The sequence below is a fragment of the Haliotis rubra genome, unplaced genomic scaffold (genome assembly GCF_003918875.1).
Source record: "Haliotis rubra isolate DU_JTF1 unplaced genomic scaffold, ASM391887v1 Scf344, whole genome shotgun sequence".
NCBI lineage: Eukaryota > Metazoa > Mollusca > Gastropoda > Lepetellida > Haliotidae > Haliotis > Haliotis rubra.
This window is the reverse complement of record NW_025767018.1, coordinates 363,753-507,931: the sequence shown is the minus strand read 5'-3', so window position 1 is coordinate 507,931 and position 144,179 is coordinate 363,753. Positions and strand designations below refer to the sequence as shown.

The 144,179-nt window shown below is 40.1% G+C and overlaps 3 protein-coding genes across 4 annotated transcripts; 2 read left to right on the top strand and 1 right to left on the bottom strand.

The window, feature by feature from the left end:
- Positions 1 to 43,791: 43,791 nt before the first annotated feature.
- On the top strand, positions 43,792 to 50,409 carry LOC124284735 (coiled-coil domain-containing protein 189-like). The gene is given in 10 exon segments (XM_046720840.1): positions 43,792 to 43,954; positions 44,251 to 44,282; positions 44,625 to 44,690; positions 45,606 to 45,775; positions 46,378 to 46,448; positions 46,633 to 46,749; positions 48,775 to 48,838; positions 49,307 to 49,401; positions 49,960 to 50,052; positions 50,054 to 50,409. Coding segments are annotated over 10 exon segments (888 nt in total). The 5' UTR covers positions 43,792 to 43,873; the 3' UTR covers positions 50,153 to 50,409.
- Positions 50,410 to 52,679: 2,270 nt separating this feature from the next.
- Positions 52,680 to 63,682, bottom strand: LOC124284734 (DNA repair protein RAD51 homolog 3-like). Its single transcript, XM_046720839.1, has 8 exons — positions 63,402 to 63,682; positions 61,281 to 61,412; positions 60,647 to 60,899; positions 57,814 to 57,984; positions 56,256 to 56,370; positions 54,962 to 55,093; positions 53,678 to 53,875; positions 52,680 to 52,733 (listed from the first exon to the last, which is right to left on the bottom strand). The coding sequence occupies exons 2-8, from the start codon at positions 61,402 to 61,404 to the stop codon at positions 52,680 to 52,682; spliced, it is 1,047 nt and encodes a 348-aa protein (XP_046576795.1). The 5' UTR covers positions 61,405 to 61,412; positions 63,402 to 63,682.
- An 18-nt stretch (positions 63,683 to 63,700) lies between these two features.
- On the top strand, positions 63,701 to 142,077 carry LOC124284760 (protein phosphatase 1E-like). Of its 2 annotated transcripts, none has more exons than XM_046720862.1 (7): positions 63,701 to 63,941; positions 126,140 to 126,345; positions 128,618 to 128,817; positions 136,494 to 136,682; positions 137,981 to 138,124; positions 139,870 to 139,963; positions 140,910 to 142,077. In XM_046720862.1, the coding sequence occupies exons 1-7, from the start codon at positions 63,754 to 63,756 to the stop codon at positions 141,605 to 141,607; spliced, it is 1,719 nt and encodes a 572-aa protein (XP_046576818.1). In that variant the 5' UTR covers positions 63,701 to 63,753; the 3' UTR covers positions 141,608 to 142,077. The 2 variants fall into 2 exon arrangements, with proteins under 2 accessions (XP_046576818.1, XP_046576819.1); XM_046720863.1 differs by lacking the exon at positions 63,701 to 63,941 and adding an exon at positions 125,885 to 125,889.
- Positions 142,078 to 144,179: the final 2,102 nt, after the last annotated feature.

The window sequence follows — 144,179 nt, the reverse complement described above, 5'->3', positions numbered from 1 at the left end:
ACCCTCCCGCAAACCGAACTCACTCACCACTCACTCACTCACCTACCCAACCCAGTCACACACTCACCCTCCCGTTAACCCAACACACACACTCACTCACTCACTCTGTGGGCATCGGTTAGGTGAGTCCAGTGTTTCAGCAGCACACTCGATCCACGTTCGTTTTCCACACTATACACTTACTCTCTTCGTTCTGCCGGTGTAATTATGTCACAATATCACCTGTTATGCAAAGTCCTCGATCAAGACCATTTGAAATCACTGTCTATTGATTCTGCATTTGATATTTATGATTCAGTGGGTTATGACACAGCTACGTGCAAAACCTGACTGAACTATGATATGATGTGGTGAATAATTAATCAGCCCCAGCTATGATAACTCTTTATGTCATTAATGAGTTTTCTCAATAGATATACATTGTAACTCGATATCAGACATGATACGTGAAATCTATCAAACACAACTTAACGTCAATAATTGAACACCTACACGAATATGGCCAATATAGCACAACATAAAAAACATACGTTAAAAATCAGTTATCGCGAATGTATAGGATGACAATGAAAGTGAGTGAGTGAGTGAGTTGAGTTTTACGCCACACACAATATTTCAGCTATATGGCGACAGTCTGTAAATAATCGAGTCTGGACAAGACAATCCAGGGATCAACACCATGAGAATCGATCTACGCAATTGGGATACGATGACATGTGTCAACCCAGTCAGCGCGCCTGACCACCCGATTCCGTTAGTCGCCTCTTACGACAAGCATGGGTTACCGAAGATCAATTCGAACCCGGATCTTCACTGGTCTAACCGTGATAAAAGGCAGCCACCTGACTTTTTTAGCAATGGACATGGTGTACCGAAAATGACAACACGTCACCCGTCACTCACTCACTCAGGAGAAAGCATATATACTGAATAACATTAGAAACGCACCACCCATATGGTACGAAATATCCCCGTCAGACTGAACTGTACCCATGATATCTGAGCATCGTCGGTGCATTTTAGTGCGGTGCGTTTCTAATGTTGTTCAGTATATATTACGTTAAAGGGCGAATGTCAGAACAGAATGGAAATAGCACACTGGATAATCACTGGTGACGCTAGAGCTATTCTAGCCAAACAGGAAGATATGATATAATTGAACCGTAACGTGACCTACCTACCTACCCTTTACCAAATCATTACCTTAGTGAAATATCGGATTACAAATCAAAGTCTAAAATCCCCTGCAGGAACCAGTGCCATTGTGGAAGAACAATGGTCCCACGTGGGCTGGAGGAGGTTGAGAGTCTGCGCACCCACCTTTTTCAGACACTTTAGATGCAAACTGTTCTCATGGCCGAGTCACTTCGTGACTTCGGTGTTATCTGGTGCCATGGGTTCACCCCGTCTTTCATAAAGTTGGCTTCGCTCCAGGTGACGGTTGTCTTCCGTTACTTGAAGGTAATGCAAGGTATTGTTCACTTGGGTTTATGTTTCAGGAATGGTATGCCACAGTTATTACCAACAATACAGATTGTACAGGGAGGTCCTGTTGACTGGATGCAGTTGTACAAAACAACCTTTTCTAAAGTTGAACCTTGTAACTAAGGTTAACCTTAAGGTAACTTTAACAATATGTTACGTCAGTTGCACAAAGCTACCTATGGCCAACCTTAACTAAGGTTGAAATCTCCAGTGCCGGAGACTCAATTATGTTCGAGGTTACGGGACCGCCTCCGTGGTGTAGTGGTTAGAGCGTCCACCCGGAGAGCCGAAGGTCGCGGGTTCCATCCCCGGCCGCGTCATACCAAAACACGTTAAAATATGGTACTTGTTGGTCCCCGTCTGGCGCTCGGCATTAATGGGTACAACAAGGACTGGTCGGCTCGGAGTCAGTATAATGTGTCTGAGTGGGGTATTCATGCTTCACTGCGGCATGGTACTCAGTGGGCTAGAACTATAAAACCAGCTTCAGTCTGGGCTAGTACAAGCAGCCGCACATACACATACACACGCATGCACGTCGTCATATGAGCGAAATATTCTCAAGCACGACGTTAAACCCAATTTCACCTCACCTCACCTCACCGAGGTTACGGTTGTGAGTTATCTCCCCTGCTCGTATCAGCCGACGACTAATATTATAATTTATCAATACATCGGCTTAAGGCCTAAGGTTAAAACTTAAGGAGGTAAGGCAATCTTAGCGCTAAGGTTGTTTTGTACAACGGCACCCTGGTGCGACTTCCCCAACAGAGACTCCGGCAACGTATAGTCCATGGGGAACGGGAAGGGGTGGTAGGGGAGTATTGACATCGCTGAGCTGTTGCTATAAAACACATCACTCACTCAAGACTTTTATTTTCATTTTATATTATCTCCTTGAACGCATTACTCAGTTGACTCAACGCGATGACATTTCTCTTCATTTTGTGTTATAAAATCCAAATGAAAAAAGAGACGTTAATAGCCCTAGAGATGCTGTATTTGATGTAGATACTTCTGATACAGGATAAGAACGACACTAAATAACGAGGTCAGACAGTTTGAAACCAGATATATTTAATCATGTGACATGTCTTGGGGATAATATAAGTCAAGATGGCAAAAACCCTTTTATGTCACTTTTTGACTGACTGACTGACTGAGTTTGGTTTTACGCCGCTTTTAGCAATATTCCAGCAACATCACGGCGGGGGACACCAGACATGGGCTTCACACATTGTACCCATGTGGAGATTCGAACCCGGGTCTTCGGCGTGACGAGCCAACGCTTTAACCATTAGGCTACCCCACCACCCCAGGTCACTCTTTGAAACGTTATTGGGCAACTGATATGCTAACCCTCCATTTCTAACAAACTGAGCTGAGAAAAGAGTAGGGCATTCTTGCGTATAATCTTATGTATTTTCAACTTGATTAGAAAACTATAAATGCCAGAACCTGAAATTGTGGGATTTGGTAGTCTGTCAGTAATACCAGCTTATGTCGTGGGAGGAGTTTACCCAGTTGTGCCTTTGTAGTCAAAATGCAACACGTTTCCTAGGTTCACATTTCAATTTTCTTGTTTCTCATCCAACATACAGCCATATTATTCGCGAAATATGTACGAGATAAGGAAATAAGAAGAACACAATAACCATATTCAAAGCAGCACGTCAAGATTTGGCTCAAATTTCTTTCCGAAATATTCAAACTACATAAGAAGTTGTAATTTTTCAATGAAGAGGGCGGTGGGGTAGCCTAGTGGTTGAAGTGTTCGCTCGTTACGTTGAAGACCCGGGTTCGAATCCACACATGGGTACAATGTGTGATGCCCATTCCTGGTGTCCCCCGCCTTGATATTGCTGGAATATTGCTAAAAGCGGCGTAAAACCATACTCACTCACTCGAATCAAGATGAACGACTTACTGACGAGTGACAAGCGGCAAAACCCTTTCCATAATTAGAATCTCAACAATTGTGAGTGAGTGAAGATTGTTTAACGCCGCATCAGAAATTTTGCACTTATTCGCGCCCACCGCATACAGAGTTCAGGTCACGATTCGGATCGTATCATAAGCATACAATTATGAATCATATAGTAAAAATAAAAGCTGTTCGGGAAAAGATGAGCGCATCATGCACCGCCGACAGCGCCCGTCACATATACTAGCCACATAAAGAAACTGTGCACACAGAAAATTCCTTCAGAACTGGAATACAACACAGTAAAGACGAAATGATGTAGACACTTTATAAGCTGAAGTATCGGGCCACAACAACATGTCAAAAGAACATGAACAATATCCGTAACGATGACGTCAGAAGTTCAAAATTGTATAGGGGGTCACACGGTTAAGTCACAAAGTCAATAACGGGTATGACCATCATGCGCGTGATGCACAGCAGTGCATGGACGACGCATAGAGGCTACCAAATGAGCATTGAAGGCCTGGGGAATGGTTTGGGACGTAGTCACTGCCGTCTGGAACCTGTATCTGAGATGAGTCACCCGAATCCATCTGTCCTGTCTTGGCGTCATTACTCGGGGACGCCCAGAACGTGGGTGGTCGGCAAATCATTACTGTTTCCATAACGTCTGACCAATGCAGATATCGTGTTACGATGACATTGGAAATGTGCTGCCACCTGTTGTTGGCTCATTCCTGCTCGAACCATTCCAATGGCTTCATGACGTTGAGCAGATGTTAATCTTGGCATGATGTGCATGTGACTTCTCATGTGAATTGGTGAACGTTTGGATGACCAAAGATCAAGCTTTCGACAGTGACATCAATTTCTGAGTTTGACATGTTGTGTGCAGCTGCACTGACGTCACGTCGCCTAGTACCTGCATGAGCGTTTGATTGTCTCCAATACTTGCTATGTTCACACCTTTATTTCTGTATAAAGACGCTGTCTGCCTATCTTTATATGTTTCTTTATGTGGCTAGTATACATATGTTCACCCGAAAAACAGACAGGGACAGATGCAGTTAACATGGGGAATTGCATCACGAGTGTCACTGGTGATCAAACTTTGAAATGTCCTCGCATGTAACATAAAACGTCTTGAAGCTTTGCTTAAACCTTGAATGTTGTAATTTTGGTCTTCAGCAGGATTCAAATGACGTTCTTAAAAGTCTTCGCAAAAAGAGAAAAGCTGGACTGTACGTCAAACGTCGTAAAAGAGCTACAAAAACATGTAAAATGGATGGAATAAACCAACGATAGGCATGCTGGAATGATTAGTATTAAAATTCTGATTCCTTCCGTTCCGGTGCCAATATCCTTCAAATCTACACCACGAAAAGATGTGGTAAAATATGAGAGTGAGTTTAGTTTCACGCCGCTTTTAGCAATATTCCAGCAATATCACGGCGGGGAACGCCAGAAGTGGGTTTCACTAAAAATATGAAAGAAACATGTATCCACAAATCCACAAATTCAGCCAAACTGCAGTGTCGAAATACTAGTTCAAGTCGTTGCCTATATGTAGAAACATCCAATCTTGTCAGGTTCGGGACCCGGGTTTGCCATGTTTGGTGAGAATTCTAGTCGCACATAAACTAAACTCTTTGGAAGCAATGGTAGGTTACTGCTTGACAATTCCCGCAGCGTTCTCCCATTCCTTTTAAATTCAGATATTTCACAGCCTTTGAAGATCTGAGGACAGATAAGCCTGGTTCCCGGAGTATGGTGCGCTACGCTTCGACACAGTAGTACGGTAAGGTCTGCACAATGGTGGCCTTCCCTACTGGGCGACTCACCATATATACTCTCCCAAAAAAGAAACGCATATAGGAATTTCAACTGTATTTTTATGTTTATTTTGAAACATCTTGTAGGCTTTATGAGTCAATGAAATATAGCGAAATTGCACGCTGGGAATGCAGACCTATCCGTCTTTGGCACTAACTCGAGGAAAGTCAGTTTGAGTGTCACATGGAGACGTGTGGTGGCGCTGAAGTCAATACCTCGTGTGACCACCGTGGGCATCCAGAACTGCACGGCATCGCCTCGGCATCGAACGAATAAGTCTCAGAATCTCGTGTTGCCCAATCGCAGCCCACTCTGCCTGTAGTGCCTGTGCGAGTTGCTGAAGTGTCTGGGGCAGAGGGTTACGGCGTCGCACCCGTCTGTCCAGGGCATCCCACAGATGTTCGATCGCGTTTAAGTCCGGTGATCTTGAGGCCCAGGGGAGCACATTGATGTTGTTGTTCTGGAGGAAGTCTCTAGTGTGACGTGCTGTGTGGGGCCTGGCATTGTCCTGTTGAAACAACTCCCTCTGGCGATCAATGATTGAAAAGAGGTGTGGGCGTAGGATTTCGTCACAGTACCGTTGAGCTGTCAGGTTGCCCTGGATCATCACCAAAGCACTTCTCCTACGGCAGGTGCTCGCTCCCGACATCATAACACTGTCCAGGCCGAATCTGTCCACCTGTGGAACGCAAGCGTCGGTGAAACGTTCACGTCTGTACACCCGCATTCTTCCATCGCGTCGTTCCAATAGAAATCGTGATTCATCACTGAACCAGATTCTACGCCAATTCGGTAGGTTCCAGGTCTGAACGTTGGTGCGCCATTGAACTCGATGTCGACGATGTTGTTGTCAAAGCACAGGGCCAAAATAAGGTCTTCTGGCACGTAAACCAGACTCTCTCAACCTGTTCCTGACGGTCTGTGCAGAAAGCCTCCTCAATCCGGGTATTTGTCGAGCGGTACTGGTCGCCGTAGCTGTTCGATGACGCAGGTGATGTACCCGGATGTAGCGATCCTGCGCCGCAGTGGTCGCTCGAGATCGCCCACTACGAGGGGCATCTGCTACCGCATTCTGCCGGCGATATCTCTCCCAGAGCCGTGAAATGGTGCTTTGGTGAACTGCACGATGAGACTGGCCAGCTTCAAGCAAACCAATGGCGATATGACGGTTGGCTTCACTTAGACGTGGCATTTTGCGTTCGTCAACAATATTCCAAATACAGTGAATAATCGACAGACAGCGATCAACCTTTCATACCCATCATTGAGACTATCTGATCCCCAACTTTCACGTGCATTGCATGTGAATTGTGTATTCTGTGACGCTACACGCCGAAATTGAAAATCATGCTGTTAAATACGGGTATTTTACGGATGGTGCGTTTGGTTGTAATGTTTCAAAACATAAACACCATAGGACTCATGAACAGAGCAAAACCTTTTGTAAAATGAATCACGTTTGAATTCATTGCTACATGAAATTGCTATTTTCATGATGCGTTTCTTTTTGGGGAGAGTATATTTACTATAGAAAAATTCGAGAACGGGTGGTTAGAATATTTTCTTTTCATGTACATGGTTGCTATGGCAAAGTATACGTCTATGGTTACTTTTGCGCTGGAAAACGGATAACCTCCACCCCAACATTGACAAGTGCGTTGATATTTTGTTTCAGATCGCTATTGTCACGAAACTCTGCACATGACACATGGAACTGAACGACCACATTAATTAACCCATATATGCATAGGATCTTAGATTTCATCAAATGAAAGGAATGGTACGGAAGCGTTGAAGGGATATGAGTAGGAGAAAAATATTTTTTTAATATCGTGCACACGAGATACTAAAATGTGCGCACGATGTAATATGGTGTGCGCACGGTATAATATAGTGTGCGCACGATGTAATATAGTGTGCACACGATATAATATAGTGTGCGCACGATACAATATAGTGTGCGCCCGATGTAATATAGTGTGCGCACGATGTAATATAGTGTGCGCACGATGTAATATAGTGTGCGCACGAAATGTTATATCGTGCGCACGGCATATTAAATAGCATCAGCAACAGACACATCGCCTGAAGCTTCAACGTCAGCACAGACATTGTCCACATCTCAGACAGCATCAACGTCAGAAACATCAGAGATATCGTCCACAGCTGAGACCGAAACAACAGCAAAGACATCATCCACATCTCAGACAGCACCAGCAGCAGAGACATCATCCACATCTCAGACAGCACCAGCAGCAGAGACATCATCCACATCTCAGACAGCACCAGCAGCAGAGACATCATCCACATCTCAGACAGCACCAGCAGCGGAGACATCATCCACATCTCAGACAGCACCAGCAGCGGAGACATCATCCACATCTCAGACAGCACCAGCAGCGGAGACATCATCCACATCTCAGACAGCACCAGCAGCAGAGACATCATCCACATCTCAGACAGCACCAGCAGCGGAGACATCATCCACATCTCAGACAGCACCAGCAGCAGAGACATCATCCACATCTCAGACAGCACCAGCAGCAGAGACATCATCCACATCTCAGACAGCACCAGCAGCAGAGACATCATCCACATCTCAGACAGCACCAGCAGCAGAGACATCATCCACATCTCAGACAGCACCAGCAGCAGAGACATCATCCACATCTCAGACAGCACCAGCAGCAGAGACATCATCCACATCTCAGACAGCACCAGCAGCAGAGACATCATCCACATCTCAGACAGCACCAGCAGCGGAGACATCATCCACATCTCCAGACAGCACCAGCAGCAGAGACATCATCCACATCTCAGACAGCACCAGCAGCAGAGACATCATCCACATCTCAGACAGCACCAGCAGCAGAGACATCATCCACATCTCAGACAGCACCAGCAGCAGAGACATCATCCACATCTCAGACAGCACCAGCAGCAGAGACATCATCCACATCTCAGACAGCACCAGCAGCAGAGACATCATCCACATCTCAGACAGCACCAGCAGCGGAGACATCATCCACATCTCAGACAGCACCAGCAGCGGAGACATCATCCACATCTCAGACAGCACCAGCAGCGGAGACATCATCCACATCTCAGACAGCACCAGCAGCAGAGACATCATCCACATCTCAGACAGCACCAGCAGCAGAGACATCATCCACATCTCAGACAGCACCAGCAGCAGAGACATCATCCACATCTCAGACAGCACCAGCAGCAGAGACATCATCCACATCTCAGACAGCACCAGCAGCAGAGACATCATCCACATCTCAGACAGCACCAGCAGCAGAGACATCATCCACATCTCAGACAGCACCAGCAGCAGAGACATCATCCACATCTCAGACAGCACCAGCAGCAGAGACATCATCCACATCTCAGACAGCACCAGCAGCGGAGACATCATCCACATCTCAGACAGCACCAGCAGCAGAGACATCATCCATCTCTCAGACAGCACCAGCAGCGGAGACATCATCCACATCTCAGACAGCACCAGCAGCAGAGACATCATCCACATCTCAGACAGCACCAGCAGCAGAGACATCATCCACATCTCAGACAGCACCAGCAGCGGAGACATCATCCATATCTCAAACAGCACCAGCAGCAGAGACATCATCCATATCTCAGACAGCACCAGCAGCAGAGACATCATCCACATCTCAGACAGCACCAGCAGCGGAGACATCATCCACATCTCAGACAGCACCAGCAGCGGAGACATCATCCACATCTCAGACAGCACCAGCAGCAGAGACATCATCCACATCTCAGACAGCACCAGCAGCAGAGACATCATCCACATCCTCAGACAGCACCAGCAGCAGAGACATCATCCACATCTCAGACAGCACCAGCAGCGGAGACATCATCCACATCTCAGACAGCACCAGCAGCAGAGACATCATCCACATCTCAGACAGCACCAGCAGCAGAGACATCATCCACATCTCAGACAGCACCAGCAGCAGAGACATCATCCACATCTCAGACAGCACCAGCAGCAGAGACATCATCCACATCTCAGACAGCACCAGCAGCAGAGACATCATCCACATCTCAGACAGCACCAGCAGCAGAGACATCATCCACATCTCAGACAGCACCAGCAGCAGAGACATCATCCACATCTCAGACAGCACCAGCAGCGGAGACATCATCCACATCTCAGACAGCACCAGCAGCGGAGACATCATCCACATCTCAGATAGCATCAACAGAGACATCATTGACAGAAACACAGCAACTCGAGGTACAACATGCCAATATCCTGTCATGTCGGAAGTAGGGGTGGGTATTGCAGAGAATTTTCATATTGCCATATATTGATGCGGAAGCATATATTGCGATATGTATTGCAATATATTGCAAGGATTATTTTTTTAACAAAAACTACTTACAATCGAGTTAATGCTTGATTATAAAGCAAAAACACAACAACATCACTATAATTGATTAACCTGTTATAAAAACTTTTAATCATGACAAAATAAAAATGTAACTAACATTTGGCACTAATGAAACAGGGAAGAGAACAATTCAAAAAACGGAAATATCCGAAGATTTCCGAGTGTTACGAAGTTTTCCGAATGCATGTCAAAATACCGGTTTTCGATCAGCGTATCGCAATACGTATGGCAATACGTATTTCTGAACCGGTAAATACCGGTAAACCGGTTATATTGCGCAGCCCTAGTCGGAAGAGAGCTGCTGATGGTATACTATCACAAGCTGAGAGAATGATCAAGCGTAGCCATATAATCAATGATGCTGCTGACCCTGGGGACAATGTGTCCGTCCCTATTCCCATGGTTGATTGGGGAAAAGGTGATCTACGTAACATTCTGGGTGTGATTCTAGACAGGAGTGAAAATGAATGTTTGTGTTACGTAGCTGATACTATACTGAGTCAAAAAAGAAACTTCACAAAATGTAATTTGAAAAATAATGAATAATTTTTCTCTGATGATACATCTATGTATCCGAAATGGGATCCCTATCTTTCGGCTCTAGAAAAACGTTAGCAAAACCCACTCAAACCCATCCATTCGTCGTGCAAATGACGTAAGTGCCAAATCAGGTTTTGCACGTGCAGTCGATCACGTGATCTTCGCATCGAAGTTTTCTTCATATGCACGTGTTTGCATTGGCCTCAAGAATTGAAAAAACACTTTTTAACCACAGTTCTAACGGTACTTGAAATGCCACGATTGTCAAATGTGCAACGTGAACGTGCCGTTGGCATGTTGCAAGCGGGAAGATCAGTTATTGACGTCGCAAGAGCAATGGGATGCAGCCGTCGTACTGTGTATGACTTGTCGTCTACAACAAACTGGCACCACTTCTGATCGCCCAAGGTCGGGTCGTCCACGTGTGACGTCACGAGCAGAAGACCGTCAAATCGTCCTACGTCACTTATGTGACAGATTTCTGCCGGCTACACGAACCAGGGCTGAGATGTTTAGAGGTCGACTGTCCTCACAGACCATTCGAAATCGGTTGCGGGCTGCCAATCTCCATTCTCGACGTCCATATCGTGGGCCAATATTGACGCCGTTTCATCAACGTCAACGTCTGCTCTTGGGAGAAGGCTTCGTGGTCTTAGGAACCAACCTCAGAATTTGCAGGAACTTGGCGCTGCCTTGCAAGAGCAATGGCGCAGAATCCCCAACCACGTGTTCACAAGCATCAGGCAGTCGATGAGGAGACGGTGTTTGGCAGTGGTGAATGCGCGAGGCGGCCATACACGATATTGAACTGAGAAATTGCGCATTTTTATTCTTGTGACTTGACATTCTGTATACCCATGTTTTGGAACGGCGGTGTAGCCTAATGGAACTGATTATGGCACTGTCAGTGTATCGAGTACATCACACAGATCTCAGCAATGAAATAATAACAATTTAACCATCTTACCATCTCTTGTTCTTTTATAGTGCCCTGAAGAAAGAATGTGAAGTTTCTTTTTGACTCAGTATATTTCTTTTACATCAGAACATCACGTGCTTTTAATACTGTTTGAAATAAAGTCATTTGTGCTTCAATTAATGAATTTGTTAGATATTCGCCACGGAACTAAACCCATGCTAATCTTGTCTTCTCAATAATCCCTGTTCAACAATCAGTCAATCTGTACAATAATTGGGTTAATTAATCAGGCAATGTACACAATGCCTGGAAATTTTAGACAATGTACACAATGACTGATTGTAGACATTGACTGTAACATATACAGGATATCGTGCGCAAGTCGAGATTCATTCAAGGCATGATACAGGACACCAAACTGCGCACTGCAAAGAACACACCTGCGGACACGTGTGGGAGACATGGAGGATGTCAGATCTGATGTAACACGTCTGTATTTCATCTCGGTTTTACCTAGCAGGAGATTGCACCTCTCTTGGCCAGAAAGCACAGGATAATCACCTCTGGAAAAGGTTACTGACACAACTGAGAAAAACTGTACTGACATCCTGGATATATATGACTTGGCTATCGCTGGATGCATCAAAAATGCATCCAGTCAGGACTAGTCGTTAAAAAGGCAACTGTGCGAATCTTGCACAGACTGATGGAGATACGCCGTATAGACTCCGGAGACGTACATATTCAACAAATGGCCCAAACTTCATGTGGCATTTGGATTCCTATGACAAACTACCACCTTATAGTTTGTGCATTAATGCCTGTATCGATGGATGTTGCCGCCAAATCGTCTGGCTGGAAGTTGCTTAAACAAATAGAGACCCAAAGGTTATTGCCGGATATAACATAAAGGCTAATATATACTACCCATCAACAGTTTAGACTCACTAGTGTAAATGTAGCCACCTTTTTCAGTCAACTGTCAAAATATACAATACTGTTTAAAGGTACTGTTTACACATGAACTGATGTATTGTAAAACGCATTCATAACGTTGAAAAGATTATTGCCATGAGTTCGATAAATGATGAAACTCGGTGCAAATTGGCGAGTTCTTAACAAACTTTACACCAAAACGCAGCTGTTCACATGCACGATATCTGCACATGCTTTTCAGCAATTTGATGCATGATCCTCGTGCATTTCATCTGCATAAGGTTTGCAGTTGGTTCCCCCACGTTAGTGGAGTAATTCATCTTCAATGTAACCACATATTGATACATAACATATAGTGAGTGCTTTAAGTGAGTCTAAACTTTTGATGGGTAGTATAGATGCTAATGTATGCATGCGCAGTGACATGCGGACTGAAATTCGAACAGTTGCCCTTTTACAGCGCGAAACTACAGGTGATCCTCACGTGAGCTACTTCTTTGGAACAAGCCAGCATAATCAAAGAATTGAGTGTTGGTGGGGCATTCTGAGAAGAGAGAACATACAGGTTTGGATGAACCTGTTTGAAGAGACGGGCATTACACAGGAGACATGCTGGACAAAAGTTTGATCCAGTTCTGCTTTCTCCATATCCTGAAAGTAAATATATGTGATATGATATTCATCCTATACACGATAAAACCTTGGAAATTGTGTATCTTTGACAGAAGACCAGAGAGTATGGAACGCGCATCGCATACGTTCTTCCAGGAATGGTGCTGGAGGAAGGCCCTTCCCAAAATCTACTTCACAAGAGATTATAATTATATGTGAGGTGGAACCTGAACGTTTATATGTCTGCCTAGATGTCTGCACTATAAATGACCAAGTTCCATGTGATGGTGACGTCTACGAGCTGGCGAGGATATACATGCATGAACGTGGCTTGGAACTTCAGGACGATCCATATAAAGCAGCAACGTTGTACACAATTCTGAGAGAGACCTTGAGACAGGATTTACACATGTAGTGTAATGTGTCGAAACCTACTGTTCAGTACGCATTGTTCAAGAATACGGCCTCTTGGTGTCAGTCTGATTTCCAAAAGAATTAAAATACAATCTTTGAGTATTTCTATAGTTTCATATTTTTGTCAAACCTGTACTGAAACACAAAACGTGCCATTTCGAAACTTTCAGTCATGCATATTACCATGGTCGTTCAAGTGGAGTAAAGTACCTTGGCTAAAGGTGTTATACTGACTGACTGACTGAGTTTGGTTTTACGCCGCTTTTAGCAATATTCCAGCAACATCACGGCGGGGGACACCAGAAATGGGCTTCACACATTGTGCCCATGTGGGAATTCGAAACCGGTTTTCGGCGTGACGAGCCAACGCTTTAACCATTAGGCTACCCCACGGCCCCTAAAGGTGTTATAGTATACTGAGGGAAACATAAGGGATCACATGAAAGCACAAGCGTTCTTTTAATATTATTCCTGATTTCTTCACAAGCTGTGCGATACATATAATGACTTGCAGAGTTTAGGTTCCTTGCAAGTCCTAGTCATGACTGACACAACTGGCACACACACTATCTCGTGGTAACTGCCTCTCGTCATTTGATTTATCGACGTCATGTTAGATTTGGCTAATGGTAACAATGGCGACAAGAATATCTAGTAACACCATAAGTCACACACACACACACACACACACACACACACACACACACACACACACACACACACACACAAATATTTTAGACTTTATTTCTTTTTCTGTTACCCAAAGTTAAAATAACAAATTCTCTTGTGACAAAATCAACGCATCGATTAACAAAAATGAAACTGATCTTTGTGAGAAAGTCTAACATGCAGATTATGACAGCCTATCAAGCTGTAACATCAGTACTCGGTGTAATGGCGGTATCTACCATAGCAGGAGCACAACCTAAAAGTACGAAGGACGACATACTGGGCGCAAACGTATGTAAACCTCCAAGGACTATGTCACTTCCAATATAATCAAACGTATAAAGAAACATATCAACAGAACATGGAACACGTTGTAGTGTGTCTGCCACACATGAGAAACCAGAGACCAGAAAATCGTCCTGTGCTATGTCCATCACCCAACACCACTCGTGAAAACGTTTTTAAACTCTGATCTGAAGACCGTGTAGCTCTCGTAACGGGAGGGAAGTTTGAGGATGCGGCCACATGTACGTGCGACTGGACGCCTTGCTGTCCCAGTCAGCTCAAGAAAACATAATGGAATAGCATCCGGCGGCTGCAGCATAAGGTGTGATCCAGTACGGTATCTGAGAAACCTCTCGACTTGATCAGAATTCTTGTCTCGAACAAAACGCCTGAGGTGAGACATTGTTTCCCTTTCAGTGTCTGATATCTCATCTGGAGGAACAAGGATTTGGGCAACTTTTCTGGGGTTGGTAAAAGATCAGACCTTGTTAAGGTCTTGCGGACTCTTTACAGATCCCAGGTCCCGAAGAATGTGTGTCCAACAGTCAATGATATACTCTGGCTTCTGTATCAGCTCGTTGTGAGCAATCTCTAGTACAATGTTGACAACATTTTCTTTGGAAATAAATGTTCTACATTTCAGATTATCAAACACCTCCAGTAGCTGATAAGTGTCATCTGATGAGAAGTTTTCCAAGGCCGTTTCGATGTTTTTTCGGTCTGGAGGTGGAACAAACGCTTTAGTTACATGACAGAAATGTCCACCAAACATTGCTTCTACGACTGCTACAGGTGTCAGGTAGGTTGGGAAGTAGTTAGCAGATTGCCAACCTTTATAACTGATCATGGCAATAGCTCTCCATTCCTCAACTTGAAAATCATGTCGTACAGCAGGTACTTTATATTCGTGCCTTTTCAAATGGCTTGGACACCACACGAGGCATCAAGCTTTATAATAACGTTTTAGCGGTGATACATTTCGTGCGCACGATGTGATAAATTTTTCCACAAAGATGTCACATCTTTGTGTGCACGTTAAAGTATTTCGTGAAAAGGTCATGTTTCAAGTGGTCAATACATGGTCTTATATACTGACCAGTCTGCCTTGGTGAAGTTCCTTCCTGATAAAGGAGGATCATCACCTGGGTTGAGAGTTTTAAGAATGGTTGGGAAGTGATCACTCCCACATAGGTCATCATGGCCCAGCCATTCAAATTCATTATATAAGGTTAATCGGCGAGTGCCAGATCGAGGGCAGAATATGTTCCAGTAGCTGGATTTAGATAAGTGTACGATTCATCGTTAAATCTACAGAGGTTATTCTCTGAAATAGAATCCCAAAGGCTTTGCCTTTATATTTAGTATGGACACTTCCCCAAAGTGGATTGTGTCCGTTCAGATCGCCCATGATGATACATGGTTTTAGAAGTTGATCATACAGATCCTAACCAATTACATAAAATAAGTACACTAATCCGCATATTGTCCAATTTTTGGGACGGCCGAATTGGCAGGGGAGGTCGCCATGCTTAAAGGGACGTGACTTTACAAGTAATGTGAATGGTTCAACCACTAAACCATTTACTCAGCTTCATTCACTTCTATATATACTGCAAGTATTTATCTTGAACAATAAAAGAGACATGCATTTTTTAAGTACATGTCCTAAAACAGGGACAATATGCATAAATTGGTTAAATTAAATATTATTGGCATCTTTATTTTAGCAAATTTGATTACGTATATTTCGATGCTATTGGCCCTTTTCCCCCGTTACTATATGCTGGAAATATACTGAGCGCCCACTAGAAAATAGTATTTTTGAACCGTAATAATGATGTTTAGTGGGGGGTGTCTATCTTTGGTTCTGATGTCTGTCAACCTGACTGTATTTACATGAAAAGCCGTTTATATTTGTTACCATATAGAAAAGTTCATCATAAATAGATGTAATAAAATAAAACGCATAACTGATTAATTCAACAATGTATTTTTAACAATATGTGAGCTTTCAAAAATGTCAGAACTGAATGGGATAATAATAAAAAAGAATATATATAGGTTATCACCCGATTGTGTTTTTGGATGGTTAATATCCTGCATTAGGAATAAACATTGTATTTAGCGAACCTTGGCGAGCTAAATACATGTACATAGTGTTTATTCATTATGCAGGATGCAGGATATTAACCATCTCAAAACACACGAGTGTGATAACCTTTTTATCATACAATGTCATTCTTACTTTATAATTTTAAAAAATGCGATTTCATTTGCCACAAATCATGAAACTAAACTTCGTGGAATGTGTCCACATATCTATGACGTCACAAATATGTGCGTAGTAATACTTGACGTCACAAGCTCGGTGACGCAATTTTCTACTGATCACTCATTTTTGACTGCGTTACGTCATCTTTGAGTTCCTCATCAGTTGTTATGTTAAAGTACTTATTGTTGTCAACAAATCTTAGCTTATGTTTGAAAAATAACAACAAACTCGCGTGGAACTTCAGAAACCTTGAGTTAACCTTTTGAACAACAAATACACTTTAATGTTCTCGTGACATTGTGCATCTGGATTCCTAGTGCCGTTCTCTCGCTAACACTGACAGGCGGTCGATGTTGGTATCTTCGTAAACCTATGAATTTCTATCTTCGCTTTGTAATCTACTCCATCTATCATAACCAGACAGGAATTTTCTGGGATCAAAGCACTGACAGTACCGTAACCACGGCCGTCAATCCGGACACCACCGCCTACCATTGACGCCATGTTTGTTTACACTGTGAAAGTAGTCCCTAAAATTTGCATATGACCGCTCTAATTTGCATCGATATCCGTATATGACCCCAACAGATACCGAAAATATCCGTTCGCTTTATCCTGCCGAGAACACTATCCATTGTATGATAAAATTATTTTTAATCATGTTTATGATTATAAAAATGCTCACAACAGCCATCTAGTGTGAGTGAGTGAGTGAGTTTAGTTTACGCCGCTTTTAGCAATAATCCAGCAACATCACGGCGGGGGACATCAGAAATGGGCTTCACAAATTGTACCCATGTTGGGAATCGAACCCGGGTTTTCGGCGTTAACCACCAGGCTACCCAACGCCCCTCATCTAGTGTGAACCCCTATTAACAAGATGTACCTTGGATCATCAACGCTATATCGTGTAATCCATAGTTCGAGACAATGGGAGATCTGTTGAGACATTTGACAGTAAGGTTGTGTCTGTACCGCTAACCTAAGGTCTTTAAGGACGTCTGTCGATATACTGGAATTCGAGACAAAAAGAGTTTCCATGTGAGACAGTTGACTATAATTGCTGTTTCAGTACAAGTAAAAATATTTTACGATGTATTACCACATTTTCGAATTCGAGACGGAAGGAGGTCCCGTTTGAACCGTTAGTCGATGAGGGCCAAGAAAACGTCCGTAACGACAGATATCCTCGGAATGGCGTTCGATACAGAGGAGTTCCAATATTAAACAAGACAATAAGTTGTTGGGTGACCCAGGCGCCCCTTCTTTCACGACAGATATCAACTTAATACAGTTAGAGACTTAGAGAAGTTCCTGTGTGCTCCTATGTGAGACATTAGACACAAATGTTGCTTCGGTAGCATCAGGTTTTAGTGAAGATCCGGGTTAGAATTGATCTTCAGCAACCCATGTTTCTCGTAAGAGGTGAGGTGATGTGAAATTGGGTTAAACGTCGTGCTTGAGAATATTTCGCTCATATGACGACGTGCATGCGTGTGTATGTGTATGTGCGGCTGCTTGTACTAGCCCAGACTGAGGCTGGTTTTATAGTACTAGCCCACTGAGATACCATGTCGCAGTGAAGCATGAATACCCCACTCAGACACATTATACTGACTCCGAGCCGACCAGTCCTTGTTGTACCCATTAATGCCGAGCGCCAGTCAGGGACCAACAAGTACCAAATTTTAACGTCTTTTGGTATGACGCGGCCGGGGATCGAACCCGCGACCTTCCGCTCTCCGGGCGGACGCTCCCGTAAGAGGTGACTCATGGGATCGGGTGGTCAGGCTCGCTGACTTGGTTGACACATGTCATTGTATCCTAATTGCGTCGATAGAGGCTCATGATGTTCATCTCTAGATTGTCTGGTCCAGACTCGATTATTTGCAGACTGCCGCCATATAGCTGGAATATTGCTGAGTGAGGCGTTAAACAAAAACAAGCAAGCAAATAAACAAACACTCGCACCAAGAATGGATTCAAAGTCATGACTTACCAACAATCAACCTCTTGTACTGATACGCGCGAAATGAAACACATTGTTTACATCTTATACCTATTCCCTTGGTTTAAAATGGGCTCGTCTGAATCTCATTAAAATCCATGAGCATCCAGGGCACTGCGCGCCTCGGTGTGTGTGCGTGTGTGCGTGCGTGTGTGTGTGTGTGTGTGTGTGTGTGTGTGTGTGTGTGTGTGTGTGTGTGTGTGTGTGTGTGTGTGTGTGTGTGTGTGTGTGTGTGTGTGTGTGTGTGTGTGTGTGTGTGTGTGAGGTAGCTAAGTAGTTAATGCGTTCGCTCGTCACGCCGAAGACCCGGGTTCGATTCCCCACATGGGTACAATGTGTGAAGCCCATTTCTGGTGTCCCCCGCCGTGATATTGCTGGAATATTGCTAAAAACGGCGTAAAACCATGCTCACTCACTCACTCACTCACCACTCACCCAACCGGTGGGCGACGCATTGTGTCGCCAATACTGTACTTATTGAACCTCAATTTTACCACCTGGCCAGTGACGAAGTGGGGAAACGCTGGGTCAAAACACTAACCATGATACATGTGGTTGCAGGTTCAGTTCCTTTCAAAGATAATTTCATGTGAAAAATCTTGATTTTTATCTAGTCAAATTCAAGATCTGGTGCGAATTAATTGATGTGCTTCAAAAGGGAAACTTCAAAGGTGTACCTACTTCCGATTCAAAGTAAAACCTTACGTCCTACATGACAGAAGATAATCCTCAAAGCGGGTCCTACTTGTGAGAAGTAAAACCTCAAAAGAGGGCATATCTAAAATCAAAACCTCGCTATGTATATTCAAACTCGCTCCCGGCTACCAAAGTGTTTGATTTCGTGCAAGACATGCAAGTACTTGCTGTGAAGAGAAAAACTAAACCTAGCAGAGAACAATGATGTGACGTCATAAGAGGATATATATATTCTGTATATCCTATTTATATATGTATATATATTTCGTGATATTCTATAGATTATAATGACACTTCCAGTAACCAAACAACCTAATTATATGTCTATCCGTACACTGAATGCATATATTTATATATGCATTGCATATATATATTTATTATATTTTATATATATTCATTATATATTTATACATATTTATATATAAATTTATAAATGCCTATATAAACGGCGAAAGATGTTGTGCAGATATAAAGGAGATTTGGCAAGAAGAAATATCTGGACTCATATTTTATATATATTTTATATTGTCTGGACCAGACAATCCAGTGATCAACAGCATGAGCATCGATGTACGCAACTGGTGTGCGATGACTGGTGTCAACCAAGTCAGCAAGCCTTGCCGTTAGTCGCCTCTTAATGATTGCATAAGAGCAGGTCAAACAGGCATCGTTTGCAGAAGGCCAATTCTAACCCGCATTTTAACACAGAGAAATTGATCATCCTTGATATGGACAGAGCAACTGGTCTGTCAACCCAAAGATGCTGATCTAATATGTTATGCCTACGCTCAATCTTCAGCAGTAACATTAATATGTAGGTCTTAGATTCTGTCTTTGAAAGCCAACGGCATTATTGACAATATGCTGCTTTGATATCTAGACAAAAAACACCTTTCAAACAGAAAACATCTTGTCAATAAGTGTTCAAGTCTTCATGGGCGGATGTGACGTACATCCCGCTTCCATATAACGATGATATTCCGTCTTTGGTTACCTAATCTAATTCTTCATATGCAGCTTCTTTCCAATTACGAAGGAATCCAACCTCGCCCTCCCTGTCTGTAAACATGTTTTCATGTTTTACCAAACAAAATTAGCAATGGGCTGGGGTTTTTTTCACTGCAGTCGTGACTGTATTTGGGGTTTGTTCCAACATTTGTCTAGGTATTACATGAAACCAGAATTATTCATATCTGTAGGGCGTCGAGGTAGCCTAATGGTTAAAGCGTTGGCTCGTCACGCCCAAGACCCGGGTTCGAATCCCCACATGGGTACAATGTGTGAAGCCCATTTCTGGTGTCCCCCGCCGTGATGTTGCTGGGATATTGTTAAAAGCGGCGTAAAGCCAAACTCAGTCAGTCAGTCATATCTGTAGGTGAAACCCCATCCTCGTTTATGCAGTGTGATATATTTCTCATTGTGTTTTGAGTGAGTGAATTTAGTTTTACGCCGCTTTTAACAATATTCCAACAATATCGGGGGACACCAGAAATGGGCTTCACACATTGTTCCCATGTGGAGAATCGAACCCGGGTCTTCGGTGTGACGAGAGAACGCTTTAACCACTAGGCTACCCTACCGCATCCATTATGTTATGAAAACACCCTGGACACCTCCGCTGTCGCCTTTGGGTCCGATTGGCAGGGCGCTAAAACAAAACATCACGTGACAAACATGCGATAGAAATACTGTGGAATGACGCTGGTTGGTGGGATGTACATTCCAGAGTGTTTTGTCAGAATGTGGTGCAGATACAACGACCATGATAACAGTAGATGGTGACAAAAAACATGAGTAGAGGATCATACTCGATGCAAATCTGAGATTCGAACGAGCGACAATGTGATTGACTGAACTAGAACGGTGCAATATCGCCGGACGATTACAAGCAATTGCAGCCGGGCGCAGTCATGGTCTTCAGTGGTACTGGCATCAACAACAAATAACGTCACGTGACAAATCCAGATCAGGTCAACTCCGTGAAGCAAGGACTGCATGGAAGCGTTTCATATGGATGCCTCCATTGCGTCTGAGGTGTACAACAGCAACCGCTAGAAGTGTACAACAGCAACCTCTACAAGTACAATCCAAATATAGATCAGGCTGAAAGAAGTGAGTGAGTGAGTGAGTTTGAGTTTAAGCAATATTCCAGTAATATCATGGCGAGGGTCGTAAAGAAGTACAGACAGAGGTATTGTTTGGAGGTAAGATTGGCACTTGTGTTGTAAGCGGTGCCTCCAGAGATTTTGAACCTGAATCTGGCTTTAACGGAGAAGGGCTCTTTAGGTTTGTGATATTTTGAACGATAATGCAACGGGAGAACTCTTTAGGTTTTATTTTTAGAACATGCTATTTCAACAACAGTCGTAATGTGTAGTCATAGGTTGTATTAATTCAAAAGTTTGAGGATGCTAGAACACCTGTGGGTGACATGAATCGCCGCGTATCATGATGAACCACAGACTGTAAAACGTGGATATTCTCTATACTGGACGTGGGTTAACATTCAGGCCTGGCCCTGGGTTAACATTCAGACCTGGCTCTAAGGTTAACATTCAGTCCTGGCTCTGGTCCTGTTAACATTCAGTCCTGGCCCTGGGTTAACATTCAGTCCTGGCCCTGGGTTAACATTCAGTCCTGGCCCTGGGTTAACATTCAGTCCTGGCCCTGGGTTAACATTCAGTCCTGGCCCTGGGTTAACATTCAGTCCTGGCCCTGGGTTAACATTCAGTCCTGGCACTGGGTTAACATTCAGTCCAGGCCCTGGGTTAACATTCAGTCCTGGCACTGGGTTAACATTCAGTCCTGGCACTGGGTTAACATTCAGTCCTGGCCCTGGGTTAACATTCAGTCCTGGCCCTGGGTTAACATTCAGTCCTGGCCTGGGAGTTAACATTCAGGTCCTGGCCTGGGTAGCTTGGGTTAACATTCAGTCCTGGCCCTGGGTTAACATTCAGTCCTGGCCCTGGGTTAACATTCAGTCCTGGCCATTCATTCCTGGGTTAACATTCAGTCCTGGCCCTGGGTTAACATTCAGTCCTGGCCCTGGGTTAACATTCAGTCCTGGCCCTGGGTTAACATTCAGTCCTGGCCCTGGGTTAACATTCAGTCCTGGCCCTGGGTTAACATTCAGTCCTGGCCCTGGGTTAACATTCAGTCCTGGCACTGGGTTAGCACATTCAGTCCTGGCCCTGGGTTAACATTCAGTCCTGGCACTGGGTTAACATTCAGTCCTAGGTTAACATTCTCCTGGCCCTAGGGTTAACATTCAGTCCTGGCACTGGGTTAACATTCAGTCCTGGCCCTGGGTTAACATTCAGTCCTAGCCCTGGGTTAACATTCAGTCCTGGCCCTGGGTTAACATTCAGTCCTGGCCCTGGGTTAACATTCAGTCCTGGCACTGGGTTAACATTCAGTCCCAGCCCTAAGTTAACATTCAGTCCTGGCACTGGGTTAACATTCAGTCCTGGCCCTGGGTTAACATTCCAGTCCTGGGCCCCTCTGGCCACATCTCAGTCCTGGCCCTGGGTTGGTTAACATTCAGTCCTGGCCCTGGGTTAACATTCAGTCCTAGCCCTGGGTTAACATTCAGTCCTGGCCCTGGGCTAACATTCAGTCCTGGCCCTGGGTTAACATTCAGTCCTGGCACTGGGTTAACATTCAGTCCTGGCCCTGGGTTTTGTCAACATTTAACAGTCCTGGTAGTTAACAGTCTATAGAGGAAGTTCTTGACACTAATGTTAGACTAATGAATATTAGTGACTTCGACCTTGGACCTTGGTCACTTTTATATTATGTATTTTAATTCAGTCTGACATACTGAATACTTGACACTCAGCCACTGTTGTGTTTATGATATGTCATCATTTATCAAGTTGCTCTGAATGTGTGGTTATGCGTTTATTTTCTTGCTAGTATAGATATAGCCACACCAACATATTACCTATGGTCTGTTAATCTAGATGCTACAGGTTATGAATTTCACCATCCAGAATGACAAAACTCGCCGTTTACTCCCATAACGCAGACCTCCGAAAACGCAGATAAAATAGCACACAAATTAATTGGGCCATGCTGGTCACCACTAATTAATGAAGACAGACAGAAAGATTTTTATTACAGTCTCACTTATGTACACACAGTTGATTGATACATATATATAATATAATACACAGAGGCTAAAAAGTACACAACCAATCACTTAGTGATTTATGAGAGACTAGAAGCTATTAAATACCGAATATATATAATAGTAAATACAGATAAATATAGAAATATGAATATATGTACATATGTGAACGCATATAATCAGTGTATGAAATAAGGCCCGTCCGACCGCCCAAGACGGTCTAGATTTCTCACGGACGGTCTAAATTTACAGCTAGCCAGCCCTATGGTCTGGTAAAAAAAATTGATCTTCCATATATCTGAGTAAATTCACCATATTTGGTCTGGTTAAATCCATTTAAATCCAGATCAGGTCAATTCCGTGATACAAGGACTGCATGGAAGCGTTTCATATGGATGCCTCCATTGCGTCTGAGGTGTACAACAGCAACCGCTAGAAGTGTACAACAGCAACCTCTACAAGTACAATCCAAATATAGATCAGGCTGAAAGAAGTGAGTGAGTGAGTGAGTTTGAGTTTAAGCAATATTCCAGTAATATCATGGCGAGGGTCGTAAAGAAGTACAGACAGAGGTATTGTTTGGAGGTAAGATTGGCACTTGTGTAGTATTCAAGGCTTGAGTCTCTGAATATATATAATTTTGATAGCAACAAACAAGCCCATTTATATTGAAAAAGGCCCTAGGGAACTTTCTCAGAGATTCTGAACCTGAGGAAATCTAGACTTGCTTTATTTAGAGCTTTTAGCATTGCAGAGAGGAGGCTTGGCAGTAGGGAAATTAATGTGGTTCTAAGGGACTGTGCTGAGACAGACTAGCATTGTGATGAAAGCGGTGTCTTGGCCTAATCGGCAACGGAGAACTCTTTAGGTTTATATTTTGAACGAGAATGCTATTTCATTAGAACAACAGTCGTAATGTATGGTCTTAGGTTGTATTAATTCAAAAGTTTGAGGATGCTGGAACACCTGTGGGTGATATGAATTGCCGTATCATCATCATGAACCACAGACTGTAAAACGTGGATATTCTCTATACTGGACGTGGGTTAACATTCCAGTCTCCAGCCTCTGGGTTAACATTCAGTCCTGGCCTCCTGGCCCTGATTAACATTCAGTCCTGGCTCTCTGGGTTAACATTCAGAGTCCTGGCTCTAGGTTTAACTTGTCAGTCCTGGCCCTGGGTTAACATTCCAGTCCTGGCCTGGGTTAACATTCAGTCCTGGCCCTGGGTTAACATTCCCAGTCCTGGCCCGCAGGTTAACATTCAGTCCTGGCCTGGGTTAACATTCAGTCCTGGCCTGGAGTTTAACATTCGAGTCCTGGCACTGGGTTAACATTCAGTCCAGGCCCTGGGTTGTTCAGTCCAGGTCTGGGTTAACATTCAGTCCTGGCTAATATTCTGGGTTAACATTCAGTCCTGGCCCTGGAGTTAACATTCAAGTCCTAGCCCTGGGTTAACATTCAGTCCTGGCACTGGGTTAACATTGAGTCCTGGCCCTGGGTTAACATTCAGTCCTGGCCCTAAGGTTAACATTCAGTCCTGGCTGCTGGGTTAACATTCATTTCAGGCCCTGGGTTAATATTGCTAAGTCCAGGCCCTGGGTTAACATTCAGTCCTGGCCCTGGGTTAACATTCAGTCCAGGCCCTGGGTTAACATTCAGTCCCTGGCCCTGGGTTAACATTCAGTCCTGGCCTGGGTTAACATTCAGTCCTGGCTCTAAGTTAACATTCAGTCCTGGCCCTGTTAACATTCAGTCCTGGCCCTGGGTTAACATTCAGTCCTGGCCCTGGGTTAACATTCAGTCCTGGCACTGGGTTAACATTCAGTCCCTGGGTTGTACATTCAATCCCTGTGTTAACATTCAGTCCTGGCCCTGGGTTAACATTCAGTCCTGGCTCTGGGTTAACATTCAGTCCTGGCCTGGCCAGGCCCTGGGTTAACATTCAGTCCTGGCCCTGGGTTAACATTCAAGTCCAGGGCCCTGGGTTAACATTCAGTCCTGGCCCTGGGTTAACATTCAGTCCTGGCCCTGGGTTAACATTCAGTCCTGGCATTCCTGGGTTAACATTCAGTCCTGGCCCTGGGTCCCGGCCCTGGGTTACATTCAGTCCTGGCCTGGAGTTGGCACCTTCAGTCCTGGCCTGGAGTTGGCAACCATTCAGTCCTGGCCCTGGGTTAACATTCAGTCCTGGCCCTGGGTTAACATTCAGTCCTGGCCCTGGGTTAACATTCAGTCCTGGCCCTGGGTTAACATTCAGTCCTGGCTCCTGGGTTAACATTCAGTCCAGGCCCTGGGTTAACATTCAGTCCTGGCACTGGGTTAACATTCTCCAGTCCCGGCCCTGGGTTAACATTCAGTCCTGGCACTGGGGTTGCGTTCAGGCCCTGGGCCCTGGGTTATTCAGTCCTGGGCTCCTGGGTTAACATTCAGTCCCGGCCCTGGCATTCAGTCCCGGCCTCCCAACATTCAGTCCTGGCACTAAGCTAACATTCAGTCCTGGTTGGGTTAACATTCAGTCCTGGCACTGGGTTGCTATTCAGTCCAGGCCCTGCTAACATTCAGTCCTGGCCCTGGGTTAACATTCAGTCCCGGCCCTGGGTTAACATTCAGTCCTGGCACTGGGTTAACATTCAGTCCTGGTACTGGGTTAACATTCAGTCCAGCCCTATAGGTAACGGTATTCAGTCCTGGCACTGGGTTAACATTCAGTCCTGGCACTGGGTTAACATTCAGTCCTGGCCCTGGGTTAACATTCAGTCCAGGCCCTGCTAACATTCAGTCCTGGCACTGGGTTAACATTCAGTCCCGGCCCTAAGCTAACATTCAGTCCTGGCCCTGGTTAACATTCAGTCCCGGCCCTGGGTTAACATTCAGTCCCGGCCCTGGGTTAACATTCAGTCCTGGCACTGGGTTAACATTCAGTCCTGGCACTGGGTTAACATTCAGTCCTGGCCCTGGGTTAACATTCAGTCCTGGCCCTGGGTTAACATTCAGTCCTGGCACTGGGTTAACATTCAGTCCCGGCCCTGGGTTAACATTCAGTCCTGGCCCTCGGTTAACATTCAGTCCCGGCCCTGGGTTAACATTCAGTCCTGGCACTGGGTTAACATTCAGTCCTGGTACTGGGTTAACATTCAGTCCCGGCCCTGGGTTAACATTCAGTCCTGGTACTGGGTTAACAGTCTATAGACGAAGTTCTTGATACTAATGTTAAACTAATGGATATTAGTGACTTCGACCTTGCCCTTGGTCACTTTTATGTTATGTATTTTAATTCAATCTGACATACTGAATACTTGACACTCAGCCACTGTTGTGTTTATGATGTCATCATTTATCAAGTTGCTCTGAATGTGTGGTTATGCGTTTATTTTCTTGCTAGTATATATATAGCCACACCAACATATTATGGTCTGTTAATCTAGATGATACAGGTTATGAATTTCACCATCCAGAATGACAAAACTCGCGGTTTACTCCCATAACGCAGACCTCCGAAAACGCAGATAAAAATAGCACACAAATTAATTGGGCCATGCTGGTCACCACTAATTAATGAAGACAGACAGAAAGATTTTATTACAGTCTCACTTATGTACACACAGTTGATTGATACATATATATAATATAATACACAGAGGCTAAAAGTACACAACCAATCACTTAGTGATTTATGAGAGACTAGAAGCTATTAAATACCGAATATATATAATAGTAAATACAGATAAATATAGAAATATGAATATATGTACATATGTGAACGCATATAATCAGTGTATGAAATAAGGCCCGTCCGACCGCCCAAGACGGTCTAGATTTCTCACGGACGGTCTAAATTTACAGCTAGCCAGCCCTATGGTCTGGTAAAAAAAATTGATCTTCCATATATCTGAGTAAATTCACCATATTTGGTCTGGTTAAATCCATTTTGGGTTGGTAACATCTTGAAGTTACCAGCCCTGATGTCTGGCTGGATTTTTGGCTTATTTCATACACTGGTATTATGCTGCTAACATGCATAAAAGTAAAACAGTATAATTAGGAATATAAAAGGTGGCGTGTTTCGATAAGATTGCAGGTTCTGGCAGTGTGTAAAACAATATAACAATCACTAAAAAGTACATAAAACATTAAAACATCATTAAGGTTTGTAAAAACAGGATATATCTGGGCAGTTTTCCTACAAAGTTCAGCTCTCTCCTCTTCGTATATTGGGCATTTGAACAGCGTGTGAGATTCGTCCTCAATTTCTTTCTTCTACTGGTAATTAAGTTCTCATAGCGGCCTGTCTCAATCCTCAGAGGGGCGACACCAAAATGAAACTTCGCAAACGCGCTTCTCTGAGTTTTCGGTATGGGGGCATTTAAATAATTTACTAAATATGACTCTGTGCAGAAATCTTGCTCAAAATGCCTGCAGTTTGGCAACTTGTTTCTTCCGTTCCTTGTTTCTTGATGTTGAACGTTTTCCCTCCAGCTGAATTTGTAGTCATTAAAGACTAGTGTTTTAACGGTTCTTACAAGTAAGCGTGACTCAGTTCGTTGTGCTGCTGTTAAGTGGGCAAGAATATATTCCTCCAGGAACATTTATATTCTGTGAGGCCAGTTTTCCCCCCTGATGCTATCAGACCATAGAAACGTGGTTTTATTTGTTCTTACTCTCGCGTTTTCTTGAATCTAGCCCACTGTCTGACTACAGCAGACCATTGCCGTGCAATAGGAGGAATCCATCCCGAATCTCCGTTTACTGCTAAGCTGGGTGTGTATTTACCTACACCAAGATAGAAGCGAATGGCTCGATGGTGCACTGCGTTGATGCATGAACATGTAGATGTACCCCAGATTGACGAGCTGTACTCAATAACTGGCCAAACCAGTGCCATACAGTTTAGTGAAAACATTAAAAGGTAGTCCCCCAAAACTTTTGTCTTTGGAAATCACGATACCGAGTGCTCTACTGGCGGATTTAGCTGCTACCTATGCCATGAGTTTGTAATTCAGATGTTCGGTGAGGAGCACTTCAAGGTACTGGTAACTGTAAACTACATCCCGAGTCTTGTCGCCACAAGTAAACGCGGCACCTGTTCTTGTAACTGAAGGACCCCTGAAGTGAATAACATTGGATTTATCTTGGTTCACTATCATCTTGTCTGTAGTACACCAATTGTAAAGAATGGAGAGTAATATGTTGAGATCGTCCTCATTCTCAGCAAGCAGTGCTATGCCATCTGCATAAGCTAACACACTTATACATTGTCCTCCACAGATCACACCTTTTCCAACTGCGTTGATGTTTCTGATGAGGTTGTCCATGTACAGGTTAAACAGCAGCGGAGATAATATACAGCCCTGTTTAAGACCTCTGTTTACGTTGAACCAGGCTGTTTGTAGATGATTTACTCTAACTGAGCAATGAACGTTGGGATATAAAGATTTGATTGCTGACAGCATTCTTCCTTGGACTCTGCACTTCATCAGTCTTTCCCATAGTTTCTCCCGATTAATTCCATCATACGCTTTCTTAAAATCGATGAAGGCTACATACATCGATTGACCTGGTCCCCGCCGTACTTATACAGGTAACAGCATACTGAGAGAGTTCGTGTCTGGAGCAGACAGACCACGATTAGTATGATCCAAACTATGGCGTAATAAAAAAAAAAAAATACTTAAGTACAACCAATACTACAGGTCCATATCAGCAAGAAATAGTATTTGGAACGCCAGGGTGCCGTTGTACAAAACAATCTAGAGCTAAGACTACCTTAAGTCGATGCTAAGGTATGGGAGTTACGGTCACCTTAGCGCTAAGACTACCTTAAGTCTATGTTAAGGTATGGGAGTTACGGTCACCGTAGCGCTAAGGTCGCTTTGTACAACGGCACCCTGGTCCATGGGAATGTCACTTTTAACAGAGACCATATAATAAATCTCTGCTTTTAATAAGCACAATTCCAGATACATAGTGACCAAAGTTGGAGATCTAATACCACAACACTCCCGTCGTATTTTCAGCAATGACGTGCCAACTCCATCCACACATGTCACTTCCTCCTATAATTAAATTGTTCAGAAACTGGCGACATCATCATGCTTATTATCACTCCCTTGAACTAACGCCCTGTCACTGGGAAAGGCTTTTAAAGCTAATAACTCCTCTAATAGTCCCCACACCGCTCCGCCCAGCTTTCATATTTGCAATTAAGACCGAACAAAGCGGGCGTTATGGGGTGTATCGGATATCCCGCTGTACACAGCCAAGTCATCTGGTTATTATAGCTGTACACAGCCAAGTCATCTGGTTATTATAGCTATACACGGGCAAGATTAGCACTAATTAATTACATTGTCTCCACGGGGTGAAATGAACATGCTATTGACATGAGAATGGAGAGTGTGTATTTCATGTTTATGCCAGGAATAGATTCATACCTCCCTGTTGTGCTGCTTTTATTCCGCAAATATATCCTGAATGTTAAATATAGAAATATGACAGATTGATCGTCCATGGTTCTTGATCCACACTTAATGTCACCGTTCTCTTCGCTGTTGTATGGATGTAATCTATTTTGGAAAATGTTTGTGGGTGTAAATAGTGTTATCCTTGTAACCATGGTGGGATTAAACAAATGTCATCTGTCGAAAACAGTTTTCTCTCTCTTCATCAATTCATTCTCATCCTGATCTTAAATCTATGGTTCGTGTTCTCGCTTGGGGACCCGTGAAGATCCGCTTAACGGGATCGGGTGGTCAGGCTCGCTGACTTGGTTGACACATGTCATCGGTTCCCATTTGCGCAGATGGATGCTCATGCTGTTGATCACTGGATTGTCTGGTCCAGACTCGATTATTTACAGACCGTCACCACATAGCTGGATACCATCTACACTAGTACAATGTTTCTCTCTCTCTCTCTCTCTCTCTCTCTCTCTCTCTCTCTCTCTCTCTCTCTCTCTCTCTCTATCTCTCTCTCACTCTTACTCTCTCACACCTACTCACTCCCTACCCCTCTGTCTCCCTCCGTGTCTCTCTCTCATATCTCCCTCTTTCTCTCTCACACACACTCACTCCCTACCCCTCTATCTCCCTCCGTGTCTCTCTCTCATATCTCCCTCTTTCTCTCTCACACACACTCACTCCCTACCCCTCTATCTCCCTCCGTGTCTCTCTCTCATATCTCCCTCTTTCTCTCTCACACACACTCACTCCCTACCCCTCTATCTCCCTCCGTTTCTCTCTCATATCTCTCTCTCTCATTCCACCCCAACACACAACGACCCCTCCTCCCTCCAGTCTTATTTTACCACCACCCATATAATACCATCCTCCATACAGATACTGCTGAGGTCCCCAAGTCTCAAATACCAGTACAGCACTTTCCAGCTGTAACACGAAGCCCAGTCTGCCCTTCGGGGTAAGATGGCAAATTAATTTCTATAATTTAATAGGGATCATGTTATAGTAAGAATATACCTTCTTACCTTCAAGTAAATATTCTGAAGGAATCATATTAATGACAAAATACATGTTGGATCGACATAGAGGGTCTCAGGTTCATAGTTCCTATCTTAGTGCTATGTTAGAAGTATATACTGTCAGTTAGTTAGATCAAATTCCTAATTGCTCTCCTAGCTGTGTCAGTATGTTATCGAAAGACACTTATCGATTCGAATATTCGGGATTTTAACATTTTCAGAAGCAAAATGTTTGATTTTATTAAATGGTTTATTTCAATGAACAGTTGTCGTTAAAGTTACATTCCCTAATTAGATTAACCCCGAAAGAAAATAATTGGGTGTTATTCAAACAGTGAAAACTGGCAACACTTTTTCTATTTTCGTGATCTTTCAAATATAATTATAATTAGGTGTGGATTTTAAGTTTTGACTGTCATCCATAGTTCCTAAAAGTATAATTTCTTGATTTTAACAGCAACAATAATAATGACAGTAACCAATAATAACAATAATACATATAATATACTCACCCCCTCCCACCCCAACCCCCACACACCCACACCACACAAGGGGGTGACAACCATTATTGGCATGAGTATATATGTACATGTAAATGTTTAGGACAGAAGTTGATATTGTACGGCTGGACAGTGCTATAACCGGAAGGTGAGGTGAGGTGAAATGGAGTTTATCGTCGTACTTAAGAAAATTTCGCTCATATGAAGACGTGCATGCATGTATATGTGTATGTGCGCCTGCTTGTACTAACTCAGACGTAGGCTGGTTTTATAGTGCTAGCCCACTGAGATACCATGCCACAGTGAAGCATGAATACCCCACTCAGACACATTATACTGACTCCGAGCCGACCAGTCCTTGTTGTACCCATAAATGCCGAGCGCCAGTCAGGGTTCAACAAGTCCCATATTTTAACGTCTTTTGGTATGACGCGGCCGGGGATCGAAACCGCGACCTTCCGCTCTCGGGCGGACGCTCTAACCACTACACCACGGAGGCGGTTTATAGGCTGAGGAGTCCAAGCTAAAATATACTACCGTGCAAAAGAAAGTATATATACGCTTGAACTTGACAAAAATATTTCAAAATCGTTACAACGTTATTTTGGCTGAAAACAGTCGTGGAAGCACAGCAAATTTATGGTGTAAAACGATCTATAACCCGTCTCTAATACAATGAGTGAGTTTGGTTTTACGCCGCTTTTAGCAATATTCCAGCAATATCACACCAGAAATAGGCTTCACACATTGTATGAAAGCATGTGGAGAATCGAACCCGGGTCTTCGGCGTGATGAGCGAACGCTTTAACCACAAGGCTACCCCCGACCTCCCCCTTTATTGAATACACCATCGAATAGCCATTCCTGGTTTGTTTAATCTTTAACAATCATAAAACATGGACATATAGGTTTTTATCTTCGGCAGTTAATGTAAAGAAATCAGTCACTTAAGCTGACGACGGTGGGTAGCCTAGTGGTTCAAGCGTTCGCTCGTCACGCTAAAGTCCGGGTTCGATTCCCTACATGGATACAATGTGTAAAGTCCTTCTGTGGAGTCCCGGTCGTGATACTTTAGAGTGAGTGAGTTTAGTTTTACGTCGTTATAGCAATATTCCATCAATATCACGGCGGGGACACCAGAAATAGGCTTCGCCAATATTGCTAGAATGAATAAAAAAGCGGCATAGAACTGACTCACCCTTAATCTAAGAAACACCAACCTGCAGTGAGAAATCAATCAAAATGTCCGTATTTAGAGGATTATCTAACGTTTTGTAAATCATCCGTTTTAGCTATCAAGTTACAGGTGAATCTGAAAGAAATACATGAAGATTTTTTTCCCACTCAGTCGATTACCGCTGACATTCTTGTTTCATTGCTAAGACAAATTACTTTTTTCTTTCATAGTCATTCAGGTTTTTTTATTCTTTCTGGACAGATTCTGTTTCAAAGTATCAAGTTTAAAACACTTTTCTTGCTCATTTAGCAAAGAAACGACAGCATCAATTGCAGTGGCTTGTATCAATGCTGGCTTAAATCAATTGCTTTCAACAACGGGAGGGTGCGTTTATATAATGCGTTTCCTGCATTGTTAGAATTGATTAATTGAGTGTGTGATTTGTCTTGTATTATCGTGTTAGCGTTGAAGCAACTAGTTCTTTGGTTTCCTTAACGCTTTGAAACGAAACGAATTTAATTTATATTTTTTGATAGATTGATTAAGCTAAATACTATTGAATAAAATCAAGACGGAAGGCACAAACTCACTTTGACATTAAGCAGTGGCGCAAGTAACTGCCATTCTTTATTTTATTATTAAGATAGATTAATACTGTTTGTATAAAAGGACAAATTATTCCGGTTGGTACATTGCTAATCACAGGCAGCCCCATTACGATGGTGTACTATGGTATAATGGCCAACGATGCATGTACGAAAGAAACAGCCTGGTTCCCTGGGTCTGTTGCGCCTGCGCTACGCTCCGACACTGTGTCGCAACAGACCCAGGAACCAGGGTCTACTTTTTTCGAAGCTCTCTTAGCGCTAAGATAGTCAGAAGTGCCATGCCTTAACATTAACTTACGACTATCTTAGCGCCCAGAGAGCTTCGAAAATCTAGGCCCTGGCTGGTACTGAAATCTTGTATTATTAAATAAACTTGATGCCACGGCAGTTCTGTCTGTACCGGATAACGACCTACTCCACAATATAGTCCTGAGATTGTCGGCGGTCTGTAAATAATCGAGTCTGCACCAGATAATACAGACAATTGCTTTCCGAAGGTGAAAATTATCCCTCAGGTAGTCACTGTTTCACCCATTTTACAGGTGGGAATGTTTAAATGACGAAGTACACAAAAGCCCAGACTGACGCTTAGTCTCTGATTATTTATAATTTGATCGAAACAAATAATCCCATTTTAATTAAAAAGGAGCCCCAGTGTGATGGGAGATTCCTGAACCTGAGGTAATCTAGACTTGCTTCATTTAGGGCTTTGTCAGATGTTTAAACAAGACTCCCTCCAAATCGTCACTGGAGCCATGTTACGCAAAATAACCGAATAGCTGGCCAGTCGTGTGGGACATGATAGATGAAGACATGTCAAAGGTCCACGTTTTTTGACACCACACCGTTGTCATCTTAGCCGGCTGTTCGTATCAACCGCCATCAAGTTCTGTGGATTGTCGTTACCCTTCGTCCTTCACCTTCGTATCTGACCTTGACCTTCTCTCACTGTTTGTTTGCAATTCCGTCATCATTTGGGAGTCGTTTCTTTGAATGTCTCCTATCACGGTAGTATTACAGCAAAACCACGTTTATATGCAGGGGCGGATACAGCTTTTGAGAAAAGTGTGCACTATTGAGAAAAGGGAGGGTGCACACTTCACTTTCACCAGAGTTTCAATGGTCATTTAATAAACTTTCAGGACAAAAGGGGGGGGGGTGAGCACCCCTGCACCCCCACCCCCCACCTTTCTGGACCCGCCTATGATATGGAAGGAATACTATATCACGACACCAGTAGGTTCTGTTCACAGCTGTACGTACAGTGTTCACCGTCAATGACTATTCACATTGCAGTCATTGTCACTACCGGGGCGGTGGGGTAGTCTAGTGGTTAAAGCGTTGGCTCGTCACGCCGAAGACCCGGGTTCGAATCCCCACATGGGTACAATGTGTGAAGCGCATTTCTGTTGTCCCCTGTTGATATTGCTGGAATATTGCTAAAAGCGGCGTAAAACCAAACTCACTCAGTCAGTCATTGTCTCTACCATCAAGTATTATTCATAGTCATTGTTTCGTCCATCAAGTACTATTTACAGTCATTGTGTTTACCATCAAACACTGTTCACTTGTGTAGTCATTGTCTCTACCGTCAAGTACAATTCACGGTCGTTGTGTCTACCATCAAGTACAATTCATACTCCGAAGTATTAAATCATCACCCCCAGTTCTATCTAAGCATTTTTAAACACACACACGCACACACGCACACACGCACAAAAGAAAACATATAACATCCAAGAAAATGTTGGTAAAACACGCTGTGTAAAATCGGTAAAACTAAAAGAAAACAGCAGAAAATATTCGCACAATTTCTCAAAAGAATTCGCTTGAGCCTTCGTATGACTGTCAGTGACCAGAAACTCGACAACTGGCTGCAGTTTACGTATTCCGGTAATGTGGACAAGTGGTTTGCCCAATTCAGATCGATCTTCTACATGAAGTATCGATCACTTAAAGAGATCTGTCTCGAAATAATGCATCTTTCATTACTAACTTGGTCAGCTAAGTGCGAAATCATTAGTGGATATTCCGCGCGACATTCGCTTGAAACATCTGTGATTTAATATCACCTCGTCTGAGGTCCGTAGTTCAAAAATACATTTCTCCTCCTGGGATTGGTCAAAGGGTCACACTGGGACAAGGTCAAGGTAAAACTATGTGGACGAGAGTCTGTAAGCAATATAGGCTTAGTTACGATAGGATTGTCACGTCAACATCATGAAAAGTACATGTCGTTAACATAGACTGACGTATAAACGAAACTACACACCTGATGTTTTGAGGTACGTTTTTATTTTAAAAACACAACAACCCATAAATATTTTCAAGGGTGTTTGGTTTGTGATGTACAAGATACGGATACTGTGTACGTGTTGCTAAAACACCAGAGATATCATTTACAGTGTTGTAAGTGGAACATCATGAACATTATTATTTTGATGGATCCCGTGTTCATGTTGAGCGTAAAAAATATGGAACCTAAGGTTGTTTGTGGTAGCGAGAACGAGCCATTGGAATACCGCAGCCAAATGTTGCCAGAATATTGACAGTACAAGGCAGACAAGACCAGACTGGCCAGTTTAGTTTTACGCTGCACTCAGCAATATTCCAGCTATGTGGCGGCGTTCTGTAAATAATCGAATCTGGACCAGACAATCCAGTGATCAACAGCATGAGCATTGATCTGAGCAATTGGGAACCGATGGCATGTGTCAACCAAGTCAGCGAGCCTGACCACCCGATCCCGTTAGTCGCCTCTTACGACAAGCATGGGTTACTGAAGATCAGTATTCTAACCCAGACCTTTGCGGGTAGACAGTCTCAGAACTGGTGGACTGAGAGGGTCTACCACGCAAGATGACCATTACCTGCGCATGTTCCGTCTGCGCAACCGGATGCTCACAGTAACAACAGCAGCATCAACAGCGTTGAGTCACCGCATCAGAAGAACATGGTGATTTCACAACAGCGATTTTTCGGCACCCGACCATTTCAGGGCACGTCAACAGCAACGGAATCGTCTACGTTGGACGAGGAACGTCCGACGCTGACAACGTTGTATTTGGATATGATATCTGTGGTGTTTGGGCGATACGTTCACAATGTTTGTGACTTGTAAGTCATAATCAAAACAATTTTCAAAATATTTATACCGTTTTCTGGAAGAAAATCCCAAAACACCAAGTGTATACTTTCTTTTCGACGTCAGTTTATATCAACATCGTAAACCCATCGACCTTAAAAATATATCAAGACTGATCGTTTTGAGTGAGTGTGTGAGTAAGTGATATAGAACAGTTTGATCATTGGGATCAAAGCCTTCCATTCTTTTGGACATAGGACAGTTTGATCACAAGTGGTCTCCTCAAGAACGAATCTATGCAACACGCAGACAACAAATCCGAATCAACTTATCCACATTTTCACATTAGTATCGGTCAAGTAAATGACATGTACCTAAATCAAATGATCCATTTGTTTTAGTTTATAGTTGAAATGATTTTACAGTGTAAGCACAAGCTTTTTTAAGCTATTGTTCTCGAGAACCAACTGTTCTTGGTTACAGGTGTGGTTTGGTAGCCTTGTGGTTAAAGCGTTCGCTCGTCATTCTTGAGGGCCGAGTTCGATTACCCACATGGGTACAATGTGTGGAGCCCATTTCTGGTGTCCCCCTCAGTGGAATTGCTGTAATATTGCTAAAAGCGGCGTAAAACTAAACTCACTCACCCGTGATTACACAGCCGCAGATTAATATGTCCCCACTAGCAGGAGATGTCGACTGGTGATATATGAAGCACTGTTTGAATACGTCAGTGGATGATCACCGTAATGAAAACGTCCTTCGTTGGACTGGCGAGTCTTCATTAGTTTTTAAGTTCACAGGGCAATGAAATAAACAGTTATGTCCAAAACGCATCACCCGCCAGCCTCGCCCACACGTTCTTACCAGCATCCAGAGTTGACGAGTCGGTTAAGATCAAATGCGGTAAAGAGTTCAAGATTATTGCGAGATGCATGCATATGTGCGTGCGTCTATGTATGTGTCTGGGTGTGCGTGCATGGGTGCGTGAGTGAGTGAGTATGGTTTACGCCGCTTTTAGCAACATTCCAGCAATATCACGGCGGTTGACACTAGAAATGGGCTTTATACATAGTGCCCATGTGGGGAATCGAACCTGGATCTTCGGCGTGACGAGCGAACGCTTTAACCACTTGGCTAACACCACACACACACACACACACACACACACACACACACACACACACACACACACACACACACACACACACACACACACAGAGTTTTATTTCAGTATACAAGGCCATGGCCCACATTACAGAATAATTTTACATTTTGTTTGATGCTGGTAAAACCAGTAATAATCATACATTAATGCCTTTGAAAGCTATGGAACCACTTTTGCACAATGTACATGCATAATATACCCTTCTAAAGAAAAAGTAGCAACACTTATCAAAACATCATCCTTAGATGACACAAATCTAACAAAACTATCCTTACACGGGTTACCAATATATAGGTAAGGTGGAAAACATTCTATCTTATGCATCTTTTAAACATTGACCATTTAAATGGTATTCCTCTTCAACTACTGGTATAGCAAGAGTCTATTACAGTGCAGTGTATTATGCCTCCCTGTTACAGTTGGAGGTTGGAAGCTATTATATCTGGACTAGCTTAAAACATGTTTATAATACTGTAGAATATATCTAAGGAAATATATCTTTCAATTTGCACAAGTGTCATAAAGTGACAGTATGTTGTAAAAGTGACATAAAACCATATTCATTCACCCACTACTAGTTAGACTGGAATGCATACAGCAAGACTGTGTAGAAACATATAAGGGCAGGGGCGGATACAGCTTTTTTAGAGTGATTGAGTGAGTGAGCGAGTTAGATTAGTTTTACGCATACAATGACATGTGTCAACTAAGTCAGCAAGCCTGACCACCCGATCCCGTTAGTTGCCTCTTAATTACGACAAACATGGGTTACTGAAGATCAATTCTAACCCGGATCTTCACGGGTCTTTGGTAGAGCGAAGTGAATGCTGGTAATGTTGATGCGTGTTCCCTCCTGAGAAAATACGTGTGTCGAGGTTTAGACTTTAAGTTAGGTGCATTCCTGAAACAATGAATGTGTTATTGTTAACAATGTAAACACAGGTCACAAACCACATTGACCCAGTGATTATATCGTGCTGTTATAGCCTGTAAACACCATATGTTGTTGCTCGGTGGGCCTGGCAACTATATGGAAGCAAATTATTGAAATAACTCAATGTAGTGCTTACATTCTAGACTAACGTTTAGTCTCTGATTATATGTACTTTTGATAGAAACAAACAATAACTTTTGCATTGAAAAGGAGCCCAGTGAGAACCTGAGGAAATCTAGACTTGCTTCATTTAAGGCTTTATCATTACGGTGAGGTGAGGTGAAATTGGGTTGAGAAGATTTCGCTCATATGACGACGTGCATGCGTGTGTATGTGTGTGTGCGGCTGCTTGTACTAGCCCTGACTTAAGCTGGTTTTATAGTGCTAGCACACTGAGATACCATGCCGCAGTGAAGCATGAATACCCCACTCAGACACATTATACTGACTCCGAGCCGACCAGTCCTTGTTGTACCCATTAATGCCGAGCGCCAGGCAGGGACCAACAAGTACTATATTTTAACGTCTTTTGGTACGACGCGGTCGGGGATCGAACCCGCGACCTTCAGCTCTCCGGCGGACGCTCTAACCACTACACCACGGAGGCGGTCTTATCATTACGGAAGAAAAAAACTGGTAGAAGGGAAAATAATGCAATTCGGGTACGGTGAGACGGATTATTCGTTGGATAAACTTGACACTGAGAGAATTGTTCAACTGTTTCCGTGTTTGCTGATTAATTTAAATATGTTTCAATTAAAATTCAGTATAATTCATACAGATTTAAACTTCTTGAATCAGGGTAGCTCCATGCCCAGCAGTGAGTTCGTAATATCTATAAAGGCATTCTAGGTGGAAGGTGTCTGGTTTAACGGTTGTCGGGATTAATAGATATCCTGATGGCAGATGCCCGGGTGGGTATATGTCCGGAAAAGCAGATGCCCTGAAGTTTCCGTCTACCCATGCTTGTCATAAATGGCGACTAACGGGATCGGGTGGTCAGGCTCGCAGACTTGGTTGACACATGTCATTGTATCCCAACTACGTAGATCGATGATCACTGGATTGACTGGTTAAGATTCGATTATTTATACATCGTCATAAAACGATTTATGTCTAAATCAGGACACTCCCACTTCTGTCGGGGCGGTCGGGTAGCATAGTGGCTAAAGCGTTCGTTCCTCACGCCGAAGACCCGGGTTCGATTCCTCACATGGGTACGGTGTGTGAAGTCCATAGCTGGTGTCGCCCGCTGTGATATTGCTGAAATATTGATAAAAGCGGCGTAAAATTATACTTACTCACTCAATACTGTACATTCAATCTCAGTCGTACTCGGGTAGGGTAGCCTATTGGTTAAAGCGTCCGCTCGTCACGCTGAAGACCCGGGTTCGATTCCCATTGTGTAGGTACTGGCAATGTCTGAAGCCCATTTTTGGTGTCACCCGACGTAATATTGCTGGAATATTGCTAAAAGCGGCTTAAAACCATACTCACTCACTCAATCGTGCCCATGCAATTACTTTCTCAAATTTTATAATGTAGTTGTGCTCTTGACAAGAAATATGCGTGCAGCTGCTTAGGACTATAAGCGTTCAACGATAATACCTAAACGTCCGGCTAGACCACACGTGAGAGTCCTGATATCGATACCATGTAGAGAAAGGTGACCCTGTTTGTCTCCGAGCAAAACAAAGCTTCAAATTTGATACAACTCCGCAGGAATCGTGGTACTACCATTTCCCCATGTGCTCAATATCAAGGGGTGTTATATACACTTGGTGTTAAGGGGAGTTTGACTTACCGTAAATACTTGAATAATCGCCTGGTAGAGGTCCTTCCGTGCATAAAAGAAATAAACGCCTGCCTCTTTAAAGGCACTATTTCACACTACACTGCGTTTCTTTCAATTATACTAACTATCAGCCCTCGGGGAATCTACCATATAATTTATTAAAAAAAGTATCAATTTTACGCATTTATACAACATAATTTTATTAAAAAGTTCGAATGAATTAATGCGACGTTGCATTAAATCGACTCTCGCGCCATGAACATTATTTCACGCTAGCCCCATAGAGTTATGTCCCTTGGAGAGCTCTTTACGAATATCCTGCGCACAACCTGTGATTGTAACCAGTTCGGCAAACACCGACAACAGCGCTTGCGACAGTTTCCGATGCACGGAGCAATTGTTTATATTCCTAAAATGGCAAGTGTTCACTGTTTGGAAGCTGTTCGCCTCGAAGTTTCAATTATCGATTTCAGGCATAATCAGGGATAATACTAAGTAAGTCTTTTATTGCATCAATGGGAAGCTAATGTGAGTGCATATGCCCCAATATGTATTATATAGGCCAAAATGTCGTCGAAAATATGTGAAATTGTGCCTTAAAGTCAGGGTCTACGGTCATTACACAATGGCCAAGGATCGCAAGTCGCGGATAGGAGTAACGTCGACTGTGCGCATCAGAAGCCTCTGGTTGTGGATTCGAACTCGGAATAGCACTTTGTATGTTTAAAGGTTTCTCAGTATGATATCCCTGCTCGTGGTTTCTGAGACTTGCATTATTAATTTGTAGTAGTTGAGAGAGAACTTGAAGAATTGGTATAGATTAAATATAGATCATAGATTTGACGCACGTCACATATATACTCTATTTATATATGTGACGTGCGTGTAGATCTATGGTCTATGTTTAACCTACATGCCGATAACGGGTTCCTGTGGGCTGAGGCTGTGTGATAACACGCTGCGCCTGACAGGCTGTATGAGGTGAATACTCCCCAGGGAGTTGAGTTGGTTAAAAGAATGCCAGAAAAAAAGACATCCGTTGACCAAGGGAACACTCCAGTGCCTTGAACATGTACTAGTTGCGTGGATGTGTACACTATAAAAATATCCTATAATAATAACAATAATCATTCGGGGTTTCCTCTCAAATCAGACTGACTGGCTGTGGTGTAACTGACCATATGGTTTAACCGCCGTTGTAATTCCAAGGGTTTACGGTACGCTACTTCAAAACGACACTGGCAGTACATAATAAAACAAAAACCATGAAATCGTAAACGTTTTTATCGTACGCAATTTCAATGGCAAAACAGAAGTGTTTTATGTGATTCGATACTTTATATCAAGAAAAAGATAGCTTCTTCGTAAAACAACCCTTGTCAATTGTACGTAAACATGATATGACGTATCATCTTATCAAAATCCATCTAATGAAATGTTGTTCTTGGGGACTTTTTTTTTTTTTAATTTAATTTTTTTTTTCCAATTTAATTATCGGTGATGGTGTCACTTTCATCATCTACATTCGTATACCTGTACCTGAAAACCATCTCTACGGCAGATGACTTGCCACGCACCTTTCTATTCTTGTTTCACTCGTTTTCTGTTTATTCGAATGCCAGATATTAGTGAATGAATGTGCTTTAAGCCACATTCAGTGGTATCCCAACTACCGTATTTCCTTCATCAAACCCAGGGCGGTGCGGATAGCCTAGTGGTTAATGTTATCGCTCGTCACGCCGAAGACCCGGGTTCGATCTCCAACATGGGTATAATATGTGAAGCCCATTTCTGATGTCCTCCGCCGTGATATATTGATGGATTATTGCCACACAAAAAACGTCGTAAAACTGAACTCATTCACTCAGTCACACTCATCAGAACTAAAAATATAAAAAGATAAAAAATAAAAATCGCCTGTAAAATTTTACAATAACGGAAATGTGTCAGGTATATCAGATGTTCTGTACCGGAATAGAATAGCTATGATAGCATGAGCGGTGACCATCAAATCTTTGTTTAAGTCGGGGTCACAGTTAGTCCAGTCGCTGTACAGAGTTACGTCCCTTGGACACACAAGAATTATCAGATCGTGTGTTTGAATCCCGCCTCGCCCGATTATGCTGCTAGGGTTGTCAGCATCGTAACCGTGCTCGTGGGATTCATGAAAGGGCACACACAAAACTACACTTAAGGCTTTCGTCCCACATTATGCTGACATCCTGTGATATAATTGGAATACTGTTCAAACAGCGTTAAACCCAAATCACTCACTCACTGACTCGCTCACTCACTTACTCAACACGTACGAGACTCTACTAAGGAGCCTTTGCAGTGTAGGGATCACATTTAGTTACTGAACACCATAATAAGCATAGTAAATATAGCCTGCTACCTGCAACCTGGTGTAGTCTAGTGGTTAAAGCGTTCGCTCGTCGCGCCAAAGACCCAGGTTCGATTCCCCACATGGGTACAATGTGTAAAGCCCATTTCTGGTGTATCCAAGACAATTAGACCTCTGACAGGGTATAAAACCCTCGCCCATAGGTAAATTATTGCATGATACCCTGTATAAAAACACGTGTCATCATCAACTGAATGGAATAACACAGAGTGAATAAAAACTTTAAAACTTTACTTTCTGTTTTAAAGGTATGTTTAATGGGCGTACACCGTTATGGTCGACGATGTGTAGCCTAATAGTTCTAGCATTGCTTGTTACCCTGAAAGTCGATTCCCCATGTGGGTACGATTTGTGAAGCCCATTACCGGTGTCCCTAGGATTTTGTTTACTCAATCAAAATGTACTGTACATGTTAGTTTCTCAAATGAAAATTTGTGCTATTGACGCGGTTCTTTAGTCAACTGGTAACGTGGTACCGTCAATATGTGAATGAAGTCCCGTAGCAGGAGCTACTACCACGACGCGTCATGCTATAGTATATGTCTACGGAAGCGTAGTAGGGCCATGCCACGGTGAAAATTTTGGCCTCACTATCTCACTTAATATCTCCTGATAATGAGACCAAAAATATTTCACAGTGGCCCTACTAAGGGTCCGTAATGTGTCTACTTTCTCTATAAACTATCATATACATGTATAAAGGTCCAGATATGTTTCCATGGCGTGTAGCGGAATCATGACTGCAAGTCAATTGTAACTGTATGACAAATTCACTAGAAATTGGATTCAGGCGCAGTTTCTATGGATACGCGACAGAGTAAAATTACGTCTTAAACATCTCCTATTTTAAGAGAGTGAGCTACAATTTAACGATGCATAGTCGTTATTTCAGCCACACAGGGACGAGCATTATTCTAAGAATGGCGTTATATGATAGAGATGTTGTTACATATTTATTCCAAATCTTGGAAGAATAACACGCAAGCAAACTAGGATAGGTATAACTATCTTGCAGTTTAAAACTGGTCTAATTTCACAGAACAATATGTCACTTTCACTGATAGAACTGTCTTTGCTTAGACCTGTATTGCTACACATAAATGAAAATGCTAAGGTTAGACAAGGTTTGTGTTATGAAAAAATCGATTAGGCCCTTTGATACTGTTTGGCTTCTCCGAGTTTTAAGTTCCATTCCTTCAAGAGACAGTCGCCATTGTAACACAAATTAATACAGCCGTCTAGTCACATTTCAAAGAAATATACAGAATACTCTGTGCAAATTTGATATACTGTGAGTGAATGTTTGAGATGAGATAATTTTTGTAATTTATAGTCCATTTCATAATTAATAATAATTATGAGTTTATTGGTGTGTGAAAAACGTGTACAGCCATTTATCTTTTGACGTGGTCGCTATCTGCCAATGGTGGATGGGAGATAACTCTTTCCCGTCTTGTATGTTCTAAGCGACACCGTCTCTTGTGGATTGCACAAACGAAAATAGAGGTGCTTAGCAACGGCGCCATTATTTGTAAACTCGCACATGCAGCTTCGACGTCTGGAGTAACTTGACAGGATGCATCTTACGGAGGAAACTGGGGGAAAACAGGATGTGCCACAGGAAGAAACACAACAGGAAGTTCCGAAGATCATCCAGGTGAGACATGCAAGAGAAAATAGCACAGGAATAAAAGCGTTCAGACATTTTATTGTTGCAGAATGCTTCCTTATCATAACACTTCTGTAAAAGTTAAAGCATCGGCGGGTATTGATGTAATACGTTCTACCATGCACCGTGCATAACCCAGCAGGAATACAATTCAGTGGTATCGATTCATGTCATGCTGCGAATTCAAAAGCTGTAAATTTGTAGAATTAAACTATTTAACAGATGTGGAACGTGTTAACTCAAAAGTATCAAATGTTAATCTTGTGGTCCTGTTTTTGTTGCAGCCCAGAGATCACAAAGCCAAAATATGTGTGTGGTAAGTTGGATCATTTATTTGGCCTTGTATTGAGACTTTGATAAGCTTGTGCCATTGTTGGACCTGTCATTTTCCTATTCAACAGTTGCACTTTTCAAACGACTAACGGGATGAGGCTGTCAGGCTTGCTGGCTTGGTTGACATATATCATTGTATATCAACTGAGTAGATCAATGCTCATGATGTCAATCACTGGATTGTCAAGACTTGATTATTTACAGACCACTGCCATATAGCTGGAATATTGCTATGTGTGGTGTTATAAACAAACCAACAGACGAAGCTTTAGATATCATCCTGATTATTATTGCGTGTAGTAATAAGTAACTGTTTGGTTTGCAGGGCTGACTTAACAGTGGATGATGTGGATAGGATCAATGAATCTCTCAATGCAGATCACATCAAGAAGTAAGTGACAGACTTCATGCTATATGACTTCTGGGCCAATCAGAATTTACCATCAGATGATAATTAACCTTTTTGTGTCTAGATGCCATGGTTGTCAGAAAATAAAGGATATATGTATTATCCACAATATAATATAGCACATTTCAGGTTTAGCATTTTGAATTTACCGATTGTATTCATTTGTGAGGTACAGAAATTTGATATGCTTGTTTGCTTAGATGTACCAAAACTTGAGAAGCCTTGGCTCGTTACAATCTTCATATGCTACCACCTCTTGCACGTGTCTGCAGATCTCAATGCAGGGTGGAATTGTATAAGGCTAAAATCTTAGAGTATCCTGAGAATATATCATTTATGGGTCTGCAGTAGGGAAAATGAGACACATCAACCAATAGCTGATAGTGCGGGGTTTATTCCCACGTCGATATCATTGTCTGAAGCTTGGCATTGGCGGCTCATGCAGTGATATGGCTGGAAAAGTGCTGAATTGAACATACAGCCATATTAATGTATTACAAAGTATTTCCCTAGTCAAGTAAAATAATACTTGCTTCTGTCTTCGAGATCTGAGTAAAAATAATTAGTCAAATAAGAAATGCTAACAAAAGGATACAACCGATCTTTCATTTTCTAAAATGAGTTGTCAAAGTATGTGTACAATGAAATCATAGTTGAATACAAGATTTCACCTTTTATTGAATATATTGAAGTGAATGTATGATTAAATGTACATAAATGAGTGTCTCAGTTGATCACCCTTGAATCCTTGATGCTAATTAATGATGAATAAAGAGGTAACATTGTGTGTAAATCAATCTGCACTCCATCAAGACATATTGCAAATAATACTAAAATTTCATTGGCATCAAATAAACTGTGAGATATTTAGCTGACTGTAGAGTATGTATATTTCAGTGTCCTGTCCGACATCTTTGGACTGAGTGACCATCGGGATGACCTCAAGACCGGCATCATCATGGACTTGTACTACTACACACTCCAGTTTGCCCGTGATAACGGCTTCAGCAGGGAGAAGACATCAGCATTCTTCTCCATCATCAAGAAGACCCATGAAGTCTGCATCGGTAACAAAACAGTTCCTCAGTAAATTGATGAGGCTGTGTTTTTAATATCATTCATGCTCAAATCTGTCATGGCTACTTTCCTTATTTGTACATTTCGAATCATTGGAAAATATTTTTCCTGGTCATATAAACCTGATGTGTGCCTCTCACTATATATTAGAAAGTGACTGTTACCTTCAGTTAAACTTTGTATTAGTTTGTCTCCACCCATGAAAACTATTTAATGGGGCAGCCTTTTAGAGTCATGTCAGTGGCTTGAGGCAGGGTACTTAACCATGGAGAGTTGTATCCCTTAGGAGCAGCAAGATCCTTTTAACCTTTGTCCCATGAGTTGTCAGCTCCCCTATCATGTTCTGTTGGGTATCAGCAAATAGGAACACCTCCATTGTCAAGTGAATAGAGCATCTACATGGAGAACAGAAACCCTGTTCCCTCTCCTATTTGAATTGCTGTTAAACCTTTGGGATAGACTGCAGAGGGTAGTCAAACTTTTGTGTAGAGTCTTTTGCTAACTTGATGTAAGCATAATTAGTTTGCATGTATCAGCATTTTGACAATCTCATATACATTTATTACCACTAAATGTTAATGATTGTTTTCAGAAACCCCATTTGGAAATCTTGACCAGACTTTCAACTACTTCAAAGCTCTGATACTCTGTCATGCTGTCAATGTAAGTTGTTATCTTACAAAGATATGCCCTTAGGCATGTTGTTATCCTACAAAACAAAAAGTCCTACTAAGGCAGGTTGTTATCTTACAAAGATAAGCACTAATGTATGATGCTATCCTACTACTTTCTACTAAGGCAGGTTGTTATCCCATAAAGCTATCTGTAAGTCGGCTTGTTGTTCCAGCGTCCACCACACAGCATCGAGCTGTTCAGTGCTGACGAGGTGAGGAAGATTACAGAGTACACCATCAACACCTACTTCCGCCACTTCAAGATGTACAAGTACGCCTTCACACCCCTGGTGAGTCTACCATAGACTGACTGACTGAGTTTGGTTTTACGCCGCTTTTAGCATTATTCCAGCAACATCATGGCGGGGGACACCAGAAATGGGTCTACCATAGACATGACAGTAAGACATGCACCATAACTCCACAAACTGATATCTAACGGCCAATGGGAAATTCAGAAACCAGATTGTTGGTGTGAGCAAGCGAGAGTTTGAATTTAAGTTTGATAGACAAAACTGTTCAAGTAAAAGTATAATAGAAATGATCTGCAGAAATACATGAATCTTCAGTTTGGATTAAAGTTTGATCGATTGAGTTCAGTTTTACACCGCACTCAGCAATATTCCAGCTGTATGGCGCAGTCTGTAAATAATAAAGTCTGGACCAGAAAATCTAGTGATCAAAAGCATGAGTATTGATCTACACAATTGGATTGGGATTAAAGGGGTACATCTGAGGTGTAGGGGAGCGAGTTTGATGACTCTGAGTGGTGAAAGGTTCTGGCAATGAAGGTCATTAACTTGTAGGAAGGTACTGCTTATTGGTGCTTGTCAAATCAAGAAGTTGTGTTCTGGTATTCAACAGACTAACAGGCCTGATCTGATGAAGACATGTTTTGGTTTTACTAACTAAACTGTTTGCCCAAATATACCCTATGTACCTGTATGGGCAAGTGAGAGAGTGAGTGAGTTTAGTTTTTACGCCACTTTTAGCAATATTTCAGCAATATCACAACGGGGGACACCAGAAAAATGGGGTTCACCCATTGTACCCATGTGGGGAATCGAACCCGGGTCTTTGGCATGACGAGCAAACGCTTTAACCACTAGGCTACCCCACCACCCCTCAGGGCATGTGAACATACTGTCACATGACTGCACATGAAATCTGAGGTTTTTGGTCTGGTTTAGGACGATGGCAAATAATTAGTTGGTTGGCAGTAGTCTGCAGTAGGCCTTAGCCAGAGTCAAATAACCATTAAGTATTAGACATTACATTTATTAACATCTATTCACGTACTTAAGAGAAGCACGTTTTATACCTTGTAAATTGTCTATAGTTTTCACATTATAAACAGGTTATCACATTTCGTTTCTTGATAGGTTAAAAGAAAAAGTGATTTATGTTTAATTGATTAGTTTTATTGTAAAGTTAAATCAGTACTGCAAGTTGTTAGTGCAACAGTAACAGTTTTGATATCTGTATTAAGTAGTGGTGTTCAGATTAACTGAAATCATCAAAGATTGGTTGCAATGACGAAACGGCCAAGCAATCGATCACATTTTCTCATAATCGAACATAATCGATTTTGGAACTACAGTTTTAGTGTTTCAAACACTTGACAATGGAACATACCTTAGATGTTCTCAGGGCTTGAAAACTTGTTAAATTCTTAGAAAACTCACATCACTTTCTGAAAAGTCATGACTGAATATTTCTGGAGACCTGTGGGAACAGAAAAATCTGAAAAATGACGCTAACCAATATTTTTTGATGATTGCTCGTTGGTAAAGGACCAATCATCAATTGTGAGATTTCAACCAATTCCTAACACTGGTACTAAGAATCAATTTTGTTGGTTAATATATACCATGTAGCGACATATATACCATGTAATTCAATGTAGACTCCCAAATCACGTGACCACCTGAGGGTCAAGTCCTGGCCATGGTCCAGTCAGTCCACCTCAGGGATCTGGGCCCCCGTTTCACAAAGCTCTTGTAAGCCTAAGTTCTCGTAACTTTTCTTGTAGCATTTGTACCTCCTATACTGTAACATAGGGAGTACGAATGCTACGAGAAAAGTTAAGAGATCTTAGGTTCATGAGAGCTTTGTGAAACGGAGCTCAGGGCCCTGTTCCTCAAAGCAATCGTAGTGCTACGACTGTCATAAGTCTATGTTAAAGTATGGGAGTTACGATCACCTTAGGGTTACGATCGCTTTGAGGAACGGTGCCCAGGTGCTTGGGCCCTTAATTTGAGCATACTGACCTCGTCAAGGGGAATCATTTGTGTATGATTCTGTTCTGGTTTCAGGTGAAGTTGGACCTGGCAATAAACTACATCGGGCTTCCCATGCCATCTCCCCCACCTTCTGAAGGTATGTATCAAGCAGAATAGTCAACCAGTGGAAACGGGCATGGTTTAAGGGAGTTGTAGATACCTACACCAAGTACCTTTCTGTAGACTGAATGCACACAAATATATCGGAATATGCATATGTATCTTAGCTTGGTGGTGTGCTGTGATATGTGGAATCCCCTCACATTAATCAATAGTAAGGAATAAATAGTGGGAGTTAATATTTAATCTATGTGATAAAATGAGTAAGTGATTTGGGTTGGAGACTGATTTTAACAGTTTAGTTAACTAGGTTTCTAATTGTATTGAGGTATGTCAACTTAATGTGAAAAGAGAGCCTTAAGCGATGTTGGCCTCAGATATTTACCTTTTTGGTGAAACTAATGAGTGCCGATGAACTTAAATATACATATATCCAAACAAACCAGTGTTCAAACTCAGTAAGAGGAAAAGATTCCTAAAAATGGGCTTTTTGTACAATCGACAGCTGGAGACAAGGCAGATGAAACCGAGGCAAAGGAAGGGGAGACAACTGAGGAGAAACCAGAAGAGGGATGGTGGTGCAGAAGGTGGAGCAGACAAGTCTGAAGAGAAAGGTAGTGCTACTTACCCACAATACACTGCAACAATACCATGTTTTCATGCAATATATATAGTTGAACCTTGTGTTAAACTTGGTTTTGTGGAAATCCTGATTTCCTTGCACTCACCTTAAGAGTTCCTACAAACTCCTATGTTGTTGATTGGTTAGGGGTAGTGGAAATCCTGATTTCGCATTGCACATGGGTACAACACCATTTAGATGTTGCTGGAATATTGCTACTTTAAACCAGCATAAAACCAAACTCAGTCAGTCAGTCCTATGTTTATCATTGTTTATACTCAGATATGACAAACCAGATGCGTTAAATTGCCTTTTGACCCATGAACCCAAATTAGATGTATAACTCTCTTTAACAGAAGACTGTCCACTCAAGATTTAATAATATTAAGCACACTAAATGCAAGTGGATTTGGATTTTCTACTGCCCTATTTTTCGAATATCAACACTTGCTATATTAATAGCTTCAAACAAACATGCCAGAGAGTCCAGTGAAATGCAGGTGTACCACAACTAAAATCCATGTGTTTTAACAGAGGAGTCTCCAGCCAAGAAGGAGTTGCGGACGATGATCCAGACGTTCCTGTCAGAGGAGATAAAGAAGATGAAGATGTCAGTGGAGGAGCAGATTAAAATCTACTGAGGACAGCATCAACAAGAAGATCGAGTTGACCGACGGTAGTACCTCACCCAAGAAGAGTCCTAGCTCTCCCAAGGGAAAAAAGAAATAATATAAGTTTCTTAACAGAGCTGAATGTAAATTTGTGTTAAATGTACAGTCAGTATTTCAGAAATTTGCATATTCTTGCAATGAAATATTTTGTCAGCTGTGTAAATCGATAACATTTTTGTGTCAGCAATGTGTTTTGGCTGAAAAGTGTTTTGGTAAACTATTTATCATGTTCTAAATCATGTCAATGATGCTCTGCAGAGTGTATGTATAATGATGAATAATATAGAGTTGTAAATAAACTACTGTATGTCATTATTTGAACTGTGAGTTTTCCCTGTTGTAACAACCTGTTATGATTCCAGGTAAGAATCTGTTCTGGCCAAAATGTTCTAGCTGCTTCAGGATTAGACCTCATTGGTCAAATCAACTAGAATTTTCACATTCTGTTAACGAAGATCGATTTTCAAGTACAAACGTCTCTTTCAGGAGACATCTTCACACTGTTTGGAAACAACCAACATGTACTGATTGAAAACATAAACAATTTAATAACAAAACCATGTCACGATGTACATAAGGATAGAGTCATCTAGTATTGATGGTAGTTTCACGTGGATATTACCTTACCGACAATCACAAATAGTCACATGATTGTCCTATTAACATGAGATGCAACCAGCACCTTATAAGATGTTTGCATACAACTAACAATACATGTATTGCTTGTCTAGAAGGACCATCTTCATGGTGTAGTGGACAGAGCATCTCCCTGGAGATCTATGTCATATCAAGATGCAGGGCTAAAAAATTCCACTCGTCCACTCGTATTGACAAGTAAAATTTGTTTCGAGCAAGTGAAAAACATAATTTGCTCGTCCTAGAGGACGAGTACGTTTTCTGACCCAAAAGTAATATTTTTCTTTTTCCTTGAAGTTCAGCTATCTTAAATGGTGAACAAATTCAATTTTGTCAAAGATTTTGTACAGAAGGCAAAGTAAGAAATGTTTATTGTAGTTTTATTTCAAACATTTTGAAAATAAACTAAATTAAATTTATATTCATTGTGATGCATGATCTATAGGGAAAGTACAATTTTAGAAGGACGAATGGAAAGTTCATGCTATTTGCCCTACAGGGCGAGTGCAGATTTTTGAATTTTTCAAGCCCTGAAGATGGTACTTATTGTTACCTTGCTGGCACTAGGCATTAAGGTGATAAAACAAGGACCAGTTTGCGTCAGTATACTGTTTTCATCATCCTCGATAATCTCCAGGGTATACGTTATGATCACTCTCCACTATACCCTGGATGCATCCACGGCTTGGCCCGATAATTATATTACCTCCCTTTGCTGGCTCCGCATTCTCACAGTAGCCAATCAGCTAAGTTGCTGTTACATCCGAGTTTGCCAGTGTCAACAAAGATAGCGGTCACAGTCGCGAAGGTTTGTTCGCAGTGCCACTCAGATTTTTTAGGAAATCATGCAGACAAATTCACAGATTTGAAACTTTAAAAAATGTATGAAAGAACTCCTCCTACCTCTTTACGAATACCTCTGCATCAACTGTGCTGCCAAGTTTAAATGGTTAGATAATTTAAGAAGCAAAAGTGAGTTTTGATTGGTTTGCTCAACTTCCCAGCGTAGACACCTGATTGGATATAAAGCCAGCCAAGGGAGGTAATAAAATCATCAGGCCAAATTGTGGATGCATCCAGGGTATTGTGGAGAGTGATGGTAACGTATACCCGAGGATGTGTTTTCATGAGTGAGTGAGTATGGTTTTACGTCGCTTTTAGCAATATTCCAGCAATATCACAGCTGGGTACACCAGAAATGGGCTTCACACAATGTGCCCTTGTGGGGATTCGAACTCGAGCCAACGCTTTAACCACTAGGCTACCCCACTGCCCCTGTTTTCATGAGAATATCTGTTAGACTGCAACTCAGTATGGGCTGGCACTGGCACTATAGCAGTGGCATTAATCGGACTTGTGCCAGCAGCTGCATAACAATCCCACCTATACATGCACATCACGAGATCAGTGCAGTAATCTTGAACACAATGTTTAACTGGACATCACCTCACTTCTCAGGACATTTACTCAGTACCTGTGCAACACACTGCTTTGGGCAAACTGTCGAATCCTTGTTACTTGACATAGCAATATCCTATATGACAAAACAATCACATCTTGTTCAGACCAACAAGTTAACAGCATGAGCAGGGAGCAGTGTTCAAAATAATCGCCGTCCCGGAGGCCCATCGCCGGTTGTTACTGTATCTCGCCGGCAGTTTGAAATATTTACAGGCCCTTGTGCCTTCTGTAAATTATTTGTCATTTTTTTTTCACCTTGAATCTTTCCCATAATTTCGTTCTTAATAAGGTTCGTAAATCATCCATGATCCATCATATTACGATAACTTACAGTTTCACTTCCTGGCTTCAATGTTTTCCGCATAGGAATGTCAAGTTCTCAACCATAGGGTTGCGTTAACTGATTTTGTAGAAACAGTGTGAAATTGTGTACAGTGTAGTCTATTTTGTATTATTGGTTTGACCTTAACAAAACGGGCCTGCAGATTTCATTCAGGGCCTGTAGATAAAGCCTGCAGGAGGCACCAGGCCCTGATGGCCAACTGTCAAATTAAAGTATTGCAAACACTGGGAGGGAGCCAGATCATCAGGTTCTGATGACACTTATCATAGGTCACTCATCATAGCAGCCAGATTCTCGTCTTGTTCCTCATCTGTTCATAGGTCTATATGGCTGGAGTATAGTATGTAAGATTGCTTTCATCATGCACATTTACTAACACAGGTAGGTATTGTCAAACACTCATGTCATGAGACTCTCTGGCGTTTGGGTGGGTTCCCTCCTTCTGGGTGGGTTGTCTCCTGATGACTCCATGACACTCTGTGAGTGACTTTGGGTTTACCTTAGCAATATTCCAGCAATATCACGGTGGGGACACCAGAAATGGGCTTCACATTGTACCCCATTCTCTTTCCCACAGAGGTTACTTGTCATACCACCCATATTTCCATCTGAAACTAATTAATCCAATCAGAACACGGGGACAACTGATTCAACTTATGGAGTGAGTGACTTTGGGTTTAACATGACTGAGTTCTGTCTCATTTTAGCAATATTCCAGCAATATTACCCGAGGCCTTGCGGAATGGGGACGCAGCTGATTGCACAACTAAAAATGGGTCTTCACACATTGTACCCATATGGGGAATCAAACCCGGGTCTTCAGAATTGAACCCGGTCTTCAGATGAGCTTAACGCTTTAACCTCTAGGCTACCCCCACCACCCCAGGAACAACTGTACATGAACGGAGCACATAACAGAAAAGTTTCATTAAAAGTTTTTTTAAATCTTTTTTTTTTCGTTTCTGAAGCAGAATGACTTCACCCAATAGACATGAATTAGCTGTCATGCTTTAATGTACATTTTGCATAAGGGAGATACCTAACCAAATTCAGATAATGTAGAGTGATTCATGGACCTGAGACCTGTATAATGGTGAGGGATGACTGTAAAAGGCTTAATATGACCAACTGATATTAACTTACCGTAATTTGGAACGGCACCACAGCTTCTTTCTTTGAGGGTGACTTGTAGAGCAGGGCGTATCTGTTATTGCCCTCCCAGTACAGCACTACCCTGATGGTGCTGGCGTGTCCCCAGCTCTCCCCCAGGGCGGGGATTAGGTGGGAACCCCCAGCTGCACCCCCACCCATCTTGGTGGTCATCTGGTTGGTCAGCACTACCTGAAACATGTATGTATGTGAGTGAGTGACCTGGGTTTAAGGACTGTTTAACTGTTTAAATGGTATTTATGTAAACCTCTGTGCCACCGTTCAGAATTGATCATAAACTTTGATCAGCCAATAAATTGACTTGTGAGGAGTCAGCATTAGCCAATCAAAATGGAATTTTCTTGCTTTATGACACTAGTGGCAACTTCCATTTACACTTTGACTGACTGCTGACTGAGTATGGGCAACTTCCATTCCAGAGCAACGCTTTAACCACTTGCTACCCCAATACACTTTGAATAAATGAACAAACAAATGTTCTGGAATGCCAAGATTGAATTATTTTTCAAAAAAGGTTCTCTTCCCTTTGAAATATTGAAAGGAGAAACAGACAATGATTTCGATGATATAATTTGTACAGCTTGTAGCTCTCATTAAGAATTAACCTTTTTGTGGTCGCATGGTTGAAAAACGTAACCACTGCTACTTGACTGATCTAGTAAGCAACCTCTGGTCTGACATGAGTGTGAACTATGATCTAATTTTATGAGATTCAACTTGGGGTTTCCAGTTAAGGAAGCAACTGCCTCAACAACCGAGACACTTGAATCTGTATGCAAATTCCTAAACAAATGTGATGATCTTAAAGGAGCCATTACCCCCTGGGAGATATCTGACCATATTTGAATTTTGTCCCTGATACCAGAGAATAAATAAATAACTGTTCCTTTATGCCGCATCAGCAACTTTCCTGCCACTTGTGTAGATGATACCAAAGTGAGTGAGTCAATTTAGTTTTATGCCGCTTTTAGCAATAGTCCAGCAACAATCACAGCAGAGGACACCAGAAATGGGCTTCACTCATTGTACCCAGGTGGGGAATCGAACCCTGATTTTCAGCATGATGAGCGAACACTTTAACCACTAGACTACCCCACCGTCCCTATGATACAAAAAATAATAATAGTGAATCGGAGAACTGAATCAAGTAACAATACTTGCATTTGACTTGATCAAGTTGCATAAAGAAACAAAAGAACTTTATCCCATAACAGGTTATCGTGTCGACTATTCACGAGCAGTACTGCACTGACTCACAGCTAGTTTGTGCTCTGTTGCCAGCCTGATGAAGCTCTGGGCCATGGATGTGAGGAGGCGTGTTCGCAGCGACATGTCGTCAAAATCATGACGGAAGTGGAATGCGATACTGTCCACTATGACAAGCTTCACCTGCTCAAACGATTGGCAATCAATATATCAATATATATCCTCCTAATATTATTTGATGAATGAGTTATAATAATGTCTTTCTAATCTGTAAATTGAGGAATGGTCACTTTTCTCTCCCTCCCTCCTTCCCATGGTTATTTACCCTCACTCAGTCATCCATTCATCCATCATTCCATCAATATATCCATCCATCCATTGATATATCCATCCATCCATTGATATATCCATCCATCCATTGATATATCTATCCATCCATCCATCGATATATCCATCTATCCATTGATATATCCATCTATCCATTGATATATATATCCATCCATCCATCCATATTTCCATTGATATATCTATCCATCCATCCATTGATATATCTATCATCCATCCATCCATATATCTATCCATCCATCCATCGATACTAGTATATCAATCCATCCATCGATATATCCATCCATCCATCCATCCATCTATCGATATATCATCCATCCATTGATATATCCATCCATCCATCCATCCATCCATCCGCCCAATCGATATATCCATCCATCCATTGATATATCAATCCATCTGTCGATATATATCCATCCATCCATCCATCTATCCACCCACCCAACCATCCATCTGCCCATTTATAATCCACAGTGCCATTTAGAAAGTGGTCAAACGTAACATGTTATATTTGGGATAACACTTTCCTGTGGAAGTCACGGTGGCTGAGTGCCTGACTCTGAGGATGTGGGTTCGAATCCTGGATGGGAATCAAGCCACCAAAAAGTACAAGAATCCGTACTTTACTGAGAAAGTGTAATTCCAACTATAACATATGTTACATCTATAACCCATCCATCATCCATTCACCCACCCCTTTATCCCACCCCTTTATCCCACCCCTTTATCATCCTTCTGTTCACTCACCCATCCATCCATCCACAAATCAATACATTTGTAGAGTGCCTAATAAATCACACGCACCTCACAGACATTATTATTATACATGTATTACCATGGTTAATCCAAACTGCGTGATAAAGGGTAAAACACATTATGACCATCTTGTTACCTATTCACTGCTGAAATATTCAAGCCCACTCATAATAGCTGATACCAACATATTAGAATTGGGCAGCCTGGCAGGGCTGTTCGTAGAACTGGATGTCCGAATTCTTACCTTTTTATGCTCAGAAAGAAATTTTGGCAATAGGTGTACAGTGGACAAAAGCTCTATGTAGTCATGGCAACGGAAATAGTGGATCCCCGATAACAGTTTTTCTAAATTAAAGTTGCTGGCAGCCTCTTCACATCTGGAATAAATACATTTCACGAGTCAGCAGCCACATATAACTGCAATAATACGGGAGGTTTTCATAAGTATCACTGACCATTACAACAACTTTCACCATTTGTTGAAGAGACCACCATCCAAATGAACACAAAATCGCCAATAACTGAAGATGACATCATCCAGTGTTAATGTTATATGACAATTTACTTACAATAGATCAGGTAACCCACACTTTCTACACTTCTAAAGAACAAACGACAATTGGTAATATCAAGAATAACCTACTCATATCTTGGAAGTTTGGATTATCTGTCTCTAATGAAATAAGGTGAAAGTTCCTTGCCAAGGTTCAGAATGTAGTTAACTGGGAATCTTTAATTCCTCCTTGCCTGTATGTAGTTGTATGGTCCCCAGGGAGTTGAAATTGATAATACAACGTGCCATTGAGATTGACATCCAGTGATCGGGGGAAAAACAAAGTGCCTTTGAGCAAGTGAGCTGGATATCGGTGCTCTCTCTCTCTCTGTGTGTCTGTCTGTCTGTCTGTGTGTGTGTGTGTGTGTGTGTGTGTGCGTGTGCGTTCACAAACACTTCATGATCACAATCTGAATAACAACACTGTTACTTTTGACACTTCCGCATTACTTCTTAGTAACATTTCATTCTGTTACAAATATATTACTAAGTGAGTTAAAATGTTGAAATATGTTTACTATTGATATACACAATCATCATTAATACTTCCATGTGTGTGCCACTGGGTAAATAAAATTGAGTTCATTTAGCCTGTCAATATGTTCTTCATTTCCACATTTTCAAAGATAATCACAAGGTATTTTATTAAATGATTATTATTATATATATTACATTTCAACTGCAAAGTCTTTTACAAGTGCTCAATATCCAACATTGTTCTTTGTTGAGTGCTGACCTGAGAACAGCTGATATGAGAATCTGCAGTTCCAAAATAACTTAATAAGTAATCACTTCTAAAGGGAGGTAACTCTTCCAGGTCTTTCAACTCAATGAGTCTTGGTGGATTTTTCTTAAGATTGGTTTGTTGTTTAATGCATTATTCAGCAATATTCCAGCCATATGGCAGTGGTCTGTAAATAATCGAGTGTGGACAAGACAATCCAGTGATCAACAGCATGAACATCAATCAACCCAATTAGGATACAATGACAAGTGTCAACCAAGTCAGCAAACCTGACCACCTGATCCTGTTAGTCACCTCTTATGACAAGCATGGGTTACTGAAGAACAATTCTAACCCCAATCTTCTCGGGTATTTTTCTTAAGAATTAAAATACAAAATGTTCCAAAACCAACTGCAAGTTTTCTTTATAATTATGACATTTTGTAATATACAGTGACAACTGAGAGTCTATATCACTGCTGCTTGTGTATTAGAGATTATTACGACGTAATTATGATGTTCAACTCACCGTCTGAGCCATCCATTTGTGCGATATTGTTACAATGTTCAACTGTAGCAGATGCAATGTCCACCATCCGCTCAACAATGAAACTCCCTTCTGTGTCTACGTAAACAGTCTCTCCATCCAGACCACCGAAACATTCAGGAATTTGGACATCAATGCCGAGCTGCATGCTGCAATTGACACATAGTACAAACAATAGCTCTTTTTGTTCTAATCATAAACATTAAACATTTAGAAGATTCTTAAGTTAAAGGTCATTATATGTGTTTGTACAATTAAAAGCTGGACTATTGCAACTCACTCTTTTGCAACACGGCATCTTCAACACTTTCTAAATTGCAGAAAATTCAAAACGCAGCAGCTCGTGTGGTCTCTCGAACCCATCGCCATGACCATATATCGCCAGTTCTGAAATCCCTTCACTGGCTTCCAGTAAAGTACAGGATCTACTTCAAGATTCTGCTACTGACTCATAACTGCCTCTACGATGACCAGTCCTGTGACTACCTTCGCCAGCTTGTACATCTGCATGTAGCCACCAGAGCTCTTAGATCAATAGATACGTTAAGACTAACACAGCCCAGCACTAAAACCTCCATGGGTGATAGAGCCTTTTCTGTAGCAGCACCAGCTCTATGGAACAATCTTCCAGTCACCCTCAGACGAACTGAGTCCCATTCATTATTCAAGAACTTGCTCAAAACCTACTTCTTCAAGATGGCTTCTGAATAGAACTCTTTTCACACTTATTGTGTTTTTAACGATGTATGCAGCGCCGTTGAACATCTATGATGTAAACTAGGCACTATACAAGCCAATTATTAGGTCTTATTTTTTAAGACGCATTTTTATAGGGTTAAGAAAGAGGTCACAACTCTGCGAAAAATCAATGAATTCCATCTTCCATAGTATCAAACTGTAGGTAATTGAAGGGAAACATTTTTGCTTCACATCATGGTTATGAAAAATCAATAATAACGTCACCATTACGGCCTTAAACACAGCCTTAGCGATTAAGAAATTTCTGCACCTTTTTGCCGGTGCCTCTGTTTAACAATCCTCTGCTCCTGAACGGCAAATAGTACAATAGTGTTCTATATATCGTTTTAAAGCCCACACTCTGGACTACTTAGGTTGTTCAATGCATATCGATATCTTGAACAGTGTCGGAGTTATTGCCCTTGGAAGTTGGTCAATTTTTGGCCAAACGCATTTTTATAGGGTTCACAGCTCTGCGAAAACACAATGGATTTTCTTTTTGAAGGTACCAAACTGTAGACAATAAAATGTGGAACAATTTTGCTTCACATTATCATTATGTAAAAGTCAATAGTTACGCCACAATTACGCCACAAACAGTGAGGGACATTAGGATTTCGCATTTTTTCAGTTGTGAGATAGCTGGAGGAAGTGTCGTAAAATCTAGCACCACTGCCCGTGTCCTGGTTTTCCAGTGCCCACAGAAATAGTTCCCTCTTTAAAAGGCCGTAACTCTGTTGTTCATAAGTCTACATTAAAAAGAATTAGTGCTCTGGAATTGCCAGGATGTGATCTCTCCAGCAGTCTGCAACATGTACCAGTAATCTCTCTTATAGTATATGTTTTTCTGCAGTTTGTGAATTTTCCGTTTGTGGCCAGCAGCATTGAATCAATGCCAAATTAATCTCAGGTTGGAACCCCGCCTTTAACCGCACCACAGTAATTTTTTTAAAGGTTGGGTTGAGTTGAGTTGGGCTTTACGTCGCCGCTTTTATTCCAGCCAGCCATATAGTGATAAGAACAAGTCTGCGTTAGTACACATGGTAAGTACAGAGTCAAAATGAGTTTTATTTGAACAATCCTAGTTATTATTATTATTATTAATGTGTGCAAAGGTACATTATATCAAAACATGTCACAATGTATCTCTGTTAAGTAAATGTATTTCAAAGTATGACATTCAGGCAGCAGTGTCTTATTCTGAGTGAGCCATTGGTACCCAAATACAAGTATTTCTGAAGCCTGAATGAGGAAGCCACTTGAGAATCCCCTGAAGATCCCGGGTAGAATTGTTCTTCAGTAACCCATGCTTGTCGTAAGAGGTAACTAACGGGATCGGGTGGACATGCTCGCTGACTTGGTTGACACATGTCATGGCATACAAATTTGCATTAAACGATGCTCGTGCTGTTGATCACTGGATTGTTTGCCCAGACTCGATTATTTACAGACCACAGCCATATAACTGGAATATTGCTGAGTGCTGTGTTTAACAACAATCAAACCAACCAATCGTAGAAGGCAACAAAGGTGATTGGGTGGTCCGGCTTACTGACTTGGTTTGTGTGTGTCATTTTATGCTAACGCAGCAGATTTATACTCATGATGTCACTCACTGTACTGTTACTGGTGAGACACATGTACAGAATGGCCTCCATACAGAGAAGTGTTATACATCTGGATGTGTTTCCTCACCAACTTACCGACCACCTCCGTGGTGTAGTGGTTAGAGCATCCGCCCGGAGAGCAGAAGGTCGCGGGTTCGATCCCCGACCGCGTCATACCAAAAGACGTTAAAATATGGTACTTGTTGGTCCCTGCCTGGCGCTCGGCATTAATGGGTACAACAAGGACTGGTCGGCTTGGAGTCAGTATAATGTGTCTGAGTGGGGTATCCATGCTTCACTGCGGCATGGTATCTCAGTGGGCTAGCACTATAAAACCAGCTTCAGCCTGGGCTAGTACAAGCAGCCGCACATACACACACACACGCATGCACGTCGTCATATGAGCGAAATATTCTCAAGCACGACGTTAAATCCAATTTCACCTCACCTCACCTCTCCAACTTACCAAACTTGGGTTTTACCAATTCCTGGGGCACCACAGAACTCTGTGATTTTGGCAAGAGGTACACCTCCACCTAGGATGTCATCAAGTTTCTCTGAGAAGGTGAAAATGTTTGGAAGACTCTGTTCAACCTGCAACATCTCCAACGCCGTGACTGACCTCATTGTCGACGACCTCCTGCTGCCACTCCCCCCTGTGTCCTCCTGGAACACTGTCTTGATGACCTCGAGGGCCGCTTCAGCAGTCACGCCTAACTCTAAGTACAAACAAAATGCTGTATACATAGGGTGTCTCAATTCGCTTGAGGCATCACAACCAATCATCAATTATGAGATTTTAACCAATTCCCAACACTAATCACAACATAACAAAGTGCATGGTACGCTTACCCATAAATTGATTCTCAACATGTACAGAGATTACTGGCCGCCGAGTTCAGTTTTCGTGCTTCAGTATCATATACTTTCAACAAAAATTGTATGTCTGAGCTTATGGTCAGCTTATGTTCAAAGCAGCTTAAACCTTAATCATGCATTCACTCCAAGAGACATTTTCTGCATGCAGACGGAAGGTTGAATATGAGACTCTGAGCCTGTTCAGGTAAATCCCTGAGCCTGTACACAACAATGTTCCCCACCCTTGCTGAGCTCGCTTGGCTTGAGGTCCTGCAGATCGGAGACGGTCAGGAAGCCTGCGGTGGTCAACTTAGCCTTCATTGCAGGGCTGATGGGGAACGTCCCTAGGCTGCGGGGAGTCGGCATCCTGGGAACTAATATATATAAAACCATTTACATGACATCACACTATTTTTGTTCTCACATATTCAGGGCTCCAGATAAGGGCCGTATCGGCGTATGTACGGATACAAAATATGCATGATACGGTAGCAAATAATTTAGAAAACATAGCAGGTACGCACCACAGCAATGGTGTATGGTCTTAGAATCATTTACAGACGTATTTATCTGAAAAAGTATTGTTTTATTGTTTACTGACCTGTTTACACAAGACTAGCAATGTTGTGGTGCATATATGAAACGAAACACAAGATTACTGATACGCCATTAAATTCCACTCAGTACTCTAAATGTACTCTAAGGTTTTCCAGTACTCCTGTAGTGAAAAAATATGGAGTACGTACTCCTGATGTTGAAAAATTATCTGGAGCCCTGCATATTTATTTTTGTGGTTTATCATCACAACTACAGATGAAGTGTTATTAGGTTCATCTAAGAAAACAATATAGCACTTATATTATTGGAGTGAGTACATGAGTATGGCTTTTCTCAGCAATATTTCAGCAACATCAAGTCCTGGACACCAGAAATGGGATTCACACACAGGGATTTACTTTGAGTCCTGTATTTGAGGGTCCCTGGGACTCATACTCTTAATTTTCAGGAGTCCTGGACAACAAAATGGGGTCCCAGACACTTAAACATTATTATTAATACTGTTTTTGTATTGTGTATCATGATCATCACATTGTTACAGTAATTATTGCAAATGACACCATAACCCAGCTAGTAGCAAACTCTGTGATAACCTATTGTTACTTGATTGGAATTTTTACAAAAAAGTATTTGGACTTTTTCTGCGTCCCTGTGGATGTGCTGAAAATTTTGTTGCGTCCATTGTCAATTTTATGCGTATAGGACGCAGGAATTCGCGTCCTGTAAATCACTGCACACATTGTACCAATGTGGGGAATAGAACCCAGGTCTTTGGCGTGATGAGCGAACACTTTAACCACTACGCTACCCCACCATTTGTTGTAGCGGTTGATTCGGAGCCAAGAATTCATCACGTTCTAAGATGGCAATCAAAAAAGATAAAAGGGTAACTTTCTAAATAGGATATCCACATTTAACTGTTTCCCTCAGTATTTCAAAAACAGACAGTTATCCAAAATTGATAATAATAAATCAGAAGGTAGGATTATCAATGTTGCTTAATGAGTTCATTTAAACTGATCGTATGAATGGGGTTATGTAAATCAATGAGTTCTTTGGTGAAGTACTTATAATTACCATGCAATCAGCTACACTGTGCAGTAATTAAAATTAGGGAGCAATTAATTAGCTACATTGTGGTGTAATCACACAGCAGTGTCATTTGGATGGGGAATATAAAGAAATATGTGTGTGTATTCAGAGTTTGGTTGTGGTCCCGGGGTTCGTGATATGTTAATTCTCCTATATGTTGTTTAATCTCAGAACTCATTAAATCATTTACATCATGAGGGGTCATGAGGAACCCTTGAATTTCACTTCTAATTGTGAACACTGACATCCTAGGGGTCTATAGCTGCTAACAGGGGCTTCTAACTGTGTAGCTGAAGTGCCCATCATAGACCAGTCCCTAAAGAACCCATCCTTAGTAGTGATAGATACAAGTTTAGCCGAGAGGATGAAATGGCCTATTGGGACTTCATGTAAGGAATCATGCTGTAGGTAAAAATAATTTAAAAAAATTATATGGTGATATTGGACGAAGTGAATGCACTCTATAGTCTGTATGTGTAATTATTCACAGATCAATAAAATGGGTATACCTGTTCAATACAAACATCTGTGATAATGACTTTATCCCTTCATTAAAAGTTCATAATTCGTGGGCAAGATCTGGTGTTTTGAGAAAGAGCTATGTAAAACTAGAAAACGAGCGCCTAAAAGTGCACCGGAAAAGTACACATTTGTCATGAAAATACACGAGGAAGGCAACTTCCCTGTGGGAATTTTCGCATGACACTTCTTACCAGTGGGTAATCTGTGATATGTTTCCGAATTCCTGGTGCTGAAAGTTTCAGCTGTCAAGGTCAGTGCACGACACTAGCTGTCAGTCGCCACGTCACTGCGCACTGTTACAACCAAACAGTTCAATAATCTCATTAACAAATCAAACTATGGATAAACCGGGTTATCAGGCTGACAATGATCAAACATGACGTCAAATTCCTTGATCATATACCGTCAACATATGTTCTGTTTACAAACACCATCACGCACATGTTTCGAAAATGGCGCCGCTGCCTGTCGCTGTGACGTCACTGCTTTATGTGCACATATAAGCTTTTCTTCGAGTATGGTGTGACAGTGCTTGTTTACGGGATGGAGGGGTCCCAGCGAGCTGAACTGCTCTCCTCATTCAGGAAGTTTCTGGATAAATTTTGTAATGAAATAGACACTTCTGTAACTGATGAAGATGACCCACCAATAAGATTGATTTGGGATTTTGTGTTGACATCAGAAATCGAAGGAGAATGCTTGTACTGGGTGCAGCAGTACCTTGCTCAGTTGTAAGTACGAACCGATATTTCTTTCATATTCTTTGTACTGAGATGAAATGCAGAAGTGTATATTTCACTGTGACAGTGACATAAATGCAAACACACGTTGATTTCACAAATCATGATGAAAATCCAACGCCATGGGAGCGACCGAGTGGGCAACACAGTATCCACGGCACGCGTGACAGTGTCAATGTGCAGTTGTCAATGTTAATTTCTTTGTCAGTTAACTTAGCCACCTGTGCTAAACCGGCGAGTTTTCTTGGATCTGAAATAGATACACAAGAAACAAACACAACATGCATATTTGTGGCGAACTAAATAGCAGCTTTCACAAGAAATGGAAATTTAAACGCGAGCGTGCAGTGTAAATCTTGAGTTCATATTCTTGAAATGTCAAACATCCAGAGAACGAGATGGTCATGTTTCTGAGATAGCTGATGTCATTACACATTCGGATAGCTCTATTTTCGTCAGTATATCGCCATGGAAACGAAGGTAATGTATATAGTCTAAAGAGCGATAGCAAAGTTAAAAAATGAAAAATTGTCATGTCACAAAAAGATTTCAATCAACAATTAGAAGAAAAGTGCAACATTGTTTAGGTTGTTAAACATTATAACATTTTAATAGTTATAACCATCACAAATGATATAAAGATGTCTGGGTAGGATCATTATTCAATATAACCATCAATTTATGATCTAGTGCTTGAACATTGTTGAAAACAGGTTAGTATTCCAAGGTTACTGATGAAAATCACATTTCTGGGGCGTATCAGGGTTAAGGGTTCACATTTAACCATCTGAGTTCAGGGGGGCGGTGGGGTAGCCTAGTGGTTAAAGCGTTGGCTCGTCACGCCGAAGACCCGGGTTCGAATCCCCACATGGGAACAATGTGTGAAGCCCATTTCTGGTGTCCCCCGCCGTGATATTGCTGGAATATTGCTAAAAGCGGCGTGAAACCAAACTCAGTCAGTCAGTCTGAGTTTAGGTGTTCTTGTCATACTCGTCTGTGCCAAAGATCATGCAGCGCTCTGATTAAATTCCATTCACCCATAACATAATCGTTCACAATTGATTTATGGGGCACATTCTAACAGTTTACATTTACCAAATTGCTATAACCTCTGAAGCTCAAATTCAGAATTGATTTCATCTGGATTGAATGGAAGTTCCACTGCATTGTCAGAAAAGGACAAGTCATCGATGATGTTTCCTTGTCAATGAATCATCACAGATCAATATCACTCATTCCAACACGTAGGCATATATCGCTTGGATTTGAGAAAAGAGATTAGAAAATGTCATTTGCTGACTACTATATACACTATATGTTGTTATCTCGAATGGTTGTAAAGGGTACAGAAATACATTGGATTGCCATTAATCTCATGTCAGTTTCCAATTCCTGTGTGTCTGGGGCTTGTACATTTCATATGGCTTGTATACTACATTGCATACTATTCCTTTATATCTCATGGGTCTTTAGGATATAAATTGTGTAACAAAACTTCTCCCACAAGCCAGCTTACAAGACTAAAGCTTGTTCTCAGAGATATATAATTTGATAGAAACAAACAATTAAAAGAAATTGAAAAGGAATCACAGATTGGAGGCTCGAAACTTCCGGAAAATCTATAATTTCGCAGTTGTGGACTATAGCATCATAATAAGGCCTGGCCAGGGGGAGAGATCATATGGTTAAGGACTCTGAGACAGATTAGCAAGCACTCACGAACTGTTATTTGATGTGTTGGTGGACAAAACACGTATGTTTCATATTCCCTTGTGTATATAGCATGTATATTTCATTACAAAACCACTCAAGAGCAAACACTGAGTGAGTTGTGGTTGTGAATTGCCATGCAAACAAAATCTATTTCGGTACTGGTGAAGGTTGGAACCTACTTATATCCTGTGGCACTGATTCTAATCATCTTTATTCACAAATGATAATTGCTTTATTGGTACGCAATGTCTGGAACCAATATACCTGGCAGTTGATTCCAAAGATGTCAGTCATGCATGACTACTGCATACAGCCTTTATCAAACCAAGTCACTCAACTGTCACCACGATACCAGCAGATCTGATAATCCAATTAACCCAATCACCATAGAGTCTTTAGTTTGGAAGGGAGCATCTCAAAAACTTTGCACCACTTTTAGATACTCCGAAACCAAAAACTGGCTTGATAATGATAATGAATTGAGAAAAAAGTTAAGATACAAAATTCAGCTTTCTGGAGGATTTTATATAGCAAGGATCGAACTGACTGGGAAAAGGCAGATATATTTCTTGTCTGGTGTGAAAATGTGTTCATGAAGAATATATACAGCTGGTGTATATGATTACCTTGGTATCTGTGGTTTGGCCCTATCTTGTTCTTTTGAAACCTCCCCTTCACAAGTTTGCTCAGGGCACAGATTTCAGAAGCAGAGACCTTTGCTTTTACAGGTGTGTTATTTCATAAACATTATAAAATTATCTTTGGCTCATGTTCTTATCTTGTGCCTTAAAAACAACCAGACTATGTAAGAAATATGAAAGCATAATCTGATCTTGGCCCACTTGAGTGTTACTCCGTAATACATGTATGTTGCAGAACGTACAGGGAGTTATCTAGACCAGCTCAGAGGCTGATCATGCTGATGTTCTGTACTATGTCTGCAACAGATGTTAGTAAAACATTTCCAAATCATAAAAAACCCCTACAAATCCTGATAATCTATGTAACCTAACAACTAATTTTATGGCTTTGTAGAGGTTGCTTGTGTGTCTCTGATAACAGGACCCTTAAACGGGAAGATTTTTCAAATGCTTCGTTTTATGTTGTTCATTGAATTAGAATCTCAAAATACAATATCGACATACTTCTGATTTAAAGAAATTTATAAAGAGCTTAAAAAAATCTCAATTTTGAATAAAAGAATGATTTTCTTTACAAATTTGATTTGCATGTGCACTTAGTTAAGAAACCTAAATTAATCCCTTACCGATTTCATTGTACTCAGTTTCTGGTGTACCCCGCTGTGATATTGTTGGAATATTGTTAAAAGCAGCGTAAAACTAAACTCACTCACTCTCTGATGTACTTTTCTACATGTTGAGGTGACTTAGAGGGTGTACTGCCCTAAGTACAGAGAGGGAAAGATGGTTCAGTATATGTTTGGTACATGGGTCTGATGTGCTGCATGCTGATGCGTACCTTGGGTGTGCCAGGAGCCTGTGATCGTTGGTTTTAACCCCAGAATAGATTAAAAATAAGTCAAACTGAAGTCTAGAAAGATTTGGCAAGTCTATATTGCCTTATCGCAATACCTGAAATTGAAAAGTTTACTGGTCTCCATTGGGATTATTTTTCAGTTTGTAGATATTTATCTTAAGTGATAAAGCATTTTTTCTCTGACAAAATGTTAAATTAATTGTTGGATTTAACTCTTTTTTTAAATGAATATTTTAAATAAGATAAATATATTTTGGGGAATTATTGTTGAAATTGATTGATTGTTAAGGATTGTTCTGGACTCGATTTGGATTTAACTTTTTATTTTGTGGATATATTTTTTAATCAGATAATTTTATTTCTGGGAGTAAATGTGAGTCTAATCCCCAATATGAGACTTAACAAACTCTGAACCAAGGAAGCTGCAGTTTGCTGGTAAACATGGCGATATGTACCGAGATGCAAGGGTGATGTTATAGTCAGTATACTTGATTTAACTTCCTTGCTTCTACTTTGTCCGAGGTGCTATACTGGTTCGCTCTGGTGCAGCTATGGTTCGTCTCAGTGTATTTGTAGTTTAATTATCAGCTTTATCGTGATATAGAAAATTTGGAGTGTTAGAAAATTAACCCAGCCATCTTTATGTACAGCCGCTAGACTACAAGTCAAATGAAGGACAACTCCCTGTTTTCTGTCTTAATCTGTTTGTAACCTAAATGTCTTGGTGGAAATGAACTGAAGACAAAGTGAATAGTGAGTGAGTTAAGTTTTACGCCACACTCAGCAATATTCCAGCTGTATGGCGGCGGTCTGTAAGTAATCAGGTCTGGACCAGACAATCCAGTGATCAACAGCATGAGCATCGATCTACGCAATTGGGACACAATGACATGTACCAACCAAGTCAGCAAGCCTGACCACCCGATCTCGTTAGTCGCCTCTTACAACAAGCATGGATTACTGAAGATCTTCACGAGTAGATGCTCCAGACAATGTTTCATGCAGATCACAATCGTGCACCTGAAGTATTGCTGAGTGGAGCGTTAAACAACAAACTGAAATCTTTTGGCAACAAAGAGTAAAATTATTTTATCAGCATCAACTAAACGAACTGATTAATAAAACAATTGTTCCGATAATGACACAATAAGCTAACACTCTAAATGAGTCTTTCCATTTCGATAAGTTTTGTTGCTACCAGCAAACCACAGTCCATGTAAGAGTAAGAATGAGGAGAACAGTCATGTACGTAAAAACTTAATAAAGCAAAAGTTTTGCAAGTATTGCAAGTCACGCTCAATCTCTACTTCGTGTGAGCTAACATGTTTTCCATTTGAGTAATTCTATGTGACAACCAGTATTGAGATTCAAACTCAAGTTGTCTAACATACATCTTCGGTATTGTCAGTGTAGGTGACTTAGTGTAAATAATATGACTGAAAACCATCTGTTTTTCCGAGATTCTGAAAAAATGGGAATTTGTCAAATTTGTTAAATTTAGTCTCACCATTTCCTTGTCAGTATCTTTCTGTTTTTATTTCCTCAGTACTTGTGTCAAACTTATCAATATTAAACTATTCAGTTTTATGTACATTGTCCTTCATGTTTTTGCCATTTCAGTTTCATTATGGAATTATGATATTGTTCTCATTTCCATAGCTTCCTGAGTTTATATAAATCATGGATTTGGTGGAGTCCAAATACCTAATGTTACATATTATATTTGGGAATACACTTTTTCAGTGAAGTACAGATCAGAGCTACAGATATCGTTATGGGTCGTTGAGTTATGAGTTGTGTTATCTCAAGCTTGTGTGATAAAACCAATCTCAAGTCAGTCATCCTAATTTTCCTAATTTTCCTTTGAGTAACCAAATAAATTGTAATCAAACAAATTGGTATTTTATTTTCCATTAATTTTTATAAGTTTAAATGAGTTAAACGTTAAGAAAGACTGCAAGTTGTCAAGTTCATGAAGTCAAGAAACAGAACCTCTCAATATGCCTCAGTTATTTTATCAATCCACCGATACGCAAGCTAAGATTTGACATTTTTGTGTGTAGGCAGGTAAGATCACATTTATTGAGTATTTACAAAAATTTAAGCTTACTTGTACGTAATAGACTTAATAGGAATTGAGTTTTCACATAAATATTTGCATAATTTACTCAGATACTCAGCTTATCTTTACGTCTGACAGATTCTTGTACTCTTGGGTGGTAAAGTTCCACTCAGCCACTGTGGCTTCCATCAAGGTTTAGATCACTGACCTTGTGTGTTGGCGATTACATGCGTCAGTATCCGATGGGACTCAACCGATCATGTTACACTTGACTACTCTCTAAATGGTATTGTTTATTCATAGGTAGGAGGTAGGATAGCTTAGTGGTTATAATGCTGCAACGATTCACGCAGGCCTCAATTCGATTCGATTTTCGATATTGGACCCTCGATTTGATCATTTTCAATTCGATTCTTCATACAAGTGAAAAACATCAGATTTCATTTCACTCTCAGAGTCGGCTTGTTTAGCGTGAAATCCATTGTCAACTTAGCGATGTCTACTAACAACAGTTCTCATTGGATAATTAGCCCGGCGTCAACCAATCATGTTTCGCCTTATTTTAGCACTCAAAACTGCTCTAGTTGGAGTCAAAATTATGTTCTGGTTGTGTGGAAATAATTTTAATAGGTATTCAAATATCGAAACAAAATAGTGATAATGGATTTAAAAAAATCGAAACTAAGGTGTCACATTCGATTTTCGAAGAATCGAATCTACTCGAATTGTTGCAGCCCTAGTGGTTAAATCGTTCGCTTTTATGCCAAAAAGCCATGTTCGATTTCCCACATGGGTACAATGTATGCAGCCCATTTCGTGTGTCTCCCACCGTGATATTGCTGGAATATTGCTAAAAGCGGCATAAAACGTAATTCACTCACTCACTCATATACACAATTACCTCATGCCAGTTGTATTGGTTGACTGAAGTGGTTACATTGTGTCCTGAGACTGATTGTCATTGTACCCTAGTGGTTCAGCCATTGTTCACAATATCAACCACTTGTAGATTTGATTAGTTTCCATGGTTACAAACTGTAATTTTGTATTTTGCAGTGTTCAATAACACTTAGTCTTTCACCAGCTAACCCACTTGCTATTGCCGACATTATGCAACATTTGTTTTGGAATCAGCTTCATTAGGATCAGTTAGGTATTCAGCAAAACCTACTTCCTTGTTTCAGGAAAGATAGTGCACATTTCACCATTTAATCATTCTCAGCTGTCATATTGTGTTGAAATTGTCACTTATTGGATTAAATTTAATTGATTTTCCTGAACTATGGCCTAAAAATTGTTTTGTTAATGTGATTATCGTAATATGTTGTTTAAAAATATTGTAGGTTGGAAAAAGATTTTATTAAAGAAAAGGGAATTCTTTAAATTTGAAACTTTGCAAATCATTTTAAAATAACTTGTTTTATAGAGGGGACATTGGCTATAGAGAATAATCCAAGTGATATAATTAAAATAGAAATTATTTGTATGTTAAGGTTTGAAATTTGTCAACTGTCCATGACATGTTTCTATTTTAAAATGAGGGGTAGCCTCATGGTTAAGGTGTTGGCTTGTCATGCCGAAGACCTAGGTTCGATTCCCCGCATGGGTATCATGTGTGAAGCCCAGATGTGGAAAGCTATTATCAAAATATACATATGGTAAACTATATTTATAGTTTTAATGTTTATAATGAATATGCTTACAATGAACTGACAGATATAATGAACTCACATTGTTATCTCAGCCATATCCCGAGCTTACAATAGATTGAACTATTGTTTAGTCCCAATAGCTTGCTGTATATCTTAGTCCTGATGCTTATATTGAACTAAAATTAGTCTGGCCTTGAGATCGTCATGACCATAGTTAGGTTTCTCGAAATTAAAACAGATAATTTCAAACAGAGTATACGTTTCCTGTCTGATGGTTTCATATAGTTTTGTGAGGAGCCATCGTTCTTACCACTAAAAAAAATACTATTCCCTAGTGAACAGCTAAAACGTTCTTGTTTGGCAGTAGTGATTCATTATGGCAGAAAAACTGTAAGAGGAATTGGCAAAAATTTGATAGCCGAAGCAAAAACGACAGGTTGTGAAATTTATGGTTGAGATGTGATGATATTTTCCAGCATTGTTATGTAAAATTTAGTACCCTCCATGTGGGCAAAATGGATGCCTTGACTGCTGAATGTCATTGGATGTCAATCTCAACAGCACATCTTATTATCAATCTCAACTCCCTGGGGATCATACAACTCTTGCTGCCACAAGGCACACCGAAGTTATTGCGGCTTTCCCATCCTTATGAGGTACCCATTCACAGATGGGTGGACTGGGACACATAGTCACAGTACTTTGTCCAAGTTTACTGCACGTTGCTGTACCAGCAACTAGGTGTTTGCACGTATTCATGTGGCCACCATCTGGTCATATACCAACAGATTCGTGGGTTCTTTTAAGTGCACAGGGTTGTGTACTGTACACTAGGGGTTGTGACAACACGGAAATAGTCTGCACACAAAGTTGACTCCAAGGTTTCAACACTCGGCAACAGGTGGGCTCGATCCCGACACCTCATGCTCTCTGGATCACTAGCCTGACGCCTTAGACAGCTCACCCACCACGCCCCTATATTTATATATATATAGCAAATGTAAATTAATAATTAGGAATCGCATATACATCATATATATATATAACATTTATTATACCCCCGCTACGAAGTAACGGGGGTATATAGCGTTCATTCTGTCCGTCCGTCCCGAAACCTAGTTTACATGCTAGGTTCACCAAACTTCACACACATGTTAATCATTACCCATGCATGTGCCTTTTGCTATTTTAAATTTTTTTCATTTGTTTTATTGCTCTTTCCATGGAAACACGACTTAGTGCCAAATGTGTTTGATGGTTTTGTCCGGAGCATATCTCTTAAAGTTTGCTAGGTTCACCAGACTTCACACACATGTTAATCATTACCCATTGATGTGCCTTTTGCTATTTTAAAGTTTTTTCAGAATTTGTTTTGTTGTTGTTTTCATGGAAACATGACTTGGTGCAAAATATGTTTGATGGTTACCTGGCCACAGCATATCATCAAAACTATATATGCTAGGTTCACCAAACTTAATACACAAGTTAATCATGACCCACAGATATGCCATGTGCTAAAAAATAACAATCTTCATCTATGTCCACTTCATTGTGTGCAACAAGTTCAATTGTATATCAGGTTTCCACGGAAAACACAAAAAAATAATGTTTCCATAAATTATTACTGTAATCAGTACATGGCAAAACTATTATCTAACATGTACATAAAGTTTAGTAGAGTCAAGGAGAAAGTCTTGTGAGCTGCTGATCCATGTCACATTATATATATCAATATCAGTCATTTCCATGTCCCAAAGTGGGAGGCGGGGTATGTGAGCTGTGCTCACTTCTACACTTGTATCAGGTTGTACATTGAAACTGACATAATTTCAAGTCGTCAGAACTTTGTGTTATCTTTATGTTCGTTTAGAGAATGGAGGGTGTAGAACAAGGACAAATGTTTGAGTTTTTAATGGAATAGGTTATCAGTGACTTGTAAGACCCTATCAAAGAGCTGTGACTTCATTAATTGACGTGAAGGTTGTGATAGGTGACTATCCTGCTTGTATGTCAAGTTGCCCTGTGTTCAGAGTCAGTGTCATAATTTACAACCTCCACTGATTGTCAGATTTACATTAGGCCCCCAAAAATAAATGTTGTGGTTCCGATTTCTTACATTTCAGAACTAGGGTAGGTAGGTAGTTTTTTTGGGTTTTTTTGAAAAATATTTTAACATTACTCATGTGTCAAAAAATAAATTTAATTTATTATGTGGTGAGTAAAATTGTTAGGCTCAGCGGAATATTTGGAACCACAAGCTTTTTTTTTTTAGGCCTTATCACGCTAAAGTTTAGAAATAAATAATTGTTATACCAAGAGTGTGGCTTGTTAGTGTGTGTGCGTAAGAATTCTAAGTTCAAAACATTGCAACAGGACAGCGGTCACTTAACAAGTGGAATGTCTCATAGATTAAGCATTAGAAGTTGCTTCCCTTTGATCAAGGTCAGTTTCTCAGGCAGGTTGATGAATGGCATAAATCATCATTCACTCTCTCACCCACTTCCTCGACCGCCTCCGTGGTGTAGTGGTTAGAGCGTCCGCCCAGAGAGCGGAAAGTCGCGCGGGTTCGATCCCCGACCTCGTCATACCAAAAGACGTTAAAATATGGTACTTGTTGGTCCCTACCTGGTGTTCGGCATTAATGGGTACAACAAAGACTGGTCGGCTCGGAGTCAGTATAATGTGTCTGAGTGGGGTATTCATACTTCACTGCGGCGTGGTATCTCAGTGGGCTAGCACTATGAATCCAGCTTCAGTCTGGGCTAGTACAAGCAGCCGCACATACACAATATGAGTGAAATATTCTGAAGCACAACGTTAAACCCAATTTCACCTCACCTCACCCACTTCCTCAGTGTCTGTGCCATAAGATAGTTTGGGTGTGGCATAAAATAACATTCATTTGCTCACTCGCCCACTGCCTCGGACAGTTTCAGAAAAGGGAGCCGGAATAAGTGAGCTGCAGGCAGTGTGCGAGATAGTTTCCAGATTTTGCTAGCCAGTCAGGCTAGCTATGCCTGAAAGTTACTATTGCTCACAAAATAATTTATCAGCCCGAAATTTGAATGTAGAAATGATTACACAAAGGTGAAATACCATCAAAAACAAATGAATAAACACATTTCTGAATTTTTGAAACATTTTACTTTTGCTCAAATAACTTCAATAAGTCACCATTAAGCTGCTAATATAATGAACATTTTTGTATCACAATCTTGCATGATATAAGAAGTCGGAGAGAGTGATATATTTACAAATGACCCCATGAAATTCACTATCCAGTCGGGCCAGTGACTGTTGAGATTTACTGTCCCGACTGGAGTTTTACTAGCCACGGGCTAGCAGGCCACTGGCTATTTCGCACACTGGCTGCAGGCATGAAGTATGTTAAATGTCAGGAAAGGTTGTATGTGCCACAAAATAACATTCACTCACATGCCCAGTGCCTCAGATTTTTGTCTTGCCCAGTACAGAAGGGTGAGCTGATAAAAACAAGCTGCAGGCATGAAGTATGTCAGCTGTCAGGAAAGACAACTGACCCCAACCACAGGTCAGCCACAAAATGCATGTACATGTCTACCTGCACGCCTTCTGTCTCAGAGAAAGCCCCACTCAGCTGATAGCATTGCATGTCTCTATCACCGTCTTGTCATAGAGCCATGGCAGTGGCTACATGCACACTAGGACACAGTATAGGGAGATCTTGATAAGGGAATGTGGTAGGCCTCTAATACAGCTTGTATTACCTGACTTATGTCCTGCTGTAACTAAGGAGCTCGGATTTTTATATTTAGGTTATATTGTAAGCTGTGGTGAATTGGGGAGGCACTAACAAATTTGTAATTAAATTAATTTTCATCCAAATTTATAATAAATAAATTGAAGCAGGACACGTTTGTATTTACTTAAAAAATGCAAAATTTACCTCACAAAAAGTTCATGGATAATGAATGGTTTTAGAATATTTTTATGGAATTGTGTGCTCTTCACAACAACAAAAATATCCCCCAAAATGTTCATGATGCCCCACATTCGGTATATTTATGTTTGTTTTTTAACAAACAAATCAAGGCATCTGTGTTCTGGGTGTGATTCAGATGTTGGTTGTTCTTTGCGAAAGGTTAACGGCTGAAATATCTGACGCTGATATACGCGTTATTTACTGTCTGGTCTTTAACTAGATAAAGTGTCAATTTCAGGTAATTTATTTCGAAATAGACAAGGCTCTGTCATGTCAGCGTGACCTGTCACATGGCTGTTCTTCCTTGCCAGACAACAGCACTTAGCGTGTTTGACAGTCCTCCGCATACTTGACATCAGACTCTTGCTTGGTTGAACTTACATTTGCAACGTTTCAAAACTGAATTACTGGATCGTTGGTGGCTGGTTATTGGAATGAAAGCAAATTTTGTCGTTAATTCGTTATAGTCAGATGGTTAGCTCTCTGTTTGATTGCATTTGCAGGTTAGGGGTTCTTGTTTTGTGCTGCTAAGGTATTTAAAACTGTTAAAGGTCCCTTCGTTTAGATTTAGGGTAATGCTGTCCCGGTTGATTTCAAACACTTTATGTGGGTGGTCTGTGTGAATGAACCGTACAATCCAGTGATTGACATCATGAGCATCAACCTAAGCAATGGGGATACCATGACATGCATGTACTAGGCAGTGTGCGAAATAGCCACTGGCCCACTAGCCCGTGGCTAGTAAAAATCCAGTCGGGCCAGTTAATGTCCACAGTCACTGGCCTGACTGGCTAGTGAATTTTCATGGGGTCATTTTGTAAATATATCACTCTCTCTGACTTGGTAAGTTAGAACACACATTTAAATCATTAAAGATTATGGCCTGATGAAAATTATCATCATATTAGCAGCTTAATGATGAAATATCAACAATATCTTATTCTTATTCTCATCTCCATGTAATCTTTTGTATTCTACTTCAAATTTCAGGCTAGTGAATTATTTTGTGGGCTAGTAACTTTCAGGCATAGCAAGCCCGACTGGCTAGCCAAATTTGGAAACTATTTGACACACTGGTACTTGGGGTGGAATGTTTACATGAATACCCTGGGTGGGTGAATGGGTGAGTGAAGCAAATTTGCACTAGTCTACTATGCTGAAAAGTACTAAGCAATTTGTGAGCAACCTTTGAGCATGTCAATCCTCATACTTTTTCATGTGTTCTTTTGATGTGATAATTAATAAAGCTTCATTCATTTTTTCATTCATTCATTCATTCATTCACCCACCCATCCTCACTCACTCACTCACTCCTCACCCATCCTCACTCACTCACTCCTCATCCACCCATCCTCATTCACTCATTCACTCACTCACTCCTCACCCACCCATCCTCACTCACTCACTCACTCACTGTACAGGTATATTCATATCATAACCTGAGAAAGCAATTCTATTCAAATACAACCTCGTGCCCAGTCAAGGTTAGCTGCAGACTGTTCTCAAAGTCAGTGTTGAAGAAAAAAAAATTCTTGACTTGAATACGAGTAACGACATGCTAAAATGACAGTCTCCTATCTAATTTTGTAATCATGTCTTGAGTTTCTTAAACTTTGTTTCCTTTTTCTGTATCGGAACAAAAAATATGAATAAATGATAAAGTAGCTATGAGAAGTAATTTCCACATGAATGCAGTAACTGTGCCCCTTGAATGCCTACTGCCATTCTACATCAACTCCTGTGAGGCGGCTCTTGCGGAGAGCTTAATTATTTAGGCTATACTTTACATGTAAAGCTTATTCCAACTACAGATATAGAAGCAGGTTTCGAGATTCATGAGTCTGACATGTCCTACTTCAGAATTAAAGGAAGTTCAGATGGTGGGCGGGCAGGTCTGCAAGCTGGGCGATTAGGGAAGTGAAAATGTGGATCAGAATTAACCCAGTGTGGCATGTTGAGTTTTTACTTGTAAATGACTTTGTGAAATAAAACCTTAACTATATTTGAATAGCTTGTACACTCATTATATAAAGGTTAGTTTCTTTCCCTTTTAGAATGCTTATGGCATAATAAACAACAGTTAAACAATCTTAATACAGGGGTCCTTTAATAGATTCAAATACCTTTTACATTGCCTGTGAGAGGTAATTCATTAAACAGGTTTTGTTTGTTTTTCAGACTTTTTACAACCAAAGTTATTCTATTCTGTTGGTAAACATTTGTGGTTTGGAGACACTCCTTTATGTTTTGTGATCGTGTGTATGGGCAGTTAAACAGCATTCTCGTTCATTTTAGTTTTTTCAAACCTGAGTGGGAGGTAAGATTATATTTCTATGAAAATGATACATGCTTCCAAAGTCTGGTGGATAACGATTCTGCCTGGAGTCCAGAAAATTGTTGGTTCAGCCCTTATTGTGTTGTACAGATAATGTGAATACTTGTTAGGGATTAAAACTCGGACTGGTCAGTTTACTGTGTCTGTTCAAGGCATCCACCTTATACTCTGGTGTGGTATAAAACTCATGAGTGCATTAATCCTGATTAGTACATTCAGACACGCAGTCACAAACAATATGTTAATTTCTTGTTTAGGCCAGACCAATTTTATTTCTTGTTTTACGGATTTTTGTCCTCAGAAAACCTAAAGGCAGGAGGGAAAAAAAATAAAAATAAAATCACCAGTCAATGTAATATTCCTTCTAAATACTCAAAGCATGTTCCTTTTGGGAATTTATGAAGTGTATATGGGGCAAAATACAATCTAAAAACAAAATTTCTTATATGTTTACATTTTTGGCCATTACAAATATTAGGATTTTTTTTTTTGAGCAGGGAAAATTCATTTTTTTATATTTTTTTCTTTTTCTTGAAAAAATACAACAGGCGGATCCGTAAAACAAGAAATAAAATTGGTCTGGCCTTATTTGACTCAAAGATTTTGTAAATTACTCCCCAAATAACTTGTATGAGTTGTAGCTGTATCTCAAATGTACCTTGAATCCAAATAACTCAACTAAATACAATAATAAATTCATGTTTTCTGACTCTCAATGGTTATGGGCAAAACAATATGCTGGGCTTTAAAAGCCTGTGTTTTATTTAAAATTAATACTGAATATATATATTTTTAACGTAACATTTTCAATATTCATTAATTTAGAAAATGATTCCTAAAAGCATTTTCTGTGAGTCACCCTGACTATGTAAAACTGCGATAAGTGCAGTTATCTTAAGCCTCATTTCACACTATACCTTTGAACTTCACACTTTCTAAATTGCATTGCCGGTTCAAAAAGTTGGAATTAGTGTTAAAATGGAATCAGATTCGGAAAGCATGTTTTTTAAAAATGTTTCTATAACATTTTACAACTACAGAGAGTGGGTGCCATATCAGGAGTGGTCATTATATAGTAAGAATTGCTTTGTAACAAGCCGAATGGAAAGTTTGATTTATGCTCATTCTGTACAGCTGACAGAGTGAGTTGACCGATATCACTGATAGCGTTTATATTGAACCTTTGGTCATCAATCAAACTGGTTATTGTATCGCGTGGAGGTGTCGTCAGTTTCAAAGAGAGGTATTTAGGCTAAGGGTATCAGCGTTAAGTAATATGGGGGTAAGTGTCATGGGTGCCATTGCACTGGTGAATTGATTGCATTGAATGTGTATTTGTCGGCAAGATCAGGATGTCGTGAGTTAGAAATAAACTTAAGTGTGGTTGTGTGTTTGTGTATGAACAGGAATTATACTGTGTAAAGTTATGTTTGTTATTGTTAGAAGCATTATATGGAGGTGAATCGGGGTAGATATTAACCCAGTTCGGACTAGACTGACTGACTGAGTTTGGTTTTACGCCACTTTTAGCAATGTTCCAGCAACATCACAGCGGGGGACACCAGAAATGGGCTTCACACATTGTGCCCATGTGGGGATTCGAACCCGAGTCTTTGGCATGACAAGCCAACGCTTTAACCATTAGGCTACCCCACCACCCCGTTCGGACTAGAACAGTACATGGTTGAAAGTGGGACTTGGATATGTCAGACATCTTCTAACATTGGACCTGAGTACAAATGTCCTCAAAGCCCTCTCTGGACAGGTGTACAAAGGTCAGTGATATCAATACACAGTGCCTGTTGAGAAAGTGTATCTGTCATAGAGACCCTGAAACAATCATATCCAAGAAAGCCCATGCAAGTCCAGATTGTGGCAAGTCTAGATTTCCTCTGAAAATGAAGCAAGTATCAGGTCTCCTTTTCATTATATTTTATTTCTTTGGTTATAAAATGGGGGCGCGGGGGTAGTCAAGTGGTTAAAGCGTTGGCTCGTCATGCCGAAGTGATGGTGCTGGAATCCCTACATGGGTACGTGTGAAGCCCATTTCTGGTGTCCCCCGCCGTGATGTTGCTGGAATATTGCTAAAAGTGGCGTAAAGCCAAACTCAGTCAGTGTTATAAAATGTTTTTTCTGTAAAATATGTTCATTTCAGAGACTAGTTGTCAGTCTAGAAAAAGTGGTCAAATGTAACATATACTATATTTTGGATTACACTTTATTGTAAAGTAGATTCTAGTCCTTATTTGGCTTGAGTCAACATTTGTCAAAAACACCAAAATTAATTTCTCATAAAATTTTGGTTTGGGTTTTGTTTTTGACCCCAAAAGATTTACCTTTACGTTATTTTATGAACATGTGTAAAAAGAACCCAAGTGAAAGTAACAGGATATCATGTCTGTATTTTGTATTTTCTTGAGTATATCAGTGGTAATGGTGGTGGTCGATGTAGTCACCTGCTGGTGCTGATGATGTTGACAACTGTTGTGCTGTTATGATGATGTAACCACACCCGTGATGTCTCCCTGGCTGTCCATGACCGAATCACCTGTTACTGTGAGTTAGGGCATAATCATTTAATTTAAGCAGGTTAGACGAAAGGGAAGATGTTATAGAGAGAATATTTCAGGTCATTCTATGTGTGAGTGAAAACTTGAAGCAAAGTGTTCTTCAAGGAATGTCACAAGCAAAGTTGAAAAAATGGCAGAATCCCTTTCCCTCTATCTCTCAACCACCCCATCCCTACCCTGTGGCACTTCAGATCTCAAATGACCCGTGAAGATCCGGGGTAAAATAGGTCTTCAGCAACCCATGTGCTTGCCATAAAAGGCCACTATGCTTGTCGTAAGAGGTGACTAACGGGATCGGGTGGTCAGTTTCGCTGACTTGGTTGACACATGTCATCGGTTCCCAATTGCGCAGATTGATGCTCATGCTGTTGATCCCTGGATTGTCTGGTCCAGACTTGATTATTTACAGACCGCCACCATATAGCTGGGATATTGCTGAGTGTGGCGTAAAACTAAACTCACTCACTCACTCACTCACTCACTCAGATCTCAAATATACCCATGAAAATCAGGGTTAGAATTGGTCTTCAGCAACCCGTAAGAAGAGGCGACTAACGGGATCGGGTGGTCAGGCTCGCTGACTTGGTTAACACATGTCATTTTATCCCAATTGAATAAATTGATGCTCATGCTGTTCATCACTAGATCGCCTGGTCCAGACTCGATTATTTACAGAAATGTCTTTCAGTGGCATTTAGAAGTTGTACATTGATGTCCAAGATATATTTTTGGATTAAAGTTCTTTTTAATTTCTCTCACGACGTTTCGAGACCATTCCAGGTCCCTTCATAAGGTGAACTAGCAGTTAGGACTATGACGTCGTCGCTATGACGTCATAACTGAGTTATGGCGTCACAATGCAAGTGACATCACAGTACACTAGGGAGAGTACTGTATAAGTGAGTTTGAAGAGTTAATTACATAATGATGAAATTTATGCTAAATAATAGAGTTGAAAGTTGAATTGTCAATACACAACAACTGCTAATTACACAAAGGTTACTTGATAGCAGGCTTTCCAAAAAGAATAGTAGACTTATTTTTTCTTTTATCTAAAGTTCATTAAAAGTTAATCAAGAGGTCCCACGCACTTGGCAGGTATACACCTTGATCTCCTTATCTCGACAGAAGTTTAATCCATAAAAATATCTTGGATATTTACAGAAAGATCTCAAATAACTGCCCCTGATGTGTTAACTTTATTTGATGTACCGGGTAACAAGTGAATTCAGGGGTGGCACTCATGAAACTTGTTAAAGGCTACTTATATACCAATCTTGATGTGGAAAAAGGAACAGAACAGAAATCTAACAGATAACCTCATTAAGATCTGGGCGATGGGGTAGTCTTGTGGTTAAAGCGTTCGCTTGTCACACCAAAGACCCAGGTTTAATTCCCCACATGGGTGCTTTATATACATCCTCATATTCTGGTGTTCCCCGCATAGCCTGGTGGTTAAACTATTCGCTTGTCACATCGAGACCAGGCTAGCTATTCTCGAAACATTCATGACCCTACGAACTTCTTAAGCCCATTCTTAACACACTGGGGGCAGTGGGGTAGCCTAGTGGTTAAGGCGTTCGCTCATCACGCAGATTCCCCACATGGGTACAATGTGTGAAGCCTATTTCTGGTGTCCCCCGCCATGATATTGCTGGAATATTGCTAAAAGCGGCGTAAAACCAAACTCACTCACTCACTCACTTAACACACTGGCTACGATCGAAGTTAAGAATTCTTAGGACTACGAACGTTTCGAGAATAAAGGCCCAGGGCTCAATTCCCCTCATATGCAATGTGTGAAGCCCACTTATAGTGTCCCCTGCCATGATACTGCTGGAATATTGCTAAAAACAGCGTAAAACTAAACTAAACTAAACCCTGCCACAAATTGCAGGTCTAAAACCATACTCACTTGATAAGGACATTTTAAATTTTTATGTAATTGTGACAGGAATTTATTCATCAGGATACAACGTGTATTTAATATGGTTAATAGGTATTTGTGGTTGATGCAGACTCCCTCTGCTAAGCACGAAGATGATGTTCCGGGCTGTTACTGTCACTGATGTCAGGTTTTCAAATCAGGGAGTATGATATAGACATCGCTGTTAGTTCTCTGTGGACCTGTCACATGTTTGTTTAATTGACTCCTCGAAGGCTGAACTGGTTTTGAATTTTGAAATTTTCATCACATTGAAAATAAGTGTATCAGACTTGCCAAGTGTCTGATTACTCTGGAGGTAGGTAAATATGGGTTTTTGAAGATGGCCGGGTTTGAGTGAAATACCTTTATCTCGTAGAATGAATGATGTGAAATAACAGTTATAATGTGAAAATGTTTACTTAGTTACACTTCAGCATAGAATGTTTGTACCTTTTAAATTTAAAGAATCAGATTGTATTGAACGAGGGACATTTTGCAGGAAAATATGTGTATGAGGAACATTTTAAGAATTTGAACAAGATGACTTCAATCTTTCAGTAGCTCAGGTCACATGTTACAGGTCAGAAGTAACCTGAGTTTATCGGTGGAGAATTAGTCTCAACTTCACAACCTTTTGATTGTTAATTGTTTGATCAGCATTCTCGAAGTTTGTGAGTCAAAAATGAAACATACAACTTTATAGATTGTTATCCTGGCAAGTTATCCATCTCTGCTGCATCCAAAAATATGTGCAAATGTAATAAATCTAAAAGGTTATAGAAACAAACATGTGATGGTTATGGGTTATTAAGCCTTGTAAAACATGTCTTAGATTAGAACAAATTGACAGGAAAACCGGGAACATTTTGTCAGATGTATTTTGTATTTTCTTGAGTATGTCGGGGCCGTGGGGTAGCCTGATGGTTAAAGCATTCGCTTGTCACGCCAAAGACCCGGGTTCGATTCCCCACATGGGTACAATGTGTGAAGCTCATTTCTGGTGTCCCCTGCCATGATATTGCTGGAATATTGCTAAAAGCGGCGTAAAACTCACTCACTCACTCACTCACTCATTCACCTGATGAACAATGATAAAGGGGTAAGAATATACTCCAAATCTTTGTATTCCTCAAAATAAAGAAATTAACATCCATAAATTATTGCCTTTATGTGTATCACTTCTAAATTTCTTTCTGGGGCGGAGGGGTAGCCTAGTGACCTGGGTTGGATCCCCCACATAGGTACAATGTGTGAAGCCCATTTCTGGTGTCCCCCACGGTGATATTACTGAAATATTGCTAAAAGTGGTGTAAAACCAAACTCACTCACTCACTCATTCAATGTCTTGAACTATAGTTTGGCATGACCCACACTGCCGCTGTTACAGGTCATTGCCCCCCCTCCCTCTGCAAGCCGTCTGCGTTCTGCTGTTGATTTTGTTGACAGTTACATAGACAGATTCTTTAATACAAATGCATAAAATCGGCGATTTACAATGTGATTAGGTTGTCTGACAAAACATCCACTTGCACAGTTTGAGATCGATTGGATCATTGGATGAAGAGATATTTACAAAAAACCGGGTCCACATGCATTTCATGCCAAACTATAGTTCTACCGCACAGTTTACGCCCTGTGATGTAACATCTGCTGAATCAGCGTGTGTTCAACACCTGAACAATGTCGTTTATTTCAAGAAATCGACAACACCCTGACAGCCACATCTGACACACAGGATTGCAGGATTTTACACAACCCGCAAATAGACGCCATAAAAATCATTCACTGCGTCCAGAAGGATGCACATTATTATCCATTGTACCCACAACACATCTTTGACTTTGCTAAGTGTTTGATTGTTTCTTGCAGAGCAGTTACGTGCATCCATGAGCCCACATGATCAACGATTCATTCCAGGCTCGAAGGAAATAACAAAACGAACAGTTCTCTACAATGTAATTTTCAGGACCCTCATAGTGCCCGCAAGGACCCCTAAAACTAATAATTGGAGGTCCATGGCCTCATGTTTGTGAGTCAAACCCTGACTGAGTGGAAAATCTAAGTATAATCTGTCTGTCATTGAAACCTTCAGTGTCTTGTCTTATTTCCTGGTTCAAGGAACAAGGAAGTGGATCTCCGTGATGTTCCTCACAACACCGTCACCATGTTAACACATGTCAGTGTACGCCCCATGTGTTGTGTCTGCTTTACATGTAATATTTACATTTTATTTTGCTTATTATTTCTTGAACCAGAAGTCTAACTTACTTTCAGATTATTTGAGAGCTCTTTTCGAAGTTGATTTGGTCTACGTAGTGATTAATGCTTGTTTTTGTAGTTTTGGGCTTCGACAGATGGTACAATGAAGCTTCAGTTTTTGCATCCGCATCTCACTTGTTTTGAGCCATTCCTACTTTTTGTGCGATCCTCTTTCCAGATTGGCTGCCTTGTTTTCTAATAAATCCTCTGTAAAGAGATGTTTTTATAGATGAATGATCTTGACATTTAGGACGTCTTTTTCCCTTTGGAATTTTGATTAAATTTTCAAGGCATTTGTGATTTGAAAGGTTTCTTTTTTATTGTTGAATTGTACAATATTAGCTTGCATTTTGTTTAATGAAGTGACCCAGAGTGGTGATATAGAGGTAATTTGTTTGGCGAATAGCCTGAAGAAATAAGCCATGCTATTGCTTGAAGTTCAAGCTTTCTGACAGGACAGTCTCATTATCAGGTTCGTGATGGTTTTGTAATAAGGAAGAAGTAGGGTGGCTATGTGGATCTGGTGTTTCTCATCATGAGTTCCAGGATTTGACGTTATGTCAAAGGTCCAGGTTCGATTCCCCACATGGGTACAATTTGTGAAGTCCATTTCTTGTCCATTTCTTGCCATGATATTGCAGGAATATTGCTAAAAACGGCGTAAAATCATTCTCAGTCAGTCCACAGTTTGAGTCTTCCAGAAAGCATGTTTCAGGGACCGATACCCATGAAGGTCCGGTTTAGAATTGTTCTTCAGTAACCCATGCTTGTTGAAAGAGGCGACAAACGGGATCCGGTAGTCAGGCTCGCTGACTTGGTTGACACATGTCATTGGTTCCCAATTGCGCAGATCGATGCTATGCTGTTGATCACTGGATCGTCTGGTCCAGACTCAATTATTTACAAACCGCCGCCATATAGCTGGAATATCGCTGAGTGCGGTGTAACACTAATCTCACTCACTCACTCACTCATTTCAGGGACCGAAAAGTACTGTTGTCTGAAAACTACCAAATATATTATAGAATACAATCCTGTCAACCAAAGTTCTAAAAGGTCCTGAGATACAATGTGATTTTATATAAATGTCCTTCAGCTAAGACTCAGTGATATTTCTGAAATAATATTTAAAAGCAGTCACATTGATACAGTCACAGTATCCCCCACTCTGTTCAATCATATGACCTACAATCAGTTGACTGCTAAACTGTACAAGAAAACCCATATGGAAATATTGCTAAAGCCATCTTAATATTAGCTAACACCATTTCTTCAGAATCTAATAATCCATAGTATTCTGTGAACTGTTTTTGATTACATAGTGTTAATAATGATCTTAGGAAGCATTCAAGTTCCTAATCCTTGTTGAAATACACCCTGGCACGGTGATAAAGATGTTCAACCATTGACAGTTCCCAGCTGCCCATAAAACCAAGTTATCCGCTTTGCTGGAGACAGACACTTAATTAACACTCAGGCGAATTCAGTGGTAAACATTCACACTATAAATAGTTAAGCCAGCTTTCAACTGACAATGTCCTTGCATTGGCCTTCTTTTTGTCTTTTCTGTGGAATTTGAAATCAAGGAATACTAGTATTATGTCCTGTGGCGGTGTGGTTGTATTTGTGTGGAGAATATCCAGATTTGAATGATCTTAAGGTGTGGGAATGTGTGATGCATTGAACATGATAGTGCAGTATATTGCACCAGGTGCGTTTTGTATCAAAGACAAAGGTTCATGCTGACTTCTTGTTGTTTAAATGCCTCTGCTTTTGAAGGTCAGTTCTCATTTCCAAAAAGACATCTTGGCCCCCTGACAGGATCTCAGTCCCCCATGTATGAGTTTGAAGTTCAGATTAGATCACTAGCCTGAGACTTGTGACAGTATTGTGAACTATCACATTTTCCTGTTGGTAGATGGCAATTCCGTGCCTCGAGTACTAAACCTGAGACCAGTAGAATGTGTTTCAGTCTTTTAAGACCAGCAGATAAATGTCAATATGTTTTCAGTTTTCTACAAGAAAATATTGTCAAGATCAAGAACCCCTAGTGGACTGTGGGGTCTCTCTGAGACTAATGCATAGTCTCTGAATATATAATTTTGATAGTAACAAATAATCCCATTTCAAGTGAAAAGGAGCCCTAATATTTAAGGCTTTAGCATTGCAGGGAGGGCTAGGCAGTTAGGAAAATAATGTGGTTCAGGGACTGTGAGACAGACTAGGCCTCTCCCTGATTAGGTTTCTAGGTTTGTCAAAACTATGATGGTTACCCATGCTTGTGGGTTGTACCTAAGTCATAAACTTTTCAGACTTGCTTACCTTGTGCTTTCCTTCCACTTGAAGCTGACATTCTAAAATAAAACTAGAATATAGTTCAAAGCAGCTTTTCACTCAATCACTCACTCACTCACTCCACTCACTCTACTCACACCACTCCACTTACTCACTCACTCCACTTATGCACTCCACTCACACCGCTCTACTCCACTCCATTCCCTCACAGATGATGATTTTTACGATGAAATATTTTGACAACTTTCCATAAATGAATGAAGGCTTGCACAAAAACAGGTGTGATTAATGTCAATGATTTTCTGAGTTCACATGTTATCTCTTGCTGTAAGAACCTGTCAACACTCATACTTTAACTGCCAGTCCGTATCTGAGTTGCCATTCATTAACACTTGCATCTCTTGCAAGATGTCAGCTAAAAGACGGATTCTGGCAAGCCAACTCTAAAGTTTTTAGCTTTTAGTCATTTGTGATGATAGAACATGTATCTGTTGGTTTTTCTGTGGAATAAATTCCACAACAGCTCTTAAATAGAAAGAAAACTGACTTCAAACTCCATTTCACATCCATGAGGTGATAATGCGTAAGATCTAAACAGGGGAGATAACTTATGCTTCAATCATCGTAGACACAACAAACACGCTCTCCATCGAGGTCCACATCATCACTGATGGTAATGGCTTCACCAACAAGCATCACAGGTCTGTAAGAGGTGGAACACAGGGGAGATAGTCATCTGGAGGTTTCAGCACTGCTGGGGATTGCATCAAGGAATGCATACCAGAAATTAGTGTTTGACAGACTGTTAGTGTTGGAGATGGGGAACAAGTTGGTTATAGTGAGTAGCGATGGTGGGCGGCATGGACTCACACTGCCGCCAAGGTGGTTTGGCTGCAGCAACTGTTGCGTTATCTGTGACGAGGAACACATCCAGTATGATATCTCTGCCATTCTCTGTGGAACTAGTCTGTCTCACAGTCCCTGAACCACATTAATTTCCCTACTGCCAAGCCCTCTCTGCAGTGCTAAAGCCCTAAATAAAGCAAGTCTAGATTTCCGCAGGTTCAGGCCCACATGAGGTGATGACAGCATGGAGATAGGACAGGGCTTAACAGGAGGGCCAATAAATATGCCTTTCACTTATAGCGTTATCTGATGGTTGTATGATGTGACTTCTAATTGGTAATGACCCCAGCACGTGTAGCCCCAATGCAGATGTTCTTAGTCTCTGAATCTCTGGCCTCCCTAGGGCTCCTTTTCAATATAAATGGACTTGTTTGTTACTATCAAAATTATATATATTCAGAGACTAAGCCTTAGTTCCACTGGCACCAGTTGGTATGAAACTTGCTCTGAGAGCCATGAACTACTAAAGTTGAGACATAGAAGAAATACATTCTAAAAAAACCCATCGTGATTTATTTCATCGAGTGCAAAGTAACGTATTTGCCACACAAAAAATTATAAAATTAAAAAGGGGAAAACAGATGATCATAGTTTGGCTTTATCATGTGGAAATATATGTAAAATACAAACAAAACAAAAATATGACCAAAAATAAATCCATTGCACATACAGTATTTATCTCTCTGTTATCTACTGTTTGATCCTACACTCAGCAATATTTCTGGTATATGATAGTGATATGTAAATAGATGAAATTATGATGTACGGAATTAAGATAAGACATGAAATCAACTGACCTAGCTAGTGGTGTTCCGATTAATTGAAATAATCGAAGATTGGTCGCAGTGACCAAACGACCAAGCAATCGATCACATTTTCTCATAATCGAAACGATTTTGGAACTACTGTTTTAGTCTTTGAAATACTTGACAATGGAACATATCGTTGAAGTGTCAGGGCCTGAAAACGTGTTTAATTCTTAGAAAACTCACTTCACTAACCGAAAAGCCATGACTGAATATTTCTTGAAGACTCCGTGAAGTTTATCTTCATGATATATTAGTCATCACTTTAAAGTAGCAAGTTGCATCATGTTATACATATCTGCAATAACAACCTGGATAGGAAAATCTGAAAATTGACACTAACCAATTATTTTTGATGATTGTTCGTTGGTATTGAATCAATCATCAATTGTGAGATTTCAATCAATTCCAAACACTAGACCTAGCCTAGACCACCCAGTTCATCGAGCCATCTCTAACCATCATCATTGGTTACATGGAAACTAACTTACCATATTTACCATATTAAGTGTCCTGTCCCAGTAAGTTCCCTTTGACCAACGCCAGTCTGAGTAATATATGCGACTCCCCTACAAGTAAAACTGAAAATTCAATGACAATCAACATTTTTGTGTATATAATCAGAGCTACAGATAACTTTTTGGGTCATTGAGTTATGTACTCGCTTGTGTTCATCTCAATTGGGTATCCTCATTTTCCTTTGAGTAACCAAATATATTGTACCCACCTCAATCCAACTCAATTGGGTATTTTGCCATTTTCCATAAATTTGTATAAAAATAATAATGTTTAAATGCTGGTTTACATGTTTGTTTTTAATGTTTGATCTGTAATATGAGAAACGATAAGAACGACTGCAAGTAGCCATGTTCACGTTTTGAAATAAAACATCTCAAGCTAAAATGTTACATTTATGTGTGTACGTATGCATGTAAGATCAAACTTATTGAGTATTTTCAAAACTTAAAGCATACTTGTACGCAATATATATGAGTTTTCATATAAATATTGGCGTAATTTACGCAGATAATGCAGCTTATTTGTATCTGTGTATATTGCAAAGTTTTTAACAGATAACAACAGTGCATTATTGCCTAGCAATATCTAGTATTATTATTTTCAAAAAGTTTAGGTTAATGGAACTTCAAGTTTGTACACATTTTCTAAGCACCCATTATTATTATGGGAAATTTGGTATTCTAATATGGTAGCTGCAATATTGTTGATGAAGATTAAAGCATCGTTTACTCACTCACTATGAAGTGGAATCCCAAGTGTGTCTTATCTTTAAGAAAGAAAATTGAAATTGTTTTGTTTCTGTAGGATCGGGACTGCGTATTTGAGTAGGGAAGAATATCAGTGTTTGTGTGGGTGGATAAGCATTCGGGAGCAGTAAACATGTTCTCATGTGTATTAGGTGGACACAGTGGCTTGGACGAAAGACCTCAGGAGACCCCTGAGCAGTAACCAGTTGCAGGTTTTTTGTTATAATACGAAGATGTTTCTCATCATGACAATATTCAAATTTAAGTTTTAACAAAAGAAATACTGCACTTGCTCCCATTTTCCTACCACATGGAGAGAGAGATTAGCGACACAGGCCTGGGTTTGATTCCCCACATGGGCACTATGTGTGAGGCCCATTTCTGGTTTCCCCTGCCGGGATATTGCTGGAATATTGCTAAAGGCAGTGTAAAACACAACTCACTCACTCACTCACTCACTCTACTGGGAGTACCACTTCTAAGCAGTAACCTTGTCAGGGTTTTCAACATTTTTGGGGTGATACAAATAAAATATTTCTCACCTTGACTGTCATCAAATTATATTTTAACAAAACAGATACTGCACTTGCTCCCACTATCCTACCACATGGAGAGGATGTTAGCGACACACTGTAAGAGCTATCACTGTGTTATTCTTGAATCTGAAATTTGACCTTGGATAATTTTAAAGCTGGTTTATGGTACACATGTCGGATGTTTTGACAGTTCCTATGTTGTGTCTACAGCACCGCCTCCATGGTGTAGTGGTTAGAGCGTCTGCCCGGAGAGCAGAAGGTTGCGGGTTCGATCCCCGACCGCGTCATACCAAAAGACGTTAAAATATGGTACTTGTTGGTCCCTGCCTGGCGCTCGGCATTAATGGGTACAACAAGGACTGGTCGGCTCGGAGTCAGTATAATGTGCCTGAGTGGGATATTCATGCTCCACTGCGGCATGGTATCTCAGTGGGCTAGCACTATAAAACCAGCTTAAGTCTGGGCTAGTACAAGCAGCCGCACATACACATACACACGCATGCACGTCGTCATATGAGTGAAATATTCTCAAGCACGATGTTAAACCCAATTTCACCTCACCTCACCTTGTGTCTACAGACTGTCAGTTTCATGTACATTTACAACCAGCGTGACATTGTGTTGCCGCTACGTATGACAGCATATGACAGCATATGACAAGCTGATGTATGTGCAGTACTGTCAGATGCCATTGTGTTTATCAGGGTTGGGGTAATAAGGGAGAAGTAAGGTGGCTCTGTGGATCTAGTGTTGCTCATCGTGAGTTCCGGGGGTTTGATTCTCAAGAAACCATTTTGTAGGGAATGAGAAGTATTGTCATTTCCCAAGATTGATTCAGTGCAATTTGAGTCAACAAGAACCAACTTTTCAATCCAGCCTTTTGTTTTTCGGTTTGTTTGTGGGACCTTAGATCCAGACTATTGAGGAGAGGAAAAAATACATAAACATCTTTTTCAAAAAATACTTTTAAATACCTTCACAAATGTTAGCTTGCATTGCAATAAAAAATGGATTTCTAGAATCTTGCAAAGCAGTGTAACAAGATGATTTTGGCATCAAACCTCACTACTTTGCAAGAGCAATCACTTCTTAATTAGCATGACAGTGCATTGTTGACTGCAAAAGGTGATAACTCCAGCCAAATATCTTGGCTTGACATGGCAAAAGTTTAGTTTATTTTATCCCCAATATGGGACTGACCTTTTTAGGATATTTTGCAATCTGATTAAATGCCTGTAACACTTTTCTTTTTGGTTTGTTTCACTTTACAAACCATTTTGTTGTATAATCACGTAAAAGACTTTTATCTTATTTTGATGAAACAAAGGCATAGAAATTCAGTAAAGACCTTTACGGAAGAGTTGTAAGATAAAGACCCATGTGTGGAGAATACAGAAATAGGTCACAGCTTATGTGTGTGTTGACATGTAACAGTCGGCTGTGAGGTGTTCATCACGTACATTTCACTGATAAGTACAAGCGTTCCTCTTCTGGGCTACTGGTCTGATTCTAGTCATTTCCTCACTGCCGGGAATCTGACACATGGGTCTGCATTACCTGACTGGACGCAGGTAGTCGCTGCTTGTTAGGACAGGTGTGTCGGTCATCAGTGCTGTCTGCGTCACAATATTACAGATAATTTAACCAGGTGTTTCAGATGACAGCTAGACTAATGCTCAGTCTCTAATATATATAATTCTGATAGTAACGAATGAACCCATTTTAATTGCAAAGGAGCCCCATTGAGATGGGAGATTCAGAACTGGAGGAAATCTGACGTCCTTCATTTAGGGTGTGAGTTGGGTTTTACGCAGTTTTTGGCAATATTCCAGCAATATCATGGCGGGGGACATCAGAAATGGGCTTCACATATTGTACTCGTGGGGAATCGAACCTGGGTCTTCGGCGTGACAAGCGAACACTTTAACCATTAGGCTACCCACTGCCCCCTTTATTTAGGGCTTCAGCATTGCAGGGAGGGCGAGGCAGTAGGGAAAATAATGTGGTTCAGGGACTTGTGACAGGCATGTGTTCTGTTGAATATAGTGCAAGGGAATATGTTATGCCAGTTTGTTCTTTTAATGCTGCAGTTTGCAAAGCTGCATAAAAATATGTAAATGTCTCTTGAGAACTTTATTCTTAGCAGTAGTGAGGGTGATAGGTGATGGAACTCGTGTTTTACACACCAAGAATACCAACAAACCAAAATGGGAATACATTGAATGCTTTACTATAATAACTTCAGTTGTCAAGTCTTATACTTTATGGATTAAAATATGCTTAATTGACATGGGAGATTAGAAAATATTTTTAAATGGCATGTTATGTCTGATGCAAATGTTTCATGTTTCTCTGTCAAACGGGGTCAGCAGGGGTGAATCCAGGATTTGAAAAAATGGGTTCAAACCATACCAAGGATTAAAATTAACTCATAAACCTGACAAGCCCACAGGGCTGTGAATTCAATTTCTGATAGCCTAAGGTTGCTATTTATTACAAAGAGATGCAAATTTCTGGCATTAAGACTGAATTTTAATTGTGCCAAATGTATAGCTCCCTGATCTAACTAGGAAAAGTGAGAGGATGGTATATGATATACAACAAATGTTAAATAATGTATCAGCTCTACAGACTAGAATTACGTTTCTGTTAGCCAGAGGTAATTTCTACTTGTCTTTAACATACAAGTGACATATTTCCATCCCTGAATACCCAACAAACGGGAAAATACATGATCATGATGATGAGTGGATGCGTTAGGTGGCTGAAAAAACAGGCCGCACATTCTCGGCTTCTTCTGACGGAATCTGCCAGAGGTTAGTTGTTGTTTTATCTGGAACAGCATCTTAAAAACATGGCCGCTTGATCTGACGTCTATGGTACTTAATTGTGGTACATAATCTTGTTTTCCAGACCGTCCACTCCATGAACATGAGCTTCTCATGCTTATCGGTGATCAGGACATTCTGTGCTGGTGGTGACCTTATTTAGATGGCGGTCAATAGCCTTGATGAGATCTTGGTTCACTGATCACCTTGTATGATCAATCTGCTTCCACGATAACAAGATAACCTGTTAACTACTGATGTGACTCTTTAATTAAGGGTAATGACCTGTGTTCATTTTTTAGCCTCGGCTAAAGATGTTGATCGGGATTTTGATGCTAGGATGTCTAGATCAATGTTCTCTGCTCTGTTACAGGTTATTACTACACCTGACTGGTGTATAAGTGAGTGAATAAATGCTGTTTATAGTTCAAAACTGGTGATATGTCATGTGAGGTCAAGCCATATTGCCCACAAGAAATTACATCACTGTACTGCAGGGCTCGATTTAGTGCTTTGTTACTTGCACTGGTGCAACCCAATATTATAAAGTGCAACCTCGTTATTCCTCTAACTTGAACCAGGTGCAAGTCAATTTTTGAGTGGATATTACTGCTGCATAAAACATCTAAGTAATACAATAGCATATTTCTTTCTTTACATATTGCAATAAAAGCAGTGCAACTGGAATTTGGCTGGTGCAACTATGTTTTAATCTTAGGTTGCACCTGGTGCAATTAGGTTAACATCTCTTGAGCCCTGTACTGTTCTTCACGGACCATTGTGATGCTCCCATGACATCACAATCAGATGACTACATGAGTCTCCCTGTCACTGAAGCTGGTTAATTTAACTGTTTTTGGGGGGGGTTATGTCACTGTTTACAAAGACAACAAAGTTGGACAAGTGATTCTTAAATTTATATTATATGGAATCTGTCTGTTGGTATAGAATGTATCAACACAAGTCATTTAAGACTTGAAAAACTCAACAGCTTGTTTATTTCAATTTGATATCAAAAGTCATCAGATTGAGATTTATTATTTAACTTCATAATTACCAATATAGCTATCAGTATCACTGTTAATATATCAAATCTGAATTATGTAAATTAATTTAACTTGTTTAATTAATGTTAAAAGTGGCTTAAGGCCTGGCAGAATTTATAACATTTTGGAGAATATCGTTTTAGGTAATTCGGGCAAGCAGATGTCAGAACATTCAACCTGACCATGTGATTGATAATAACAGCAACATGTAGTGGTGTTTCAATACAGTGACGTGGAATTGATGAATGAGTTAGGTTGATGATTATAAGAACGTATTTACTATAATTCAGGGTCGTCAGGAACGGTTTTCAGAGTGGAGGGGCTAATTTATGAAAAGTATTGAAAATCAAAATGAAATTGTAGTTATGGTAAGGTAGATATGGTTTCGTCTTGAAAAAGTGGGGCTATATATGCTTTAATTATGAGCAAATATGGTATACCGCCAGTATAATGTACCATACATATATGAGCAAATATGGTATACCGCTAGTATAATGTACCGTACATATATGAGCAAATATGGTATATCGCCAGTATAATGTACCATACATATGTGAGGCAACAATGCATCAGATGGTCTAGATTAGTGGTTGGCAAATTTTGTGCGTAACCCGACAGCATATCATTGTATAGATTGTTGCTTTAATGGCATCAGTCCCTAGATTATGTTCTGTCTTGACCCGACTATGTACAAGCTGCCATCGATAGTTGTAATATTGCTGAGTGTGGTATTAGAAGAACAGCAGTTGTTTACTATCAGGGACATATCTTCTTGTTCCGGACGAGTGATGGGTTCACTGTCCTGTGGCTGATTGTCCTGGGAATGCTGTTGTCTGTGATATAAGTCATTCTAATCTTGGAGAGTAATATATTGTTGGATGAATGGATTCATGTTTGCTCAGAGGTCATTAGAGTCAATGGCATCATTAATTTACGGTGATTAATTAACGGTGATGCCGTGTCTCACCGTATCAATTTGCAAATTGTACTGGTGGGCTGACAACTGTGATCCTTCAAGTACGGGATATATGCATTTGTCATTAGTTTTGGGTTCTTATCTTATTCTTCTAGTACAAAGTATATTTTGTCAAGAAATTTGACAAATTAATTATAAACTTATTTTTAGCAATGCCATTGCATCAGCATAAGATTGATTATTTGTTGTTTAACGCCACACTCAGCAATATTCCAGCTATATGGCGGTGGTCTGTAAATAATCAAGTCTGGACCAGACAATCCAGTGATCAACAGCATGAGTATCGATCTACACAATTGGATACGATGACATGTGTCAACCAAGTCAGCGAGCCTGACCACCCGATCCTCTTTGTCACCTCTTTCGACAAGCAATTGGGTTGCTTTTCAGAACACCAAATTCTAACCTGGATCTTCACGGGTCCATAAGCATAAGAAATCTATGGTACAATCATTATCAAATCGGAACCTGAGTTGGGTTTCTAGGAGGGAGCTCGTCCAGCAGCTTCTGATTGTTGGAAGACTTTTTTGCTGAGTGTTGACTTATCCAAAAACAACACATGCAGAGACAGACACAGACAGTCGAACACACACACACACACACACACACACACACACACACACACACACACACACACTCGCATTCACACTGTCCAATCCATATCAGTATTACATTCAGACTTCAACATATTCTGTTGAACAACTGAAACAAAAAGACAAGAGTGACATTGTTTATGTAGTTTGAGCGATAGTGGACAGTATTCCCTCAAAACAACCACAGTGTCTATTTCAAAATTGTATCAACATGTTACATCACAGCCACCACCATTATCACAGAGGAACATTGGTCTAACAGCAATCTCAATATTATCTCAGCCCTACACACTTACACAACCAGCAGAGTGTGACGATGCATTTGGCAACAAACATGTTTTCACAAAGACATGTTTAGTTGTGAGGAGAACATTATCAAATCTTTCAAACAGACCCACAAACAAAAATCTCAAAATTTCTTCAATTCAAATTGACTACTCTGAAAATGAAGAGATATTATTAAAATACTATTTAGTTCAGCAAATCTTTAAATAATGTTTTCACTTCCAAGACGTAATGTTTGTCTAAGGAAACATCACTAATGCAGACTAAACGTAATTGTTCCCTGGGTTAGGATGTTTGATGCTTGTAAGACTCATTATCCTGGTGCTTTTACAGTTTTGGTAAGAAAACTTGGTATCCATGCCTGTGTTTTTTCATCAGTGTTTATGTTACTGCATGAAGTGCTGTGATAAGGGAAGTTTGTTTGTATAGAACTTTCAGAAATGTGCAATTGGTTTATATTTATGGACATGTTTGTTGGGAGAAATCTTGTGAGCATCAAATCATTAGGAGGGTGGGGTTGCATTAGGATTGTTTTGTTTTATGTAGTTAATGCTGCACTTGATTCCGCTGTACAATGGTGGTCTTTATATATACAGGACAAAATAAGTTAGGGATATATATATTGTTATGATTGATATTTTATCGGTGTGTCAGTGAATAAATAAATCATTATTCCTAATGTCAAACTTTACTTATATCCCTAACTATTTTTGTCAAGTATAGTTGAGTCTAGACCAAACTCCAGTGATTGACAACATGAGGGTTGAATGGGGATAGGATGATGTGAGATCAAAAACGTAAAAACGACTGACCACGTGCTTGCCTCATATGACCTGGGCATACTTTGCTGGGAATCTGTATTCTCACCTGAAATACCTGTGGGTTACATCGTTAGAGACAAGTGAATGGACATGTCAGTAGTCCAGTTTAGGGATTTTGTCACATGTGTCATCTGGACTTCATGTGTGTAATATTGGGAAATAGAAAGATCGGGACTACCAATACCTTGGATTCTTGTATAAACTTTTGCAGAGATGCCAACCCTTACGCTTTGGGCGTAATTATTACGATTTTGACCTTTAAATTAGCCATTACACTTAATCTGTGAAACTTACGCTTTTCTACCCGTTTTGCGAAAATCAATAAAGTGGATAAAATTTCACAGGGAATATTTTTCGTAACTCACTAGTGCAGGGGTTCAGAAATGGCCTTACACCGATAGGAATCGCTTACTCTTAGCAATGCGCTCATTCAAATTAACTTGTAAGGAATTAAAGTATTTTGTGTCACCTGACCAGCAATTTTTGATGTATGGAACTGCATAATGATTGGTCACGTGTATTTCTGTCTAGAATCTTTCCTATTCATGTGAATAAACCTTTTTAAAAGTATTATTTATAAAGTTATCACCTTTCACTATGTAAGTGTTTTAAGTATTACACTTTTTAGGTCCAAATTACACTTTTTGACCTCCAGTATTACACTTAGGCCCAGAATAGGGTTGGCATCTCTGCTTTTGTCATATTTCTGATTCGCTTGTCATGCCGAAGACCCGGGTTCCATTCCCCACATGGGTACAATGTGTGAAGGCCATATCTGGTGTCCTCGCTGTGATATTGCTGGAATATTGCTAAAAGCGTCGTAAAACGAAACTCACTCATATTTCTGAGATTAATTATTTTTATGGGGAGGAAGGGTTGATCATTGGTTAAGTCAGTTGCATCAGTTAGTCTGGGTTTGAATCCCGTGTTTGTCCTGTTACAGTTTTGATCTGTTGTCCCAGCTCTGGTGTTTCTCCGTTACACCAAGTTGTAAATGTCTGTGACGTACATCACATATATTTTCACCCCACATTGCACTGGCATGTCGTGATATCATAGAGTGTGTGAGTTACAATGTAACGTCACATTGGCCATATTTCAGCAATATCGTGATGAGGTGTTGATTGCATATGCTAAATATAGTTAGTATATGATATGACCAGAATATTCAAATGCTGGTTATAATTGTTTTCAAGGGCTTCACATCGCGAAAAACAATCTTACGAGAAACACAGATATTTAACTACACTTTGTTTCAGGCTAGCTGTTAAAATGACTGATGATCTTTTGTTACTTGTAGAGTCAACAGAATGAATAATTTAAACAAATGTTGCTGGACAACATCCAAGTTAAGTGTATATAATGATTTTCCTAGGAACTTTTTCAGTGTAACAGATTCACTTGAGAACCTGCTGCTGGCTTCAAGCTCTAATGAAGACAGATAATGCTTCAATAGTTCCATCAAGTTCAGGCATGTCAGAAATTGATTACCTCATCAATTTGTCTTGATGACCTCGTTAGCTGTCAATCAAGTAATTAGAGATGACTTCTGCAATGGGAGCCCCTGCATGCCAACAGCTTGAACACATTTTCTTTGAGAGGCATTTTAGAAGTTGTGAAGATGAAGGAAAACTGATTTGTATGGATAGTCAACTTCTTTATTGCCACAGCCTGTACTCGTAAATTTCGGTTTCAGTTCAGTGAAATATATGTATGTTTTCATACCCACAGTTTTGCTTGTATATTTCCTTGACATACGACAGGACACTTGTATATTTCCTTGACTTTCCATGGTTTTGAATCTTTGTCTATTTGAAAATTCGGCTGAACTAGTTTTTATCCGAGAGACAAAGTAATTTTCCACTGTTAATATGTGTTGAATTGTTGTTTTTCGAGAATTTCATTAGACCTACATTACAATTGACACAATCAGAAAATGAAAATCCAATCGATAAATGTGTTCAGAATGTCATTGCCGAGGAATTCATTAAATAAATTGAATAAACTAATGAATAAAATCAACAACAACATTCATAAAAGTTGTCAAGCGATGCATATAAAATTACTATTTCCATCTTTTTGTGCGATCATGTAATGTAAGTCAAGTCACTGACTGACAAGTGACATCTCGTAAGCCGCCTCAATCTTCACTCGGACGCGATGTTTAATGCGAAAATATATACATGAAGCATTTTTGTCCCAGGTCATAACCTACCTCGATACGTCCAATAAGTTCCATAATTTACGTATAGGTAGCGATTTCTTGCTTAATATGTTCAGAATGGCATTATTTTACCCAAAACTTTTGTCTAAATCTAAAGGTTTTCGTTTACGAGGACGGTATCCATTGCCGTAATATGATTGGCTGCTTTAGGTCACGTGTCTGATTTTGACCAATTACGACCCTTATAGCAGACTGTGGCGAAAAAGCGTCATTAGAAACCAATCTTTATCCAATAAAATCGCTTCTTACAACTGTGAAAAAACTCTAGAGTCTATATTTAGATGTGGGATTGCCACCCTAGTTTTCAATACGTTTGCATAATGATCTGAAGAGAACAAAGAATAAACAAAGACGTTGTTAACTGCAAGTTTATTAAATCTGCCGATAAAAGGCAACTTTAAGCAATACAAAATTTACGGCAGCAGCTACCGGCGGCCGTTGAAAATACCGGATCTTCACAATTTTTATCGGTAAAAATCCGGTAATTACGGAGAACGGGAACACTGCTTTCCATAGAATCATTGTATATTTACTTGACTTTCAATTGAATCATTGTCTATTTACTTGATCATCCATAGACGCATTGTATATTTCCTTGACTTTCCATAGAATCTTTTTCTATTTCCTTGACATTCATAGAATCTTTGTCTATTTCCTTGACATTCATAGAATCTTTGTCTATTTCCTTGACATTCATAGAATCTTTGTCTATTTCCTTGACATTCATAGAATCATTATCTATTTCCTTGACATTCCATAGATGCCTTGTATATTTCCTTGACCTTCCATAGAATACTTTATTATTTAATTAACTTTCATTGTATATAAAAAAATTGCTTGACGTGTCATTGAAAACTTGTAGATTTCATTGAATTTTTATAAGACACTTGTTTATTTCTTTGTTTTACCATAAAACACTTGAATAGTTTTCCTTTACTTTCTAAAGAGCACCTGTACATTTTATCTATACCTGTTTATAAGCTTGTGAACTACTTTTTCTATTCTTTAACCTATGGTAGTTCAATGCATATTTCATGTGTGCTGGTTCTGTAGAGAAGGAAGGTAACTGTATCTCTCATTAACTTACCAGTAAATGCATGTATTCTCATGAATTCACCGGCCCATGATCTGTAAAATTATTCTCTCATTAACTTTCCATTACAGGCATTGTGTTACAAGTGTAGCTGCTATTAACCTGTAAACTTCTTACAACTTTCTTTGACTCAGCACAGAATGCTTGACAATTAATCTTGTTATACTACGTTCCGTAGCCATAGCTTGTGATGATGTCGGAAAATGGAGTCGATAATAGATTGTCTGGTCATTTCATCTTGTTGATTGGTTAAGTGGACGTTGATAGCCTTGTTGACCTTCCCTGATTGTATTACATAAGACAGGATTGTATAAGAGGTCATATCACGCAGTACAAATAATGTTTTGGGATATAAGTGGTATTGATCAGTTTGTCAATACACAAGTACTGGGCTGGTAAAGTCTTATTGATTGACGGCTTGTAAAGTCAATTTCGTTTTGTCAGAACTGCTTTTGTATGGAATGAGGGGATTTTTTCCGTAATTATTTTGTGAGAGAAGTTAAACAGTTTTGAAATTTTACTTCATGTTGTAAATTGCATAATAATGTAAAAATATTATATTTTGCCAAAATGAAATGATTTCTGGTTTATTTTTTTCATAAGCATCACTTTTTGATGTTTCCTGAAAAATAAAATAACTGTAGTAACAGGGTTTATCATTGACTATGTTTGTGTGAAATATTTTCATTTTAATTATTTGATAGTTCAGCAGATCCTGTTGTAAAGTAAGTAAATGCTACGTACACACTTGACCTTGACCTGTATTCTTATGACCTGTGAAGATCTGGGTTAGAATTGATCTTCAGCAATCCATGCTTGTCGTAAGAGGCGACTAACAGGATCGGGTGGTCAGGCTCGCTGACTTGATTGACACACATCATCGTATCCCAAATGTGTAGATGGATGCTCATGATGTTGATCACTGGATTGTCTGGTCCAGACTCTATTATTTATAGGTCGCTGCCATACAGCTGGAATATTGCTGAGTGCAGCATTAAACAATAAACAAACAAACTGCTTTATCTGTTGAATGACCCTAAATGCATGCTCCTGTACTGAGTGTTTTAAACATAGCCCGTCCCACTGTCCTTGATAGTCTATTTTTGTGAAGGACGGTCTATTAAATAAGTAAGGCCGTCCTTTGTTCGGGAGAAATATTTGTAAAAATAAACTTAACTCAGTTTGAACTTCGTCTTATCTATATGTTTTCATTGTTTTAGTTTTTTGGACTGGCTGTGTTTGTTCAGGACTGGTCACATTTTTGGACAGGCCATATTTCAAAACTATTTTATACACTGCTATACTGATACAACTAGTGCCCGTCACAGAAGCGCCTAAACCATTCTTAAACAAGAAAATACTGGCTGAATTATTCAGTCAGTTGAAACCAATTTCCCCGCCAAGAAGCACTGGATATTATGCGTCTGGTACAAACCCTGAAACTAGATCTTGGCTGTGGAATATATTATCCTTTATCTGGATCAAATAAAAGGGTCACTTGTTCGATATTAGACCACTACACTGACCTTGGACAAAGTAGAAAGATTGTCAACCGAGCTAATAACGTAGAACAGGGTGATATTTCATACCCAACACAAAACCTGACCCCGTATCAAGATCCTGGCAAATAAGCTTCGATAAGCTCTGTAGGAGTAGCCATTATAGTGCCATTAACCCATGGTGATCTGAAACCAATTTTATCAGAGTTTATACGGGTAAATGTAAAGTTTGACATGTAGTTAAGTTTGAAAACATTAAAATTCCTAAACTTTAATTTCTTTTACCATAAATGTTTGCATGTACCACTCGATTGAAGTTAAGAACATCCAAGGTCTTCATCTGACGAAAGCTATTCTGTCAATCATATAGGCTGATTAGGGAATATAGATTATAGGTTGGTTTGAATTTGGGGTTAAGGACACTCCTTGACCTCAAATTTGTACGTTACATTAAATATATCGCTAACCCTGTGTACGGTGGCTGTTATTACAGATAGCGCACACATGTTCATTTCTGAATAAACATGAATGTAATATATATTTATAGTGCTCGTTCACTGGAAAATTGGACTGAGCATTAACCAGGGAGCGGTATAATTGAGCAGCTTATGGCTGTGTCGTTACACAATCAGCATAAATGTGTTACTCCCTATATCGTGTTCACACCTATGGTATTCTTATGTACCGTTACACGGAGTGGCCTAACCTCTCCGTCCATAGTCAAAAGACACGGGGATTTAGGCGAGGTAAACTCTACAATGTGTTTGAATGTTATTACTGCGCTGAGTTGAGTCTGTTGTAAGCTTCAAGAGGAAAGTGAAAGCTATAAAACCAAGATAATCTTTTATTTGGAAGATTAGTATAAGATTTGGGTTAAGTGTATATGTATTGAACATAAGCTGCACTGCTTGAGATGTATGTGTTTGAGCTGGATATGTTTGCTTGTCTGTTCTTTTGTCTATTATTTGTTTAAATTTCTATCATGTTTGCTTTTTTTTTAATAAACACTGAACATGAAAGTTTGAGGATAACAGCTCCTTGCTTTATTCCAGTGAGCTCTGATTATGATTCTATTTTTTTCAGCACCTATGCATTCTTGTGGATTTCACCAGGGTAGTAAAACTGAGACCTCCATAATGCTTTGGGTCAGGTTGCTATATTTAACTGAGATGTTGCTCATAATGGCATTATGGTGGGGTAGCGTAGTGGTTAAAGTGTTCGCTTGTCATGCCGAAGGTCTGGGTTTGATTTTCCACATGGGTACAATGTGTGAAGCCATTTCTGATGTTCCCCGCCATGATATTGCTAAAAGAGGCGTAATTGTAGTTTATTTTATAAATGTATTTTATTTTTATTTTATAGTTTATTTCATTTCATCTTATTTTATTTTACTTTATTCTATTTTTATATTTATTATTTATCTTATTTTTTTATTATATTTTATTTTATTTATCTTTTTCAAACAATTTTATTTATTTTTTATTTCATTCTATTCTATTATTTTTTATTCTAATTTCTTCTATTTACTTGCACTTTTCAACTTTATTTGATGTGACTTGAAGCAGTTTATTTTGTTTGGAAATGTTTAAAAATTGTGTTTTACATTATTTCACAAACAAGGTAACAAAGACTATTTGAATCTGTTTCAACTAGTCTGTGACTCATCGGTTTTGATCAGCAGAACAATCCAGAAGAGATTTCAATATTATTGATTAAGTTTAGTATAAAAATATATCTCTGCAAGTACAGCCCTATTTCGACTTGAAAAGAAATAATTGACGTTTGACTGGAAGAGAACAGTTATTTGTTTTTCTTCAGTCTTGATTCTAAAGACCGTTCTGACATAGGTCATGCCTGACTGAAATTGCTGATAAAATCATTATTTTCACTGAATGATTGACAAGACTGTTATGCTGCCATAATACCTTTGGAAGGGATGTGTTCAGCCATTTCCTTGTGAAGCCAGTGATTTGTTTGGGCCTGTTGACTTATCATTGTCAAGGGAGATTAATTAAAGAACATGTATCTTTTGAGGTTTTAAAGGCTTAAGTATAGATGTGTTTGAAAGTACCATAAGTATTTATGTATCTGTTGTAAGTCTTCAATGGAAGACTTATGGCTCATATAATCTATTGACGGATCGGGTGGTCAGGGTCGCTGACTGGGTTGACACATGTCATTGTATCCCAATTGCGTAGATCGATGTTCATGCTGTTGATCCCAGTATTGTCTGGTCCAGACTCGATTATTTACAGACCTCCACCATATAGCTGGAATATTCCTGAGTGCAGCGTAAAACTAAACTCACTCACTCTATAATTAAGAATGAGAGTCGAGGAGCCCTTTTTATCACCTAACAGAAAGCGACTGTATTTACTAGTCTGATGAGTGTCCCTCTTCTATATTCATCATGGTTGATATATAACCATTATAACATTTCCAAATTTTAACGAGTTTGAGATAGTAGATGAAAACGGTTTTGGCATTGACTTCCTGAATTTAAATATTTTGGTTTCATTAGATTCAAGCTAGAGAATAAGAAACCTTATGGCCTCCTGTATTTTCTGAATATGACATGCCGTTACATTATCCTCCCCTCTATCAGGATGTGTGCCACAACATCTTTCATTACCTTACCCTCCCCTCTATTAAGATGTGTGTCACGACATCCTCCATTACCTTATCCATCCCACAATGAGGATGTGCGTCACGACATCTGCCATTACCTTATCCTCCCCACTATGGGGATGTGTGTCACATCTGCCATTACCTTATCCTCCCCACTATGAGGATGTGTGTAATGACATCTGCCATTACCTTATCCTCCCCACTATGGGGATGTGTGTCATGACATCTGCCATTACCTTATCCTCCCCACTATGAGGATGTGCGTCATGACATCTGCCATTACCTTATCCTCCCCACTATGAGGATGTGCGTCACGACATCTGCCATTTCCTTATCCTCTCCACTATGAGGATGTGTGTCACGACATCTGCCATTACCTTATCCTCTCCGCTATGAGGATGTGTGTCACGACATCTGCCATTACCTTATCTTCCCCACTATGAGGATGTGTGTCACGACATCTGCCATTACCTTATCCTCCCCACTATGAGGATGTGCGTCACGACATCTGCCATTTCCTTATCCTCTCCACTATGAGGATGTGTGTCACGACATCTGCCATAACCTTATCCTCTCCACTATGAGGATGTGTGTCACGACATCTGCCATAACCTTATCCTCTCCACTATGAGGGATGTGTCAAGACATCTGCCATTACCTTATCCTCCCCACTATGAGGATGTGTGTCACGACATCTGCCATAACCTTATCCTCTCCACTATGAGGATGTGTGTCACGACATCTGCCATAACCTTATCCTCTCCACTATGAGGATGTGTGTCACGACATCTGCCATTACCTTATCCTCCCCACTATGAGGATGTGTGTCACGACATCTGCCATTTCCTTATCCTCTCCATTATGAGGATGTGTGTCACGACATCTGCCATAACCTTATCCTCTCCACTATGAGGATGTGTGTCACGACATCTGCCATAACCTTATCCTCCCACTATGAGGATGTGTGTCAAGACATCTGCCATTACCTTATCCTCCCCACTATGAGGATGTGTGTCACGACATCTGCCATTTCCTTATCCTCTCCACTATGAGGATGTGTGTCACGACATCTGCCATAACCTTATCCTCTCCACTATGAGGATGTGTGTCACGACATCAGCCATTACCTTATCCTCTCCACTATGAGGATGTGTGTCACGACATCTGCCATAACCTTATCCTCCCCACTATGAGAATGTGTGTCAAGACATCTGCCATTTCCTTATCCTCTCCACTATGAGGATGTGTGTCACGACATCTGCCATAACCTTATCCTCTCCACTATGAGGATGTGTGTCACGACATCAGCCATTACCTTATCCTCCCCACTATGAGGATGTGTGTCACGACATCCGCCATTACCTTATCCTCTCCACTATGAGGATGTGTGTCACGACATCTGCCATAACCTTATCCTCTCCACTATGAGGATGTGTGTCACGACATCAGCCATTACCTTATCCTCCCACTATGAGAATGTGTGCCATGGGAAACACCTGTGATGCCAACAGCATGGATCCCACATTCTCTTCTATCTCAGTGCCCCTTGACTATCGGTAATCATCAGCTCTTTGGAGCATCCTCTGAAATCAGGCCGGTAAAGAGATACATACTAGATACTATGTAGATATAAACATGGCGCCATGGTGCGAGGTGATTCCTGGGGCGGAAGCAGGTGTTTCTGGTTATTTAGTGCCTGGACTATTTGATGTAGGCAATAAGCTTGTCAGTCTTCAGAACCAGGCCTAGCTGGATACGCAGGTACATGGACGTCCAGAGAGCTGGTTCTGATGAAAAATGTAATTTGATGTCTGATGGGTGATTGCTAGAAAATAAATATCCGTTATTTGTTGAGTGTGAGTGGATGTGGTTGATGTACTGCTGATGGTGTTTTTGTCGATGGGGATGTTGCAGATGGGTTGGTAGATGATAAAATTGATGTTGATGGAGTTGATGTAGCAGTGGTGAGGATGATGTCAATGGAGGAGTTTAGATGAAGCTGATGTCCATAGGATTGATGTTGATGGGTGGTAAAACATTAGGACTGCATGTAACAATTTGAAGAACAATTGCTTTTAACGTATAAGGTGCCAAAACAATTATCCCAGGAAATTCCAATCATTTAAATGTTCTTAAGGCCAGACCAAGTTTATTTCTTGTTTTACAGATGTTTGTCCTCAGAAAACCTAAAGGCAAAAAAATAAAAATAAAAAATCACCAGTCAAAGTATTATTCCTTTTAAATATGAAAAGTATTTTACTTTTGGCAATTTATGAAGTATATATGCAGCAAAAAACAATATTAACAAAATTTCTTGTAAGTTTACATTTTTGGCCAATAAAAACATTAGGCTTTTATTTTTTGAGCGGGGAAGTATAATTTTTATTGTTTTTCGTATTCTTGAAAAAATACGACCGGAGGATCTATAAAACAAGAAATAAAATTGGTCTGGCCTATCTACAAACTCAACATTGATTACAAACATAAATAAGTTTTTCCATTTTTGCCGATTATTAATTTTTGAACCAAATTATACCTTCAACAACCATGACTTGAATCATGTAGTTATGGTAACCCAGTATTGACCCCAGTTTGTACACAGCCCCATAACGTAACACCCTTGATGATTGGGCTATGTTAACATGATCCGTCACTTGAATGAGTGAAAACTGAATTTAAAGCCCAATTTGTATTTCATTTAAACTTTTCTCCTGTGGCTACTGTTGACTGGAAAGTAATAACTCAAGTGACTTCATTGGAAACCGAGAGGCTGGACTGTTGATAACACCTATATTTTTCCTTATCCTGACTCATGCTCTTTTTGCTTGTCTTCTTCTTCTTGCGAACATAGTGGAACACTTGTATCTCCCTAATTGAAGCTCCCTTCAATTTAAAATCACTAATTAGTATTCACCACGAGTTACCTCCTTTCCACAAGCGCGGGAACGAGGGCGCCACCTCTACCCATGTGCCTCACTCTCTCCTTCTTCGCCCAGTGAGCTGGACGTGAGAGCGCCTGTGTCTCCCGACACACTATATCCTTTGAATTATATTTAGTTAGTTACCTCGTATAGACATCTATAGAGGTTTAGCTAGTATCCTTCAGCGATTATATATTGATATTTAGTCGTTTTCTACAGTTTAGTCACGGGACGCCGTGTTTGTTTCAGTGGATTACGTTGATGAAAATTCTGTACTATTGCAGATTACGTTTTTATGCTGCTGCTGATCCGCCTTTAATATGATGATGTACGGCCATGTTTATTATATTCACATTGCAGTTGCGGTACTAATTTATCCAATTCTACCTTTTATTAATATTTGCTTTGCGTTTGGTGCGCGCGACAGCAGATAGGTCGTAATGCAGAGTCTAGTATGACTGATACACGGAACCCTCGCCAGTCTACTGCTGTTGGTCGACTCCCTCCCGTGTGGTGTTCCGCTAGAGTGGTGGAGAGGTGTGGGGCGTAGTCCCATCTCCAAGAAGCATCCTGCTTCCCCAGACATCCCATCGTCGCGAGCAGAAGACTAGAGGTTTTTCTACTACATCTCAACAACCGAGACCGTTCCCATCGAAGTTTTGGGCCTGTATGATGATCAGCCGGTCATCATACCGGATGTACATCAAAGATTGACCGATGTCGGCACAGATCAGCATGCAGCCTGATGTACCAGCGCGCAGATATCGATGATCGTCCTGAGGGTCCCATCATTACCAACACTCCAACGCCAGGCGTCGCGACACCCAGGGCAGCGCCGACCTCTGAGGGAAAATCAACGAAGTCTACTAGGACTTTCTCAACCGAGATTGTTCCAGCCGATGACCTGGACCTCTACGATGATCAGCTGATCATCATCCCCGACGACGCGCCACAAGAAAGCGACCGGGGACAGCTACAACGACATCAGCAGAGATCACCATGCAGCCTGATGCCTCTACACTGATGTCGGACGATTTTCGGTGGACCCCTCCATTAACACCGCCAGATAAAGCACCGGCGACCACCGCCGCAGACCATCCCAGAAGACATGATGCGACAAATTATGAACATCATGGAGGACCAATATCTGCGGTAGCAGGGTCCGAGTTTTCGCGAAGGCTCCAACGTGAACAGCACCCAGAGGCACCCATCAACGTAGCAGCCAGGGGTGATGTCACACCTTGAAGGAAGTCGCGGACCACCTTGACGAAGGACCTAGATGTACAGCCTTCGCGAAGGCCTTGGCGGAAAGGACCTAGATGTACAGCCGCTAAGGCGCGAAAGAACCTAGATGTACAGCCTTCGCGAAGGACTTCGGCGAAGGCAGGATAGATCATCACCTTATCGCGGTTTCATCCCTAGTTGTGGACTCGGACCATCAGACATCACGGAAGCCTTCAGCGAAGGTCATATCGTCGTTCCCCGGACGGACGCAGGAAGCTTCGAAGAAGGCATGCGCTGAAGGACACCTGAATCAGATCATCATCATCTAGAAGGACATCGAGGGACTATACAAGGCTTCGCGAAACTATCAGCGTTCCCCTCACAAGTCTCGAGAAGATCAACCCATAGACAAGTTGATCATCGATATCAAAATATAAGAACTACAATCATTATATTGGTTCTGTTGAATCCATGGCGAGGCGTATGTTAAGCTGGCCTAAATAGATCTAGAGCGATCAATTAGACACTTATCACCAGACTTCAGTAACCACGACTACAGATATGATAAAAGATGATCCATGCGACCCTACTTAGGCAAGCTCTTCGCCCGATCCACATCCTGTTAAACACAGAGGCTGTTCACGAAGCAAGCGCTCATATATATATATTATATATATATATATATACTAATCGGGCTTTGACTCGACACCTTGGCGATGGTCGCGAGAAGGCTAAGTAACTCAAGTCTACTTCACCCAGAAGATCTAGAAGGGATGCGCCGAGAACTTAGCGAAGTCTCGGCGTTCACCGAAGTCTCCTCCAAGGTTTCCATATACTAGCCACTTTCGTCATATATAGCTACTTTCGTCAGTCCGTTCAAGGCGCCGCATAAGTTGATTATCAACTGTATGCCAGATGCCGATCTATAAGCCTCTGGCGAAGATAATTGCTCAGGCTATTTACAACACAGAGCGTCGGCTGTATTATTAGTCAAGCGACATTTCATAGATCTTCACAGAAATCAACTATTCATTATAAATTGCTAATATACAATCCGGACGACGATACGATTATCTACATGCGTGACCATTACGCATATCTGCAGACAATTCAATATCGAAATTGAACAGCAGCCTTGTTACAGCGAGTATAACTCTTAATGCGTCAAAGTTTCTGAGAAGAAATATGTACAACAAGTTCAGCGTTAATTCTACAATTATGGCCCGATACATTCATGTATACAGTCTACAAGCTCACAACTTGCAAGTTGTTTATACCCTTATATATAAAGGAAGTCGGAATTATATTCAAAACTGAAATTACTTTCCGACAACCAGGAAAATAACCTACCCAGCATAAAATTACAGGCCGAGATATTTGGCGGAGGTTTCGTAGCGGTTACCATTAACCCTCGAAACCGTGGTCACTTTCGGATAACCCGAGGGGAAGCTACGGTGAAGACCGGCGTTTATGCTAATATCAGCGACGACAAGAATTTATTCAAGGTGGGTTTTTTCCGCTACACGGTGACATCACAGCGCGGGTATTATACAGAATCAAAATGCCTTGTTCTGATTGGACCCTTGAGGGACAACGACCTACACAGAGGTGGAGATCTCTATTCACAGTTCAAGACTTCGTCACAAGTGACAACTATATATCAGTGAGCGAGCAAGCCTAATTACAGTCCAGTTAACCTGAACATTCATGATTAGACTGCCTTTCTTCAAGTTAGAGACCTCCCTGTCAAGTTAAAGGCGAGGGATCGGCAGTCAAGCGATTTTACATAAAGTTCAGCGAGGACAGACACACCTGGTTGTGCACCTACATCGTCAAAAAGGACTTATGGCGAATTACCTAGGCGAAGATACAAGTGGATCTAAATCCACAGCGTTTCGAACTACAGCTGAATTTCATCAAGCGACTAACACAACTAGATGGTTAGTAAACCTACTAAACTTCTGTTTGGAGAATAAAAAGCGGAAATTTCCGCCAAACCTGGGGATATGAATATAGTGCTCCAACACCTCACAAGTGAGGTTTATGAACACGCCTGGATGACATACTTGACCCCATGATACGATGATTCTATCAAGATGGCCAGCAAGAGCACTGTAAATTTATCTCCACCAAACCAAACAGGAGAAAAAATGCAACAGTTTATTTCCTCTATCATCAACTTGCACGCAGAGTGAAGTCTCATGTACTATATCTCCATTTGGATCAGAACTGTCATACTACGTGCATATGCGGATGGACCTATTCCGACCCTCCATGAGCTTAATACTCATGATATTATAAGCGCTAACTTCTACAATTGTCCTACACAAATGTGATTGAAATAATGGAGGTTTATTTCTGGAAATCCGATATGGTGGTTGCAAACCATTATCTGAGAGATATCACCACCGAGGGACGTCTCAGGTATACACCAATTCGATCCCATGGTCCTCGCACAGCAGCTGACGGTTCCTCGGAGAAGATAAGTCAATCTAACAGATTTTTACTTATCTTATAACAATACTAAATAGCTTCATGCTATATATAATTTACTTAAGTTCCTTTTATCATCACGGTACTATGATTATTACATCATACAATATATAAGTTAACAACTCTACAGAGTTTGTTATTATATATATTTACCTTAAGTTATTCATATCTTAAGAGTAATACTATGGTTACATGATAAATGCATTAGCTAACAAACTCTACAGAGTTTTTGGCTATTTTATACATAGCTTAAGTTAATTAAGCTAACAAACTCTCGGAGTTTACTATTATATAGGTAACTTAAGCTAATTATACCTTAAGCATAGTACTATACTCATATTATTAAAATATATTGGCTAACAAACTCTAAGGGTTTTGCTATTATATAGGTAGCTTAAGCTTATTCATATCTTAAGCTTAGTACTATGTTTATATCATATAAGTAGATTAGCTAACAAACTCTAAAGAGTTTTTGCTATTTGGCTTAAGTATCATCATATTTCTAAGCAATATGGTTATATTATAACATGTATTAGCTAACAAACTCTACAGAGTTTTAGCTATTATATATGTAACTTAAGCTTATTCATATCTTAAGCGCAGTACTATGTTTATATCATATAGGTATATTAGCTATCAAAACTCTCTAAAGAGGGTTTTGCTATTATATATTTAAGCTTAAGTTTCATCATATTTTAAGCTTTATGGTTACATTATAACATGTATTAGCTAACAAACTCTCGGAGTTCTTGCTATTATATATGTAGCTTAAGTTTTCCTTCATAAGCTCAATACTAGGTTTATATCATAGCTAACAAACTCTAAAGGGTTGTTTTGGCTATTATACAATTAGCTTAAGTTTTCATCATATCTTAAGCAGTATGTTTACATTATAAAGGTATTAGCTAACAAGGCTTCGTGAGGAGTTTTGTTATTATATATATATAGCTTAAGTTTCATCATAGCTTAAAGCTCAGTACTATGTTTTTAACATAAAAGTATATTAGTTAATAAACTCTAAGGAGTTTATTTTTGCTATATACATTTAGCTTAAGTCTAATCTTATCTTAAGCTTAGTACTATGGTTACACTATAAACATATTAGCTAATAAACTCTACAGAGTTTTTTGGCTATTATATATGTAGCTTAAGTTAATAATATCTTAAGCACAATACTATACTCATATTGTAAAATATATTAGCTAACAAACTCTCGGAGTTCTGCTATTATAGATGTAGCTTAAGTTCATTATATCTTAAGCACACTACTATACTCATATTGTAAAATATATTAGCTAACAAACTCTCACGGGTTTTGCTATTATATATGTAGCTTAAGTTAATTATATCTTAAGCACACTACTATACTCATATTGTAAAAATATATTAGCTAACAAAACCCTACAGAGTTTTGCTATATATATGTAGCTTAAGTTAATTATATCTTAAGCTCAGTACTATACTAATATTATAAATATATATTAGCTAACAAACTCTACAGAGTTTGGCTATTATATATGTAGCTTAAGTTAATTATAGCTTAAGCACAGTACTATACTCATATTATAAAAATATATTAGCTAACAAACTCTACAGAGTTTGGCTATTATATATGTAGCTTAAGTTAATTATAGCTTAAGCACAGTACTATCTCATATTATAAAAATATATTAGCTAACAAACTCTACAGAGTTTTTGCTATTATATATGTAGCTAAAGCTTATTCATATCTTAAGCTCAGCATTATATCTATATCATATAAGTATATTAACTAACAAACTCTAAAGAGTTTGCTATTATATAATTAGCTTAAGTTTAATCATATCTTAAGCTTAGTACTATGTTATATCTTAAAGTATTTTAGCTAACAAACTCTAAGGAGTTTATACTAGCATATTAACAAGCTTAAGTCTATTAGTCTTAAGCATTGTATTAATGTTATATATACTTTATCATAATAAGTACATGGTAATAACCTTTTATATGGCAGCTGATAAGTTAGCAGCAGGAATTCATCAGTTCAGTGCCTTTATGAAGTTCCCATAGGGTTATTACAATCATCACAGTTCAAATCACTAATTATTAAAAATCCAAAGTATTAGATATTCCCACCTCCGTTCCGTAGGATGCTACAAGCAAAAAGAGCATGAGTCAGGATAAGGAAAAATATGTAATTTTTAGAGTAAAATTGATATTTTATACTTATCCTGACTCATGAGGTCAGCCCTCCCATCCTCCCCAAATAACACTTTGGATTTCCCTGTAAATTCAAATGTTGGGCTCAGTATATGAGGAGAGAGTGAGGCACATGGGTAGAGGTGGCGCCCTCGTTCCCGAGCTTGTGGAAAGGAGGTAACTCGTGGTGAATACTAATTAGTGATTTTAAATTGAAGGGAGCTTCAATTAGGGAGATACAAGTGTTCCACTATGTTCGCAAGAAGAAGAAGACAAGCAAAAAGAGCATGAGTCAGGATAAGTATAAAATATCAATTTTACTCCAAAAATTACATTTTTGTGTTTTCTTTCTTTTAGACCTGTGAAAATCCGGATTAAATTTGATCTTCAGCAACCCATGCTTGTCATAAGTGGCAACTAACGAGATCGGGTGGTCAGGCTCGCTGACTTGGTAGACACATGTCATCGTATCCCAGTTGCATGGATCGATGCTCATGATGTTGATCACTGGATTGTCTGGTCCTGGCTGGATTGTTTACAGACCTCAGCCATATAGCTGGAATATTGCTGAGTGCGGCGTTGAACAACAAACAAATTTCTTTTTACATAATATATATTGCCTGTGTATAAGGTTTTTCTCATAGTTAGTGAAGTTTGTTGAAGTGGCAGCTTCATTTTGTGGTAACTTGGTACAAAGTTTATTACAAAGCCTCGAAACATGTTGGATTATACTTAGGGAATCTTCCGTTGTTCTGACAAGTGCTAACTGCTGGCAAGATGTGTTGAAAAACAACTAGAAACATCTGTAGCAATAACTTATTCAACAAGAAACACTTTGCTTTCAGCTATGAGAAAGTTAGTCTTGTGGGTAATGTGTAATTAATGACGCTGACAAACATGTTGTACTTGAGTACTTTTTTGTTGAAGAAAAATCAAGGAGGGGTCGTATCAAAATATATTTTTTCGTTTTTTCTATTTCTAGTGAGTGATATAGCTGTTACACTGTCTTTAGCAATATTCCTGTCATTACTTTGATCATAGAAACCTATGAGTGTGGGTTTGAATATTGTGTTCACAGTTTTGTCATCACCCTCCCCCTGATTGAGAGTGTCACAAAACTGGTAAATATCTGAGCTATGAATAACTTTATGCTTCGACCGCCTCCGTGTTGTAGTGGTTAGAGCGTCCGCCCGGAGAGCGGAAGGTCGCGGGTTCGATTCTTGGTACTTGTTGGTCCCTGTCTGGCGCTCGGCATTAATGCGTACAACAAGGACCGGTCGGCTCGGAGTCAGTATAATGTGTCTGAGTTGAGTATTCATGCTTTACTGCGGCATGGTATCTCAGTGGGCTAGCACTATAAAACCAGCTTAAGTCTGGGCTAGTACAAGCAGCCGCACATACACATACACACGCATGCACGTCGTCATATGAGCGAAATATTCTCAAGCACGACGTTAAACTCAATTTCACCTCACCTCCCCTCACCTCACCTCTCTTTATGCTTCCCTCCATCAACAGGCATCAAGACACAGTGTCATGTATCTGGAAGACTCCTCAATCACTCACTCGCACTTCTTTTATTAACTTTTTATCATGGCATGGTCTTCAAGGATGAGGTTCATACACTGTAGCAGACTGGGAACTGAACCCTTTCTTTAGCATGACCAGTGAACACTCTAACCACTAAGCTATACACAGTCCTTTTCAATTATAAAATTCATTATTCACTCATATTCCTGATTAAACAGATAGTGGTTTTCATTGGTTAGCTGAGGCTGCCAAGTTGCAGAGCATCACACTCTTTTAACAGTTTTGAGAACTCTCGTCTTGTGTTATGTGCATTTATGAATATCATTTACGCCGCTTGGAAAATCACCGGAGTCTTTGATGACGAATCGTCTCTGACACAGTCCCAGGAGTTACATTATTTACCTTTCTGCCTAGCCCAATGCTGAAGCCCTAAAGTATGCAAGTCTAGATTTCCACAGGTTCTGAATCTCCCAACCCTCTTGGGTCCCTTTCACATTTAAATGGAATTATTTGTTTCTATGAAAAATATTTATATTACCTCATCGCTCCTCTTGCAAGTATGAATATGTCCCTGTTCATCAATTTGGATAGGATTATATAATATATCTTCATCTCACAAGTGAATGAACCGTGGTTTAACAATGTGCCCAAGATTACTGCATATATAGTCATAGTGTGATGGGTCGAATCTGTGGGCGACCGCGAGTACTACAGACTTATGATACTGCATAATGAGAATACAGAATGCGTAGCCCTAGGATGATTCCATTCCCAATTCCTGTCGTATTTTATTGATGAACTGTCATGCTGTTGTATTAGATATATTTGATTAGCGTTATGGAAGTGAATGAGAATACACAGTAATCGGATATTGAACTCACCCGTCAAATGCATATGAATACCACTGATTTGTTAAATCAGTTGAACAGGAACAACTACATGCGGTTTCGGTTTTGGATACAAGATTGGAATATGAATCTCATGGGACCAAATTTTCTTTTTAGAGTCACCGAGGTGTATTTCTGTATTTTGACTGTGTTTAGGGAAACATATCTGTATACAGAAATGGTCGGGATCCGGGTAAGTTATGCTAATAGTACGAGACACCGCATTAACTCATCGGGATTTGACTGTATAACATGGTGTGTAAGTGATGTGGATTTAGTCGCCATGTTTGTATGTAAGGAAGAAAGCTGGTTTTGTAAAGTAAGGCATCATGTTTGTTTGTTGTTTAACGGTGCACTCAGCAATATTCCAGCTATATGGCAGAGTTATTCATCAGAGATGGTTTTGAGACGGTCCCTAGTTCCCCAAGACAAGGAAGAGGATGTTGATCATTGTAAGCCACAGTTGTGTCAGCAACCTGCTGGTGGGGTCGTACATTGCATCAACCTCTGACCTGACACAGGGTCACAGCTGTGTTACATTAGTCTGTCGTACAATCCATGAAGCAAATATATCCAAGAAAGTCCACGCAAGTCTAGAAAATGTGGCAAGTCTAGATTTCTGAAAATGAAGAAAGTCTCAGGGCTTCTTTTCATTACATATTTTTTTTTTTTTAGTATTAACTTTTTTCAGTAAAATATGTTCATTTCAGAGACTAATTGTTAGTCTAGTCTTACATGAATTGAGGTTGTAGGGTCTGAAAGTGTAACTTAGGAGACAGTCAAAGGGGGCACTGTAACCCACAATCTGCTTGGCCCTTGGCATTACTATGACAAGGACTGGTTGGAGTCCGGATACTGTGTCTAAAGGGGATATCCATAATAAAGTCTCAATACAGGCAATATAAAGCTGATCTACGCATGCCACACACATTCATCACATACATATCATTATATAAGTGCAATAATTTTAAACCGCCACTTAAGCCCCAATTCACCTCTCCTCACCTCTTCACAGTTGGCCTTGACCTTGTAATCAGACCCTTGCATGGTGCGAGATTATGACTCCGAGATACATAAACTGAATTAAACTGTAATGAACACTTAGAAAATTGAAAAAAGGGACACTTATTTCACCCATGCATAGTGAGAAATGGAGCAGTAGTGTATATAGTGTATTAAAGTCTTTAAAATACACGTGGACTGTGGACGATGATATGGTCTGTGATATACATCTTCAGTCGATGTTGCGGTAATTGTGAAATTACTTGCAGACTGGTCTTGAAGTTGGTCAGGCGCATATTGGATCTCTGGAGTGGTAGGGAACAACTGTGGTGTAATAAAGTCCTTACAATACATGAGGACTGTAGACTATAGTATGGCGCTATACGTCTTCACTTTTAGTAGGGGATGCTTACTGACAGATAGGTTTTGAATTTGGTCAAGAGCTTGTTGAGTGAGTGAGTGAATGAGTGAGTTTAGTTTTACGCCGCACTCAGCAATATTACAGCTATATGACGGCAGTCTGGACCAGACAATCCAGTGATCAACAGCATGAGCATCGATCTATGCAATTGGGACACGATGACATGTGTCTACCAAGTGTCAGTGAGCCTGACAACTCAATCCCGTTAGTCGCCTCTTACAACAAGCATGGGTTACTGAAGATCAATTCCAACCCGGATCTTCACGGGTCTACTTCCGTTTTGTCTTATCTGTGTGATGATCCGAGGACATGAGCTTATTGTACCAGGACGTTTGACATGGCAAATATGGTACATCATCAAATGGGTTACAGACAGCCAAAGTGTTGTTGAACAACCTGAATTAAATTTGCTGAGACAGCCGATTAACAAATTCTTAGTAACCCTTTAAACATACAAGGGAAACCTGTAACAACTTCTGGGCTTTAAACTGGATCAAGTCCTGGCATTCTTCATTTTCTGGCTATTTTTTAATACAGTAGGACTGAAATTAAGGAAAACATGTAAATGAGCCAAACAACTGAGTAATCTCAATAGAATGAGTAGACATGGATTGAAATGATCTTTCCACAGATGATTAACTGAACTTATGAGAAGATAGTAGTTAGATAAAGAATTCTAGTTGACCAAGTTTACCATTCCCAGGTGTTTATGCAGGTTGTCAATTCGCACTCCATGATCTGTTCTGGGCGGATATATACTCTACAGCTGTAGTCATGGGGCTGGTCTATTGTCTCGTTTCCAAGGTAACATAAAGACTGAAATAGATGTTGAAATGTCAGTGCTGATGTCGTGAAATGCCTTGTGTCTGTACAGGTGATTGTATCGGTTACAGCTGTCACCGAAATAGACGTTGTTTCTGTGTGTACCCATCAACCTTCAACCAGACCTGTATCAAAAAATGAATATGAAAAACTAGATATTATATACCACACAGCTTTTTAATTAACAGTTTTTCCTGGTGAATGTTGTGTAGCAATCAGTGTTTGCCAAGGATGCTGCGATATTTCATGCTGTTATTGAAGTCCAAGGAGAACAGCTTGTAGAAATGAGTACTGGAGTGTATTCATACTTGTCATAATGCAGAAGATGAATTTCAGACATCCAATTAATATTGAATACTACTTGTTTGACAACATCTCCTGGTAATATTGGCTACTACTTGTTTGACAACATCTCCTGGTAATATTGGCTACTACTTGTGTGACCACATCTTCTGGTAATATTGGCTACTACTTGTTTGACAACATCTCCTGGTAATATTGGCTACTACTTGTTTGACACCTGGTCCTGACGTAATATTGGCTACTACTTGTTTGACAACATCTCCTGGTAATATTGGCTACTACTTGTTTGACAACATCTCCTGGTAATATTGGATACTACTTCTTTGACAACATCTCCTGGTAATATTGGATACTACTTGTTTGACAACATCTCCTGGTAATATTGGATACTACTTGGTGTGACTACTTTGACAACATCTGGTGGTAATATTGGCTACTACTTGTTTGACAACATCTCCTGGTAATATTGGATACTACTTGTTTGACAACATCTCCTGGTAATATTGGATACTACTTCTTTGACAACATCTCCTGGTAATATTGGATATACTTTGACAACACTTACTTTGACAACATCTCCTGGTAATATTGGATACTACTTCTTTGACAACATCTCCTGGTAATATTGGCTACTACTTGTTTGACAACATCTCCTGGTAATATTGGATACTACTTGCTTTGACAACATCTCCTGGTAATATTGGATACTACTTGTTTGACAACATCTGGTAATTAGTCACATCTGGCATTGTGACTGTTGAACAGACAAAGAGTTTAACTGTTATTGATTCATTTGATAAGGTAACTGTGTCATGAGGTGTGATGTACCTGTTGACCATGTTATGTGGAGGTAAAGGAATGTGTGTCAAATGCAGACACATACACCAGTGTATGGAATAAGCCAAAAACCCAGCCAGACATCTGGCCCCGATTTCTCGAAACAAACTTAAGTCTGAGTTTTGACTTAAGTTTGAATTTTTACTCAAATTTGAGAAAACGCATTTCCCATGTTCAACTAAAATTGATATTAAACTCAAACATAGTAGACAATTTGAGTTTGGTGAATAGAATACTTAAAGGTCACATGCAACGTAAAACACAACTTTGCAGATTCTGATACCTTTCGGTATGGACTTACCGAAACAAATCGTCAAAAATGCAAATTCAGCTTATAAAGTTGAAAAATAACGCGATGAAAAAAAACGCGCGAAATCGGAGTTCAAACATTTCACTAAATTTCCCCCGACTTTTCTGGGGAAAACGGGTTTCAACAGCTGGGCTGCGCTCATAGCATGTGCACAGTGAAATAGGTTCGCGCAGGTTGTCCGGTGAATACTCGGTGAAGGCTTTGGTGTGAGCTATTTTTCTAATGTTTTGTTGATATCTCACGGCGCGAGCTTTTTATATGTTATGACAGTAAATTAACTGTTTATATAATTTCATTTGTCTATTTCACCACCGCGTTCTTCTTACCGAGTCACTTTCTCAGTTCGATACTTAAAAGCTATGTCATTATTTAGCATTGACAGAATTTCTAACTGTGATATAGATATGTCGTTGTCACAGACAAAACTCAATGTCTTGTTTTATTGACACCTGTGTGTCTGCCTGCCTGTCTGCTAATGACAATATTCAATACACAGCTGCTATCACTGACCACATGCAATTTGAACTTAACACCAATCAGGCTATACACCATAAACAAAATGCATTGATTTATGGCCCGAGTTCGGTCTCTGTCACATTATGTAATTACACAGACAGGCAGGTGTGATACTTGAACACATGACATGTTATGATGTCTGTTGATTGCAAAATGTTATACACAAAAAATGAGCATGTATTTACCCAACATCTCTATATATATACACACACAATGAACATCTGCAAATGAACGAGCCGTTACACTTGAGTGCACACCCACCCGCTCTGACTGGGTTCGGTATCCCGGCTGCTTCGTTTCTTGGGAAGTAAACCAAAGTACACAATATCGCACTTTTGATTTGTGATTGTACGCTTATAATTTTGTTTATATGTTTTTTTCATAACCAGCAATGTATATTATATGTCATGAATAAGTGATAATTGTGTTTTAATTATGTTTGATTTTTTGGTTGCATGTGACCTTTAAGTTGTTTTGGCCCTTTTTTTTTTAAAATGCAGCAAATTGTCAAACTCAGTTTGAAATTTGAGTAAAAACTTAAGTTTGTTTCGAGAAATTGGGGCCAGGGCTGGTAACTTTAAAAAATGTTACAGGCCCAAAATGGATTTAACCAGACCAGACACCAACATTTATGAAACGTTTATTTTTTTACCTGGCCATGGGGCTGGTTAGCTGTACATTTAGACCGTCCGTCAGAAAACTAGACCATCTCAGGCGGTCAGACGAGCCTTATTTTATACACTGCACACACTAACCAATAGTGACAAATACTTTCTCTTCTCTCTCTCTCTCTCTCTCTCTCTCTCTCTTTCTCTCTCTCTCTCTCATCCTATTCATCTGCTGCATGATATAAATCTTGTCAATTCCTCACAAAACTATGTACCTTGATTGATTCAAAGTAGGCATTACACAAGATAATTACTGTCAACACTGTATCATATTTTCAGTATATCCATGTTTATTTGCACCTACATTTCAATCACTGATACAAGTCCCCATTTGCTATCCAGTCAGCTGTCCACACACAGCGCGTACACACATGCAGAGTTGTAACCTCATTTTGTCTTCTGTACACACTCCTCACATAAAGTCACAACTCACTGCTACTATGAGGGGAGGGCTGGTGAGGAATGTGTGCGTGCGTGTGTGCATGCGCGTGCATGTGTCAGTCACTTGGTCACTGCTTTGAGACTTACAGTAAGTTTATTTCTGTGAAACGGGGAGCTGAATATCACAGTTGGGACCCAGTGGGTAATTCACGTTACAGTAGTTCCCCTAGCCTGTCTCACAGTCCCAGAACCACATTATTTTCCATACTGCCTAGCCCTCCCTGCAATGCTAAAGCCCTAAATGACCAAGTCTAGATTTCCTCAGGTGCTGAATCTCCCAACTCACTGGGCAGGCCTACCAAAGAAAACTTTCCCACTGTGCAGAAAAACGCAGAAAAGCCCACATTAGTCGTGGAAATAGCAACATAAACACATTACCTCGCTACTGAAAGAGTAAAAACGGCAACTTTAAATCGCTAACACTGCATCATAAAACGAGGAGCGCGCAACTCCGATTTTGCGCATGCGCACATGGAAGAGGAAGTCTCGACCGCATGTTGACATTTTCCAGCTTGGACAAATGTTACATTACTTTTTAAGTATTTCTGTTGTGTTATTTGGCATTTATCATCATGATACTTGTGTGCACACTTGTGTAGTTTACGTTTCATTCGTATGAAACGATTGACAGCAATTATTTCGACATATTTAATACTTTTTCTATGCGAGGCGATTCACGGTTGCTCAGAATTTGGAAAGACGCCCGGATCGTAATGCGTATGCGCAGTAGAGGTCAAAGTTCACTGATACAAAAAATGTTGCAGTTTCATGGTTTTTCGTTGCCGTTTTTACTGTTTCAGTAGCGAGGTAATGTGTTTATGTTGCTATTTCCACGATTAATGTGGGCTTTTCTGCGTTTTTCTGCACAGTGGGAAAGTTTTCTTTGGTAGGCCTGCTGGGGCTCCTTTTCAATTTAAATGGGTTTATTTGTTACTATCAAAATTGTTTATATTCAGGGACTTAGTGTTAGTCTATAGGTCCCCACCATCCTGTGTTTGTTGCAAGAGGTGACTAGTAGATTATGGTCAATCTCTGGTACTTGGTCAGCTCTGTGTCATCTTGAAAGCTTAGACTCTTGCTTATTTTTTCAGTCACTTGATCGTCTGGTCCAGATGTGATCATTTACAGGTTGCTGTCATTGTTGACTTTGCCAAGTTCTGCATTAAAAAACAAACAATTTTCAAATCATTTTAAAAATGAATTACTATTTGTGAGTCAAAATGATTTTTGTCTTAAATATTATGTGGCATATTCTGGCAACACAAATTCATGCAACTCCATCTCAAATGTCATGGTCAGTCCCTTGAGGTCAGTGTAATAATATCTCACAAGGACAAATCTATGGTCCAAGCAGCCATGTTGTTTGCTGACCACCAGAAACCAGGCAATGAGACTATGTCCATCTACACGCACTCAGAAGGGATTACACGAGCAAATGGAAGACAAATATATTGGGCCGGGTTGACTTTACTTCCTGACAGCCAGTACCAGCTCACGACTAATACCTAGGCTAGGTTTTACGACCACTGCAAATCTCTTCCTTCTTTGACCTCTGCCGACCTCTTGTGTCCAAATTGTACAAATCATTTTTCTCAGATCTTTGTTTGTTGTGCCCATTTGTTCGAATTTGTTGTTTGGGCTGCAATATTTTCTGAGTCGGCCGTTTCATTCACGGAAGAGGCACATGTTTGAGTTGGAAGGAACTGTTGTTCTGTTTACGCCCACCATTAGTGTATTACAAAGAGAGAACGACCACTGACGATTGTGGTGTCAATATATGTGTGTACTTGGAGATATTGGAAATTATTTACAAAACAAGCTTGTTTTATTAATTTTTTACCCATTTGTTGACATGGAGCTAATTTTTTTTTGGAAAATTATTTTAAATTTTCTTATTTTACGAAAATTTTGTTACATCAGGATATAAGTCTCAAGTACATATAGAAATGAAAAGAATCTGTGAAAATAGTAGCTAAGTATTATTTTGCTGGATTCATTGCTGAATTCATCAAAATGAAAATGTAACTGTCAATTTGTAGAGAGTGGTAACTAGACACAACTTTTCCAATTACAGTGCCAAACTTCAGGCTTAAATCTTTTGAGAACCGGACTTTTTCATATGCAGCCCCAACCTTGTAGAATTCACTCCCATACAATCTGAAAGTTTCTGATAGTATTGCCACATTCAAGTCATGACTCAAAACATACCAGTGTTTTCAATGTATTATTAGGACCTCTATGACGTGTACATATTGCTGTATAAATGTTGGAGACTCTGTCATTGTTGCGCCTTGAGCATATCTGCTGACATGGAAAAGGCGCATGAAGAAATGTTCAATATATATATACCAGTTCCAACCGAAATTAATTGTAATTTATTCCAATTGGCTTAAAGTGACTGATTTGTGAAACCAGTAGTAATACAGATTGAAAAAATAACATGAAAGACATTTTATCTCTTCTATTTGATATGCTGGTAGTTTATCATGGATTACAATAATGGTAAAAAATACAGATATTTCCTACCTGTATCCCAGAAATGTATACACATACTAAAGACTGGAGTGGTACAACAAATCATGGCGGTATTGTTCAAACACAACTGAGCTTCAAACATATATATCGTGCTATGACTGGTTGTCAGGCAAGCAGTTCTAAGACTTCTTCCGCATGGTTTTGAAGGTTTGGTTACGAGGAGTTAACACTTGATATCAACCGGGGTATAATATTTGTTTTACAATTGTTCAACACTTGGGTCTCCTGGTGAGATATAATTAGACGAGTATGAGCCTGATAATGCCCCCTGTGTTTAAAATACAAGGACTGGGAAGAAATAACATATGGTTAGTTTACGATTTAGAATAGAAAGTCAACAGAAGTTAAGTATGGCTGAATTTCAGGCTGTGAATACAAATTGTGTTTTTTTTACTTGGGATCAACAAGTTTTTTCTTCGTTGAATATAAACAAGATTCTAAATGTTTCTACGAGGCTGAGTGAACGATAATGGATTAGCCATTCTGAAATATTGATATTTTGCAGGAAAATTAGTTGTTTAATTATCTCAAATATAAAAGAAGCCCTGAGACTCGTTATAAAATTTCCAAAACTGTCAGTTGTCAAAACTTGCCAACTATTATAGTCTTGTGTGGGCATAGACTTGTTAACTACTACAGAATGGCATGGACTCTGATCAGTGTGTTTGTTTTATGTTTGTTTCTGTAGGACAGGTTAAGATTTGTAAGCAACAGTTATTTTGAAGAACACGATGATGTTTGTGAAGGTGTTCTGTCTAAAAAATTGTAATTTCTTGTTTGCAAATGAAAGCTGTTTGATTAATCAGGGTTTTGAAACAAATGTTGGAAATTCCAACAATTACTATGGTGTTGACAGGCTTAATACAAAAATGTGAACTGTTTGTTTAGACAAGGTAGTAGAAACTCGTGGAGCATTATTCATGTGACTTAGTGGGGATTTGTAACTACGTGCCATTGGCGGACAAACTGGGAAAAAATCGTAATCGTATTCATTGTTGTACGAGCTATTTAATTTGAGAACAGATGTGCTGGGAGATATAAAGCAGTTGTGTCCTCGCTTCCCCGAAGCAGTTTGTTTGTTAAACATATCAATGTGAGCAGACAGCAATGTTTTTAATATGTAGCCTCCATTTTGTCATGAGTTGTGGGACCGCCTCCGTGGTGTAGTGGTTAGAGCGTCCGCCTGGAGAGCGGTAGGTCGCGGGTTCGATCCCCAACCGCGTCATACCAAAACACGTTAAAATATGGTACTTGTTGGTCCCTGCCTGGCGCTCGGCATTAATGGGTACAACAAGGACTGGTCGGCTCGTAGTCAGTATAATGTGTCTGAGTGGGGTATTCATGCTTCACTGCGGCATGGTATCTCAGTGGGCTAGCACTATCAAACCAGCTTAAGTCTGGGCTAGTACAACAGCCGCACATACACATACACACGCATGCACGTCGTCATATGAGCGAAATATTCTCAAGCACGACGTTAAACCCAATTTCACCTCACCTCACCTCATGAGTTGTGAATGATTGTGATAGTTTGTATGGATCCGACAGCACCCAGATCATGTGAATGTTTGTTCATACTATCGAGACCTGTGAAGATCCAGGTTAGAATTGGTCTTCAGCAACCCATGCTTTTCGTAAGAGGTGACTAACGGGATCGGGTGGTCAGGCTCGCTGACTTGGTTGATACATGTTATTGTATCCCAACTGCGTAGATCGCTGCTTGTGCTGTTGATCATAGGATTGTCTGGTCCAGACTTGATTTGTTATAGACCGCCACCATATAGGTGGAATATTGGTGATAGCGGCATTAAAAAACAACCAATCATTCTATTAACTACTGGATAATACTGATCTACGCTCGACGTTGACATTGCTGTCCACAACTCTCTAGAAATATGCTACTCAAAATAAGTTAAAGGATATCAGTGCTAGATTAACCATAGTAAAATGAAAGAATCAGGTGTTCTTTGCTTCTTTGAGTAGTAGAAAATGATTCTTTCTAGAGACATTCTCATGATTTCGCCATTTGTATATTTTTCTCCAGCATTACCCTTATTATCCCCCGCAACGCGTTTTGCGGGGGGTATTAAAATGGACTCTGTCCGTGCGTGCGTGCGTCCGTCCGTCCGTCCGTCCGTCCGTCCGCCCGCCCCTCCGTGCACATTTGTCTCTTCCGGAGCAGAACTCTAAAACCGTTCAATATTTCTTCACCAAACTTAGCATATAGATAGATCTGGTGGTGAACTGGTGCCTTTTGGTAGTTTTGGAATTCGGAATAAAATATTTTTGGCTTTTCCATGGCAACAAGTTTGACTAAAACTGAAATTAGTGGTAGTGCTCTTTTCCAGAGCAGAACTCTAAAACCGTTCAGTTTCTTCACCAAACTTGGCACATAGATTGGTCTGGTGGTGTACTGGTGCCTTTTGGTAGTTTTGGATTTCTGAATAAAATATTTTTGTCATTTCCATGGCAACAAGTTTGACTTAGACTGAAATTAGTGGTAGTGCTCTTTTCCGGAGCAGAACTCTAAAACCGTTCAATATTTCTTCACCAAACTTGGCACATAGATAGATCTGGTGGTGTACTGGTGCCTTTTGGTAGTTTTGGAATTCGGAATAAAATATTTTTGGCTTTTCCATGGCAACAAGTTTGACTAAAACTGAAATTAGTGGTAGTGCTCTTTTCCAGAGCAGAACTCTAAAACCGTTCAGTTTCTTCACCAAACTTGGCACATAGATTGGTCTGGTGGTGTACTGGTGCCTTTTGGTAGTTTTGGATTTCTGAATAAAATATTTTTGTCATTTCCATGGCAACAAGTTTGACTTAGACTGAAATTGGTGATAGTGCTCCTTTCTGGAGCAGAACTTTAAAAACCTTACAATACTCTCCTTCCACTTTTCTATATACACACCTAAATATTTGACATAATCATAACTCGTAGACATAATCATGAAGAGTATTTTGCCATTGTGGGGGATTTCTTGTTTGAAACATATGGTGGGCATTTAAGATCATTTAGTGTATTAGAAAATAAAATTGTCATAAATACTGGATCTATGCAAAAGTCTTGCTCTTTTGTTGTTAATTTCTTTGATATGAGGGCGATGGGGTAACCTAGTGGTTAAAGCATTTGCTTGTCATTCCCGAAGGCCCGGGTTCGATTCCCCACACTGGTACAATGTGTGGAGCCAATTTCTGGTGTCTCCAGACGTGATATTGCTGGAATATTGCTAAATGCGGTATAAAACTAAACTCACTCACTTTGATATGAACTTCTCATGCCACATGCCAGAGTATATTTATGATATTTTTTTCATTTATTTTCAGCGAGTGTCCCAGTGTTCTTTCATGTCATATTGCGAGAGCCACGTACCTTCGCATAACGAAGCTCGATGTACGACCCTTCTACGTAGAAATAGATGACGACGATGACGACGACGATGACGACGACGAAGATGATGACGAGGAGGAAGTCAACATCACTGAAAATAATGGTAGCGGAACATCGCAAAACTCCGAGACCCTTGTACCTCGTAAGTTGTTCTCCGCAATCAATTTTAGTTCTGGAGATTATTCTATCCTCTTGTAGTGTTGCTATTTGCCTTTAGAGAATTTAACCTGTAAGTTCCAATAGGACCATCTGTAGTGTGATTATTTGTCCACCACTCTGCTCTCGTGGATGGAGAGAACCACACACGGCACCATGTACTACACAACCAAGCATCTTATATCTCACCCGTGAAGGTCCGGGTTAGAATGAACCTTCAGTAACCCATGCTTGTCGTAAGAGGCGACTAACGGGATCGGGTGGTCAGGCTTGCTGACTTAGTTGACACTGGTCATCGGTTTCCAATTGCGCAGGTCGATACTCTTGCTGTTGATCACTGGATTGTCTGGTCCAGACTCAATTATTTACAGAATACAGACCGCCACCATATAGCTGGAATATTGCTGAGTGCAGCGTAAAACTAAACTCACTCACTCACTCACTCGTGGATGTAGAGAACCACACACGCACACAACGGCGCCATATACTACATGACCACGCATCTTATATAGTATCCTCGAGTCATCTGTTTTCGTTCAACATCTGTTTTCGGTCGGCTGTTTGCGTGTTCATTTCTCGCGGTTATTAGCGAGATATTACGTCACCAGACAGGTTATTTTTAGCAGGAGGTCGACTGCTTCAGCTCTGACTAACAAAATGCTTCGTGTGAAATTGAGTAAGGTACATGATTGAAAACACATGTAAATGTTACGTTTTAGAACCGAGTTTACTAATGCATAAATTTTCATGTAATCAATATGCTATATCTAAAATATCGTCAGCTCCACTTTTTCAGTATAGCGTCGTCTGCTTGTTTATGGTATGACGTATCATTATCACATGACATATCACGTGGCGTTGCCGTCGTAAACAAATATATGGAAACTGGATAGGGTCATCTCTTATTACGATTTTCCAAAATACTCATTTAATTTTCGAAACTGCAATGAATATTTCTGTGTCATGGGCCCAGTGTACTCATCCTGCATGCTGTCAATGGGTCCACCTCAAGCTGTGCACCTCCGTATGTGTAGTGAGATCTTCTGATGAGTTTTGGTGCCCTTGTCAGAAGCGCGAACCCGGAGGTGAAACATGCCTGGACATGTGATGTAACTAGCGAAGTCTTATCATGATTAACTTTGACATGAAATTATACGACCATAGTTTCTAATAATTATTATTGGAACTATTACAAATATTCTTTTTGGACTGGATGTTTATTAACTTTTATTATAAAATATCAGCATAGCACGAATACTGCTATTAGATTTCTGTTTTACGGAGAACCAATGAAGTGAACGAAAACAGATGACGTCACTTCCGCATTCACGATCTTTGCGTAGCGAACTACGAGGCCTGCTGTGCGGATGAAACACGAGGTTAATCCGTCAGATATTTGAATATCATAAATAAATAACAAACAAACGAGGTAAGTTTGTTTATTATCGATTTATTTATGCACTTAATGTTACGTTGGTCGACAATCCTTACATGACCGAAAACCGAATACACAAGGATATTATATTGATAATTATTATAAATATGAACTCGTTATAGACAGGGGTATAGACATTAGTGTTCAGATTTTGAAGGCTTGTGGAGGGGGTTGTCTTATATAGAGGGTCGTTTTATATGTCGGGAGAAGGTTGCAGGTTCAGTCATTGTCCCATCATACCAAGATTCCAGCAATGTCTTGGCCGGGGACACAAGGATCATATAGGAGTTCCTGAATGTGATTTCCATCTAAGACTGTTGCTTGGTTACAATCTCAGTGGGTTAGCACTATAAACCCTGGATCAGTTAGGTCTAGTACAAGCAGACACAAACGTGAGCGTGCACGAAGCGTGTGCGTGCACACTGGCTACATAAATGCAATAATCATGAACATGACATTAAGCTCACTCTCGCCTCGCCTCGCCTCATCTCAGTAATTGTTTGCACACCTATGTTATGTTTAGAGTGACTTATGTGCAGGTATTTCCTATTGTCCAGATAATTCTATTGTTCAGGTAATCCCTATTGTCTATGCATGTGAGGGGAGGGGCGGTGGGGTAGCCTAGTGGTTAAAGCGTCAGCTCGTCACGCCGAAGACCCGGGTTTGATTCCCCACATGGGCACAATGTGTTAAGCCCATTTCTGGTGTCCCCCGCCGTGATATTGCTGGAATATTGCTAAAAGCGGCGTAAAACTAAACTCAGTCAGTCAGTCAGTCAGTCTATGCATGTTTGAAGTTTACCTTAAGTTATTTTTTGTTTCAGATATAGATTCTCGTCGCCTGTTGAAAGAAGTGATCAGGATTGTCCATGATATTTGTAGAGTATGGCAGCAGTCGTTCCCTGCACTACTTTTACCTCAGCACTCACTACAAGTGTGTTCCTACGCTATCAAAAATACTCGCCGCAAAATGGAGGACAAACATGTGATCATGCCAGATCTCAATGCACTCTTTAACCTCAAGGTAGGTGTCCGTCATTTCAAATTAAACATGACCCGTGAAGATCCGGGTTAGAATATTGATTGACACATGCAGGGATTGGGAAAGGCAGGGGCCATGGGCCATTTTGCACATTAGAATAAAAAATGGCCCATTAAAATTTTGAAATTTACTATTGAATAAGGGCAGTGTCCCATTCTAAATTAAGAAAATGGCTAATAATCCTGAAAATGGCCCATTGTCAAAGTTCTCTTTCCCAATGCCTGCACATGTAATCTGTTCCCAATTGCGCAGATGGATGCTCATAATGTTGATCACTGGATTGTCTGGTCCAGATTTGATTATTTACAGACCGCCGCCATATAGCTGGAATAAAACGAAACTCACTCACTCACTCAAATTAAACATAATTCCTTCAATGACCTTACCACTAAAATATCATAGCCATGACTTTTTGATTAGTCGAACACTGTAAAACTCTTTAGATTATTTCATCGACATCTTCTTCACTTTCAGTTTTCTAACCAGCAGTTGCTTTGGAAACAGTATCTAAAAGTTAAATCATACAATGTATCAAATTATACATACCTATTCCTACTTACATTGATTCAATGTGTTTGGAAGACTACATCTGACTCCGTTGTCTAAGGTAACACAATTTGCTGTGCAGAGTTGTATCCCTTAGGTGTGCCGGAATTCTATGGACTTGAATCTGAGATTCACTTGATCAGTTTTCTAAGTTTTGTCAACGCTATTCCCCCGCTTGGTCATTGTAGTGATAAACATATGTGACCTGAATCATGTAGGTTTTTCCTCACAGTTTAAGCTAATATGTTGTGTTGTTCTCAAAGTGGTTAATGTCGAAATTCCCCAAAGACATGTAAATAGAAATTGAGGGAATGATTGACAATGTTATATCATTATTTAGGTGTATGTGAATCTGTTGAGCTGATTTAAATCATTGTGTAGGTATATGTGAATCTGTTGATCTGATTTAAATCATTATGTAGGTATATGTGAATCTGTTGATCTGATTTAAATCATTGTGTAGGTATATATGAATCTGTTGATCTGATTTAAATCATTGTGTAGGTATATGTGAATCTGTTGATCTGATTTAAATCATTATGTAGGTATATGTGAATCTGTTGATCTGATTTAAATCATTGTGTAGGTATATGTGAATCTGTTGATCTGATTTAAATCATTGTGTAGGTATATGTGAATCTGTTGATCTGATTTAAATCATATGTGAATCTGTTGATCTGTATATTGTGAATCTGTTGATCTGATTTAAATCATTGTGTAGGTATATGTGAATCTGTTGATCTGATTTAATCTGTTCTGATTTAAATCATTGTGTAGGTATATGTGAATCTGTTGATCTGATTTAAATCATTGTGTAGGTATATGTGAATCTGTTGATCTGATTTAAATCATTATGTAGGTATATGTGAATCTGTTGATCTGATTTAAATCATTGTGTAGGTATATGTGAATCTGTTGATCTGATTTAAATCATTGTGTAGGTATATGTGAATCTGTTGATCTGATTTAAATCATTGATATGATTTAAATCATTATGTAGGTATATGTGAATCTGTTGATCTGATTTAAATCATTGTGTAGGTGTATGTGAATCTGTTGAGCTGATGTAAAGTATGGTGTGTCTACGTGAGTGACACCATGCGTCCTGCTGTCACACACAACTACTTGAGCTGGCGACTTCCTTGAAGGATGGAAATACGTGGCTGTTGTATCAGTGTGTTGTGTACATCCCTGGTTATACGGGACCCAAACCTCTGCATTCAATGCTAGTGGAGAGTGGATGTGACTTCCGTACATGTTAAATATAAAACTGATTGAATTTGTAGGTACAGACAGCATATATCATATGGTATGGGAAGTACTCTCAAAATGCTGCTTGGGTGGTGGGGTAGCCTAGTGGTTAAAGCGTTTGCTCGTGATACCGAATATCCAGGTTCAATTCCCCACATGGGTACATTGTGAGAAGCCCCATTTCAGGTGTCCCGTGCCGTGATGTTGCTGAAAGCAGCGTAAAACCAAACTCACTCACTCAAACTACCGCTGGCCCAATAAGTAAACCCAAACTGAAAATCAGGAGTTAGACTAACACTTAGTCTGTGATCAGTTTGATAGAAACAAATATACCCCTGTATATTGACACGTAGCCCCAGTGAGATGAGACTTTCAGAACCTGAGGGAAATCTAGACTTGCTTCAATTAGAGATTAAGCATTGCAGTAGATACAATAATTTGGTTCAGGGACTGTGAGACAGACTAATGAAGAGTCTAAAATGTTTTCATGCCCTTAATTATTTTTGGATATTAATATAATTTCTGATTGTCTGAGCAATTCAGGCTAGGACAATTAAGAATCTGATGGCCAACTACAGTTTTGGTAGCCACATGCCAGCAGGCAGCTATTTCACACCCTGTCACATCAGGTAAGAAATGCACTCAATATTCGGGGTGTAAGTTGTTAATTTTCTAAAACTGATGTGAAATTTGAATCCCAGTCTGAAATCAACTTAATCGGTGGTGTGGTGGCCTAGTGGTTAAAGCATCACTTGTCATGTTGAAGAACCGGGTTCGATTCTCCACATGGGTACAACGTGTGAAGCCCATTTCTGGTGTTCCCCACCATGATATTGCTGGAATATTGCTGAAATATTGCTGAAAGCAGCGTGAAACTAAACTCACTTACTCACTGTAATCAACTTAAGGATTCTGAACCAGTGCAGTGGTAGGACAAATGAAACATTCTTGTATGTCCAGCTCAGGATGTCAGAGTACCCTCAAACATTCTTGTATGTCCAGCTCAGGATGTCAGAGTACCCGGACTCAAACCTAGATACCTAAGTCAATCTCTGAGAGACTCTATGTCATAGCAAACATGACCGTCTGCTGATTTCTCCCTGGTGAAGCTGTCAAGGGAAGTAACTCTGCAGGGGTGTGGATACTGCACATCTTGCATAGGTTTTGAATGAAATTAAAAATTTAATGTCAGTGTTTTTGTAAATGTCAAATAGGGCGATTAAGGCTGGACTGAAATAGACAGGTCGAATTCCTATATGCTGATAACTGTATTTCAGTACAAGCAGAGATTTTGGCTGAGGAAGTGGTGACCTCCTCACAGAGTTTGTTTCCTGAATGTAACAGCCGAGTTGTTTTTGACCATATCTAATCTAAATATGGACAGTCTGCATGGGGAAGATGATTGATATGGACAAAAAATATGAATTATGAGGAAAGAAAAGAATATGATTAATATTTATCATCCAAAACTGCCATAAGAGATATATCACTTGGGTGAAATCCAGTGTTCTCTCCTAGGGGATAACGATCTATTAAAATTGCATCACAATGCTTGCCATGCCACAGGCTAATGACATCACTATTTTCTCGGCCAAAGAAGCTGTAATTTTTGCAGTCAAGACATTGCTTATCACTGTTTAACTTTTAGTATAATGTCAGTGTTAGGGCAAAAGCAGTATAATTGGTCTGTTTTCTTTTACAATAGTACTTGAAAAACATACTGCTTAAGTTTGGGAATATGTATTGTGCCTATATTTTTATAGTTTTCAGAGCTACAGAGAACTTTTTGGGCCATTGAGTTATGTACTCACTTGTGTTCATCTCAATTGGGTATCCTAATTTTCCTTTGAGTAACCAAATAAATTGTACTCAGCTCACTCAAACTCAATTGGGTATTTTGCCATTTTCCATTAAATTTGAAAATATAGTGAAGTTTAAAAGTTAAGTTTTGTTATTTATATTTGATCTGTAATATGAGAAACGGTAAGAAAGACTGCAAGTTGTCAAGTTCATGTCCTGAAATAGAACCTCTCAGTATACTTCAGTTATTTTATCTATCCACCGATACGCAAGCTACGATTTGACATTTTGTGTGCGAAAAATTGCATGTAAGATCACATTTATTGAGTATTAACAAAAATTTCAAGCGTGCTTGTATAGAAATAGAGTTTTCACATAAATATTTGCGTAATTTGCATGAATCTTTAGTACTATGCATATTTCATACACTTGTCTGTACCTCTGGTTTTTATCACATGTATCCAAAAATACAAATCCAATCTGGAGGTTTATGTTTGAGAATTAATGTATTGATGTATATATACTAGTTTTCATGAAGTAAAAGAAAGACTGGAAAACAGGAGAACTCTTACTACTATCAGTTTTAGCCAAACATGCAATATGACCAAATGGAGTCTGACTTGCTACTTTGACAACCTTGACAATGCATGTCATTATGTCCCAATTGCATAGATCGATGCTCATGATGTTGATCACTGGATTGTTATAAGTATTTACAGTCGTCATATAGCTAGAATTTGCTGTGGGCATAATTAAACAATAAAAAACCCATGTTATTGAAGACAATATAAATATTGATAATATTATTGATCCATACTGCAATGTGAAATGTTCACTGATGTACAGATGACATGGCAGGCCATATAACAATGAGCCATGATTCAGGGTATAAGAATGTCCTCCTCCTCGTGGGACAATGCTTGTCAGAGAAGTTGATTCAAATGAATCCAAGATAAAAAGTCTGTGAATCAAATGTTAAATTGAAAACACACACTTAGACAGGTATTTCAAGCCACAAATTCCTCTCACAGTCACCCCCAGTCTTGTGTTAGCCAAAGAAAATACACTCATAGATTTTTGTTTGACAGAAATCTACAAGATGGTAATCTCCATCAAACAAGGGTTGTCTTTGATGTTGGTAGTATTGTCTGCTGTGAGGTCCCTCGCCTGTGGGCACATGGCTGAACTATAGATGTTTTACCCAAAACAATTGTTTTGTTCAGAATAAAACGTCTTTGCTTTGTTTTTGTAGGTTGTAAGAAAACTTGGAGGTTTTACTTCTAGACTGGCTTTTCTTTTTGTAGTGATTGAATGTGCAGCATATCTGTCGTGTTTGTTGAAAAGTCCTAGGATGGTTTTCATGATGGTCTTCAAGTATATCGTTGCTGGGCATGTCAGAGTTTGATCATGCATGGTAACAAATCATAATTTCAGGAACTAGAGAAAGATGTGAAAGTCTCCAAAACAGGACAAATTATTTGAAGAATTATTTTAAAATAGAGTTTTAAAATAAAGTTTGTTGATGAACTCTTTAATGGAACCGTGACAGATTATGCCCCAGGACATGGACAGGAAGGTATACGTGGTGGCTTGGAGAATCTTGATCTGTACAAAGCAGATGATGTGTTTTTCCAGCTTCTGTATTCTGTATATTGATTCAGTCTGTGTTTATTTCTCCATGAAGCATAGACCCGACCACACCCTGTCAGGAATAGCAGAACCATGCCCCTGTGATGTTCTGCACATACATGTATATCCCATGTTCTGTGACTGTTGTGCAGATATATCCCTTAGACCGTCACTGATGAGCAAATATATCCCACGTTTGAGGTTGTTGTGCAGATATATCCCTTAGACTGTCACTGATGAGCAAATATATCCCACGTTTGAGGTTGTTGTGCAGATATATCCCTTAGACTGTCACTGATGAGCAAATATATCCCACGTTTGAGGTTGTTGTGCAGATATATCCCTTAGACTGTCACTGATGAGCAAATATATCCCTTAGTCGAGGTTGTTGTGCAGATATATCCCTTAGACTGTCACTGATGAGCAAATATATCCCACGTTTGAGGTTGTTGTGCAGATATATCCCTTAGACTGTCACTGATGAGCAAATATATCCCACGTTTGAGGTTGTTGTGCAGATATATCCCTTAGACTGTCACTGATGAGCAAATATATCCCACGGTCGAGGTTGTTGTGCAGATATATCCCTTAGACTGTCACTGATGAGCAAATATATCCCACGTTTGAGGTTGTTGTGCAGATATATCCCTTAGACTGTCACTGATGAGCAAATATATCCCACGTTTGAGGTTGTTGTGCAGATATATCCCATATTCCCTGCTCTGTGAATGTGATCCAGATATATCCTAGTCTGTGACTGTTTTGCAGATATATGTCATATTTCTTCTCTGTTAATGTGATGTAGATATATCCCATGTTCTGTGCTGTAGTGCAGATATAGCCCATACATATTACCCTTCTACCTGTTAATGGAGTTCAGATATACCCCTGTTCTTTTACAATTGTTCAGATATAAACCTAGTTGCACCAGCCAAGTTCCAGTTGCAACATAGTGTGTTAAAACGTCAGAGGTTTTGGTGCACATAAACATATTTCCGTGATGTAGTACCTATGAAACCATAGCAACACAGAGACACAGCTGATCCCTGTTTACAAGAGCTGTCATAGCTGAAACGTGTATATGAATAGCAATATTTCAGTACCATATCTATTCAAAGTTTAGAAGAAAGATTAGCTGACATATTTATGCTTATGATGTTTTATTTATTGTTGATTTATTTCTCAAAAATTGACTTGCACCTTGTGCAAGGTCAGACTCATAACTAGGTTGCACTTTGTAATATTGCGTTGCACCAGTGCAAGTAACAAAGCACTAAATCGAGCCCTGCCACATTAGTGTTATATCCCATGTTCTGAGACTGTAGTGCAGACATATCCCACAGAACCCTCTGGTAGCCCTGAGGACCGCCTCCGTGGTGTAGTGGTTAGAGTGTCCGCCCGGAGAGCGGAAGGTCGCGGGTTCGATCCCCGGCCGCGTCATACCAAAAGACATTAAAATATGGTACTTGTTGGTCCCTGCCTGGCGTTCGGCATTAATGGGTACAACAAGGACTGGTCGGCTCGGAGTCAGTATAATGTGTCTGAGTGGGGTATTCATGCTTCACTGCGGCATGGTATCTCAGTGGGCTAGCACTATAAAACCAGCTTAAGTCTGGGCTAGAACAGGCAGCCGCACATACACATACACACGCATGCACGTCGTCATATGAGCGAAATGTTCTCAAGCACGACGTTAAACACAATTTCACCTCACCTCACCTCTGGTAGCCCATTCACTACTCTGGGCATGGTGTGCACTACATCATATGCTGTCGGCTGCACGTTGATGGCTGAATGAGTCGTTCCTGATCTAGATGAGATCGCCATCTGGAGACTGAACTTTGACTCAGTGTTAGGCTTCAGGGAGCAGGGGTATATTCCGGTATTTATCTCGAACACACCCTCCTGTAGTCTTGGTGCACTTCTAGTGCAGCCTAAATGGATAAGCCACCTTGATCAGGTGTAATGGTTTCCTACAGGGAATATTATGAACTTGTTGGCAGACGTGTTACATTGAACTTGTAATGGGAAAAGGTTTACATATGGGGTGTGGTAACAATTATGTTATTAGCAGATACTTGTTGGCAACCTGTTGCTCAGTGGCTTTGTATCCCCCTGGCATATAATGCAATGGTATATAGTCAACACCTTGTCTGTCCGTCTGTCTGTCTCTCCGTAATCATTTCCGGAGCAGAACTCAAACAACGTTCAATATTTTTCAACAAAAATTGGTTAATATATCAAAAAGAAACTAATGTGGTGCCTTTTGCTATTTTCAGATTTTTGGCATTTTTATTTTTCTCAATTTCCATGAAAACAATTTTGATTTCTGATACTTGTTTTGTACGATCAATATTACACATATGCTCATGTAAAAATCTCTTTTATTTCATTGCATTTCCCAATTTTCAATTCTTCCTTAACGCTTCCAGGATGGTCCTAGTCAGTCGTACTACGCAGTGTTTGACGGCCACGGAGGTGTGGAAGCAGCTACGTACACAGCCAGCCATCTTCACTGCAACTTCATCCATGATAAGGAATTCAACAGCGATGTTGCCAAAGCTATCAAAAACTCCTACAAATTAACAGACGATTGGTTCTTGGAAAGAGCTAAAAGAGATGTCAGTAAAACTCCTCATTAGAAAAAATTATTTTGTATTTCAACCATATTTACATTATTACATCAGAGCTATAGAATTTATAAGCCAAGCGTGTTTCCTCTTAAAAAGTTATACATTAGGAATAAACATTGTATTATTTGGTGGTGTTGCTGTCACACGAGGGTAATAATCGGATTATTGTGTAATGTCTACTAAAAATAATCCCTGTTCAAGACCATATTTCACTCACTGCAGGAGTTTTAGAAATGTATATGATTACAGTGCTGTAGAGATAACCGTTCCATTGGTCTTGTAGTAGGAAATGGTGGTGGTCCGATTAATTGAAATAATTGAAGATTGGTCGCAGTGGCCAAACGACCAAGCAATCGATCACATTTTCTCATAATCGAACACTGGTTAAAGCGTTCGCTCGTCACGCCGAAGACCCGGGTTCGATTCCCCACATGGGCACAATGTGTTAAGCCCATTTCTGGTGTCCCCCGCCGTGATATTGCTGGAATATTGCTAAAAGCGGCGTAAAACTAAACTCAGTCATAATCGAACACTAACGATTTTGGAACCGCTGTAATAGAGTTTGAAATACTTGATGATAGAACATATCTAGGACGTTGTCAGGGCCTGAAAACGTGTTTATTTCTAAGAAAACTCACTTCACTTTCTGAAAAGTCATGACCGAATATTTCTTGAAGAATCTGGGAAGTTTATGTTACACTGGAACTGAATCATTTTACACTGGATGTGAAATTCGCAAATGTAATTTGTGCAGTTTCAAAAAACTACAACAGAGAACCAAATGTTTTTTCTTTATACTTTTCTGCAACTACAACCTGAATAGGAAAGTCTAAAAATGACGCGAACCAATTTTTTTCGATGATTGGTCGTTGGTATTGAACCAATCATCAATTGTGAGATTTCAACCAATTCCCAACACTAGTAGGAAATGATCAAAAATTGAAGGTTTTCATACACAAAAATCCACCAATTGAAAAACATCCATCTAAACTTATAGGTTAATTCTGTATTAATGAACTTTGGTGCTTTAAATAAAATGTTCTTGTTTTAAGGGAGACAACCTCAGTATCAATTTTTTTTCCTACCAGGTTTGACTTTTCCAGACGTTTTTGTTTACAGAATGCATGTTATTGCTGGAATATGTGAGTGTGTCATGGAAACACACAACCAAGATTTTGTGCTTCAAAATATACGTCAACTTGTATGTTTACCTGGAAAAAAAAGAAAAAGTAAAAAGAAAAAAGATTTTGTGCTTCAACTCATTCAGTACGACTTTCTTGTTTCAGAAACTACGGAGCGGTACAACATGTGTAACAGCTCTGTTACAAGACTCACGCATCCACATATCATGGCTGGGGGACTCACAGGCTGTGCTGGTGCGGAACGGCGGTGCTGTCACTCTCATGAACCCTCACAAGCCCGAGAGCCCGGTCAGTGTCCACCTTCATCTTCCTGACCAGTACACACTGGATTGTCGGGTTCAGAACTGGTGACTTACAATCAATGTCAAATAGCTGGAATGTTGCTGAGTGTCGCGTTAAACAACAAGTGAAATAGGAGGCAAATGAAATGGGAAAGGCGTTGACAAAAATGTTAACAGAGGTTTGCTTGAAGTGACATTGCCCCATCTCTGATCACTATCTCCACCCGTGAAGATCTGGGTTAGAATTGATCTTCAGTAACCCATGCTTGTCTCCTTGTGAAGATCTGGGTTAGAATTGATCTTCAGTAACCCATGCTTGTGTCCCTGTGAAGATCTGGGTTAGAATTGATCTTCAGTAACCCATGCTTATCTCCCTGTGAAGATCTGGGTTAGAATTGATCTTCAGTAACCCATGCTTGTCTCCCTGTGAAGATCTGGGTTAGAATTGATCTTCAGTAACCCATGCTTGTCTCCCTGTGAAGATCTGGGTTAGAATTGATCTTCAGTAACCCATGCTTGTCTCCCTGTGAAGATATGGGTTAGAACTGATCTTCAGTAACCCATGCTTGTCTCCCTGTGAAGATCTGGGTTAGAATTGATCTTCAGTAACTCATGCTTGTCTCCCTGTGAAGATCTGGGTTAGAATTGATCTTCAGTAACCCATGCTTGTCTCCCTGTGAAGATCTGGGTTAGAACTGATCTTCAGTTACCCATGCTTGTCTCCCTGTGAAGATCTGGGTTAGAATTGATCTTCAGTGACCCATGCTTGTCTCCTTGTGAAGATCTGGGTTAGAATTGATCTTCAGTAACCCATGCTTGTCTCCCTGTGAAATCTGGGTTAGAATTGATCTTCAGTAACCCATGCTTGTCTCCTCATGAAGATCCCGTTAGAATTGATCTTCAGTCATGTCATCGTATCCTAATTGTGTAGATTGATGCTTATGCTGTTAAACACTGGATTGTCTGGTCCAGACTTGATTATTTACATTGCAGCATTAAATTAACTCACTGACTGCTCACTACCTCAATGCAAAATGTCTCATGACTGTATTCATCAGTGAGCTATATCCAATGTCTTGTTATCAATACTGGGTGAACCTTGGGTAGCCTTATCATAATAGAATGGGGATGTAATACCACGATTTAATGAGGATGAATCTAGCTGGGATATAAGGTAAAACATTAGTCAACGATAACCATATTGTGAAGAGCAGTCACTTCATTCATGGTCTAGTGGACAGTGTGTCAGTCTGGAGAGAAGAAGGTAGGTGGTTTGACCCCTGACTGTGTCATACCAAAAGATGTGCAAATTCTTTCATTTTAATTGGACTCGTGAAGATCCGATGTAGAATAGGTCTTCAGCAACCCATGCTTGCCATAAAAGGCGACTATGCTTGTCGTAAGAGGCGACTAATGGGATCAGGTGGTCAGGCTCGTTGACACATGTCATTGGTTCCCAGTAGAGCAGATCGATGCTATGCTGTTGATTACTGGATTGTCTGGTCCAGACTCCATTATTTACAGACCGCTGCCATATAGCTGGAATTTTGCTGAGTGCGGCGTAAAACTTAAACTCACTCCCTCATTTTAATTGCGATAACTGTAACATAATTTTAGGGCAAAGATTATTTGGAAAATATAGGCCCAGGATTTGTACAAGCGGAGAGACACATAAAAACATCCCCCTAAATTCCAGCTTCAATAGGCATGATGTGTGAAGTGTAATCGTGTGTAATTTTTTATGTCTTTCAGGATGAGAAAGAGAGAATTGAAAAGCTTGGAGGAGTTGTGTTGCATTATGGGACCTGGCGGGTAAATGGCAACATTGCGGTGTCCAGGGCGATAGGTAATTAAAGAAAGACTTAACATACTGATTCTTTAATATTGTCCCTTTCAAACCTAATATTGACAGTATCATTGATTTAAGACCCTCCATTTGATGTTCTTAGCTGTGTCTTTTTCAAAGTCCAGTGAACAGTGGAAAAACAAATAATTTGTTTCAAGTATGTAACACTCGAAAAGCAAAATGGAAAAGACTTTCCATAGCCGTCTCTAGTGTCCCTTGTTGTCCTGGCCTAGTGGTTGTCATCACAAAGACCGGGTTCGATTCCCTACGTGGTGACAATATGTGAAGCCCATTTCTAGTGGTTAATGATATTCCAGGAATATTGCTAGCTGACATTAAACCATCACTCACTCATTCATTTTGCATGAATATGGCTTTAAGTTTCTTGGAATCATACTCAGTTATCTGTGTCAAGTAAATCAGTTTGAAATACTTGTGTGAATTCGACCCATTCACATACACTTGTTCTGGTTTCCATGGTTTCCATTCACTATAGCAGTGTATGAAGCCCCTTCCTATGTCTCCTGTCCTGATATTTCTGGAATATTGCTGAAAATGTCTAAAAATATAACGACTCACTTACTCAGCTCTTCTTGTTTTAGGCCCGTGAAAGATCCGGGTTAGTCTTCAGCAACCCATGCTTGTCATAAGAGGTGACTAGCGGGATCGGGTGGTCAGGCTCTATTTCTGACACATGTCTCATATCCCAATTCAGAAGAAGCTCATGATGTTGATCACTGGATTGTCCTCAGACTCAGCTGCTATATAGCTCACTATTGTTCACCTGCAGCTCAAAACTACTCACTCACTCACTCACTCACTCACTCAAGCTCTTGACCAACTTCAAGACCAGTCTGCAAGTAATCTTCACTCACTATTTCTGAACTTTTACTGAAAACATATAAGCCAACTTAATCACTCACTCACCCTAAATGTTTGATTCCAGGTGACGTTAGTCAGAAACCGTACATTAGCAGCGATGCCGAAGTCTACAGCTTTGACCTTGACGGTAAAGAAGACTATCTGGTGTTAGCATGTGACGGAGCATGGGATGTTCTGACATTCGAGGACTTGCCGGAGATAGTGTACAATCATATTCAGGAAAACCATGGCGATCGCAGCACAGTTGCACACAGACTTGTCAACTACGCCAGAGATAATGGGTCCAATGACAATATTTCCGTTATCGTTGTGTTTCTTCGAGATCAGATCTCGGCTCCCAAAACAAACAACGCAAGTATTGATCGTGTTAGAGCAAATGGTTCTGAAGGGAAGAAGAGACATGGAAGTGGATCCGATAAATCGTCTCGTCACAGTAACGGGAAAGGAAACTTAGAACCCAGTTTGCGAAATTCAAACAAACAAAGCAAGGAACGTATCTCCAAAGATAACGAAAGTCGTTTAACTCAGGAATTTCATCATCAAGAAGATCATGTGAAATTGCATTTGAAACAAAACATTTCCACGCCAGACAAGGGGAAGCAGGGAAACAAGTCTAGTCAGGACTGGTTCTGGAAGTCGGTGCATTCTTTCTTGACTTTCTTAAAATTGTCAAATCGAAATGTGTCTACAGAATCCGAAGACAAGAAAAACATGCCACATGATAGAAAAACAGAAAAAGAAACAGCTTTAAGAAGTTGTTGACTGTCCGTTTTAATCCCCTATTTATTTATCCAGAGTTCTTCGACAAGTTTATAGTCTTGCTTATTGATATTTCAAAGCAAAACAAGCCTCAATATGAAATTATGGGGTTGGGGGAACTGTGTTTCTATTGACCAATGAAGTCCTAGACTTTTCTGGGACCCTATCTACCTCAAGGGAACCAAGAGAAAACCAAGGCAGCAAAATGAAAGCATCCACGAACAAAGGGAGATCACTCCACACTAAGGGGCGATAACTAACAATTCTAGAACAAAGGGAAGTGGCTATAGTGAGCGAGCCAGATTAATCAGGAAGGCATTTCGCTTGATTGTTTTCACAAATGTGTGCAAGAGGGCATTTTATTAGATAGTTAGAAAGCCTTGTGTAAGCTGACCTACAGTCATGGGACATAAGTATCCGTCAGTTGGCAAAATTCTCATAGACTTGCATGTTATTTTAGTGTAGCTGTAATAATTTTCATGAATTCAGATTTTGTTATTTGGTTGTCAAATTGTGCAGGTTGTTAGGAAATCATCTTGGCCACAGAATTTCCAATTACATAATTTCCATGAAATGTTCCTTCATGTACTTTCCACTTTGTAGTTACAATACCAACATATATACAACATTCTGTATTCTTTCCCCATAGACCACCATATTAAAAATTGGGGGGGGCGCTGGGGTAGCCTAGTTGTTAAAGCATTGGCTTGTCACGCCGAAGACCCGGGTTCGAATCCCCACATGGGTACAATGTGTGAAGCCCATTTCTGATGTCCCCCGCCGTGATGTTGCTGGAATATTGCTAAAAGCGGCATAAAACCAAACTCAGTCAGTCAATCAGTCATTAAAAATTGTCATAACCATGACACACATCAATCAAAGTGTGGTCATTCTTGAAGTACTGAATGGAAAATAAAACGGAAATTATGTCTTTGCTGCTGAGATGATTCAAGACACGTGTGAAAAATATGACTATGATCAAACGGAAAATATATTCAAGATAATTTTTCTAACTGCACCAACTTAACATGTAAGTCTATGGAAATTATGCACAGTGACGAATACTTATGTCCACTGACTGTATAAGAGTGAGAAGCTTCTTCATGCTTGTTTAAATTAATTGTATTTATTCTATGGGTACTATTTAACTGAATTAGTTTCTTAAGGAATTCATTCTTCCATTTCTTACAATGTATGTTTGTTGTTTGATTACAAATATGTCTTTTTGTTTGCATATTATTTTGGTCAACAAAATATCTTTCGACTTATACAGGGTAGCGACACATGCTCTTGGATGTAGTATGCAGCTAATGTGTCGTCTCCAGACAAACAGCTCTCGGGCAAATTGTAGTGTCGAATATTAATTTGGAAATGTTAAAGTTTCTGTGATTAAGTAAGATGAACTTGTTGTATTTTTAACTCATGGGTGATTATTTTGAAATGATTGAGGATTTATATTTTCTTTGAAATTGAAAATTAGGTTTTCGTACAAAATGATGTTTATTTTTTAATCAACATATCATAACTGGAACTGTTGTTTTGTGTAATTTCGTGTGTTTTTTGTTTGTGAGATTAATATCCATATGAACGTGTAGTAAACAGATGTGTTTCTTTGATGAAAGATGAATAATGTTGCTGAAATGTGTTTCATCGAACAATGTTTATAAAGATGATAGATGTATCACATGTTTTAACTCCACAGGGTCTCTGTATGATATAGAATATATAACAGTATCTCTGAACCACAAATAACAGTCCTGGCTGCCGAAATCGCACCCTGAAATTGGTCAGTGAGTGAGTGAGTGCACGTAGTTTTACGCCACACTCAGCAATATCCTGAAATTGGTAATCATTTAACAGCTGTATCAATTCTGGCCGTCCTCCTATGTGAAACTTCCATATCCGAATCATTAGATATGTTTAAGCAGATTTTGTTCAGGTTGGTTAATTTTATTGTCAAAGTGAGATATTTTCACAGAAAGAAATGACCTGTTATGAAATGTGAGTTTTTGAGTTGTCATAGTAATAAGAAAAGTAACAGTACTGAATCCTGATTGTGTTGTCATGGTAACTGTACATTTGTCAAGGTAATTTGCTTATTTTCCATATGAAGATATGGATGGATTGTGTGGAATTGTTTGATGAGAGGGGGATTTGCTCTACATAGTAAATGATATGTATCATTATATTTCACAATCTCTGTACCGTTCTTCTGATGTGTTTGAATTTGTCAAGCAAGTCTGTAAGTGTTATTCATTAATCATGAAAATACATAACCCAAGATGTAGATGTCAGCAAATTTTGATTAACAGACAGGATCGTGTCTTGTCTGTATTGCCAGTGTCACTACAACTGATATTTTGTGTATGTTTTGAGCTCAGGGAAGTTGCTAGGAAGTCCGAGATGAATGCTAGAATCTGTAGAATATATGCTTACTTGTTCCTTTGTACCTCTGGTATCTCCTCCTGTATACAATATGAGATGGACGTAGGGCTGTCAGGATGCAGGGTCGTCCATGCTGTGGTAAAGCCATCATATAGGCCGCCATCCTCGCATGTCAGGGAAGTTTATCAGA

What these genes read in the sequence shown, in the direction of transcription:
- LOC124284734 (XM_046720839.1), bottom strand. Translation starts at nt 61,404, where the DNA reads ATGCCGACTCCCCGCAGCCTAGGGACGTTCCCCATCAGCCCTGCAATG. An exon ending in TTCTTTCTGAGCATAAAAAG is followed by an intron (nt 55,094 to 56,255) that starts GTAAGAATTCGG and finishes TCGTTTGAGCAG; the next exon opens with GTGAAGCTTGTCATAGTGGA. An exon ending in CAACAGAGCACAAACTAGCT is followed by an intron (nt 53,876 to 54,961) that starts GTGAGTCAGTGC and finishes TACATGTTTCAG; the next exon opens with GTAGTGCTGACCAACCAGAT.
- LOC124284760 (XM_046720862.1), top strand. Translation starts at nt 63,754, where the DNA reads ATGGAGGGGTCCCAGCGAGCTGAACTGCTCTCCTCATTCAGGAAGTTT. An exon ending in ATGCACTCTTTAACCTCAAG is followed by an intron (nt 128,818 to 136,493) that starts GTAGGTGTCCGT and finishes TAACGCTTCCAG; the next exon opens with GATGGTCCTAGTCAGTCGTA. An exon ending in TGCGGTGTCCAGGGCGATAG is followed by an intron (nt 139,964 to 140,909) that starts GTAATTAAAGAA and finishes GTTTGATTCCAG; the next exon opens with GTGACGTTAGTCAGAAACCG.